Here is a 144,179-nt window from a genome sequence, read left to right as displayed (position 1 = left end):
GGACCCCCCCTTGGGCGAAACGATAAAATACCTGACGGCTTACCAGAGAGGACATTATCATCGTTGATAAAGAACGTCCGTTCTCAGAGACCAAAAACAGGAAAAGTTAACGTAATATTGGTAAACTGCAGGAGTATCCAGGGCAAGGTTCCTGAATTAGTATCTCTTATTGAAGGAAATAGTGCGCATATAGTATTAGGAACGGAAAGTTGGTTAAAACCGGAAGTGAACAGTAACGAAATCCTAGACACAGAATGGAATATATACCGCAAGGATAGGATAAACGCCAATGGTGGAGGAGTATTTAAAGCAGTAAAGAATTCAATAATATCCAGTGAAGTTATTAGCGAATGCGAATGTGAAATAATCTGGGTTAAGTTAAGTATCAAAGGTGGGTTAGATATGATAGTTGGATGCTTCTATAGACCACCTGCATCAGCAACCGTAGTAGTTGAGCGCCTCAGAGAGAACCTGCAGAACGTCGTGAAGAAGTTTCGTGATCATACTATTGTAATAGGGGGAGACTTCAATCTACCAGGTATAGAATGGGATAGTCACACAATCAGAACTGGAGCCAGGGACAGAGACTCTTGTGACATTATCCTGACTGCCTTGTCCGAGAATTACTTCGAGCAGATAGTTAGAGAACCAACTCGTGAAGCTAACGTTTTAGACCTCATAGCAACAAATAGACCGGAACTTTTCGACTCCGTGAATGTAGAAGAGGGTATCAGTGATCATAAGTCAGTGGTTGCATCAATGACTACAAGTGTAATAAGAAATGCCAAGAAAGGAAGGAAAATATATTTGCTTAACAAGAGTGATAGGGCACAAATCGCAGAATATCTGAGTGACCACCATCAAACGTTCATTTCTGAGGAAGAGGATGTGGAAAAAAAATGGAAAAAATTCAGAAACATCGTCCAGTACGCCTTAGATAAGTTCGTACCGACTAAGGTCCAAAGCGAGGGGAAAGATCCACCGTGGTATAACAATCATGTACGAAAGGTACTACGGAAACAAAGAAAGCTTCATCATAGGTTTAAGAGTAGTCGAATCATAGCTGATAAGGAAAAGCTGAACGAAGCGAAAAAGCGCGTAAAGAGAGCAATGAGAGAAGCATTCAACGAATTCGAACATAAAACATTGGCAAATAATCTAAACAAGAACCCTAAAAAGTTTTGGTCATATGTAAAATCGGTAAGCGGATCTAAATCCCCTATTCAGTCACTCGTTGACCACGATGGCACCGAAACATAGGACGACCGAAGAAAGGCAGAAATACTGAATTCAGTGTTCCGAAACTGTTTCACTGCGGAAAATCGTAACACGGTCCCTGACTTCAGCCGTCGCACGGACGCCAAAATGGAAAATATTGAAATAAACGATATCGGAATTGAAAAACAACTGCTATCACTTAGTAGCGGAAAAGCATCCGGACCAGACGAGATACCCTTAAGATTCTACAGTGATTATGCTAAAGAACTTGCCCCCTTTCTATCAGCAATTTATCGTAGATCGCTGGAAGAACGTAAAGTACCTAGCGACTGGAAGAAAGCGCAGGTCGTTCCCATTTTCAAGAAGGGTCATAAATCAGATGCGAATAATTATAGGCCTATTTCGCTTACGTCAATCTGTTGTAGAATAATGGAACATGTTTTGTGTTCTCGTATTATGACGTTCTTAGATAATACAAATCTCCTTCATCATAACCAACATGGATTCCGCAAACAGAGATCATGTGAAACTCAGCTTGCCCTATTTGCCCAAGAAATTCACAGTGCCGTAGACACTGGCGAGCAGATTGATGCCGTATTCCTGGACTTCAGGAAGGCATTTGATAGGTTCCGCACTTACGTTTAGTGAAAAAAATACGAGCTTACGGAATATCGGACCAGGTTTGTGATTGGATTCAGGATTTCCTAGAAGAAAGAACACAACATGTCATTCTTAACGGTTCAAAATCTGCAGATGTAGAGGTAATTTCGGGAGTACCGCAGGGAAGCGTGATAGGACCTTTATTGTTTACAATATACATAAATGACTTAGTTGACAACATCGGTAGCTCCGTGAGGCTATTTGCAGATGACACGGTTGTCTACAAGAAAGTAGCAACATCAGAAGACTCGTACGTACTCCAGGAGGACCTGCAGAGGATTAATGCATGGTGCGACAGCTGGCAGCTTTCCCTAAACGTAGATAAATGTAATATAATGCGCATACATAGGGGCAGAAATCCATTCCAGTACGATTATGCCATAGGTGGTAAATCATTGGAAGCGGTAACGACCGTAAAATACTTAGGAGTTACTATCCGGAGCGATCTGAAGTGGAATGATCACATAAAACAAATAGTGGGAAAAGCAGGCGCCAGGTTGAGATTCATAGGAAGAATTCTAAGAAAATGTGACTCATCGACGAAAGAAGTAGCTTACAAAACGCTTGTTCGTCCGATTCTTGAGTATTGCTCATCAGTATGGGACCCTTACCAGGTTGGATTAATAGAAGAGATAGACATGATCCAGCGAAAAGCAGCGCGATTCGTCATGGGGACATTTAGTCAGCGCGAGAGCGTTACGGAGATGCTGAACAAGCTCCAGTGGCGGACACTTCAAGAAAGGCGTTACGCAATACGGAGAGGTTTATTATCGAAATTACGAGAGAGCGCATTCCGGGAAGAGATGGGCAACATATTACTACCGCCCACATATATCTCGCGTAATGATCACAACGAAAAGATCCGAGAAATTAGAGCAAATACGGAGACTTACAAGCAGTCGTTCTTCCCACGCACAATTCGTGAATGGAACAGGGAAGGAGGGATCAGATAGTGGTACAATAAGTACCCTCCGCCACACACCGTAAGGTGGCTCGCGGAGTATAGATGTAGATGTAGATGTAGATGAACTTGTGCATAGTATGCCACGACGAATACAGGCATGCATCAATGCAACAGGACGTGTTACTGAGTATTAGAGGTACCGGTGTGTACAGCAATTTGGACCACCACCTCTGAAAGTCTCGCTGTATGGTGGTACATCATGCAATGTGTGGTTTTCATGAGCAGAAAAAAGGGCGGAAACAACGTTTATGTTGATGTCTATTCCAATTATCTGTACAGGTTCCAGAACTATCGGAACTGAGATAGTGCAAAACTTTTTTTGATGTGTGTATTTTAACTGCCACTGTTAATCAAAATAGTGAAATCACGAATCCAGTCGCACAACTGAGGCGATATTCTATAGGCACGCAGTTTGGTTAGAAGATGCTTGTGAGGAACGATGTCAAAAGCCTTCTGGAAATCTAAAAATATGGAATCAATTTGACATCCCCTATCGATAGCACTCATTACTTCATGAGTATAAAGAGCTAGTTGTGTTTCGCAAGAACGATGTTTTCTGAATCCGTGGTGCCTATGTGCCAATAAATCGTTTTCTTCGAGGTAATTCACAATGTTCGAACGCAGTATATGTTCCACAACCCTACTGCAAATCGACGTTAGTGATATGGGTCTGTCATTCAGCAGATTACTCCAATTTCCCTTTTTGGGTATTGGTGTGAGCTGAGCAATTTTCCAGTCTTTAGGAACGGAACTTTCCGTGAGCGAGCGGTAGTATATACTCGTAATTGCTAAATATGGAGACTCCGAAAGGAACCTGACTGTTATACATTCTGTACCGGAGTCCTTGCCTTTTAAGCTGCTTTGCTACACCGAAGATATCTATGTTTCTCATCTTGGCAGTTGTTCTTGATTGGAATTCAGGAATATTTACTTCGTCTTCTTTGGTGAAGGAGTTTTGGAAAGCGGTGTTTAATAACTCTGCTTTAGTGGCACTGTCATCAGTGACTTCACTGCTGTTATCGCGCAGTGAAGATATTGATTGCGTCTTGTCACTGGTGTGTTTTCTGCCAGATTCCGAGACAGAGTTTCGTTGTGGAAATTATTAAAAGCATCTTGCATTGAAGCACGTGCTATATTTCGAACTTCAGCAAAACTTTGCCAATCTTGGGGATTTTGCGTACTTTTAAATTTGGCATGCTTTCTTCGTTGCTCCTGCAACAGCGATCTGACTCATTTTGTGTACCATGGGGGATCAGTACTATCACTTATTAATTTATGTGGTATGTATCTCTCAATTGCCGTCGACACTACCTCTTTGATATCATTCCACATCTTTCCTACGCTTACATGGTCAGATCGGAAGGAGTGGAGACTGTCCCTTAAAACGGCATTGAGAGCATTTTTATCAGCTTTTTTAAATAGATGTACTTTGCGTTTTTTTATGGTTGTGGGTGTTACAGTATTCATCGTAGCAGCAACTGCCTTGTGATCACTGATACCTATATTCGTCATGATACTCCCTATTTGCCCAGGATTATTTGTTGCTAAGAGATCAAGTATGCTTTCGCAAAGAATCTCTCTTCAAGTGGGCTCATCGCCTAATTGTTCAAAATAATTTTCTGAGAAAGCATTCAGTACAATTTTGGACGACGTTTTATGTCTTCCACCGCCTTTAAACGTGTAATTTTTCCAGCATATCGAGGTTAGATTGAAGTCACCACCGACTATAATTGTACGAGTGTCGTACCTATTTGAAATGAGACCCAAGTTTTCTTTGAACTGTTCAGCAACTGTATCTTCTAAGTCGGGGGCTTCGTAAAACGATACAACTAAGAGTCTAGTCAGATTGTCAAGTTGTAGGGAAGCAGCCTACTCACGCCGTAGTAAATTCACAGCAGTCTTTCCATTATGTGCCAGCCTAGTCCGCTGTAACTAGCTCTGACGTCATAAATGTTGCGTAATACTTTAAAAATCAAGCAAATAACCTGAAACGGTTCTAGCATGTCAGGAGTAATACTAAATTAACATGTGTTGAATGTCAGTTCAATAACTTTAACCATTTTCGAAATTTGGATGTTTTTCGGTAAAAGTCATTGGCGCAACAGAAAAGAGCAAGAGATTTAAAAATTTATATTTAGATTCCTTTTTCATAATTATTTAATAGAAACAGTACTTTGGATCTCACAAATTAAGATTTTAGTTGAAGTTCATAATTTTCTGGTTTTTGTCTTAAAAATTAAGGAAGCAAGATAGATTAAGTAGGCTAATAAATAAGGCTAGGATGTTTATATTTAAGTAGAATGGAGATCCGCTATAATCATAAAGATGTGAGAAGTTTCATTTGAGTAACTATAAAACTATAGCGATAGCGCATCTCCAAAGGGCAAGTTCAGAGCTCGTCTACTGCGTGCAGTGTAATTAAATTAATTCTCTCGCCCAAAATATTTAACTTAGCCGCGTCAAACTTTTATCACGATTACTTACGTGTGTGCTGAATGCACATTTAAATTAAGACCTTCATCGGCCATCAGCAAAAGAAGCTATGATTTATTCGGTAACTTAATGTGGTGCATTACTAGCCCAGCGGCTAGTCGGGAGAGCCGATTTGATCAGGCGTTCCCTTAGCCATCCGCACCGCGGCTTTATATATAAGAACGCTGCGCGAGGAAGCAAGGCTCCAGTTCTCTCCAGACGCTGAATAGCACACCATCTGTGTCGGGAATCGCGTCGCGTCAGTATCATTGCTATAAACGGCCTCGGATGCCGTATTAAGTTAATCAGGATACGCATAACCATGAAATCATTTTCGAGTGAATTGTTAATTATGGGTTGACTTTATCTATCTTCAGTTTGCGTATGTCGTATTTTCACGTGCCGTCGCAGGACAGACATTCTACCATTAATTTAGCGTGGCGTTTGATGAACATTATCATCAAATTATGGCGAGCATTCATTTAAACCTTTAATTTGGACAGTTATAGTTGCATCAGCGCATTAGACTCTGAACGGCTCTGTTATATTGTTTGGATTTTTTCTTTTTCTTTTCATCTGTGACTTTCAGCATACAGAGAACTTTTTTTACACGATCGTGTTTTGATTATGAATCCCAGACAACTTCCTAATTCCTCAGAGCTATAAGCTGTAGCTATAAGTGTATTTCTCAGATGAAGTGGGCACTAGGAATTCTAATTACAGGCTTCACGTTTTGCTAATCACTTTCTGGTTGCCAATATTGTAGTTAGAGAGCCAGTGTTGAGAACGGCCAACAACAGCATAAATAATAGGAACATTTATATAACAATTAATTCCACCCGCCGCCCCTCATATCGTTAATCTGCCAGGAAATTAAGTGTTTCTACATTCTTCAAACATTTATACAACAGTAAATAATTTCACCCGCCGCCCCACATATGGTTAATCGGCCGGGAAGTGTTTCAACATCCAAACATTTTATACAACAGTAAATAATTCCACCTGCCGCCCCACAAAGTACAACCTCTACAATACTGTTTCACAAGAACTATCTACTTCAATTTCACTACAAAGTAAATTACTTCTGACAGCAGTAAATACTCCACCACCAATTGTATTTAATTTATTCTTTCTGAACACTGTTACATCGTTTGCAAAAAATTCGGTTGAACTTATTTCCGGCTTTGGCCACCTTTCCATTCCTATAACTATTTGAGCTTTAGTGCTTTCTATTGGTGCTTGAAGCTCTGGTTCTTTCCTAACACAGCTAAGACAATTTACAATTACAATACCGATCGTTTATACAACTACCTTACTGTGTTTTACCTGCCCTCTTTTAGATGGACGCCCTTTCTGTGGTTTCCTGAGACCCTCTAACATAAAAAACCACGCAGTCCCTTCCACACAGCCCCCGCTACCCGTGTAGCCGCTTCCTGTGTGTAGTGGACTCCTGACCTATTAAGCAAAACCTGGAAACCCACCACCCGATGGCGCAAGTCAAGGAATCTGCAGCCTACACGGTCACAGAACCGCCTGAGCCTCTGATTTAGACCCTCCACTCGGCTCTGCACCAAAGGACCACAGTAGATTCTGTCGATGGTGCTGCAGATGGTGAGCTCCGCCTTAATCTCTCAAGCAAAACTGGCAATCTTTACCATTTCCGCTAGCCGCCCGAAACCAGAGAGAATCTGCTCCGATCCAAAGTGACACATGTCATTGGTACCGACATGGGCCACCACCTGCAGTTGGCTGCACCCTGTACTCTTCATGGCATCCGGGAGCATACTTTCCACATCCGGAATGACTTCCCCCGGTATGCACATGGAGGGCAAACTGACTTCCTTCCCCTCCTTGGCAGTCATGTTCCAAAGGGGACACATTATGCCCCTAATGTTGGAGCTCCAAACTACCAGCACGGCCATCCTCTGTGAATGCCCAGACCTTGTGGCCTGAGAAGCTTCCTCTGGAACAGGTGGGACGACTGTATCTGGCTTAGAGACTTCCTTAGCCACAGATAACGCCCGAAACCTGTTCATCAAACGAACAGGGGAGGTTCTACGATCATCCCCTCAGAAAGTCTTTTTCTGCCTACCAGACTTTGGAATGATCCGTCACTCGACCACGGGTGAGGGGGCAACCTCAGTGTAGGCAGTACCTGGGTCGGCTGCAGCAGTGGCCCGATTGGGGGACATGTGAGATGTGTCAATGTCCCTCGCATCCGCGTCTGACACCCCACAGTGATGCCCCTTGGCAGCAACCTCAAGCAGTGTGATGGAATCAAGACTGCCTGGAGCTGTGAGCGAAGGGTCACCAACTCAGATCGCATCTGTACACAGTAATCACAATTCCTATCCATTACTGAAGTCGCCCCTGTTTGAAACTCGTAAAAATATGCATTAAAAGAACAGTGTACTCGCCTTATTAGCAGGAGGAACTCGAGGGGCTATGTCACTGACGGTCTAACCGATACTGAGCTGTTCTAACCAAAACAAACAAAAGCCTGTACGATGCGAGGATCAATACAAGAGTCAATGGCAACGGCAGTACTGTACGCTACACTGTGTTTAAATTAAAAGGTTGTGCCTAGTAAGCATTCAAACACGCAAGAAATTACAAAAACAAACCAGTAACTACGCAGATAACTGAAAATAAGCCACTCCTGTTCGAAGCTCTTAAAAATATGTAATAAACGAACAGTGTACTCGCCTTATTAGCAGCAGGAACTCGAGCAGCTCTGTCACTGATGGTCTAACTGACACAGGTATTTAACCATGTGTGGCCCAAAATCCACCCCCTATACTTCCATGAATCAGCTGTACCAATCTTCCCTTCCCAGTCCTGTTTAGGTGTGGGCCATGCCTAGTGAAACCCCATCTGCTGATAGTCCCGACGGGCACCACAGAAACATGAGCAAAGTTGGTTGCCCTCAGAGCCAACCCTAACCCCACACTGATTCGCCTCACAGCTCCATCAAGGCATGGTCGATCATGACCCCGGAACAGCTCAACAAAGTTTACGTTGGTGCCATGAGTCATGGAAGCTATCTTTTCCAGGTCACCACCTATGTCATATGCCTCATCCCTGTCCTAACTGTTTCCCACCCCACCTACTATCACTACATGTTACTCTTTTGTCAAGTCCTTACATAAGGACCCTAAATCCTCTATCACATGACTTATCACTGCGTTTGGCTTGAAGACACTGGTGGCCTGGAATCCTGCCCCTAAACTTTCCTGTAACTGAGGGCCTACACCTCGCCCATGACTCTTACCTAGCAGCAGCACTTTCTTCTTCCTAGCACTTTGTACATTCCCAGGCTTCTTGGCCTCGGTTGAAGAGTGCTGCAGATTTCCTGCACCTCATTCTACCTGAGGCTCTTCTCCACTTAATTCTGGCACTGGTAGATACCTGTTTTTGGTGTTGATAATAAAACTATCAGATCGCATTGAGAAATTTATACCAAAAAATTAACTAACGATGGAGTTGATACCTCATGGCACATAAAACATGTCGGAACACTGTTGCAGAAACAACAAAAAAAGCATGCGAAATTTAGACAAACGCAAAATGCTCAAAATTGGCAGTCTATTACAGAAGCTCGAATTTATGCTCGAACTTCAATGCGAGATATTTATAATATTTTCACAGCTAAACTGTCTCAAAACCTGGCAGAAAATCCAAAGAGATTCTGGTCATACGTAAAGTATATTAGCAACAGGACACAATCAATGCCATCTCTCCACGGTAGCAATGGAAATACTATCGATGACAGTGCTCCTGTCACCAAAGAAGACGAAGTAAATATTCTGGAATTCGAATCAAAAACAGTTGCCAACGTGAGTAACTTAGAAGTACATATCGTCTGAGTAGGAAGCAACTTACATCAATCAATAAAAGCAAGTCGAGGTTCCTTTCAATGTATGCTGATATAATAGCAAAATATTTAACAATCATACACAACCACTTGCTCAATGAAAGATCCATAGCCAAAGACTGGAAAGTTGCACAGGTAACACCAATATTCAAGAAAGGCAGTAGGAATATACGCTAAATTACAGACCCATATCATTGATGTCGATATGCAGCAGGATTTTGGAACATATATTGTGTTCAAACATTATGAATTATCTCAAAGAGAATGGTCTATTGACACATAGTCAACACGAATTTGGAAAACATCGTTCTTGTGAAACATAACTCTTTACTCACACATGTTGAGTGCTATCGACAACGGATTTCAAATTGATTCCGTGTTTCTAGATTTCCAGAAGGCTTTGGACATCTTACCTCTTATGGGTTATAATCAAATTCCGTGCTTATGGAATATCGTCTCAGTTATGAGACTGGATTGATGTTTTCCTCTCAGAGAGTTTAAAATTCGAAGTAGCTGACGGACAATCGTTGAGTAAAACGCAAGTAATGTCTGGCGTTCCCGAAGGTGGTGTTATAGGCTCTCTGCTTTTCGTTATCGATATAAACGATTTTGGGGACAATCTGAGCAATCTTCTATGGTGTACCAATGTATCCAAAACTCTAAATTGGGTGCGACAAATTGATATTGTGGTGAACGGCATATACCGACTGCGAGAATCGGACGTTCCGTGCTATGAACGCATATCTGTGTCTTACCGAACCAAAGATTTTGTTTTAGGGACTCTGTGAAGGAAATGGAGAGGTCCGACTTGTTAGAGGAGGAGAGAGAATGTATTGTTGTGAGACGCCATTATGGTATGAAGTAAATATTCAAATAGTTTTTTGCACAAAATAAAATCCAATGACTTACATCAAGTATTCAGGGTGTTTATATCTCCATACTGAAATTAGTTAATTGTCACAGTACAGATATTATGAGATTATCTCTGAGTTAATAAACTTTAACTTGCTAAATTGTTGGACCCATCATCCAGACTCAACAACATAGCACACAGTTGTGCCGAACTGTCCGCAGCAAGATTAAAGGTTTTAGAGATTTCAGGTGGAGCAGATAACGACAAGGAATTTCCGTGAGATCGCTGCTGCGAAATACATCTCTTGCTCTCCTGTGGTATTTAAAACGAAATATTTGTATTTTCCAGGTTTGTAGGAGAGTAAAGACAAAAGGAAATAAGGAACTAAGCTAAATCAACTAAAACCAATAACTAAACCAATAATTAAAATAGAAGCACACATAAAGAATTTGTGTTTATAATAATAACTAAATAAAGAATATTTTTAATTAACTAACCAATAACACTATATTAAATGTATTAGGTTGTTTGCAGGTGATGCTGTCGTTTATCGTCTAGTAAAGTAATCCGAAATCAAAAGAAACTGCAAAACGATTTAGAAAAGATATCTGCATGGTGCAAAAATTGGCAATTGATCCCAAATAATGAGAAGTGTGAGGTCATTCACATGAGTGCTAAAAGGAAGCCCTTAAACATCGGTTACTGATACATCAATCAAACCAAAAGGCCATAAATTCAATTAAATCCCTAGGAATTACATTATGGACAACTCAAATTGGAAATAACACAAAAAATGTTGTGGGGAAAGGCGAACCAAAGACTATGTTTTATTGGCAGAACGCTCTCTGCAACAGATCTACTAAAGAGACTGTCTCTTCTACGCTTGTCCGTCCTATTTTGCAGTAATGCTGCATGGTGTGAGATTCTTACCAGATAGGATTAATGGAGAACATCGAAATAGTTCAAAGAAGGCCAGCACGTTTTGTGTTATCGGTAAATGGGGAAGAGACTGTCACGGACATGATACAGGATTTGGGGTGTACATCGTTAAAACAAAGGCGTTTCTTGTGGCGGTGGGATGTTCTCACGAAATTTCAATAACCAACTTTCAACTCCAACTAGGAAAATCTTTTTGTTAACGTTGACCTACATAGGGACAAACGATCGTCACAATAAAATAATGGAAATCAGAGTTCGCATGCAAAGATATAGGTGTTCGTTTTTTCCATGCGCTGTTCGAGGATGGAATAATAGAGAACTATTGTGCAGGTGATTCAATGACCTCTCTGCCAGGCATTTAAGTGTAATTTGCAGAGTATCCAAGTAGATGTAGATGGAAATGGAAATGTCGTGTGGCTAGGGCCTCCCGTCGGGTAGACCGTTCGCCTGGTGCAGGTCTTTCGATTTGACGCCACTTCGGCGACCTGCGCGTCGATGGGGATGAAATGATGATGATTAGGACAACACAACACCCAGCCCCTGAGCCGAGAAAATCTCCGACCCAGCCAGGAATCGAACCCGGGCCCGTAGGATTGACAGTCTGTCACGCTGACCACTCAGCTACCGAGGCGGACAGTAGATGTAGATGTTGATGTAGAAGTAGAAGATATAGGTTCGAATCCCGGTCCAGCACAAATTTTCGTTGCACTCATTCTCTTCTACAGCTGATGGTTATTTATATTGGCCTACTGCAAATACATTTCATGTATTCCATAACGACTGTGGTGGCTGCACTGCCTGTTTCTTTGTACATGCCTGCATATCCAAAGGAAAATTCCATCATTCTTCTCAACAACACAGCCACTCTAGTTTCGTATTTACCCAGTGATACCTGGCAGCCATTTTCAATTACAATGTCCTCTCCTTTATGGAAATTATATCTTGTGAGTATGAGTATAGGTCATGATACAAGAAAGACGACATATAGAAGTTTGCACCTAGCAGTGGGTCAGACTTTATAACTAAAGCAGTTAAGACGAGCATTCATGTAAAGTGGGAAATCCAGGTTCAAGTCCCAGTCTGGCACAAATTTTCATTGTTGTCTACAGCTGATGGCTGATTCGCAGCTGCGGATACATTTCATGTGTACCATAATTAAAAGATTGGTATGTGGTCAATAACTGATGAAACAGATATATTGTTTTGAGATGAAATTGGGAACATTCCTACAACACTAGTCACTATAAAACAAATGGTTTAGTGGCTTCTGGAAGAGTAAAGGGGAATTTTTAGTCATACATGTTGTGCTCTTTCTGCATATGGTAGGTAAGACTGTACATAATTTTCGACGTCCTTCATACGAGCGCGTCACCAAATTTGTGAGGCTGTTCGCACATGCATAAGTGGCCTTGTAACCAAACTGCCATAATTTTCATGTGACTGCTGCAAAATTATCTGTCTAAGGGATATCGGAATAACCAACTTAATACCTTGTGGTGTTTTATGATAAAGGATTTTCTCAACAACTATGCGGATGCGGCAGATTGCACGCAATCTTCATCCTCTTGTGCTTCTTTCCCTAGTTCAGCAAGCAGAACCTCGTCAGCCTCTACATACTGAACTTTTCTACTTCAGGAGTCAGCATTTTGAAGAAGCTTTGCTGACTTGTGCCTCTTTATATAATCATAATCGCTCAACGTAAGGACCCGTCTTGTCAGTTTGCTATTAGGTTACTTGCCAAAGATGGCGTATCCTGGCACAAAACTATGGTAATAGTTTGCTGAGCTGAGAAATGACTAATTCCTTCATATTACTAGGGGAGGGGAAGTCTTTTACTGCATCAGTTAACTGTGGATCTGGGTGAACTCCATCGCCCAAAATAAAGTGGCCCAAATAATTAACTTTTGGTTCTGCAAATTTTCATGTATCCAGTTTGGATCTCAGATTCACATTTTGTGTATGCATAAGAGCACGACATAATTGTTGTGCATGTTCCTCTGGGGAACTGAAAGACACAATAATGTCATCAAAAAAGGTTAGACATGTGGAAGGTTTTAGGCCCCACAGCAATAAATCCGCAAACTGCTGGAATGTTGCAGGTGCATTTCATAACCCAAAAGGCATTCTCAGATACTCACAGAGCCGTGACGATTCTACAAATACAGTTTTTTCATGATCTGCTGGGCGAGAGTATTTGGCGACAGCCAGAATGCATTTGTAGGGTTGAGAAATATTGGTAGTTGCTGAAGTCGTCCAATGTTTAATCCTTCGTTGTGAGTGGATGTAAGTGCATAGTTACCTTATTCAAAGTTCATGCCTTGATGGATATTTGGTAAGCTTTTTCTCTATCTTGCGTCCATTACGGATGATGACAGTAAATGAAGACCAGGGACTGCATTATGTTTGCACTATCCTCACTTCCAACTGTTCTCCAACGCTCAGTTCAACAACATGTTGCAAATGCTGTGGAATTCTATATGGTTTTGTCTGATTGGCCCAGCATCTCCAGTGGGATTCTCATATTGCGCCAAATTTGTAGCAGACCAATCCTGAAGTGCTCAAAAATGGTACTAAATTCCTCATGTACTAAATACAACAAATTTCTATCCTTCTCAGGCAGATGTATCAACTTTTCCTATAATTTCTATTCTAAGGTGTTGTGGCATCTACACTATTTACATATACTGTTTTTCATCTTACTTTCCACCTGTTCCTTTTCTTCATTTGTCTTCCCATTTCACAATTTCATTTGACACCAACTCTTGTTTACTTGCTAATACTGTTCCCGTGGATATTGTGGCATCTGTTCTTCCAAAATTATCAGTACTAACTGGCGAAAACGTTTTTCATTCAATACAATCGGTTGACATATACGATATTGCAGTGCATGTGTTATTCTGATTATGATGTAAAGTTCCTTTGGACATGCACAGGCACTGCGGTGACCATTGCCGTTACGAAACATATCAAAAGAATTTGTTGCGAATTAGGACTACCATCAGCTGTAGAATGGAAAGACGACAATGAAAATTTCAAGCATAACGTCCGACCTGTGCTCATATATACATAATGGATGTACGAACAGAGGTCGCAGACATGTGGTTGACGATATATGGGAGTTTGGGTCTGGCCATGAATCGTGCATGGATAGCCAAATGGTAAGGCGACCGCTCGCGATAAGCGGGAAATCCTGGTCGGATCCTGGTCCGACACAAATTTTCACTATTGTCATTCTATTCTACAGCTGATAGTAGTCCTCATTCGTAATTGCGAATTCATTTGATGGTTGACATATATATCTGTTTGGGCACACTTGCAACTCATTGAGTAACTCATTCCTGGGGATTGGATCCACTAGGATAACTGAGTTAATGGGGAATTTAGATTTTACCTTCACCCTGAGAATCTTTTCCGTTCCACCACATATACCTATTGCGTATTTCCTATTTCTCTGCAATGCAGGCAACTCAGCACTTGGAAATTGTGTGCACAATGTCCTGGTTGCTGTCAGTGACTTCACCTGGTACTGGTTACGAAAACGTGGCGCACATCTGTTGCATGACTTGCAGCTGTTACTATTTTGTTTGCCTTCACCCTAATAGAACAAGCCACACCACTTCTTGTTAGGTACTACGGGATGTGAACTTCATCTCACCACCTATCCTAGGATCAATCCCTTTTCCAAAGACATCAGCTACATGGGTCTCTGTCTTTGCCTCACAGAGTAAGACATCATTATGTCCTTGGCATTCTGTTAACAAATATTCCTGGCTTCTGTCTACAAATGATTCCCCTTTTTCTGTCTGCGACACGTTCCACTAACTTGTGCATAATCCTTTGGAAAGAGAAAGCCTTTCTGAGTGAACCTACTATCTACTTCCTGGTATCATCAGAAAATTTAAATCGAATATATTCAATTGGAACTCACTCGACCATGTGTACATAGACCTCACATCTCTAATACTCTGTAGAAATGTGTGTAGATTTTCATTCGACTTTCCTGAAAAAGACTGTATAAAATGACTCTAGAAAACGTCTAGTAATGGATTAACTGCCATTGTCACAGGTGGTGAAGCCACAGGTGCTTGTGGATTTGACACATTTGCTATAGCGGGATCGGTTTGCAATTTATCGTCCCCACTAAACATTGCTGCAGCCGAATCGCCTGATTTAAACTTTCCTTCAGTTGTCTGTTTTCTAACATAAACGCAACAACTTACTTACGCAACTGATCTAATTGTCCATAATTGCCTCATTCACAACACAATCATTATTAATAATTCCATACACAGTTGAAGTATTTTGGCTCCATGCACCGTTTCCGTGAGCTCTAGTTATAAACATTCATTGTCTTAACCTACATCATAAAATTTTCCATGCACCGTTTCCGTGAGCTCTAGTCATAAACATTCATTGTCTTAACCTACATCATAAAATTTTTCTCAACTTTCACACAAAGAGAGAATTTATAAAAACTAGAGTAGTGCCACGCTTCAGCTACACAAACCAACAAATCACTTACGATAAGAAACAAATACTGTTAGGCAAATGTTGCTTCCATGAAGTAGAAGTAGTTAAGCTTCATCTCATGGCTCTATCAAGTTCTAAATGATGCTATATTTTGAAATAGATATTCTCAGGTTCTATTATTCTGTTTTCTGGCTCAACAATCATCAAGCTGGCTTATAATAATAACAATTCAACACTTACGGTCGGCGTCTTCAGGCTGTGACACGGGTGATGTTGTGATGGTCACAGCGGATCACAGATAGTTGGCTATGCGTGATTGATGTGTGGTGGAGCAGAAAGCGACCCATCGACCTTCCACTATGACGAATGGATAGGCAACGCAGTGTCATACCCGGTCGATTCGAACAGACAGCAGCAAGTTATTATTCCGAACGGCCTTTGGCTGCGCGAAAACGAGAACTTGCTCTTTGCAGTGTGCATGCATGTAGTGAAATCAGAGAAAAGTGAAATCTTAGCACAGTAGGGCAGTCCAGCACGCTCTTGTGCTGAGAGGATATCCTGTGTTCCACATGACTGTATTATTCTGGATGTCTTTTAATAGCTATGAACAGTCTAAAGGGTTAGGTTACAGGTTAGATCCCGGTTCTGCACACCAATGTACAGAATGGCCAAGCTAGGAGTGTGGATGACAGGGTAGACAGTGATTTTAGGGGTAATAAGATTAAGGCATGAATGACACCAAAGTGATTTATTGGAAAGAAGGAATACAGAGGTCCTACATAGGAGGAGGCATTGCAGGCAACTTCAGTCTTGAATAGTTCCAAGGCCACTCACAGAGAGAGGTACACCTTGCCCAGTCTGGCTGGTAAAATCTCATTGTTCACCAGGGAAGCGCAACAACATCAGCGCTGACACCACAGCATCTGCACAGGCAATATGGCATGTGGGCCTTCGCCTCCCTATCCCAGCCTCAGAAGAGGAATCGAGGCTGTTACAGTAATTAATAATAATTTCAAATGACTGAAACGAAACTATGCCAGATATTGAATAAACAGGACTTTTCATGAGGATGATTACTTCTAAAATCTTAGTCCACTGCTTATTTTAGTGTATATCAATAATGTTTAATCCATGCTACAATCTTGCAACATCCAATCTACATGCTGAAAGCATTGCCTCCCCTGCTCATGAAGCGATTCTCCTCTTTTGGGATCCAGGCATCTTCAGATCCTCAGAGGGGAAAGAAAGGGGCCATTAGTTGTAGGCAGTTCCGTTGTTAGCTACGCGATGGCCCTTCTTAGGTAAACAGCGTTTTGGGAACGAAACGAATAAAACGTGTACATGATGTGTATCAGAGGAGGAAGTATCTGCCAGATGGAAGAGGCCATCCCAGGGACAGTCGAAAGCACAAGTTGTCATCACATCAACACCAAAAACATCCAACACTTGGGCTCTGAGGCAATTCCTAGCTCCATCCATAAACTGGCGATCACAGTGAAGGCAGCAAGCTTTACCCATGACGCCTCTGGGCAGCTGTTGATTTGCAGCAGTGTTGTGAGGATTAGTCAGGGCCCCTTTGACTGGAACTGACTTGAGGATCTAAACCAGAGGCTCTGTTAGTTCTGTAATCAGGTCAGTTGTATGTTCCTCCACCTACACCATACTTACGTGCTGATTTATAAAAATGCCCTGAGTAAGTCAGGTGAGCTCTGTGCAGTGGAAGTGGTGACATAAGTGGTGAAGTGGAATGCATGTACCTTTTTTCTTAGAAGAGGTGAAACTCTGTGTCTCCAGTACAAAACCCAGCATCAAATGAAGCAATTATTTCAACAGACTGCTATGCACTCACTTCAAAAGAGATGGCAAGGAAGTATAAAGAAAACTAATAGCAAATTGAGCATTCATAAGAAGGGCCATGTGTGACGCCTTTTCATATTCACTATGAGGTCTTGGCGGAAGGTCTATTAGAAAATCCTACAAAGTTCTGTGCATCTGTAAGGTCAATAAAGGGATCTGATCCATCCATTCATCTTACAATCTGTGATTACAAGATGAGTGTCGAATATCTTGTAAAGTCATATTGTGTAAGCGTTTAGGACGCAATACTAAGAAGCAATTTGAAATGTGATTTTCACGTAAAAATCCGTATGAGGAGAGATGAATGGAAGACTTGATTTTTTTGGAAGCGCTCTGAAACAGTACAATGCTTGTTTAAACGAAATCGCCTACTGGACGCTGACGTGAGCAATGACAGAGTATTTTTCTATCCATTATCAAGAAGACATGACAACAGACACCGAATAAGTTCAAAGACTTGCTATTATGATCGTAAATGAATGGTGCTGCTACTATAAAACTGTAACACAAATGGTTAGGAACTTCTGTGAGAATTCTTTGAAGAAAAACAATGTAGTTCTCATATGTACTGTTTGGTAAATCTAGCGAATATTTACTTGAGGAAGACTGTGACCATCCTTCTACCACCATCGTAGATACTACATAGGAATGATGAGAGTTAGCAAGCCGGAAGAGCTATATATGCGAATGGAACAAGGTAAAAAAGTGATAATATTGGTCCAAAGAAACCCTGCCATGCTCTGTACATTTGTTTGTGTAATATGCATGTAGTGGGAGGCAAGTCACTAGACAATACACCTTTGGACTGCTTCTATTTATTTCAAATTAGCAGTTGAAATTTAGTAATGTTACCCTCAGATAATTATTGACACATGTAGCATACCACATCTGTTATTTGCAGAACATAGTGGAAAGACGGTAATTATTTTACTACCACATTGTCTTGCCTGCAAGTGCTGAATTTATGTCACTTCTAAATGCTCAATCTAAGGTTAGTATTCGAGAGTGGCGAGTACAAGATTTACCTATGTTTACTTTATGACATTTAATCAAATTACTCGATAGTTAATTGAGTAAGGAGATACCCAAAGCCACACCTTCTTTGGATATATTTTATCTTAACTGATGTCGTTCAGTGCTGAGTTATTGGTCCACAGCTTTATTTGATGTCCATGGTGATACTGAGGTATGAGTAACAAACAAAAGACTTTGTAGAATGATTGCTTGTTCTTAACTTTCTACGCAAAAATATATACCTGAATCAATCTAATATGGCTCCACCAATGTTGCTATTACACCATGACCCAAAACACATCTGAAGTGACAAGCACCAGAACAGCCACCATTTAACACACCCCTCACTCTATCACTACTCTGCCAATAGTCTAATCACGCCAGCAGAGGCAGTTTCTGGTATAATATACATCGTTATTGCAAAATATTTATTATACAATGTTTATAATACATTGAGTGAATGGACTGACATATGGATAGAATAGCTAAAAAGATACAAAAATAAAAATCTTCTTAAAATATTGTAATAACAGTTGAACATAATTTTATTCTTATCTAGATCAAATGATGGCATTTGATTAGGGAGTGTACAAGCATGTTTTCGTATTTTGTAAATGCCAAGTATTTTTAAAGGTTTTTGCATTTTATTGGTGTTTTAATTAACTGATATTAATTAGAATATTATAATTATAAGTGATATTTGCTACTTAACTTCATGTTTTAGCGAAAAGTGTCTTTTGGTTTATGCAAGAACGAACGTTTACCATGTGAAGAGTTAGATTATGGTGAATTATGGTCTGAAGCAATCACATAGAGCAAATTTTTACAATCGATCTTATATTGATTATAAGATTTGAGAATTCACAGCAAGTATAGCACAAGAAAAAAAGTTTTACACATAATACTTGGACAACAGTATATACAATAGAATTAAATTAACAAAGGATGTCTTTCATTGTGTTGACTCCTATGCAAAGAGATTTGAGGATGCTGGTAATGGCAACAGTGATATATCTCTTTTGGAACTTTCAAACCGACTGTGAGTGCAATTGTGTGTAAATGATTTCATGCTATTATATGTGCTCATCTAATACCACAAAAATCATGTTGAACCTAACATTAGCTTTTAATGATCCCACACTATTGTAAGACATAGTGAAATACCTGGTGTAAGGGGAATACTGTACATCCATACTCACCATAAATTCATCTTTTATCATAACCTGTCCAAGAAGCCTAGAAGAAGTTGAGTTCTGAAGCTAGTTTAAACACACAAATAAGCCACTCAGATTCAGAATGAAAAAAAAGGAATACCCTCTTGTGACTGCTGATTAATGTTTATAATTACTCCCTGGTTTTGAAGACCTTGCTAATACTGTTGTTATTCATTCAGTGTACTCAATGTCTTGTAATTAATCTGCTGCATAAATAATAATGGTGTACCATACGTATCTGTCTCCGTTCCATTCGTCTGTAAGGCAAGTACATGAACATTATCTTTGTTTCTAAATTTGGTACTTTATTTCTTCATATTTCTTCTACTAGCATCAGAAGAATTTTCTCATTGTGGTAGAAGAGCCTGCATAGTCTGTGTACCCCTTTGGATAATTATTGAGATAAAAATAATGCCACAGTTTTATATGTCTGCCAATTCAATTTCGTAAGTGAGCAGTGCATTTTATGGTCTCTGTTGTTCCAACTTGCTATAGTTTGTCTTAATGGGAACCATACCATGAAGTGAAGATCCTTTTGAGGATCATGTTGGTGTTGCACACAGAAGACATTGACAAGTGCAGTGTGTGATTAGACAGCGTCCAAGGAAGGGAGGTTCGATTTGCTGCAAAGTATAGAATATTGTTGTTAGCAATATTAGCCTATTCCCAAGAGTTAGCAGCTTTCACTCAGTTAATACTAGGCAGAAATAAAATCTGTATGTAGAATGCACTTCCTTTTGTGCAAAAAGGAGTGCAGTATTCTGCTGCATCCATTTTCAATAAGCTACCACAAGAACTCAAAAATCTTAGCAGTAGCCCAAACACTTTTAAGTATAAACTGAAGAGTTTCCTTATGGCTCACTCCTTCTATTCTGTCGAGGAGCTCCTGGAAGAGCTAAAAAATTAAGCAAATTCCAGTGTTACATTCTTGATTTTCTTCATTTAAACTTACGACTTGTCACCTGAATATGTTATTTTATATTTCATTTTATCTGTTTCTAATATCGTGTTATAATTTCATGTATTGACTCGTTCCATGACCATGGAGACTTCTCCTTAATTTGGTCCCACAGTACAATAAATAAATAAATAAAAATAAATATACAGTAAGAAGAGAAAAAATCTCCTAAACTACTACTAAACGAGCAACGTGAATTTAATCGAAACTATTTTTTCAGTACTTTTGCTGACCTACTTTAAAAATGTATTTCAAGTTTGGAGTTTTGGAAGCAATAGTCCTGATAGACCATGTTGAATGTGTCCTGCACAGTAGTCTGTTACATACACTACCACCTCCCCTATGGCCCTCTGTGTGTGTACATCGACACTGGCTCAACTGCATATGCATACTGAGAGTTGGCATCTCAATCACAGTAGCAGGGCAGTCGATTGGCCTTTAATAGTTATTTTATTTTTAGATCGTAATACTTTTTATCTGTACTCATTTGGCTAAAAAAATGCTTGTTAGAATACTTGATTTTAATCCTTGTTTAAATGATTACCTTTTGATACCTACTGTGTGCTCTTATGTAATCCAGTCACAGTTGCTGCGAACTTGACATTTATATTGTGAGTCACGTTTTTCATGTTCTCTTATTTATTTCTAAATTGTATTTATTATCACATTGTTAGTAATTTATTTGATTCTTGGAACTGGAACTGAGTGTACTTGCACATCACATGTCAACTTTTACTGGCTAATTTGGTTGGTGGTGACAAGTCTATGCAGTGGTTAGTATTCTGATGGCTTCAAATGGTAGCAAAAGATCTATGACCTAATTTTTACTTTCTTTTTTGTATTTTACGTTCCTACCATTGACATGCTATGATGCATAAACAAGATATTCCAACCTTTTACTCTGATGTGGTTCTTAATAAGAATGGTGTTGTTATCTTGTTATATTTTTCATATTCTTTTGCTTGAAAGTTAATTTATATTATGAGTTGTTCAAATGCCTTTATTTTGATGATTCTAAAGTTTTTCGTTTGTCTCCTTGGGTCCAGAATTGCACTCTGTAATTTTGTTGTTATAACCAACAGTGTACTGTAAATTTGCCTCATTAGTGAACAAAAAATGTTTTCATTAATTTTGTTTGTGTTCTAATATCTATTTAAATAACCTTTTCAGGTATTTAGACATTGTCAATCAATAAAAGTTTGGACAGTACAGATCGGTATTATGTAGACTGTGGCAACTTTACTTCCATGCCCATAAATGATAATTGATTCAGTCTTTACCAGTTCTGCCTATTAGCCATGTATATTATAAATTTATAAGCTTTACATTCCTATGAAAGTTAGAGATGTAAATATGTGTACTATCAATGTAATTGTAGAAGGAGTAATGGTTTAGTAACTGCCAAAGTAGTCAACATATCGGTATACTCACACATGTCATTTCAATATTAAAAAGGTTTGATCCAATAAATGTATTGCACATACAGTACACGGGTACATAAATATTATTAGTAACCTTTGCATTAGGAAGATAATTAAGTTATTGCCTTCCACCTTCTATCTATTTGAATTTAGACTTCAGCCAATGCTGCAACCTAGATGGGGACGACTCTATGACAAAATCTCAGTGATTCGTTGGAGAAATTGTAGAAAGCCCGATTATGTAAGGTTTTCTCATAAGAGAGTGAATGCCAACCATGTGATGGAGTGTGGTACAAACTTAGTTACAAATACATGTATTTCTGTGCGTTGATCTCGAACAATGATACATAGAATGTGCAAGATTATGGTGAATTCCATGAATGTAAGTATTGCACTTTTATGTATGAACTTGGTAAGCATCAAGCCACAGAGCTAAATGCAGTTTTTATATTTTTATTACATCTCTTTATATTACTTATAGTGTCATACATATGCACTTTTCCATTTTAATAAACTGAATCTGTTGTCATTACATAGTACCATTGCTAGGATATAAAAATTGTCTGAAGTCGTTTTGACCGCCATTAAGGTCCTTAATATTGTGTATGAGTAAAGCTGCTTAAAACATGGTTTGCTATTAAGTCATGTAGAATAACATGTTTTAAAAAATGTCATTCCATCATCATCATGTGCATTGTCACACATTTTACATCCTTTTCAGTTTTATAGTTGTATAATCTTATGTTATTAGTGTGATGAAAAAACTGTCCTTCATTAGTTCCACCTCAATTGTGGCCCATAGTGTTGGATGTTGGAGATGTTCCTTATAATTTCATTCATGCGTAGACACATATTAAAAATAAAATAAAAATATTTTGAGGCAGTAGCTAAGGCCAGCAATGTATTGTAAACTATCAATAAATAAAGTATTGCATAAAAGTAGGTTGCCAGAAAGAACTTGAGAAAATTGAGTGCCGCAAAAAACACCATACAGAACAGTGAAAGGTTCAGGCTACTGATCAATATTAAAAATTTCCTGTCCAGCAATGAAATTCACAACCTAAAAGGGTGAAGTCAAATGAACAGAGACAGGCCATCAGCCAATGCAACAAGTTTTTCTAGGAGGATAAAAAGAAAAAGATTGTACCTTTATCTTAGGTTTAGCGGTCTATAATTGGCCAAATTCTGAAAAAAGTTGATTGCTTGGTTATATAACGTCAGCAGATTCCTCTCTTGCTAACTACTGTCGTTAAAGTCGTGTTGGATTTTAAATAAGTGAACTGTACTGATGTCGACTACTTAAATTTGGTTATGTTTACATCTTTTTCTTTAAGTTATTATTAGAACATGTAGATTTTATGAAACTTCTGTAGCCTGCTGCTAACGTCACCCAGCAGTATTCCTCTCAGTCAACACATCAAAAACTAGGAGCTATGAGTCCCATGTCACCACTGTATTGGCCACACATGTGTATACTATGTATACGCCGAATGTTGTGTTTCTTGTTCATTGTAATAGGCAACAGCTGCCTTACTATTCACATGTACCACATCACAGCAATATATCTATTACGATTACAAAACGATGTAAATACTTATTTTGTTAGTTACTAAGTTGTAATAGTGTAACATATCTGGTAAGGAAATCTTTTACATTGAGTCATTTTAGTGTGTAGTTCCTTATGCAAATAATGCTTTTTTTCACTGCATATTCTCTACAGTAACATATAATTTTCGTTTTAACCATCGCTAAGATACACTCTGGCTACTATCAATGAGAAGCTGTTCTTAATTGTCATGTATGGATATTGTCATTTGAAGAAAGTTTTTAACAATGTGTGCAGCCATAATGGCACTAACAGTAATCAAGAATGTCTTATGGTACATATTATGACATTAATTTGTTAATATACTCTTGAACTCTGCTACAGTATGTGCAGTTCTGTAAGCTGTTACATGATGCTAACATGGAAAAAATCTGTTTTATATCTAATATCTGAAGATGACTGTATTGTTAGCCAAAACGTAATAAGATCAAATAAAGAAGATTTCATATGCAATCTTGACTTGATGTGTTTTCAATTCATAACATAAACAGATAATAAATGTCATGAAATTGTTAATTGTTCACAATCACCCTACAGGTATTTTCCATTTATTTACATGGTTCCACAATACACTATCAGATGGTGGCAGTGTATGGAAACACATTTCATAGCATGAGTGATATGACTTCCCTGCCTAATGGCAATTACTTTGAAATATGTATGTTCTTGAAGATTGTAAAAGTCATTTTAACCTAAAGGCAATTTCCTGTTTCTTATTACTTTTACATATCTGAAGATGGTTGTTTAGTAACCAAGACTAGTTATCAATTGTAAAGCAATGTATTATTTTGATCAAGATAATTAAAAGATTTTATGTAAGATTTTTTAAAGTTTCAGAAATACATCAGATCGCTTATCTCTGTCACCTGATTATGCAAGGTCTGGCTGTTATGATTTTATATAGTTATTCAAATGATTGCTGGTATACTTCTGTAGATGTATAACAACAGTAAAATAGTTAATAACAATATATAACATATTTTTTCATCGCTGCACTGCAAGACAAAAGTACAGAACAAACAAAACAGCCTAGTATAGCACTGAAATATTAGTCTTGAGGTTAAAGCTTGTTTCTGTATATGCTTTCGTATCCTGTAAACAGTCACGCAGCGAAAATTTAAACACTCAGTTTCTACATTGACGGTAGTGAGAAAATCAGAAGAAATGACAATAAGTGAAAGAAAAACAAGTATAATGCAAAATACAGAAAACTGGCATGTAGTAAAAACAAAGAAAATAAAAACAACCTACTATGATATTGCAACTTTGGCAAAACATGTCTGCATTGAAAGAGGAAAAATTGTTTCCTCTTAAGTGGAACCTAAAACAAAAAATAGTAATAAAAAAAGACCCAGCTCAGACTGCAGTCAACAATCTGAACGACCTTCGTGCTGCGGGAAACTGTCGAGTGAAGATTATTTACAGTCATGAAAGAAATAGACATTGTTGTGCAGTGCTTGATCTGTTCAATCCCAAGAATTCATATATGGTATTTCCAGGATTCATTTTTTTTCTTGGGCATGATACAGTTGATCTTTTTCTGGCTGTGGCATCATGTACAAAGGACATCATGCTAGTGGTAGCTCACTTGTTCGTTCTTCTAGCAAGTGCTATGTGTTGACAGCACTGACTGGAAACTTAGGATTCTTCAATAGCATAGCATATCTCCGCTAAATAAAGGAAAAGTCGTATCTTATTCTACTTATATTAGTTTTCACATGTTTTAATATCGTATGAAAACTGTACAGATATGCCCCACTTAAATAGCAAACTGTAAATTGACGTTATAAAGGATTTATCACCCTTAAACTTTTGGGTATCACATATGATGGTACCTTGGGCCTCAATGTCAACTGCATTTACATGACCTAAAGTGTAGATATCTACTTTGCGAATTGGACACTAATATATTTCACTTATTTCAATGTTGGTTGCTTTTTTACCACGGTATAACTAATGAGGAGGTATTGAATAGAATTGGGGATAATAGGAGTTTGTGGCACAACTTGACAAGAAGAAGGGACAGGTTGGTAGGACATGTTCTGAGGCATCAAGGGATCACAAATTTAGCATTGGGGGGCAGCGTGGAGGGTAAAAATCGTAGAGGGAGACCAAGAGATGAATACACCAAGCAGATTCAGAAGGATGTAGGTTGCAGTAAGTACTGGGAGATGAAGAAGCTTGCACAGGATAGAGTAGCATGGAGAGCTGCATCAAACCAGTCTCAGGAGTGAAGACAACAACAGCAACAACAATCCAGATAATAATAATGCTATTCCATCATGACTTGCTCTCTCATCCTTTCTGGAAGAACTAGGCATTTTCCTTTTCTAGTGATTTTGTATAGCAACCCATTTATTTCGACAAAACTTTGACAATTTTTCCATATTTTGCGTTGTGGATCTTCCTCTAGAGCTGCACTTACTCTTCCTCACTACTTATTGTAACACGTACATACACCTTTCGGCTCATTGCGTCAACATTTATGTGTGGTTTGCCAGGTCGATGAATAAATTTAAACTGAAACTCACTCAGTCCCAGAGCCCACCTTGTTTGTCTGGAACTTGGGCCCTTTAAGCTCAATAGCCATTTAAGTATGGCATGTTCTGTGTCATTGTGAATTCCCTTCCTGTCAAAAAAAATGTTACATGTTATACCAAAAACCAAAGCTCAGAGCTCCTTTTCTGAGGTAGTACATTTGTATTCTGCTTTGTTTTATCACCTGGGTGCAAACGGTATTGGGTGCTCATGGCCATCATTTACCTGAGACAAAATAGCTCCATCAGTTCAATTTGAAGCATCTGTTGAAAGAATGATGCACATGTTAGAATGTGGATAGGCTAACACTGGAGCTGTGGTTAGTTTTACATTCTTCCACTGTCTTTGTGCATTCTGTTGACAAATTGAATGCAGTTCCCTTTTTGAGCGGCTGTGTCATTGGACATGCTATATATGCATAACCGGCTATTAAACAGCTATAGAAAATTGCTTCTCACAAGAATTATTGCATTCCTTTAATTTCTGTGGCACGGGAAGGTGTTGACAGATTCAGTTAATTTTGGATCAGGATGGACTCCTCCACTAGTTATAACATCTCTAAATAGTTGTCTTGGCTTTGTGAAATGATATTTATCTATTGACAAAGACAGATTTGAGCTTCCAATATGCGCGAAAACTGCTTGAAGTCTAAGCTGCTTCACGTTTTCACTAGAACTTTTTATGTTGTCGAGGTATACAAGACTTTGCGTTGGTGGGAACCCTCATAAAACTGAATTCATCAGGTGCTGAAATGTGTCGGATGCATTGCTAAGTCTAAATGCCATACGTGAGTATTTAAACACTCCTGTTTTTGTAACAAATAAAGTTTTTGCTCGATCATCTAGATGCACTGTCAGCTGATGGTAGTCATTTGTTAGATCGCAAACCAAAAAAGTTCGACATCTGCCTGAGTAACCAAGGGTTTCTACCAGGTCTGGTAGAGCTCAGCCACACGAAAACTGAACTGTGGTTCCCTGGAAATAGTTTTCTTCTTGACAATGACAACCAGTGGATACCATGGTGGATCTGCAGGATCTCTTGGTTCTATAATTCCAGCTTGCATTTGTTATTCAACCTTTTGTTTTATCAGTACTGAATGGTATTCCGGAAGGTTTCTGGGTGGCCAGTGCTGCATTTCCAGAATGTATGTGACACTGAATCAGATGAGTGACAGCTAAATTTGAATGCTCTCGGAAAAGATCAGTATACTCCAATAAAACAGGCGCTAAAATTTCTGTTCTTCAGCTGTCAAACATCTATCTTCTGCCAAATCTTGTTCTTTAGTTCTTAATTAATTTCAACTCCTGACTGCAGTTTTTCAGTGTCACTACAAAAATCTCTCTTCGTTACTGCAATATCTGAAACTTCATTTGGAATCTGTATGACATCACATTTACTGATGCTTGACACTTCAGCAACTTTCGTTCCTCGTAGCAATACAACGTTTTCGTTACTCATAATCGTTATTGTTATTGGGACTCTAGCGACATTCTCTCTCACCATTGTAGCCAAATTTGAGTAGAGTAATCTGAATTTCAGTGTTGGATACCCCCGCCTTGTCAGATGATTCCAGGCTGTTGCCGCTGCTGCTGATTCGCCATGGAGTAAAGACAAAGGCTCGGAAATTCTCTGAAGTTCACAAATTGGCGCACCTGCTCAGGACTGTAGCATTTCGATAACTGATCCCCATGCTGACATCATTTCTAGAAGGCGGTTATGAAGTTTGTATCCTCAGCTGTGGGCCTCCCTTGCTATCTGCCAGAACTGTTACAGACATTGGGTCCATGAGTTTCAGAAGTACACCAACTACGAGCTATTAACCATCACCACGTTATATCTATAAGAACGTTTATTATAACACTTTCTCCTTCCTGACCCGATGTAACTATGTCTGACGACCTATCACAAATAAATGTGGATTTGTTAAAACTCCATTGTGAGCTGAAAAAGCTCTGAATTCCACGTCAAGATCAAGTGCATTGAAACAGTTCTGCTGTTGCAGGCGGCCAGCGAAGCATTTCGTCAGCACTCCAAGATAGCACCAACTTACACTCATACTCGTATGAGGCAGCTGTGTCGAGCCTGTAACCCTTACAGTGTGTTATTAAAATAATTACTGTTTTCCACTAAATAGTTTACTTAGATGACTTATGCTGAAATACTTTGAATTGTTTACTTACATTTGTTGAAAGTTTTGATAAAAAACTTGTAGTTTGAGCTATCTTGAAATCTACAGCAAATATGAACAGTATGTATAATGTTTGTGATAAAATATCATGAAACTGCATAGTTGTGTACATAGTGGCCCTGCTAAAGTCCCAGTTATCATGTATGATACCATCTACCGACATACTGGCTATCAAAATTTTTCTGAGGGACGTTCGTGAACCATTATCAATGCAAAGCAATTAACACAAATGCAGCTCATTTGAACTTTTAATATGTGCTTGGGACAGTGGACATACATTCAGGAAAAACTAGTTTCAAATCTTCTTCTAATCATATGTGTTTTCAAAGGCTTGTCTCTGCCAAGTATAATGCCTTAAACATATCATGCCTGATTCATATTCACATTAGCTGGTGTTCCTCATACGATAACGTAAATATTGATTGTATATTGGATTTAATGACCCTTTAATTTATTTACATGTTTCCAAATGTGTGAGAATTAGGTAACTGTAAATGCAGAAATAATTCCACAGAAAACCATAGACGCTAGCTGTTTGTAATTGATGTGAAATATTTTATTCACCCAATGTATGTTTATTGAGGAATAAGAAATAAAAATTTTTAGCGGCTCTGTAATAATGGGAATCATTTCAAAAAGTAAAATGAACTCCTTAAAGACTGATTCACACTCAACATCAGTGGAATGGAACAGTTGCTGACGTTAATGTCAAATGCTGGTATGTTCAATCTAGACAGAATTACAACACGGGATTGTTTTGTTCATCCCAGAACTAAAGTATGAAAGCGAATTTATGAGCTCCCATTTGTGATATTAAAAGTTGGAATACAATGCCATAATTATGAAACTAGCAATGATAAAGTTTCTTAACTATTTATTTATTTATTGCTTATTTTGCCTAAGTAGATTAGAGCCCTAAGACTGTCTCACATCTGACCAGGAACAAAACATACGAAAGATTTCTTAGAAAAGCTCACAGTAATAATAGTCATAATAATATTAAGAATGACTGTACTAATAATAGTAATAGTTGACACTAATAACAATATTAACAATAATAACGATAATGATAATAATAATAATAGTGAATGGCAAAAGGAATAATAAAATTATTTTAATGCATTTGAGTCTATGATTAGAGTTATCAGGAGTAAAAGGAATATAGATGAAGGATACGATTGAAATGAGAGTGACAATCGAAGATAGGAAACAATAAAATACAAATGGAGAACTCTGCAGAGAAGAGGGGTTAGAAGGAATTAGCAAGTACAAGCTGTGGATCTGAGTATGGGATAGAAGATGGGCCATTAGCTGCCTTTTGAAGCTTGGAAGGGATTTGGGTTCTCTAATATTTTGTGAAAGATTTTTTTCAGAGTAGGGGTCCTGGCACAGAGACTGATTTAGAGAATATGGCAGTGTTATGTGCTGGTGCAGAGAGGGTTTTACTGAATTGAGAGTGGGTGTTTCTTGTGTGGTATTCAGATGGTAGTGTAAAAGTTGACAATAAAAAAGAGGAAGTGCAGTGATTGAGAATACAATAGAGCAAGCATAGGGTACGATGGTCTCTGTTCTTATTGGCATGTAGCCATGGTATGTAATTGTTTTTAGGCAGGATTGATGTGGTCGAAAAAGCGAATCTTACTAATGTATCATGCACAAGCATTCATCGTCCTGTGCAACCTGCACGAGTTTTCGTATGAAAGTCCTTGGAGAATAGCGTTACCATAGTCGAGTATAGGGAATAAAGTGACTCTGCAAGCTTATTGTTAAACTCGAAAGGAAAAAAAAATTATATTTTATATTTCTGTAGTGAATTAAGTGACACTAACATCTTCTTACCCACTGCAATTGTGTGTGCAGTACAGTCTAGTTGATGGTCCAGAGTTATTCCCAAGTTCTTTGAAGAAGAAGAAACTGTTATTTATGTGCTGTTTAGGATCAATGGTGGAAGAGATTCTCTGTATTGGCAGGTAATGAGTCTTTCATGATTGACTAAGATTGCTTGTGTTTCAGATGTGTTAAGTTTCAATCCTAATTTCTGCACCCAGTCTGACAAGGCACGTAAATCAGCATTTATATGCTGGATGGCTGTGTACAAGTTTGTTGGGTTTGCAATTAGATATAACAGGAGATCATCAATGTATAAGTGTTTTTACAGTGGGAGAGAACTTATAATGAGAATAGTAGTGGGTCCAAAACTGATCTTTGAGGGACTCCTGATACTACATTCCTCTGTTGTTATCTCTTTCCTCCAACCGTTACACATTGCTGAAGCGATGTAAGAAACAAATGGAGCTATTCTACAGCATTTGAAGAAAAGTTTAGGCTTTTGAGTTTAGCAAGTAAAATGACAAAGTCAACAGTGCCAAATGCCTTGCTGAAATCTAAAAAGCACTTAATAGTCGCCTGCTGCTTGTCCTTGGCCTGTTTTAAATCGTCAGTTACTTTTATAAAAGCAGTTGTGATGCTGGGATTTTGCTGGGAATCAGATTGGTACTCATCTAAAAGGATGTGTGGTGTTAAATAATTAATGAGTTGTCCATGAACTATATATTCTAAAGCCTTGGATAACGATGGTAGAATACAAGTGGGTCTGTAGTCGAAGGGTTCTTTGGCAGGTTGCTTCTTTCGTAGTCTTTTTATGAGTCACTGCTTCCAGTCTGATGGGAATGGGCATGAGGTTAAAGAATTGTTAAAAATATCTGTAATTATAGGTAGCAGTGGATCACCGAGAAAAATGATCATTTGCACTGTAATATTACCTTGTCCTGCAGCTGAATGATGAATTCTAACAACTGACTTCCTGACCTTGTTAGGGCTTACAATCTGCAGAGAAAACTTCTCATATCCCCTGACCACTGATGCATTAAGGGAATCGATAGGTTGCGCCTTTGTGTGTTGGTCAAGTAAAATGTTGGCATTGTGAAATACTCATTTAGGTCTTCAATAGGAACTAGATGTTCACCAGCAGATTTGAGTTTGCCTATTCCTAGCCCTTGTAGATGTTTCACAGTATAGTAGGTCTGTGTAAGTCCTAAGTTAGTGAGTGGGCTTACCAGAGTTTCACATTCCTGATGAATCGACTTACTCAGTTGCATAGCTGCCTTTATGTGGTGTGATTCTTATATGTTGGGTGACGCTTGTATTAACCTGTGTGCTCCGCCTTTAACTCTCATGAGGAATTTGGGATGATCTGTGAGCCATGGCGCAGGCTTCCACTTACTCTTACTGTTTTCAGGGAAGCATACTTATCTTACAAATTATTGAGTCTCTCAATGAAATTAGAGACTTTGTTATTTACATCGATGTTATTTCCTGTTGTTACCTGCCAACAAATATCACGAACTTCTGCTGTAAACTTAATGATCAAAGGAAACATCATAATGCTTGTTCTTGATGAAGTTTGTACGGTAAAGTGCTTGCTTACCTTACACACTGTGTTTCTTTTTGCTCTCTAAGTACATAACGATATCAAAGGCAACTACTTTTCTCCTTCATTACATCTGACTACTCAGTGCTGAAAAAGGTCATTTAATGAAAATTACTTCATCAACTTCAGTTCTCGTTTATGTTTAACTTTGATAAACTATCACTGTAGTGTTCGACTTTGGGACACCATTTGTAATTGGGACTAGTGAGGGACACATTATGAACTGTACGATACCAACTAAGATACCTTTTCGGAATACCAACCAATTCACATTACACAAAACACAGTATGTAATGAAACATCTTTTGCTTCATAATTTATTATAGGATAGTAATGCAAATGCTATGTACATGATGTAGTGTAAATGATTAGCTTACTAGCCAGCAATACATTTTGTGCATTATGTAGTATAACTAATCAGCTCATCAGTTTGCAATGCAAAAGTAATTAGCCAGATTCGGTAAATACTAGTAATACATTATTTCAGAACCAGCGATTTGATAACGGTTATTGGAAAACTGATTAAGTAACTTTTGAAACCAGTAAGTGAATGTGTCATAATAATGTTAGCATCAAATTCCAGGTTGTAACTAATTAGCAAATTAATCGCTAAATTTCGATTATTTTATGTAAAATCAAATTAAGAATTTGAAATTTTTTATGAGATCATATGTAATTAAACTGACATAGGATCTTAAGGAATCATGTTATTAAAGAGATCAGACTCCGGATTCAAAGATAAATACTGTATTTTCTATTATCCACATATCAAGAAAAGTTTTGCATCACTCCAGTTCCCAGAACTGCTAAAGATAGACGTTGACTGTGGATATTGAATCACAGACACAGCCCCTTTGACTGCTCAGAGATGTCACTAAACCTGCCCAAAGATCTAAATAACCAAGCATGAGCAGCACCTATTAGACGGAGGGGATCCGACAGCCTATTAGTTCCAGTGATTCCACCAGGAAGGAGGTACATGGCTCGTGTTGTCTGTAGTTCAACCATGCCTAGACGGTCAATACCGCGGTTCTATCGCGTCCGCATTGTTACTTTGTTGTAAGAGGGGCTCTTAACAAGGGAAATGTCCAGGTGTCTCGGAGTGCACCAAAGCGATGTTGTTCGGACATAGAGGAGATACAGAGAGACTGTCTCTGTCGATGACAGGTCTCGCTCAGGCCTCCCAAGGGATACTACTGCAGTGGATGACCGCTACCTACGGATTACGGCTCTGAGGAACCCTGTCAGCAACGCCACCATGTTGGATAATGCTTTTCGAGCAGCCACGGGACTTCATGTTACGACTCAAACTGTGCGCAATAGGCTGCATGATGCACAATTTCACTCCCAACGTCTATGGCGAGGTCCATATTTGCAAACACAACACCATGCAGTGTGGTAAATATGGGCCCAACAACATGCCGAATGGACCGCTCAGCATTGGCATCACGTTCTCTTCATTGATGAGTGTCGCATATACCTCCAACCAGACAAGCGTCGGAGACGTGTTTAGATGCAACCAGGTCAGGCTGAACGCCTTAGACACACTGTCCAGCGAGTGCAACAAGGTGGAGGTTCCCTGCTGTTTTGGGGTGGCATTATGTGGGGCCGAAGTACGCCGTTGGTAGTCATGGAAGGCGCCATAACGTCTGTACGATACTTGAATGCCATCCTCCGACCGATAATGCAACCATATCGGCAGCATATCAGCGAGGCATTCGTCTTCGTGGACGACAATTCGCGCACCCATCGTGCACATCTTGTGAATGACTTCCTTCAGGATAATGACATCCCTCGACTAGAGTGGCCAGCATGTTCTACAGACATGAACCCTATTGAACATGCCTGGGATAGATCGATAAGGGCTGTTTATGGACGATCTGACCCACCAGTCATTCTGAGGGATCTACGCCGAATCGCCGTTGTGGAGTGGGACAATCTTCACTAACTATGCCTTGATGAACTTGTGGATAGTATGCTATGGCGAAACAGACATGGATCAATGCAAGAGGACGTGCTGCTGGGTATTAGAGGTACCGGTGTGTACAGCAATCTGGACCACCACTTCTGAAGGTCTCGCTGTATGGTGGTACAACACGCAATGTGTGGTTTTCATGAGCAGTAAAAAGGTCGGATGTAACGTTTAAGATGATGTCTATTCGAATTTTCTGTACAGGCTCCAGAAATATCGGAACCAAGGTGATGCAAAACTTTTTTTGATGTGTGTATTATCAGAAACAGTTATTTATATTTCAAAACAATATTGCATGTTGATATTCAAAATGAGTAAGCAGGAATGTGAGGAAAATCAGTCAGTAAACGTTGGGTTCGACCAAAGTTTCCGTTTGGAATCATCAACTGTAGACACTAGCAATCCGTTAGTAGGAACAGGAGTTATTATTAGTACTGCAGTAGTAGGGAAAAGTGCAGCCATGAATAATTCACAAATAAAAGCAGTCGGAGACATGTTCACAAGACTGGAGAAAATGTTCAGGGACCTAAGTACAAAAATCGAAAGCTCACAGTCCCAATTAGAAAAAACATGTAATGTATGAACTGGAAACAACAAAAAGTGAACTAAAAATCAGTATAAGAAACCTGATCGAAAAGAAGATGAAACAGGCTATCTCGGAACTACGAGATCAGATAACAGGAAACAGTATGTAGGTCGTGGAGATAAGAGCGGGACTACATGCACTGAAATCCACGGTCGAGTCTGAGTAAAAACAGCTTAATATTCGTGTGGAAACAGTAGAAGATAATTATGAGATGTAGAGTCAAATTTGACACTTGAGATTTCGAAAAAGATAAGGAATTGGAGAATATTATCACTTTTGTTAGACAAGAAAATTCTCAGTTGAGAACAGAAGTAGTTCACACGAAAGGGTTTTTTGAGGAAAAAGTTAAAAATTTTAAAACTAACACTTACCAGCAAAATTCGGCAATTAGTAGTCATGTTAGTAATGTCAAAGAAGATGTTAATAACAATATGGAGAATCTTAGCAAAAAATTCGTAGAGTTTCAGGAGGGGATAAGCAAAGAAGTTTCTATGGCAGTTGTGGTGGTGCATGTGGGATTTGCCCATAAAAAGCTCCCACAGGGATGCAGAACTGCATCGTACACGATTTATTCAAAACTGTAACGAAAACTTTACGTATCACATGACCAATACTTTCAATATAATTTTTTTTAATCTGCTAGATGGAGAAGCACTTCTGTGGGCCAAACAGAATACCAGTTCTGAAATGACATTTAATGAGGACAATCTAAACAGAGCTTTCGAAAGAAATTTCAGTAAGAATAATTATGGAGCTCTGCCACATGGAGGATGTGATCAGAACTTCAGTGGTGGAAACCAGGGGAGGAGAAATTATGGTAACAACCACAACATTGAGCTGAAAACAGACGAAATTTTAATGGCAGTGATAGAGACAAAAACTGGAGTCATGATTCTGACAACAGAAATAGAACATGGGGGTGAGTGGGTGGGGGCAACAACAGACAAAATGATAACCAAAGTCCAGGTGATGACAGGAATAGAACTTTAAATGATTAGACATCCCATTGGAAGCCTGGGGCATGATACTTGAACCAAAACCAGGCTTGGCATAATTGGATAAGACATGATAATGATGATGGACCTGTGCCTCATAGACAGAATTATTTTAGACCACCAGTTAGTAGAAGTTGCAATAGAACATACCAGAGAAACAAGATTCAGTTCAATAAACAGTTCCAGAACGTAGTGAGGAAAGGTACAGAAAGTAATAATGAATACAAACATGAATCAGTAGAGGAAATAATTTCACATGAGGAGACCATTGTATACTTCTACGATCAGAGTAAGAATTTATGTTCTGAAGAAGACACTAATGTAGACAGTGATGAATTTGGTCTGTGTAGGATAATGAATAGTTCAGAAAAGTTTGTAGGACATCATGGTGTTGTTAATGATGTTGTTACTGGCAGATCAGATGATCATGTGGAAGTAGTATATGATGTATTAATGTTGAATAAAGATGATGATGGGAATGTGGTACCTGAGAGTTGTTTTGATAGCTATAATGATGATAATAGTAGTATAGAAGAGTTTGATGGAGGACTGAACGGAACATCATATGTTGAAGTTAAGGAAGACGTAATTAATGGTTATGAGGTAGGTAGCAATGATAGACAGTCTGAAAAATTTTCAACCTAAGAATCAAATTCTTCCAGTGCAGCTCAGTAATACATCCATTGATATGGGTGTTAATAGTAAAGACAGTGTGTCTGAGGAGATACTGGAAACGGTTTGGAATAAATACACTGAAGGGTCAAAGAAACTGGTACACCTGCTTAATATTGTGTAGGGATCCCACTAACACGCAGAAGTTCCATCTGGACTCGACCAATATATGAAGGGAACTGACACTATGAATTCTGCAGGGCTGTCCATAAATCCGTAAGAGCACTAGGGGCTGGAGATCTCTTCTGAACAGCACGTTGCAAGGCATCCCAGATATGCTCAATATTGTTCGTGTCTGGGGAGTTTGGTGTGGTGACCAGCAGAAGTGTTGAAACTCAGAAGAGTGTTCCTGGAACCACTCAGTAGCAATTCTGGATGTGCGGGTGTCACATTGTCCTGCTGGAATTGCCCAAGCCATTGGAATGTATAATGGGCATGAATGGATGCAGGTGATCAGACATTATGCTTATGTATGTGTCATCTGTTAGAGTCATATCTAGACATATCAAGGGTCCATATCACTCCACCTGCACACACTCCACAACATTACAGAGCCTCCACCAGTTTGAACAGTCCCCTGCTGACATGCAGGGTCCATGGATTCATGAGGTTGTCTCCATGCCTGTACACATCCATCGATACAATTTGAAACGAGATTCGTCCAACCAACTGATATGTTTCCAATCATCAACAGTCCAATGTCGGTGTTGACAGGCTCAGGTGAGGCATAAAAGATTGTGTCACGCAGTCATCAAGGGTACACAAATGGGCCACTGGCTCTGAAAGTCCATATGTTGATGGCCTAGCATTGAAATCTGTAGCAATTTGCAGAAGGGTTGCACTTTTGTCACGTTGAACGATTCTCTTCAGCTGTCGTTGGTCCCATTCATGCAGTGAAATGGTCATGCAGGAAAATTCCCACTTCATTGTTACGTCGGAGATGCTGTGCTTTTATAAAGCCGTTTTACAGTTCCACAATCTATTTTCGTGCCCATGTAAACAGCTCGGAAAGTGTAGTTATTTTTACATCTTTGAGTATCAACTGAACAGCAGCTGTCAGTCCATAGCCAGCAGCTAGCAGGCAGCGTGGCAACAGTGTACTGTCAGTTGGTAGCTGGCAACTGGAAGGCGGCGTAGCAACAGTTTAGCCACAACTGGCAACTGCAACTACTACTTGGACAGTACATCGTGGCAGTCAGCCACGACTGTAAACAAATTAGGAAAACAAACAAACAGACTCTCTTATTTCTATATAAGAAGACAAAGCATTTCACAGAATGTAAGACTTTTTTCTCCAAGGAAACAATTCTGGCAGAGGAGGTTTGCCTTTTACAAGGTGGCACATGAAAAGTCCTCATTTGTCTACACTCGCAGCCAGTTGCCACAATATAGTGTCAGATTAATAGCAAATAATTGTAATTGAAGTATAGGCAGGCCATACTTTTAACTGAGAGGACGGAATTTATTATAAAGAAAAGAAATTAGCTTTAGAGATCATTTTAATTTTCGTAACAAAAATATCAATGCCAACAGAATCCAATTGATAATTATTTAGTAAATGATAGAAGTCAGAAACAAAATTCCTACAGATTTACAGTTCAGGTACGTTCACTGAGCATCTACGAAGAAAAATACTTTCTTCTTTACTATAGATGAGTCTGTAGGAATAATAATGGAACCCTAATGTGATGGTTGAGGGTGCTTCTGCTGACACAATTTTGAAAAGTTGGTTAAATTCTTGACAACTGGAGACGGATTTCTGCTTCCGCATCTAGACAGCTTCGGTACTTAGTTTTGTGGGCAGCATGGATCGAGGATCCAGATTCATACATGTATGTTGTGGCAAATGGAAGAAGTACACGTTTTGCCTTTTCAACAAGGGGGTAGTATTTCTTGTTATCCAAACGGATCAAAAGTGTGAGTAACTGTTAACGTCAAAACTTGATTTTAAGTTAGGGTCTGTGGCAATTTCTATCAACAACTCATATTCATTTGATGATAGAATGTTCGGCTTTTTGGATACAGTGAATGGGTTGACCACCCATTCGTATTTCTGCAGCTTCTCATTTTCACCTTTTGGGAAATAATGCTCCAACAATGACATCAAGCTTCGGAGATGTTCCAGGATTTGATGAAACAAATTCTTCCCAAGCGCCAATGTTTTGTTTTTCAAAAACTCCTTGAGAAGCGGAAAACACTCGACCTCCCCTTCCTCGACACTCTCTGCCGAAAAATATATTTTCCTCTTGAATTCTCGAACTTTGTCGATAGCAGTGACCTTTGTTTCACTTTGCCCTTGGAGTGACTTATTCATTTCATTCATTTTGGAGAAAATATCTGACAAATAGGCAAGTATACACTGCCAATTGTCGTCATTAATAAGATCTGCTAATTTGGTGTTATGCTCCAAAAGGAAAGCTAAGACTTCCAATCTTAATTCGTACAAGAACGAGAGTGCATTCTCACATGAGAGCCACCTCACTTCTGTGTGGAGAAGCAGGGAACGATGAAGGCCTCCCATATCACCGCACAGTATTGTGAAAAGTCTTGGCTTCAATGGCTCTGATTTTATGTAGTTAGTGATTTGAATGGATTCGTCTAAAACTTCCTTGAACGAAACAGGCATTTGTTTCGTAGCTAAAGCGTATCTGTGGCGAGCACAATGACTACTGCGGCAATTCTTGGCGTTTTCTTTTATTTTCGTTATTGTTCCGACTGTAGGACCCGTCATAGCTTTTACACCATCTGTGCACACATCTATGCAATTATACCATGAAACTTTGTTAGTCCTTAAAAAATCATCCAATAGACGGAATATTTCAGCACCTGTTGTGTTGGCAGGTAGTGGTCTGGACAGTAAGAGGTCCTCCTCAAAACATCCAGAATATTCATAACGGACAAAAGCCAATAAAATCGCTAATCCTACAACATCAATGGATTCATCTACCTGCAGAGAAAATGAATTGTGTTGGATGCGAGAAACAAGAGTGTGTTTCACATCATTTGACATGTCAACAATGCGTATCTTGACAGTACTGTTTGATAATGGCACCAAAGATACAAGCTTTACTGCCTTTTCGTCGAGCATGCAAGAAACAATATCATTAACACACTTCTTTATCAGATATTCTGCAATGGTATGAGCTTTGCCTATTTTTGCCACTTGATAACTAACCAAGAAAGAAGCTTTTAATGAATTTCCATTAATTGTTTTTGCATGAGTTTTCATGAAATGCTGAGAAGCAGCTAGTTCAGCACTCCTCCTATTGAAGAAATCGATGTCTTAAGGCTGGAAATCCGGGTGAGTACCTTCAAAATGACGGCGCAATTTAACTGGAACCATTGAACTGTTCGAAGGACTCGTGCACAAATTACACACTGAGCTTTACCCTCCTCTGTCTCCATAAAGCCCATTTCTAAATAGCTTTCGTTGTACTTACGCTACTTGGTTATTCCACTTCCACAGGATATTGCAACCAATGGAGTACTTGCAGCGTTTTCACATAATAAATCCGGCCTTTGGAGCTTCTTGTGATTGTTCTTCTTTTGGTCTTCCTCCCTCCTCATTCATTTCAACTGGAAACTTCCCTTGTTGTGAAGGCGATGGAGAAACTGCACTCTTCTTCAATGATCCTGACTTCAGCCACGATCCATGTTGGAAGTAATAAACTGGTCAAAAATCGACTTATGAAATAGGTAGTGCACTGACGAAGCAAGTTTAACATTTAATGATGCGTGGGGCCGCATACGTGCGAGGGAGTGCTGTGATTGGTCGAAAAAGCTCGCTCCATGCATGTGTAAAAGGTTTCAGCGCTTCTAGCGCCGTGAGCCGGCGCACAAACGACCCTGTATTGTGTCGAAACAGGTCGATCAGAGAAGCCGCATTCTCTGGCACTAAACTGTGAATGCGTTCTCACTTAGGAACAGCAAAGGCTGCTTGGAAATACGACCTGAAGTAAAAGTACACATGTTTTTTACAAGAAAAAAATAGTGATGAATTTGATATTCACATTTTTATTCAATAATTTAACTCATTATTTGACACGGTTTGGTGAAAGGTGGCCGCGGACCCCCTAGAAAGAGCTGGCGGACCCCTAAGGGGTCCGCGGACCACACGTTGGGAAGCCCTGCTTTATAATATTCCTCTATATTTTTATGTCCCTTTTTCCTAAATAACTCTTAACAATCTTCCAGTTTTGATCACAGTTTTGATCCCTACAGATATCATTACAAATGTACATAATTTCTTGCTCATCACTTACCCATTTTATATATATGTAATTTTGAACTTTTTCTCGCTCCCGCCACTACTGTCTTCAAAATCGCACACCCCAAACCCCCAATGGAAGACTTGATAGTGTATCAGCGATTAAGTTGTCTTGTATTTGATATGCTTAATGGTGTAACTAAAATGTTGGAGGAAAAGTGCCCACCAAGTTATATTACTATGATGTAACTTACACTCCGGTATATAGACCAGTACTTCATGGCCTGTACAGGCCACAACCTGATGCCATTATAAGTAGTTTCTGGAGTTGGTAAAAGCCCAATAAATAGCCAATAATTCTTTTTCAGTCACATTGTAGGATTTCTCAGAGTTTTGTAAAGTCCAGCGAGTATAAGCGATAGATATGTGTTCTACATGCTCATTTAGTTCTGATTCTTGCAAAAGATGAGCTCTCAGACAATAGTGATTGCTATCTGCCATGACACAAAGGGAATGGATAAATTGGGCCTGTACAGTATTTTGCTGTTACACAATTGTGTCTCAACATTATCAAAGGCTTCTTGGCAACCTTGGTCCCATACTCATATAGCATTCTTCTTGAGACATTTGTTCAAACTGGGTGCATTTAAAACCTGAGTACTCATTAATTTTCGGTAATATCCACACATTCCGAAAAAGGACTTAAGGTGTTTCTTAGTCTTTGGAATTGGGAATTTTGCTATGGCTTCGAGTTTCTCTTGGTCCAGCAAAATTCCCTATTCTGATATGCTGTGGAGAAGAGATTTTAGTTTTTTTCACAGCAAATTTACATTTGGCTAAGCTTAGAGACTTCTCTACTTGCCTTAATTTGTTGCAAACCCGTTTGCCACAACATACATGTATGAATCTGGATCCTCAATCCATGCTGCCCACAAAACTAAGTACCGAAGCTGTCTAGATGCGGAACCAGAAATCCATCTCCAGTTGTCAAGAATTTAACCAACTTTTCAAAATTGTGTCAGCAGAAGCACCCTCAACCATCACATTAGGGTTCCATTATTATTCCTACAGACTCATCTATAGTAAAGAAGAAAGTATTTTTCTTTGTAGATGCTCAGTGAACGTACCTGAACTGCAAATCTGTAGGAATTTTGTTTCTGTCTTCTATCATTTACTAAATAATTATCAATTGGATTCTGTTGGCATTGATATTTTTGTTACGAAAATTAAAATGATCTCTAAAGCTAATTTCTTTTCTTTATAATAAATTCCGTCCTCTCAGTTAAAAGTATGGCCTGCCTATACTTCAATTACAATTATTTGCTATTAATCTGACACTATATTGTGGCAACTGGCTGCGAGTGTAGACAAATGAGGACTTTTCATGTGCCACCTTGTAAAAGGCAAACCTCCTCTGCCAGAATTGTTTCCTTGGAGAAAAAAGTCTTACATTCTGTGAAATGCTTTGTCTTCTTATATAGAAATAAGAGAGTCTGTTTGTTTGTTTTCCTAATTTGTTTACAGTCGAGGCTGACTGCCATGATGTACTGTCCAAGTAGTAGTTGCAGTTGCCAGTTGTGGCTAAACTGTTGCTACGCCGCCTTCCAGTTGCCAGCTACCAACTGACAGTACACTGTTGCCACGCTGCCTGCTAGCTGCTGGCTATGGACTGACAGCTGCTGTTCAGTTGATACCCAAAGATGTAAAAATAACTAGACTTTCCGAGCTGTTTACATGGGCACGAAAACAGATTGTGGAACTGTAAAACGGCTTTATAAAAGCAGATTTCCAGAATCGATTTTGAAGTGTTTACCTGACCAACCAAAAGCAGAACTGGGATATCGGCTCACGAAATCCGGTTTTGGAAACGCATGTAAACTGGGTGAATGTATTCCCACACATTGCACAACAGATGTCACAATAGTCCTTTAAAGTCAATTCCTTGACCTCTTTTCTTTCGTGATGTGTTTGTATCCCGAATCTGCCTCTTTTCTTCACAGCCACGCGGAATGGCCGTGTAGTCTCAGGCCCCATGTCGTCGCGGATTGCGCGGCCGCTCCCGCGGGAGGTTCGAGTCCTCCCTCGTGTGTGTGTGTGTGTGTGTGTGTGTGTGTGTGTGTGTTGTCCTTAGCGGAAATTAAACTTAGGTTAATAGTGTGTAAGACTAGGGACTGATGACTTCAGCAGTTAAGTCCCATAGACTTTACATACATTTGAACATTTTTCTTCGGATTTCACGTAAAACCACACACACACACACACACACACACACACACACACACACGACTGTTACGAAATATGTATGCTCCTTACACCACAGTAGCCAAACAGTGGAAGTGAACAGACCACAAGCGGCAGCTTGCATTAAGAAGCTTTCAGTTCCCCTGGGTTTCGCTCTGAAATTTAAAGTTACTGTGCTCTTGACTGCCTAGGGGTATGGATTTTCGACTGAAGAAGGGGTCCGCCAGCTGAACAGGTTGGGAAGCCCTGTTATAAAGTATACAAGGTACACACGTTTGGGTAAAACAGTATTGACTGTGGCTTTTGGAGATTATGTTGGCCTAAACAGTACATTGATATCTTAATTAAATATGTACATGACTGCTTTGGGTATTGTGGAATACAGAAATGCATACAAATGCATGCTTAGTTTTCGATGTCACTAAGAATATTAAGAAGCTGTTAGCAACCTCTGACAGATGCCAAAGAGTGAAGATGACAAATCAAATCTGCAGAGGTTTTATACAGAATATACTGTCAAAACAATGATATGGACTTTCCACAGTAGATCTGTATGAACCTTTGTTCAATTCTAAAGGTGGTTTCTGCTACATCTTTGTCATGGTATGTTGGTTCTTTATGTATTGGTTTTTATACATTATTAAAAGTTTAAGTTAATATCATTGTGCCTGCTCCACAACTGGAAAATTATTTATGTCAGTGACTCAGTTGTGGTACTTTTTGCAGTAAATTTGCCTGACACGGTGTTCTTATATTACAAGACACCACCAACAAACAAAATTCCAGATATATGACTGTATTAGATGTTAAAATTGATTTTTTGTTTATTACTTTTTTTACTTTTGTGAAAATGCAAGACTAATGATATTCTCGCGATTTCGATAAGTGAGGACCGAAAAAATTTACTGAACTCAGTTTATTCAAATATGATTTAATATTGAAAATACTGATTACTTTTATTGTTTCAAAGAAAGAACGGTTAATCGAGAGAATCTCCTACATTTACATTTACTTGTCAAAATTAGCGATAAGTAGGTAGGAGACGAGGTACTGGCAGAAGTAAAGCTGTGAGGATGGGGCATGAGTTGTGCTTGGGTAACTCAGTTGGTAGAGCACTTGCCTGCGAAAGGCAAAGGTCCCGAGTTCGGGTCTCGGTCCGGCACACAGTTTTAATCTGCCAGGAAGTTTCGAATACTAAGATATTTATTACAACTCTGGGCCATTATGATTTAGAACAATGGCGCTGACCTTTGCAGTAGTGTTCCCCTATCAAATTGCCTAACGAAATTAATTTTACCACTTGATGAATATAGGAGTTGGTACAGATAAACATTAACAACACTTTTAAGTATCATTTGGTTATAGTTAACCTAATATTACATGAGACTTACATGTTTTCGTGCCTCATCACAAAATGGCTTCTTACACTGCAAAGAAAGAAAAAGGAAGAGCTAGATCTTTATGCAAAAAAACAGAGATTGCAATTACATTCGCAGATAGTATTAACTGATTATAGAGTCTCTGTTATTTTTCTGAGGTAATATTTATATTTCATTATGACAACAGTTTTGGTATATTTGAGAAGTTATCTAATATCATTTTTGTCACTTTATGTGGCGTACCACCACTTGGGCCCCCTAGTGAGGGTTTATCCAAATATTTCTAATGTTTTGACTCACTCACTACTAGACCTGATCACTTCACGTGATTTTTAGTCTTCAGTCACTCTTGTCACTGTTACTCAAACAAGTATAGTTCCAGACTACTCACATTATTGAGCAAGTAGACCTTTAACTTACACCTTCAGTATTTGTTTACTATGCGTTTCCAGGTTTACAGTTGTTACTGTCAGGGCTTATGTTTAACTTACTGTTTGCCCTGGGTCTGCACATGAAAGTGAACAGTTCAGAATAACCTATGACCTGATAACAAAAGGCTTATACTCCCCCATTGGGGCTTATGGGCGATTGGGAAAAAACGGGTCGAAAATAGCCCCACTTGGAGTCTTTGAACTGTTTACTTTCATGTGAGATTTAATGATTTTTCGAATGATAGACATGTAAACATACATATATACAACAATTATGATAAAACAGTATTGTATCAACACAAAAGGAAAGTAATTCCTGTAGCCGATGCTTATTGTGCAAATTATTTCAGAAAGCCTTCATATTCGCTTGTTAAGAATGTCCACGACATGTTTTGTCACTTAAAGTTCAAGTCTGTAACAAATTATACTAGTTTCACATATAAGGCAAAAGTATATGTCAATTTAGAAATATTGGAGAAAAGTTTTGCATTTATGATATTTTAGCAAATCAAGTACGTTTGACTTTACAATCATGAGCAAAATATTCCATGTTTTCTCAATTACTTTCATAAGATGTTCTTGTAGTTTGGTATTGAGAAAATACTTGTTAATGTTCACATTACTGACGCAAAGCTTTTTCTTTTTTAAAAAATATTATACACCAACGTTAGTTGCTGAAAATTCGTCGATCGTCGCGATGTCAGTTGACGACGGGGTCGGCGAGTATTCAGAGCAGGGCAGTGGCAAAAGCGGGAACAAGGTGCACGGAAAGCAGGTTCGATAACCGGTGCATGACGTCAGTGGGGGCAGCGTACAAATGAGCGTAACCTCGCGCCGATCAGCTGAGTGGTCCAGAACTGTTACACTCCCGCTCGTCACTCACGTAACCCACTGTGCATCAGACTTCTCACCAATAGTACTACAAAATACACTGGCTGTAAGGGAAACGTTAATAGGTCATACGCTCCACAGTCATAGGTGTATTTGTAAGTGTCTGTGGTATGTTGGTCAATAACAGACAATAACAGAACTTCACTTGAGATTTTTACTTTTTCAGATCACTCTTTTACTTTAACATAAGTAGTGTAATAGGCTGACCAGAGCAGTTGGGGCTCTGCTTTGCTCACAAAAACCAGAGACGTGGTTGGGGTTGTGGGGCATGGCTTGGTAGAAGAAGGTGGCTGTTTTTAGCAATCTTCTTCTTTATTGTTGGTTCATCCAATACATTATCCGGTAGCTCAGCTCCACCACTCATGTCGTGGTGGAGACGTGCTGATGTGAACAGTCTGGGGAATGCGACGTTGTGCTCTTTCAGTGGCTGTGCAGGCGGTAGGAGGTTAGCAACATGATGTCCGGCCTAGTTCGCCTCCTGCAGACGCTGCGGCTCATGACGAAGCCGGGAATCGCCGGTGCAGCAGCTGGCAATGCCCTGCGCCGGCCAGTCCTCAGGGACAGCGCCACTGATGACGTCGACGTAACAGCGACCGAACACCCAATCGGTCGAGCTGATGCCGACGCCCACCTCTGATGCTCTTAAATAGTGCAGACCGCTCCTGAATCAGCCAATTACGCGGCGCCGTGTTTATTAGAAAGTTCTCGATGAGTTGGCTAATGCAACCGCGCCACACGCGGACCCCGCCTGCGTAATTCTGCTAATACATCGTTCTGGCTGTTGATGGCTGCTGCACATGTACACACATACCGGCGCTCGTTGCAAAACTGTGTCACCTGCATAAAACGCCAGCCAGCCTTCATTAGCCGTCTGCCGTGAGGCTGGCGCATCTCGCACTGAAACACACTAAATCACAATTTCGCACCATATTTCCTAAAAATAGCCCCTTGTCGTCTACAACTCCTCCCTTGTACGAAAAGAATTTGTCCCCAAATTCAGCCAAAAAGTCATAACAACTACAGTTCACTTCACAAACACCACAAAATGCGATTGATTCACTATTTACACTGTGTTCATTCACTTCTATCCTCAGTCTAATCTTTGTTCATAAACATTACTCAGTGTTCTGCTGCAGTGCCTCACAACTGTTCAGTGATTTTGTCTGGACCCTTAGGTTAAAGGTTGGAAGGGGCGGGATTTGGGCTACCTTCCTCTTGAGCCGATAGTACACTAATCCTACAACAAAGATAAAAATACAGGTGGCAGTGGTTGATGATCCAATAACTAGTAAGCGTTGCTTATGCTCATTATGGTACTCACGCGCTTGTTGAAAAAGATGTTCCATAGTTATATGTCCATCCTGAGCTGCTAGCATCCAGTCCAAAGAGGCGAGAAAAGTCGGATCTAATGTGCTGTTCAAAAGAGTGAGATTTTCTCTTGTGAAGAATTGCACTGGTTGGACGGGTACGTAGATCAATGTGCGTGTTATGTTCATGATTGTAGCTCCAGTAATCATGGCTGGTAAACGGAAAGTTGGCCCTGAAATGTCACACTGTGTGCCGTTAATTAACAGTCCCCGCCCCTGCAATTATATTCCTTGTGTGCTCCCTTGCTTACCCTGCTTGTAACAACCGCAAATAACGATTGTGTTTTCCCTTACTGAAAATACCCAATGTGGACCCACTTGCTTAAAGAACTGCACCGTGCCTGCTATAATTTCCTTCGGGCGCTCCACGACTGGTTCTTGAGAGCGGAATAGAGAATTCTCGCAAGATTTGGGAACAGTGTGTAACAATTTCGCGGGGCAGATGGTAACTGGACAATGCAGCAAGTCTTGTGCAGTGAGGAACGCATGAGCTTGTCCGTTACGTGGCACTAACAGTATTTCCTGTATGGTTAATTCTACGAATTTCTGCAAAATTTCGCACTTCACTAGATATGTATGCAAGGCGTAAGATTCAAATTTACAATCCTTACATGTTAATGGTATTATGATATGAATTTCGGCATGGTACCCGTCCGTGTACTGGTAACAGTTGCCATTTTGTAGTAAAGAGGTAAGCGTTCGTCTGTTAATGTCGTCCATAGCTCCAGGGATGCGGACAATTGCAATTGAACTTTCCGTAATCCTTCCCGAAGTTGTTCCGAAGGTAACAGTACCGGGTTTAGGTGCCTCCGCATTACATACAACAAAGCCTCCTGTAGTTCCGTGGCTTCTATGCACGCTTCTGTAATACTATCAGCAAGAAAACGGAGCAGCTTAGCGTTTATCAGCTGTGAATCGATGTTATCCAACCACTACTTGGTTATACCCAAGTCGTGATTGGTTGTGTCGGCTGTGGCCTTAATGTGGGACATCAATTTCGCGGCCAAAGCTGGCAATTGGCGCGTATTATTAACTACATCTTTCTCCGATCTCTGTAATTGGGTTGTGTGAAGATCTAGCATTCCCTCGTTGCTATTCACATTATCCTATACCTGCTGTAGGGTTTCATTATTACTTTTAATATCTTCCGCGTCAGCAGTCCCAAAAACAGTTTCGGATATGGCCACCTGCATCTAACCATCCTCTTTTCCTACGGACATGCGTGTTAACCCTGCAGTTTGCCGCAACTGAGCTTGTAAGCGTGCAAAAGCCGATTGTAGTAGTAGATATTCCCCCAGTCTGTCATTAAACCTTGTCTGATTAGCCACCAAGGAATGAAGTTCATTAAATGTATCCTCTAATTTACAGACTTCGTCTTCAACCGCCCAAATATTACAGTCCATCCTTAAGGTCCATTGATGTCCAGACATAATTACGTCCACTTGTCACGAGAACAAAACCCACTTGATATAGAATGTACCTTCAAGGCTTCAGCTAAGTTGCAACAGCAAAACAGAATAACTATGCTGAGAGATAGTGCTCACCTTCCCTCTTCAGTGCAACCCATGACGCTGGAACTGCTGGTCTTACCAGAACGTCACGCCTTCTGAGAAACAAGAGAAAAACAACTCACATTAGCTCTTCCTTTTTACGGGTGGCCTAAGAGCATAATAGCATGTCTGATCGCTTCCACAATTAACTTGGTTCTCTTGTTTATCTACTCCTTTCTTATTCTTTTTCTTAGAGTCATTTTTCTCTCCTCTAGAAGTTACTGCAGACAATGGAGGAAGTTCCTCAAAATTCCCCTTGAAAGGCCTAATTCGGCTCACATGCACAATAGTAGGGCGAGTTGGAAGCTGTAATTTTACATTCACCGGCAATGTCATCTCGATCACCTAGAAGGACCTTGATAATGGGATAAAAATTTTTTCGTTTCGCCTTTTGGCACATACGGATTAGTCATCACCACCCATTGTCCTACATGATATTTGGTTAAAGCCGCCTTTTTATTGTAAACTTTGTCCTGTCTCTCTAACGCTTTAGTGTTCGGTTTTTTTCACCTGCCGCCAGATTGTTTTCAACTTTGTGGGTAAATCCTTAACAGCCAAAATATCGGTTCCTGGTGGGGTCTAGAGCAATTCAAACGGAGATGGCATCTACCGACCAAACAGTACTTCATAAGGAGACAATCCTGTACTTTCATGCACTTTTGAGTTATACGCCACAGTCACAAACGCCAATAGGGTATCCTAATTGTTGTGTTGCGAATTTACATAATAACCTAACATCTTAGCTATTGTACAGTGAACCCTTTCGGCCCGACAATTAGCCTGTGGGTGTAACATGCTCATTCTCAATTTCCTTACATGCAACAACTTGAATAATTGTTTCATCAAATCGGACATAAAGTTTGTCCTTTAATCTGTAATTATAGTTTCAGGTGTTCTGAATTTCAATTTCCATTGATGTACCATGGTGTGAGCCACTGTTTCGGCTCGCTGGTCCAGAGTAGCTGTCATAGACACATAGCGCGAAAAATGATCTATTATTGTTAAAACATAGCAATTACCCACTGGTGTTTGCACAAACGGTCCCAAGACGTCTAAGCCAAGTAACTGAAAAGGTCTATCCGCTTCCAGTAGTCATTGCAACACAATTTTCTGATGACTCACTTCCACCTGTTGAGCACACGGAATGAATTTTCTTTACATGCTGATTGACATCTTTCCTATGCATTGACCACCAATAACTCTGTGCTACCCTGCTTTCTGTTGCTCTTCAACCCAAATGACCAGAAAACATTGAATCATGTGCTTGCCTTAAAATTTCTCTTCGCAATTTTTCTGGTACGACTATGCGTGGACTGTTCCTAGTTTTACGGTACAATATCCTGTCTTCCACGACGAACTGTCGCTGCGAGGTAAATCGCTGACAATCTGTGTCGGCGGTTTGCGCCTCCTCCCATTCATATTCGTTCTCATTTATTCCTGTGCATTCCATGGCGCATACTTTACGACTCAGACCATCTGCGTTTCCGTGCGATTTACCTGGTCGATGAATCACTTCAAAATCATACTTACAAGACGCAAAGCCCACTTAGTTAATCTATTCGTTGGGTCTTTAAGCCTTAACAACCACATACGTGCTGCATATTCAGTAATCACCTTGAAACATCGACCATACAAATAACACTGGAAATAGGTTATTCCGAAAACTAATGCCAATAACTCAGTTGTTGAGTAATTTTTTTCTGCATTGTTTAGCTGTATGGAAGCATATGTTATCGGGTGTTCCTGCCCATCTATTTCCTGAGATAATACAATACCCAAACCAAATTGCCTAGAGTCACAAGATAATATAAATTGTTTACTAAAATCTGGAAAAGCCAAAACCAGACTAGATGTTGACAAATTTTTTAACTTTTGATAAGCCTCTTCACATTCTGCCGACCAGTAAAATTTTGCTCCCTTCTTCAACAACTGCATGAGGGGCCTTGCAATTTCTGCAGATTTTTGAATATATCTCCTGTAAAAATTAGCAAGACCTAAATAAGACTGGAACTCTTTTACTTTTGTAGGTGTTGAAAATTCATTACCGCCTCTCCAAGTTTTGGATCCGTGCGGTCACCCTCCTGTCCTGTAATATGACCTAAATAACGGACTTCTTGCAACAAAAAATGACATTTTTCCATTTGAAGAGTTAACCACGCTGCTTAAAGACGATCGAAAACTTCGTGCAAACGGTGCACATGTTCTTGCACGTTGTTTGAGAAAACAATCATGTCGTCCAAATATACCACACACTGATTAGGTTTCAGCCCTCGCAACACGCTATCTAGTAATCGTTGGAAGGTTGACGGAGCATTTTTGTTCCGTAAGGCATTCGCCGATACTGAAAATGATCTGTAGGTGTTGAAAAAGCTGTCTTCAGTCGGTCTTCTGGGGCGACCTTCAACTGGTGGTTCTCGCTTCGAAGATCCAAGGCCGTGAAGTACCGACACTGACCCAAATTATCCAGAGTTTCAGTGATATTAGTCATTGGATATCCATCCGATGCAGTTTTTTGATTCAGGAAACGATAATCACAACACAAACGATATGCCTTGCCCCAATCAGGTGATTTTTTACCCACTATTACGACAGGAGTGGACCAGTGACTGCTACTGGTTTCTATTATCCCATCCCCAAGCTGCTGATTAATAAATTCTTCCACGATAGGCTGTAAACTTTTTGGAACACGATATGGACGTTTGTACACCAGTGCTTCATTCCCAGTGGGGATGTAATGCTGAACTAACGGTGTGGTGGGCAGTGGACCATGAGAATTAAATAACTCTTTATATTCCGTCAAAAGGTTCTCCATGACTTCTCTGTCTTGCCCTTCTAAATGTGGTACTTTACCCCTCAGTGCGGACCAGCTGACAGACTCTCCCGGCATTGTGTAATCTGCTGCGAAATCCTTATCGAGTTCATCTTCCCCAATTATCTCCAGATTTGCTATTGTGGTACCGCGTGCTAACTGCACCTCTTCAAGGCCAAAATCATCAATACTGACAGGCACAACCTTTTTTCCTTCTATCTCCCGCACATAGGACCCGCTATGGCGCATAAAACAATTCATTTTATGCAGCGGCTCATTCTCAGACAAAGGTTCAACGACACACAACGAATTTACCGGCACACTAGCTCCAACATCTGCCCAGATTATTTTCCCTGTACCCTTCGGTATAGTATCCCAAGAGTTAACGCTAAGGGACCTTGTACGCAGTTTAGGTGGCCCACCCGACGTCTGGGCGGTTCCTTGCGACAGTAATGGTTTTTTGGCCGCAGAACCTAGGCGCAATTGTATTCTGTCCAGTTCTACTGTACGCCGTTCCAGGTTAACTTTTGCGTAATGCGCAACCAGGAAATCCAATCCGAGTATGACATCATAGCTGCTGCCAACAACTGGAAGAACTTCTAACTTCACCTGGAAGTTCCTCATTTCCACTCGGAAGTTTTACACCTCTGATCCGAGTGACTTCACCTGTCCCCCACCCACGCCGCCTAACGCCCAGTGTGGTGGCTTTAATTCTACTTTACCAAGTACATTTCTACCCGCGACAGATACCTGAGATCTGGTATCCAATAAAAAGATGCATGGTCTGCCCCTCACCAAGGCGATCAGAAAAAAGTCTGCCACTGATTCTGCACTAGCATTAATCCTTACTGGGGATGTTGCACAGTGGACACACCACCCCCTGCCCTGTTTAACTGAGGGGGGTGAGGCTCACCTTGCGGTTTTCTATCATGTTTCTGCCATGACCCTCTGCAACTATGCTCCCGATGACCCCAACATCTGCATTTCCTGCACTCACTTCCTTGCAATCGCGTCTAATGTGTCCCATCCGACCACACCTGAAACATTTTATTCCTGAATTAAACACTACTTTCCTGTCCCCCGTCTTTGTTACTGCTTCAACTTCCTCTAAGGCCACAGCAATTCCGACTGCCTCGTTGAGAGTCTTAGTGGATTCCATCCTAATCTTGCGGGAGGTTTCGGGTTGTACTCCCTGCAAAAATGCGTCTAGTGCCCTCTGCTCAGCTTCCTGCAGAATGGCTTCATTAACCCTGTCGGAATCCATTAGCTCATAGGTATTAACAATAATTTTTCGAATTCGATCTACAAAAGCTTCTATTGATTCCCCATTCCTTTGATACATTCTATTCAATTGTTCTAGATAACATCTAGATGTAGTTTTCCTCCAATACCTTTCCAGCATTCCTTTTTTGAATACTTCAAATGTCTGAGCATCTCTTAATTCTTCATGGCACGTAATGTACGCTCTGGCACCCCCAGTTACTTTCAACTTAGCCACATGCAAAATCGTTTCTGAACCCCAATTTCCCAATTTAGCGGCCGTGCTAAGATTCTAAAAAAAAATCGTAACATCCTCCCCAGCTTTTCCCGAGAAAGGGGTGACCAAAGTCGCAGCGTTAGTGCCAAGAATTACTGCATTAACAGGAAACTGTTCCTTGTTTGCTTCTTTAGACCGAGCAAGCTCTATCTCTAATTCTGACACTCACTCAAGTAGCTGCTGAATAACCACCTCAGCTGACACAGACTGTTCCATCACTACCAGCTATCGAATCAAGACTACAGTAAGCCCAGAAAGAAGAACAGGAAGGGAAGACGGACTATGCTGCGGGTTCAGACAAACCACCAAACGAAAAATTGGCACTTACTTGTCATGTTGCAGAAGTTGCTGATCCATTGTTGCCCTTCTCAGGTGCCACATATCCTTGTCAATTACCACCACAATTTCCTCCAAATCCAGGGAGAAGACAACTACTGTCACCAATTGTAACAGGAGTGTGTGATGTGCAGGATTGCCCAACTGACACCACTTGTAATAGGCTGACCAGAGCAGGAGACGTGGTCGGGGTTGTAGGGATGGCTGGGTAGAAGAAGCTGGCTGTTTTTAGCAATCTTCCTCTTTATTGTTGGTTCATCCAATACATTATCTGGTAGCTCAGCCCCACCACTCATGTTGTGGTGGAGACGTGCTGATGTGAACAGTCCGGGGAACGCGACGCTGTGCTCTGTCAGTGGCTGTGCAGGCGGTAGGAGGTTAGCAACATGAGGTCCGGCCTAGCTCGCCTCCTGCAGACGCTGCGGCTCGTGACGAAGCCGGGAATCGCCGGTGCAGCAGCGGGCAACGCCCTCCGCCGGCCAGTCCTCAGGGACAGCGCCACTGATGACGTCGACGTAACAGCGACCGAACACCCAGTCGGTCGAGCTGATGCCGACGCCCACCTCTGATGCTCTTAAATAGTGCAGACCGCTGCTGAATCAGCCGATTACGCGGCGCCGTGTTTCTTAGAATGTTCTCGATGAGTTGGCTAATGCAACCGCGCCACACGCGGCCCGCGCCTGTGTAATTCTGCTAATGCTTCGTTCTGGCTGTTGATGGCTGCTGCACATGTACACACATACCGGCGCTCGTTGCAAAACTGTGTCACCTGCATAACGCGCCGGCCAGCCTTCATCCGCTATCTGCCGTGAGGCTGGCGCACCTCGCACTGAAACACACTAAATCACAATTTCGCACAATATTTCCTAAAAATAACCCCTTGTCCTCTACAGTAGTGATTCGTAACACATGTGTTCACTATGATTTCCCTGTATGCTACTCTGGTGGGTGTCTGTACAAGGTTTATTCTCATGACACTTTCACACTGTTCCGCTAACACTTGTGCCGCTGAAAACGTTCACTTGTGATTTTAGCTCGCGGTTGGCTGTTTCTGAACCACTCAGTTTTTAACTAGAATATGTACGTTCTCTGACGTGAAATAAACACCACTGTTTCCTGCTATGCACAGTTCAGTGCAACTATAACAATCATATAGCACTTTACTTATTACAGTTTAGCCATATGTCACAGTCATTTACGTTTATTTTATTAGTGGTGCATTTTGATTCAGGTTATCAATGTTTGACTCAAAATTTTAATGGGACAAATTTTCAGGTGCACACACTGTGCTCAGTGTTAGTGGGTCTTTTATGGATGTGTACGTCTGATTAATTTACTAATATGTTAGTTCATGTACACACATGGTGCACACTTTCAATTCAACTCATGCAAGAATACACATACTTTCACACTATACCAAACAGGAAAATGTACCCACAGAAATGAACAAAGCACATATAAACCACAAAAATACATATTCATACTAACCTAAATTTGTTCAAAGTATACTTACATATCACATATGAATCTATTTACAATTTTGACTGAATGATTTGTTCTTAGTTTTCAGGAATGCCTTTGGTTGTATTTCCCTTCATAACACCTGTTTTTTCGACCAGAGGATAGGACAGGTAGAATGTATCATGTGCTGGGACTTGCATATTGTACTCATACCCTGTGATTATACTGGATCTTTCGGCAAATACATTGGCAAATTGGTTCAGCAAATATGACACTTCACATTGTTGCTGGTCTTTAAAATATTTGGATTTGTCTACCTTTTTGAGAAAATTTTGCTTAATGTTCTGTGACTCCTGCACCAAGGCATCTTCTGTATCATTTTCACTGTTTACTGAGAGATTTTTCACTTCCATTAGTGTGGGACTGTCAGGGAGCACTATGCTCACGTGCCAACGATAGTTCATGCATGCATCAGGTGCCCTGCTTAATACCTATTCGATCAACTAATCATGTTGTATGAAGGTGCAGATGCTCTGTGCCAGGTCAATTTTCGCCTTCATTTCATGGAGAGCATCTAAACCCAGGATACAGGGTATGGCGAGATTTCTAACCACCAGGAATGAGCTTGTAAATGTTTCTTTTTTCAGTGTTAGCTCTACCTGCAACCCGGTTTTTTGTTAACTGCCCCCTTCCCTTGTAGGGCTCCAACCACTCTGCAGTTTTCCACTTGTAAAATCAATAGCTTCCTGATCCTGTCCACACAACAGAACAATTATTCATCTATCACAGATGTGCTGGCACTGGTGTCCAGAATCATTATCATTAAAATATCGTTAATTTTACCCTGAAAGGCAGCCTGAATTAATTCCATATCATCCGTACTTCGCTGTCGCTGTCCAGCTATTAGTTCGCCCTTTAAATGCTGGAAATTATTTTACCTCAAAATACACACGTTTACATTCCTCATGAACCCCATTCTCCCATTGCCGACCGACTGGAAGGGGCCTACACTGGTTGGCCGCTGTTTGACGGCCTGTCTCCCGCTGCAGGTGTCTCATATGTGACATCCACAATCCTCACGCTCTTGGTTTGAGCTCAAGACTGACTCTGTGGTACATACACTTGGGCATTAGGGCTAGGTAGATGTGATGGTGGCGGTGGCATAGGTATAGCGTTTATGTGATGGATCGGTACATTATTATTTGACATTTGAATTTGTACTGCTGGTTTGCTGGACCTGGGTGTTACCAGTGGTCATTGGCTGTGCACAAGTTTTCTTGTGAGAAGTTGTGGTTACCCCCTCCTTCACCTCTCCTTTTACCATTCTATTGCTCATTGCCTTACTCGGTGAGTAAGTAGATCGTGAATATTGGTTTCCTTCTGCATGGCTGGCCGCTGTGGTCGAGCTGTTCTAGGCGTTTCAGTCGGGAACCACGCAGCTGCTGTGGTCGCAGATTCGAATCCTGCCTCATGCCTGGCTGTTCGTGATGTCCTTAGGTTAGTCAGGTTTAAGTAGTTCTAAGTCTAGGGGACTGATGACCTCAAATGTTAAGTCCCATAGTGCTTAGAGCCATTTGAACCTTCTCCATGGTTAGGATGCCAATTACTGTTACTTGGTTGCTGGTTATGCCCTGCCTGCCTTTTATTGCACACTTCACCTTTTGAACAGTCATCATTCTTCGCAAACCGGTTCTTTCTGGGGCTGGTACTATTCAATTGTCATGATTTATTGTTGTTTTGATTGCTCCCCTCATTGCCATATTAGTTTTGACGTGCATCTTCTTGGATTAAATCCAAAGAATCTAGTGTTGACGTAAACTGTTCTAAGTCCGTGTCTGGACCATCCATGAGGTTTTCTATATCGTCAAGTTAATTGATTTTTTTATGGAACATCTTTGTTTTGTTCTACAAGTTCCGAAACTTGTTTTTTATCACATTCATCTCTTGTGATAGATGTGAGATGGTAGCCTTATCTCTTTCTTCTGAAACATCGTTTAATTTCTGAACAAGAAGGGCATTACGCTCTTTCTCTCTTTTCTCCCTAGCCAGGGCTTCAGTGTTCTCTCTTCCTTCAAGATCTTTGGCTTGTACCTTTTCGCTTACCTCACATTCGATATGTTCTGATTGTAACACATCTCTTACCTGACATAAAAGTACTTTTTCGCGTTGTATGCGTTCTTGTCTGTCTTTTTCATCACGTTGTCTGTCCCAGATCTCTAATTGTACTAGCATCATCACAAGAAAATCAGAACTAGGACCTGCTGCAACTGATGCACCATCAGCTGATGCTGTGACATCAGTCTTCATTTCTGGCCTAATCTCATGAACATGTGAGCTCACTTGAGAATTTTCAGTATTTTCAGGAAAATCGTTAAATGTTGGTCCCAGCTCTGGTTCCTTTTGAGGAATTTGCGAATGGATATTCTCTGATGGATCAGTTATTTGGAGCTTGTGGACATTATCATCTATGTCCATCTCAGATAGAGCCTCACCTGCAGTACGTTTCTCTCTATGTGGCCTACCCATGTTTATTCAATGACAATATACACAAGACACACATAAAAACATAATAAATACAACATATGCCTTAAGTGAAATTGTGTCACAATATACTAAAAAAGAACACATAGAAAATAGGAATTTCTACTTCAATTCACTTTCTTTTAGTTATGTAAGCCTATAATTAACCAAAATTCTTTCAGATTTACTCAAAACTTGACTCTGTACATGCATTGAGCTAGTACACCTATACAGAACTTTCTGCAACTGCAGTGTAAGTTTTACCTATAGTGAATTGTTCATTATCAAAAGCACTGCAAAATTATCTTGTGATCTGCGCTCTGAACTTAACTTTGTGCAGACTTTATCTTAAATTACTTTACATTAAATCTGGCAAGCAAATTCGTATGAAATATGCCACTGCACTGAACTATCTATGTTGGACACACAAATTGAACACTATCGTTCACTGCTTTTAGTAAATGAATCATCTGACTTTACTGCAAAAATATGCAAATGTAAATTCACTAAAATATGTAGACAATTTAAAATTTTTCACTGTGCAGAGTGCCTGACCCCCTGCTCATTTATGTCTTGTCGTTCACCAGCCAGCAGCACTTGTATCTGCACTCTTACCTTCTGTAGTTTTTGGTTTATTATTCTGGTTATTTGAATTTTCTCAAAGTCCAAGGGTCAGTTACTGGAGCCACTTCTCACACATGGAGAGGTTGCTAGCAGGATTTTGATGAGAGTGGTACATGCGACAGTTTATTTTTACAACATTGAAATATGTACCACCTGGAATTTCTACAAACACAAAATATTCATTTACATCTAAGTTTTAGTTTGAAATTCTAAGTTTAGCCAAAAACTAAATACAGCTATATATCTGTTTGCACATCTGTTCAGATATATTTTTGTAAGTGGTTCAAGCTGCCTGCTTTGGACTCAAATGTATCTCCATAACTGGAATATTTATGTAAATCGGTGGTTCGTGCCCCACGTTTGTGAGCCATTGTGGTGGTTCTTTATGTATTGGTTTTTATATATTATGAAAAGTTGAAGTTAATGTTATTGTGCCTGCTTCACAACTGGAAAATTATTTATGTCAGTGAGTCACTTGTGGTGCTCCTCGCAGTTAATTTGGCTGACGCGGTCTTTTTATGTTGAATGACACAAACAACAAACAACATTTCAGATATAGGACTCTATTTGTTGTTAAAATTAATTTTTCGTTGATTATTTTTTACTTTTGTGAAAATGCAAGGCTAAGGAGATTCTCGAGATTTCGTTAAACAGGGATCGAAAAAATTTACTGAACTCAGTTTATTCAAATATGACTTTTACTGTTTCCAAGGAAAAACTGCTAATAAAGAGAAATCTCCTACATTTACACTTACTTTTGCTTGTCAAAATTAGCGAATACTAAGATATTTATTACGACTCTGGGCCATTATCATTTAGAGTAATGGCGCTGACAGAGGCAAGACGATAAATTGAGGCTGTGGACCTGTACATAAAGAAAAAATGATTTGTGATTCATTACAAGAATGATTTAGACGTGATCTGTAGAATTCACTACCACAGCATTAGAAGTAAAAATTTCCAGGTATTTTGTGGATCCCTGTCTAGAGTTCACATGCAAAAGTTGCTGGTAGGAACTGAAAAACTCGACTTAGAAACAAACTGAAATATAGGTCACTGACTTCAAATATAACTTTTAAGAATATACTATGTATCAAACTGTAAAAATATGATCTGTAATTTGTCAGAACTGAGGTACAGTACCTTACTTGCCTTCATGAAATCATCCTTCAGGACAACATAAACAACTCTTGTATGTTTGATATGATTTCACTCAATGCTTGTTTCGAAATTACAATATCAACTTCTAGCTCATTGTAGCTCCTATTACCAGGAATCTTAACATCACTGTCCTTCACTCATGTGGAGAAATTGCTCTCCTCATATAAGTTTTTTCCGTATTATATTCGGAGTTATGAGCGTCAGCAGTCGTCGAGTTCACCCTAAAACTCGTGAAGTCACTGTATGTGCCCAAACTGCCTTTGCTTAGGCAACCATCATATATACCATTGTAATCTGTATTTCTGTTTCTGTCATTTCTTTGATTTTTGTTTTCTGCAAGACAGGTGGTGAACACAGAGAGTAATAGAATTTCCTCCAATAAACGTTGAGGTTATTTTAAGAGAATGTAGTCGCTTGCCACTGAAATTTCTTTTCCACACCGACAGACGGCAGGCGAGCAGTAGATTGTAACTTGTGTCATGTGAACACACCTCATTTACAGCGATCTAATGAATGCACAGATATTTTTGCAAATATCTACGGAGACAGATCGTTGCATGTCAACAGGCTTAAAGCTCAGTATACTCTTGCAGTCACATCACGTCACATCATATGATGTCAAAACATTCTACAATGCATTTCAAATAGCGGCATCCAGACAGACCATCAACAGAGCACCACCACCCCATTATGTCACATCATGTCACATCACCATTAAGGTATCTCAGGAAGTGAGTTTTGATAGTGTCGTCTTCTGCTAACATTGGAAGTTAACCTACTTTCGGCGTACTAACTCATGTTATCCTAATAGATTTTTGTACTTTTGTTTCTTCTTAATATTTATTCTATTATTTTGGTTTGTTTTTATGGTAAATCGTAAATGCTCCAGAGCGACTTGGGTATTCTGTCCATTGAAGACCAAGTCACATTTACCGAATTCATGTAAAAATATTCCACAATGAGTCTCAAATGGCAACATTCACAAAGATCGTCAACATAACGTCACATCACATCCGGCCACGTTACCACCATGGTTTCTTAGGAAGAAAGTTTTGACGATATTATCATCTGCTATCATCGTAAGTTAACCTATTTTCGCAAACTCGCACTGTTTTTATAGTGGTGGATTTTGTTTTTTTGTATCTTCTTACTTTTTAATTTATTACTTTGCTTTGTTTTCGTAGCACACTGCAAATGTTCCATGAGGATTTGTATATCTTTTCCTTTGGATGTTCGTCCATACGCGAGGTCAGATATCTGAAAGTGAGAAATTATTTAGACTTTACAATAACAGAACAGATTTGACACTTAAGCAGTTTGTAAATAGGAACATAAGTTGATGAGGGAATTTTCGTTAAATGGCATTTTTAAGTTTAAATATGCTCTAATGAAGGTGAAAAATAAGTTGTTTTAGGACATTATTAGTTATGTCGGTACATGCTGTCATTCAACTATTGGAATCAGCATGTACACAATGGGGCGGAACCAGACTGCACAAAAACTCCCTCAAACTATTAACATTAGCTTCACTGATTGCAACCAAAGCACGCAGAGAAAAATACACTGCTTGTTTGCTCATTACGAGCTTGCAACTGCAAATCACTTAACATACAGGGAATGGACACCAGAGTTCTCTTGTAACTATGGACAAACTACATGCATGGAATATACAAAGTATAATCAAAGAATAACAAAACCAAAAACGTACATATTAAACACAGCTTCTCTGACGTCTGGCGCCAAATGTTTGAAGACGTAGCATTTGTAAAAACACACCCACCCACCCACACATACGCACACACAACATATGCGATACAAAACTACGTAACTTCACGATGCCACCACATCAACCCACATGGCTAGAGCGGAACGTTATTCCAAACAGCGGGCTGGAAATTGGACGTGCTTCCCGGATCTTGACGTATGTGGTGGCAGGTCCGCTGATGTTGTAATCTGCGCTGGTAGCTATGAAATAAGTGATGAGGCAGTAATAACATAGTCTTGGATGCTATGACATTGTTTCTTCATGGAAAATGTAAGCCGGTTTAACCCTAGCTAGTTGAAGTATCAATTGTCTTGTCTCCCACTGCGACTACATGGTAGGAGCCTGCTTATACCGCTGCAACGACGTTTCATTACCTTCCATGCATTACAAGAAGTGTGAACCGCTTATCTGGCTACTATGCACGAAAATTTTAAATGTACCATGTCTGTAAGGTTGACGTGGGCCGATTCGGGTCATGTGCTCTTGCAGTCATTGTAACAATCTTCATGGATCATCCCTTGGTTGCGATAGAGCGTTTGCTTCTACGAATTCTCATGGGAGCCTCAGTATCTCGCCATACACTGGGTCTCGCCATACACCAGTCGCTCTGAAGAAGCGACTAGATATGGTTTGAAAGTCTTTCTGAGACTGAGTGTACCATGGAAAGGACCTTGGTGCATTCAGTGTCGTGGCACATTAGTGTTGTCTTAAGTGAGCTGTGCCATCTCATTCCGCAATTACCCATTCAGGGCATTCTTTCCGTATTCCTGGTCACACGTAACGATTCGTCACTAGGTAAGTCGTCGGTCAAGTACCAGGTGACCCCAAGTCGTGTGGCGTATTGAAGCTGTCCCTTCTGAGGGCAATAGATAGGAACGACCGCAGTTTAGACGTGGTCATGTCACAATACAGCTCGACATCACTCCCTGGAATTTAGATAAGTTGGAGATCCAACTCCGATGTTCCTGCTGATAAAAGTTCCTTTAGTTCTTGACTTGACTATTCTTGATCTGACTGTTGAGTGGCGGCGAGTGTGGCGTACTCGATCATGCTACTAATGCTTCTGGCCTCGGACAAGCAATTAGCCACCACATTGTCGATGATAGAGATGTGATGGATATCTGTGCTGAATTGTGAGATGAACATTAGCTGACTGTGTTGCCTAGGTAAACAGTTCATATTGTTCTGGTGAAAGGTGTAAGTTATCACTTTGTAACCGACTTAGGTAATAAGGTGCTTAGCTTTTAGGTGAGGCCTGAAGTACTTGACAGACTCATAAACGGCTAGAAGTTCTGTGTCGTAGGTGCTCCACAGCTTCTGTGAGGGCAATAGTTTGCGCAAGAATAACATGAGTGGTTGCCATGTGTCACTACAGCGTTCTTCCATCAGTTATGGCTATAGGCGAGTTATCCTTCTTCTTTGGATCGGTTAGCACTGCAATTAACGGCTCCTGTAATTCGGCAGAATGTGGCAAGTGACGGCGATAAACACTTAACTGCCGTAGAATCGACGCAGTTCCTTTACCATATATGGGCATGAAATCCGTAACACGTCTTCCATCTTCCCTGATAGAGATAGCTAACCTGATGCTATTATCGTATGTCCTACGAAATCACTTGAGGCTGACCAAAGATGTAGTTAGCGGTGTTTAGGACGACGCTGTGGTTTTCCAGGCGCTTGCATACTTCCGTTAAATGCTACAGACGTTGCTCTCCTAACGACGAAAAATCTAAAATATCGCCCATGTAAGCTAAAGAAAAAGTTAGGCCCTGTAGCACGGTCAATGAGGAGTTGCCATGTTTGAGCAGCGTTTCTGAATCCAAAAGCTATAGGTTTTCTCTGAGAGAGGCCAAAAAGAGTGATGTCGTTGTCTTGGGAATGTCTCGTTGAGGGATCTGTGTTTACGGTTTTCACAGTCCAGGACACTAAAAGTAACTGCACCGCTCAACACATATGTGCCATGCAGTCACGTTTTGATATCGATAGTTCCCATTTTCTGGACACAATAGCTTCTTGAACGGTTTGCCACCTGAAAAGAGCAGGCCTGTGGACCAGCATTTAAGAACTATGGTGACCTGGAGTCGTTCTCGAAGTTATAGGCGTTTGAGCGGTGTGTTTGACAGTGGCTGGAGTAAACGCTGTTACGTTGTTGCGAGCTGTATCCGTGGCCCACTGCTAAAGTTGTGTTTGGTCACTGTGGATGGGATTGAGTGTTGGCTGGGACTGTGAAATCTGCTCATTGAAGAAGCTATCTCTGCATGATGTACAGAACCTAACCTTTTCTTGGCATTTGAATTTGCAAGACCTGGGTGCAGTGGCACCTGTCACTAGCATCTGAGCATATGTTGGTTCCTGGTTCTTAGCAAACTCGTCATAGCACCTAGTTGATGGCAGCCCTTGGTAGAGCAGTTCTCAACTGAAGCTAAGATCTAAAAGAAATGATGGTGAGTGTCGGATTACCATGTGCATAATTATGTTCTGTCGTGCAGTAGCTATTGTAACTCTCTATCCTGATTATCCACATGACATGCAAACATTTTCATTAACAATTACTTTAAATGATCCCACTCGAGCTACGTTTGTGTAAATGTGTCTGACTAAACTATTGGTGCTCAAGCTGTTTGGCTAAGTTTGGGAGCACCTATATTTAAAATTTGTTGTTTATTTTGGAATCGGATGCTTCATGTGCAACTTTCACCCTTTTCAAGTGCATTTATAGTGTCTATTTGTGTTGTAAATAAAAGTGGTTAATTAGTGGTTCGAGCGTTACAGGATAGCTTGATGTACCTGTTGTTTATATTGTAGATCCAGCTAAAGAGGCCTGAGTACGATAAATGACTTTACTGAAAGTGTCTATCTCTCCAGTGGCTATCGCCATCTACACTTAATGAAGAAAGCGAAACTGTTTGGCTCTGCAGCTCCCATTTGCACCACACTTTAACTTTAATGTTTTCAGATTATTCTCCTTGCTTGGAACCAGTCGTTTTCCTTCTAATTATCTGCAAACGGTTATGTGATAATGGATGGCTGATATTAACGACCTGTTAGCTATTTTCAATATGTTTTTGAAAAATGTAATGTTGTAAATACAGGTTAATTTTCTAGGTTTTTGATCTGATTAGACCTCTTTGCTATGCATCAATCAATTTTTTTAACTTAATGTTGTTTTAAAAAAATATTTTTTAAATTACATTCAGTCATTTTTGAAAGTTATCTAATATCTACCTACAGTTGTGTTGTTGGAAATTAATTTAATTAAGTCTGGGGGTCGCCACTCAGATTGTCTTGCATCATCTTCTGTGTTTTAGTAAACTGGTTTTCATTTTTAATAAATATGTTGATAAATATGTGACCTTGTGTCCTTCCACTCAACACCAGCTTCCTACCACATTACAGCACAGTTATAATCATTTAACAGTGACACTGGATACATGTCAGATATTCTTCTGGAATTCAGTATTCTATAGTCACCACAATGCCCCCAATCACCAGACTTTTTTGGGACCAAATGTAGCGGTGAGCCCAGGGACTGCTGGAAGGCAGCATTACATCTTCACGAATCATACTTTCGATCTCTGCTTTTGCATTTATAATGGACATTGTCTTGCCTTATCTTCCTAGGCCGACCCCAAGAATTATGCCAGAGCCAGAAATTCATACAGCAGCTCAGTGTACTCTCCGTCTGCCAAACGAATTAGTTTGGTTTTATGAATGGCTGCCCTCCACTGAAATCTGGACTCTGTTAAGCCTATGGTGTTGTCAACTAGACACAAATTCTTCATGTCTAGTAGTAGATTGTAATGGGTGAGGTAGTCTGCTCCCATGATAGGTCTGGCAATGTCTGCAATGATATAATCCCATGTGAAGGCTTTTCATAAAAGCAGGTCCAAGTACAGAGAATCATACATTGTTGTAACTGAGTTGTTTGCAATCGTCAGACAGTACAATATTATATTCGCTTCCTGTGCAACATACTATGTGGGTAAATAGGCAAATGGGATCTGTTAGCTATTTAATATTTCCTGTCATACCACCGATCACTAACAAACTTGTGAGGAGACACTGATATGAAATTGGAGGAGGTGCTTACTTCCGACCACAACTGCCATTGGGTAAGTGCAGGGAGTTGTGCATCTGTGCGCTTCCCCCCCCTCCCCCCCTCCCGAATTTCTGATGATACCAGTAGATAGCTTGTTACTCAGGCTCAGGTTTGGAAGAGGTCATCGATGATCTGCTGTACTAACATCGGCAGTCTCGATTACGGCGTTTGTCGTTGCTTGGATTGCATTGAGATAACATTTCGCCAATCAGCTGTATCAGTAGCTCTACCTTCATCGCCAAGGTGCTGCAATCTGCTCGCGAAACAGTTGGCGTCGCGCTAAGACACTAACACTGTGATTGTGTTAACAGGAGCCGGTCTCATTGCATCCTGGATAATATCTGTCAACTCCGCTACAACGTCCAAGGCTGTGTCAGACAGTGACACTTTGGATGCTTTGATGGGCAGTGGCAAATGACTTCTCCATATCATATGCAGCAAGTTGCCCAGAACATTTCCTGTATCTGCCTTGCTTCTTAGATGCTGCAAGTACTGTTAAGGCTTTCTGTCTCCAGTATCTTCCTGTATAAGAACCCAATGGATTCCCTCCTCCTATGATGCTGAAACTCACCACATCAATTCTGTTTTAAGCCAGTAGCAGGAGTTAGCCACTAGTGGCGAGGTAATTATATTTTGCATTCTGTGGCATACCGGTGGTCTAATCGGCTTACTAACACCGCAAACTTGGTAATGTCTGCCGAAATTCCGGAATAGAAAAAAAACTGACCTACACCTGAACAAACCACAAAGCTGCATTATATAGCCAAAAAGATGCTAGTCTTACAGCCAATCGTGACATGGTGGGATTTGCATGAGTCATTTTGCAAATCTCTTTCGCAACCGCTCGTGAATCCAATGATACTATGAGAGTAAATCACATAGAGGTCACCACTTTGATGCCACAAGCTTTGTGGGCTGTTGTTCGACTATTACAACCTGTGTGTACTTAATACAATGGAACCAGACTACACAAAAACTCCCTCAGACAATTCATGTAAGCTTTATTGATCACAGCCATAGAAGATGGTGAAAAATACACAGCTTGTTTGATCGTTCTCGTCTTTCAATACTAAACCACTTAACATGCAGGGAACAAACATCAGAGTTATCTTGTAACTGTGCACAAACTCTCTACATGCCTGGAAGACACAAAATACAAAAAGTATAACAAAAAAATACCAAAATGAAAACACCTGTATAACACAGCGCCTCTGGTGGCTGCTGCAAAATGTTTGACGGCACAGTGTTTGTAAACACACACACACACACACACACACACACACACACACACACACATGGTACATAGGATACAACTCTACATAGCTGTGTGAGGTCGCCATAGTTATACCAGTTAAGTAAGGGAAAAAAAACATAATAGGTACACTAAACAGGCTCTGTGTATTCCCTTATAAAATTTATTTGTTGTGTTTGTATGTATATATTTTCCTAGAAAAGAAATGGCTATGCTTTGATATGTAGTTTCACTCCTCTGGCCTTTGCCACACAAAATTGATCAAGAACATGTGTCATCAAGGTTTCTTTGACCATTACTAAACTTTACCATTGTTAGTTTTTCAATTTCGATACTACATTCCGACTTTTTCTATCTACAGCCACATCTACATCTACAGATGTACACTGCAACTACTGTGAAGTTCACGGCAGAGGGTATGTCACATTGTGCTAGTTATTAGGGTATTTTTCCTTTCCATTCATATATGGAGTGTGGGGAGAATTAATGTTTAAATACCTTTGTGCACGTTGTAATTACTGCAATCTTGTTCTCTTTATCCCTATGGGAGTGAAATATGGTAGGCTGCATTATATTCCAAGAGTCATCATTTAAACCCAGTTCTTGAAACTTTGTAGCTATTCTGTGAGATAGTTTACTTCTATATTCAAGATTCCGCCAGTTCAGTGTCTCAGCATCTCTGTGGCACACTCCCCCTAGTCAAACAAGACTGTGACCCTTCGTGCTGCCCTTCTCTGTATATATTTAATGTCTTCTGGTATACCTATTTGGTACAGCTCGCACACATTTGAAAAATTTTCCCAGATGGTCACACAAGTGATCTGTAAAAAATCTCCTTTGTAGACTGATCGCATTTCTCCAGTATTCTACCAACGTAATGCAGTATGCCACCTGCTTTATCCACGACTGTCCCTATGTGATCATTGTACTTCACGTCCCTACAAATTATTAAATCCAGGTCTTTGTACAAGTCGAGTGATTCCCAATGTGACTCATTGAAATCATGTTCATAGGATTTTTGGTTTTGTGAAATGCACAATTTTACATTGCTGAACATTTAAAGCAAGTTGCCAGTCTTTTGCATCACTCTGAAATTTTATGAAGAACTGACTAAATATTTATGCAGTTACTTTCAGACAGTGGTTCATTATAGATAACTGTATCATCTGCAAAAAGTCTGAGATTACTATTAATATTGTTCACAAGGTTATTTATATATAACACGAACAGTACTGGTGTCAACGCACCTCCATGGAGCACAACCGAAATTACTTTTATATGTCGATGACTCTCTATGCAAGATAACTTGCTGCATTTTCCCTCCCAAAAAAACCTAAATCCAATCCCAAATTTCGCTTCATACGCAATATGATCGTACTTTTGATAACAAACATAGATGTGGTGGACTTAAATGGTTTTTGGAAATCCAGAAATACTGCACTATCTGACTGCCGTTACGTACAGCTTGCAGTTTGTCGTGTGAGAAAAGTGCGAGTTTCGGAATCCGTGCTACTTGACATGGAGGTCGTTCTGTATACTTTCACCCATCGGTACTGGTTTAAACGAATTGATGCGAGATGAACATCCGTTGATGTCTCGTGTGAACCGGTGTGTACTTGAATACACCTGACGAAACCATATCATGTGCATAGTGAGTAGTTGATTAATTGATTTTGAAAAATATAAAAATATTTTATTTTTAATGAAAATGAATAATTATTGAAATTGCTTTCATATTTTAATGATTTGTTTTAGAGCTTAATTTATTGGAAGGTTGTATCAAGAAATATCTTTGTGTATGAATTGGTATGTAGTATCTTTGTTTACGTTGACGCCATTCTTGTGGAAATCTTCGATCTTCCCGGTCCTGTAGAGTCGCCATCTTAATCGAACGTAGGTATTTTACTCATGGAGGAAACTCGTAGTACTGATGGGGATATGAAATCTGAAGTAAAGGTATGGAATTATTGTAATTATTTGTGAATGATGAATGTTGGAAGAATTCGTTTATTACGTAAGAAAATTGATCTACTAAGAAAAACATATCTTGTAATGCGTAAGTGGTCGGCTCCGGGTGCGGGTGAAACAGCCATAACGGTATTCGTATTCCTATTAAGGAACCCAATATATTCTTCATAAGTATTAAGATTTCGTGTAGCTTAAAATCCAAGAATCTGATCAGTCTGGAGGATTTCCAGCAAAGTTTTGTGAAATATTGAAATGCATGAAGCAGCAAAATGCCGCATGTTAAAGGCATTCGATCTTGTGCACAATTTATCTCCCTTTTTGTTGAGATATGAAATATTTTGCCCAACTAAAGGTTTTCGAAAAGTGTTAAATCAGTGTTCTGCTTTCTAAGCTTTGTCAACGTGTCAGGATTTACACAAATGTTTTTCTCTTATCAATGTTTGTATTGGCCAATGAGAAATTATATTGTACATTTGTTTATGCCTTCGATATGTTCGTACTGCTTAGATGTTCGTGGGGATATGTTAGCGTAGGATGTGAAATTATTTGTGTTAATTGTAGCAAGAGTATTTTAGTGTTGGATGAATGATTTTCTCAGTGTGCAAAATTTATTTTCAGCCGGAAAGAAAGATGTCGGGCTCTGGTGATCATGACGACGAGGCTTATGTTGTTAAACTGCGTGGCTTGCCATGGTCGACTACGGTCGACGAAATTTTACAATTTTTCAGTGAGTATCGTGAAAGATATTTTACCTACATTAAGCATACGTTAATTTCTGTGATCAAGTGGACGAGAGTGTAGGGCTTTTTGTGCTTGTAGTCGTAGCTTAGTTGCATGTGACGTGAGTGAACATTAAATAAAATTATTGTTAGAGGCCGGAACTGCTTCTGAGTTTAAGAGATTGGCGAATACCAGTACATGACAATGTTGTCATACATTTACGTTGCTGTAGATTTAGTTTTACTTCAAGCGCTTTTATTTTTGAATACTTCAGGCCATACATTCATTTAATGTTAGAAATGTCTTTACAAGGTTTAAATAGTCTGCAGGAAGATATGTTGTTTCACCTTGGAAAGTTGATAATGCGAACTGTTGTTGGAATTACATTAAGCTGAAAATTCAGAATTTGTTTTCCAGTTTTGATATCAAATGTGAACAGTAAATGTTGACCCATGTATTTCTCTTGGCATTTGTACAGTTGTTGTTTATGGGGTTGAAGTCAGTAAGGTAGATGATTGTTTTATAAAGGTCAGTGGGGAGCTTAATGGGTTAAATTTTACTTATGGCAGTGCTGGCATAGTGTGTTGATATTGGTAATGACCGTTGAGTGCTGGGAATTGACATCCATATTAACACAAAAGGTCCGTTTGAGCAGTTACCAGAATGCGCCAGACAACAGGCTGTACTGCGCATGCGCAGCTACGATGACGTAGGCAGCCCGTGCTTTGTGCTTGCTCTGCTCATACGCTTTTCGTCGTATTTCTGGTGGGGCCTCACGTGACCATGTGTAGCCGTGCCGCCCGTGCGGCATGTTGTTGAGAGAATATACTGAATTGTTTTATCATATCCCACACAGATAAAGGATGCAAATAAGGAAGCAGTTCTTGGCTTTTGAGTCATTTCAAAATTAGACTCCACAGCTCGAAGTACCATAAAATTTTTGACAGATATTTTCTTTTAATTCGTGCTCTGCAATTTTGTTATGTAGCATTTTCAACACGTTTACATCTACACATCACTGCAAAAAGCTAGTAGGATGGAATACAAATTACTTGCAACAAAAAAAAGAGAGAGTTTCTTGTGTAGCTTACACCGGAATAAAGGACAATAAGTTTCATAACTATTTCAAAATGTGAAAAAATTAACATGGTTGTCTATGAGGCAAAGAAACGGTACAACTGACAGTTTATATTCTACTCTAGGAATAAATATGAAGCCATGTGGGGAGTTAAAACGATAAAACATGGTATGCTGCCAGTCTAAAATTTAGGATAGAATGGCATTCTATAAATTTAAGACGTAAACACAAATAAAGAAATAACTTCAGGCCCAGAGGAAGTACGAGACAAGTGCCTTGTGATCGAAAAACACTTTCACAGAAGGCAGATCTATAAAATTCTGCTACAGCTGTCATTATATTTGAAACAAAATATTTAGTTCAAAACCACTGACCAAATTTGCCCACTTAGCTTCAAGTCAATGATTACGTATGTTCGTATGTATATAGCATTAAGAGATCTTACAGTGTCATACAAGGAACAGGACATCAGAGACTACTCCAGCAGCATCGGAATTCCATAAACCATACTAAATGCTTCATTCCGCTCTAATTGCACATTTCTATGTCCAGATGGACTCTGAAGTTCCTGATATTCAGCTTTTCATGTGGTTCTCGTGATACAAATTTTCTTGGAGGTCCAGTACTGTATTCTCATATTTGGTTCTTTATTATGGTATAACGTTATTCATCCCAGAAAATGAAAATTTGCACTTTAAATTGAACAAGGTTGAAAGTAGCTAATAGCGCGGAATGAAACACTTCGTTTCGTTTCAAATAAACTAACTGCCTCAGCGGAAAAAACATTAACTCCAGCAAATTTCTCTATAAAACAGACAGAAATAGCTTCATTAAGACATTAATGGTTGATTACTAATAAACTGGAAATAATATAAAATCAGAAAATTGAAACTACTAACTTATTTTGGTCTTTCATGGTTATGAGAATGTATATTAATTCACTTGATGGCTCCCGGCCACAGAAATCTGTTTTGTTTTCATTTGACGTGGGAGCTGTAAACGAAGACACGGCCACGGGTCACGTGAGGAAGGGCCCCCCACTATAACTCAGCTTGCTCTGCACGTGCGCGAATCTGGCAGCTTGGGCGCGCCAGGAAAATTTTTCCGGGTAGCTTCTGGCTACTTGCTGCTACTGCTCGTACACCAAACAGCCACGCTCCAAGTAGCCAGAAGCGGGAGGAAGGCACTGCTCATACGCGAATTCAGCTCTGCGCATGCGCACGAGCCCGCTGGCAACTGCTCATACGAACCTAAATATTTTGTTGTGAAATATTCACTTGAAATTTAAACATTTCCCTTGTTGCCGTGTTAAAATTTGCTTATTTTGCCCTAAATCGGCGGAATTTACAGTCTCGCCTCACTAACATGCTGTGGAGGTGCAGCTGTGAAAGAATTCTGAAACAGTGATTTATTAGCTTTCCTTCTGTTCCTCACTAAATTAAGGTCAGCATCGTATGATAAAGTGCATCCTTGGTGCAAAATAAATGTGCAATGTTTTCACTTATGTTCCAAAACCCATAGCATTTTTTGTTTCACTAGCTAATGACAGCATGAAAAATTACATCTTTCATAAAAAAAGTCTGTAGTTAGTGGAATAACACGGTAGATGGCGGTTTTGCATAATAACTATGTGGCAAAATACCCTGTGGGTGCTATAATTTGCCAAAATCTCATTTTGATATCTCACTGTTCATGAAATGGGAGGAATGTTGTGGATATTTCACACCTGACATATAAAGCTACAAGTAAAGCAAAAATGATTTTTTTTTTTTAATGGTGTCTTGAAAGGAGGGTATAAGATGAACATCAACGAAAGCAAAACAAGGATAATGGAATGTTGTCGAATTGTCAGGTGTTGCTGAGGGAATTAAATTAGGAAATGAGACACTTACAGTAGTAAATAAGTTTTGCAATTTGGGGAGCAAAATAACTGACGATGGTCGAAGTAGAGAGGATATAAAATGTAGACTGGCAATGGCAAGGAAAGCATTTCTGAAGAGAAATTTGTTAACATTGAGTATTGATTTGTCAGGAAGTTGTTTCTGAAAGTATTTGCGTGCAGTGTAGCCATGTATGGAAGTGAAACATGGACGATAAATAGTTTAGACAAAAAGAGAATAGAAGCTTTCAAAATGTGCTACAGAACAATGCTGAAGATTTACATAACTAATGAGGAGGTATTGAGAAGAACTGGGGAGAAGAGGAGCTTGTGGCACAACTTGACTAGAAGAAGGGATCGGTTGGTGGGACGTGTTCCGAGACATCGAGGGATCACCAATTTAGTATTGGACGGCAGCGTGGAGGGTAAAAATCGTAGAGGGAGACCAAGAGATGAATACACTAAGCAGATTCAGAAGGATGTAGGCTGCAGTAGGTACTGGGTGATGAAGAAGCTTGCACAGGATAGTGGCATGGAGAGCTGCATCAAACCAGTCTCAGGACTGAAGACCACAACAACATAGTGTCTGTAAAATTGTTGGAGGAAGATTCTAGACCATGTGCATCAATTCTGTCATTGCTAACCACCCAAAAGTTGGCAAATGCTTGTCTGCCTCCCCTGAACAAATAAATGAAGTCACCCACCCCATCATCCAAAACTAGTCATTGGACATCAGCCACTGTATCCTCTGCGTACCATACTTGTCATGGGTCTGCTGCCCAATACAAGAATTTTGTAACTTTATTCCTGCATGAAAATGACTTTGCTATAGCTACGGAGTGGAATTTCTGTGGAATTGACATGGAATATTTCCTTGCGATGGAATTGGAGGAACAGCCAAGATTGGCAGCCCATGCTATTTTCAGAGGCCTTCAGATAATGAAAAATTGATGCCTCGTGATTTAAGTTCTGTGATATTTCATGCTGCTTCTGCATTGCCCAGAAAGAAATTGAACAAATTTATTTAGATCAGGAAAGAAACTTTGCCAAAGGCCGCACAGTTGCTGGGACAGGCGAGTGTCCAATTGAAGTCAGTACACAGAGCTTCCAGGACATAGTTCACATGTTGTGGCTTGTGATCTTGAAGTACAAGAGTTCCCAGTTTCCAGTGATGCTGCAATATTGATAGTTAATGCATTGAAAGCAGATGAAATTCTAATTGTTTGAACTACCACATTACAGTCTGGGTAGTGGTGTGTGTGTGTGTGTGTGTGTGTGTGTGTGTGTGTGTGTGTGTGTGTGTGTGTAGTGTCGTGTCATAGATAAAAAAAATTACTTGTGTAGCTTTCAGCTGTAGAAATGGAACCGAAGCTGTCCATCCAAGACTTTGTGGAAACTAGGTTAAAATGTCATTGGATTCAGAAATGGTTTGAGCTGGAACTCTAGCACCAGTCCACTGGAAGTGTAATGACCTACATCATTCATTAACAAAGAGCCTTACCTTAATGTTTCACAAAAAATGTGAAGATTGCACTCAGCCCATCAACCATCACTTCACAATTTGTCTATCTAAAACAACAGTGTTGACGATCTATTATCCTACTGCATTGCCACATAGAAAGGCATAAAATCCCTGTAGCCATATGGAAGAGAGATTTTAATTTCCTTTATTTTAACAATACTAAGTGTAATGTCAAAGGTTGCAGTACTGCTGAAGGCTGGTGCATAATGTAGTGATTTGTTTATTGAATGGTAACACAGCAAACATTGACTTGTGCTGTTGTCTTCAACAGCCATGAGAGACTGATCTAGTATAGCTGCCGGTAGTGTAGACTTTTCGCCGTCCTGCCTTAGCAGTCTTGTCGCCTGGGTACACCATCTTGGATGTTGTCTACATGTCGCCTCCCTGTTATTGGCTGTTAGACTAGGTATGCCATTGGAAACTGTCCATACTTGACCTTCCTCGGGAAGGTGGGGGTGATTTAGTTCTGGTTGACACACTCCTGGAAGTTAGTAGAAGGCTAGGATATCAATACTGTTATTGTGAGTGTATCCGCATAAAAATATTAGTAAATTAAGGTCTCTCCATGTATTCAAGCAGTAATATCAAAGAACACGCTATCAACAAGCACCATAAGTTGTTGCTCTTCCAAACTCCGGATCAGATGGGAGTTAGTGGTGCAAGTGAAACAGACAAGTAGATGTCCCCAGGGGTGTGATCAACTTCTTGAAAACCACCTGTTCAGTGATGTTGGGTAGGAGTCACGGTATCACACCCTGAAGTTATTAACATGAGTGCCTGATTTGTGAATAATCAAAGAGGGATTTCGTGTGATTTGCTGGACCCTTAGGTATGAGTTAGGCAGAGTAGTGGTGTAGTGAATGGTAAAGATAGTCCTAACATACAAAAAGTCATGGATTCAAATCTCTTCAGGTGCTTTGAAAAATATTTCTGAAACTTTGTTAAAATCACAATTTTTGTCATTCAGTTAATTGATTTTTTACTTTTAATCCTTTGTCACATCATTTAAATCAATCTATTAACTTTTATCATTTGCATTTTAATTTTTTCTTCCTACCATCATTTGGAATCCTAGTCATGTGATTTTGTTTTCATGTATCAGCTTCAGTTAAATTTCTGCAGTGTTATCATTTTATATTGTCATTCCTGTTGCTGGAATTTTATTTACAGTTCCTTCTCTTGTTTCAGTCTTCATCTGCTTTGTAGGGCTCTGCACCTCAGTTGGTAAAACGGAACCCTTATATAATCCCTTTGTTGTCCTTGTCCCACTGTCACTGTTAAAAAACTCTCAAGAAAGGTTAGGCAAACTAAAGTATACAGTCCCTTGGTGCTGTAAAAAATTGAAGCTTCAAAGCCAATGGAATCAAAGTGAAATTCGGCAATAAGCAGGATTCCATAGTACAACCAAAGGAAAAATCCCAAAATTGTTTTGTTTTATTCATGATACGAAAAATATTTTTTTATATATAAAAACAAAGATGAGGTGACTTACCGAACGAAAGCGCTGGCAGGTCGATAGACACACAAACACAAACATACACACAAAATTCAATCTTTCGCAACAAACTGTTGCCTCATCAGGAAAGAGGGAAGGAGAGGGGAAGACGAAAGGAAGTGGGTTTTAAGGGAGAGGGTAAGGAGTCATTCCAATCCCGGGAGCGGAAAGACTTACCTTTGGTGGAAAAAAGGACAGGTATACACTCGCACACACGCACATATCCATCCACACATAGACACAAGCAGACATATGTCCTTTTTTCCCCCAAAGGTAAGTCTTTCCGCTCCCGGGATTGGAATGACTCCTTACCCTCTCCCTTAAAACCCACTTCCTTTCGCCTTCCCCTCTCCTTCCCTCTTTCCTGATGAGGCAACAGTTTGTTGCGAAAGCTTGAATTTTGTGTGTATGTTTGTGTTTGTTTGTGTGTCTATTGACCTGCCAGCGCTTTCGTTCGGTAAGTCACCTCATCTTTGTTTTTATATATAATTTTTCCCACGTGGAATGTTTCCTTCTATTATATAAAAAAATATTTTTTGGCACATTTTATCTGACTGTCCATTCACCTCTGAACACTTCTTTCTTAGGAAGTTGACGTAACAAATCGAAATTCGTCAGCTAAGGTCTAGTGTCGTGTGGTGGTGTAATAAATGTAAGCTTTTAAGTCAGTGCAGTCAAAAAGATATGGCCATCTACATTTCTCATTTTCATATCTTGCCAGTATCGATAACAGGTAAGAAATGTTGAAATTCTCAATTCTTGTGATGGATGATCTATCTGTTGACGTAGTTAACTTTGTGTGGAACCCCTGGTGCGTGAGTAGTACTCAGTTAGTTGAATTTTTTGTTTGTATGACTATCACACAGAAAATGTCCCTCTTGTAGTAATTACATGTTTCAACCATTGCACCTCCACTGTCTTCCATTTTTAACAAACAGATCAACATTTTAAAACTTTTAAATGTAATAGGTAAATGAAGATAATTAAAATGTCATGCACAGTTTCCAAATGAAAAAAGACAGAGAAATGAGAGCAAATAAACATAATACAATGATTAAAGTGGTGCAGCAAATAATTATAAGTTAATAAATCATATTTAAAAAGATTAATTGAACAAAAATATTTTGGATAAATGTTTACAAATAAGAAATTTTGGAGTACCTGATGAAATTGGAACACAATCTTCCGCACGCAGGAATCCATCTGAACCATTACATTACACTGCTAGTGTGTAACATATTTAAGGCTGTTTCATCAAGTGAAATCCTTTTTTGTCAATTACTTGCAAACGTTGGTCCACTTCGAATGATTCCAGGTTATGAGACCTGGGACCCTAACATACACCACTGAAACAGTGATAATGGCCTCTTAATTCAACCAAGGAAACCCAGGAAGGGCTGGACCAGTGACAATTGTACTCACTTCATTTACTGGCAGAATACATGTTTATTTTACAATTTCAATCACATGGCAGCCAATTCAGCATTATTTTTAAATTAATCAAAAGGCGAAGCAGTGAGAGATCCATTTAAAATTCAATGCAAATTTAAATAATTCACAGAAAACTTAAAGTTTAACCCAGATTAAGGCATAAGTTGGGGTTCCAATACACATCAGAAATAGCTTAAGCCGAAGACAACAAGCTAAAGGATACAAATTCAGAATTATTCCAAGTATAACTTTAACAGGAGCATTACCGTATTTACTCGAATCTAAGCCGCACCTGAAAAATGACTCGAAATAAAGGGAAAAAAAATTTCCTGAATCTAAGCCGCAGCTGAAATTTGAGACTCGAAATTCAAGGGGAGAGAAAAGTCTTAGGCGGCACCTCCAAATCGAAACAAAGTTGGTCCATTGTAATATGAGACACAATTTAGGCCGAATGAATGACGATACAGCTACAGTAGTTTGGTTCGTGACGTATGCTTAACCCTTCCTTTTCACGTGCTTCGTCTGGTTTGAATTGATTGCTTATTTTTCTTTGATCTGATAAGTGCCGCTCTCTTTGTTATAGGTGTTTGTCACTCTAAGCTGAAGATGCATTACTGTACTGTCATGCATCGTTTGTCACATTCTGATAATGAGTGTTTAAAGCCTGTCGCCACTCGCAGCATGGCTTGCTTTTGTGTGTGATACCGTTGCTTACAAAAAAGGGGGGGGGGAGAGAGAGAGCAATAGTCTCATTAGCGAAACAATGGCAAGAGACTGCTATTTGTTGTTACTTACACTGCTGCTTTCTTTGATAATGATCAACAAGAACCAAATAATAGACTGTTTATGATAGATGATATTCTGAACGAGAGTTTAGCAAAAAAATTTCTCTGATTGAAAATCTTTGCAGACACCTCTTTAGTACATTACATTCTGCACAGAAATTAGGGTCATCTTAGATTTAAAAATACAGTCAATTGCCGTGCTTCATTTCTGACTGTATCACTATTACGCATAAGAATAATATGAATATAAACATGACATGATATGTATGTTCTTCCGCATTTGCTGTTCTCACTCTAGTTTTGTAGTTTAATAGGCAGACAGAATTTAAATGAGATAGCAGCAAACATGAAAGAATACGTGGCAAAATGTGTATATTCGTATTATTCTTATGGTGAAGAGAATAATGCATGTGATTCACAATTCATAAAAGTTCCTATTAGCAACCATCTCTTCTCACAGTTAGGAAAAAATTCAGAACGTAGAGTTGGCCATATTGACAAACATCCATACCAGTTTTGCCAGTTGGATTTTCGTAGTACATTGAAATGCTGTAACATTTGAAGATGAACAATACGGAATTTGTATTTACTTAGATGGATAATGTATGAAAATGCAGTGGTCGAAACTCGGGGCGGAGGGAAAAAAAGCTAGTCTTCCACCTTTTTTAAAAATTTATTTACTGACGCAGAGGTTTTGGCGCCAGTATTTACCTTTGTGCCTGCAAAGCATGCCTGTGTAGTGCTACATATATTCGACGGCAGAAGTTACTTGTGGCGGCACCTACCAACATTTTTCAGAACTTCTGCTCACTTTGCACTCGATTCTAAGCCACAGGTGGTTTTGTGGATTACAAAAACCGGAAAAAAGTGTGGCGTAGATTCGAGTAAGTACGGTAAGTAGTGTGACTGTAGTTGGAGGAAACAAGATGCACCAGTGTGGGCTGCTGAACATGTGCACTCCAAATAGCGTAAAACAGCCAGTTAAGCAAGCAGATGAGGCATGGGTATGCGGGGCTCGATCCTAAGTAATGCATACCAGCAATGGATACAAGAAATTATTAATGGCAGTTCCCTGCAGCACAAATAATTTTAATTAGAATTCAAACACAACCATGCATCAAATAATTAACTCTTAGGATAGAATTTAGTAATTTAAGCTCTTACCAGAAACCATGAAAACTTACTGCCTTTTAGCAAGTCAACCAAAAGAATTATAAAACCAGCTACAAATATTTTTAAAAAATAATTTCAGCAATATGCTGGTAATTACAGAAAAATTTTTCTTTCCAGCAAATCATTAAAGCAACTGCAAAGATACTCGCATGACATTCAAAGCTCATCAGTACACACATTAGTCCATACCAGTTCGGAGACAGCAAATGCATCCTGGAACAGACCAAAATTTATCTGGGCCACAGATGCACTATATAATTCATTAAACAGCATAAGCCTTTAGCATTGGCTTCAAAGAAACCAGAACAACAAAAGCAAATTATAAATAGGCCAATAAAACAGCAGAATAGGCACCTATTCAGACATAAACAATTAATCTGTGGTGCCTCCAATTGAAAATGATGGCCAATCATTTACTTTAAAAATCTGGATTAAAGGGAGGCGGTAACACCTGCTAGTGCACCCTGCCAAGATTCAATCAAAATAAGCTGTTTTCTGAAACACAACTCTTCAAGCTATCTTGATTTCATCTGTCATATAGGTCATGTCAACTTGGTCATGAATTTCTCGAGATATATACATTCGACCTCTGTATCACAACTATTAAGAAATAAGGTATTTTCCTTCAGTCTTAATTTTTTTTTTAAATGTATATTTTGTAAATAACTCTTAAAACAGTAGAGAACAAAAACGTATAATAAACCAAAACTACTGGAGACCTGGCAGACGTTTAACATTAAAGCTCCCTCCTGGTGTTCTGAAATTTAGTTGACACCCGCACGCTAATGGACTTCCTTAAACTTACAAATTTAAGATGAAAATATGAACTTTAAGTTAACTTTTCCACTTCAACATTTTTCTGTAAATTGGAAAGTCACAGGACGCTATATTCTGTCATTTTAAGAGATACTACTGATGTAATTATAAACAGATACTACTGCTGATAGCAAGGGGAAACTATAGCTGTAATTTTTCCCAGGCGTATGCAGCTTTAGTGTATGGTTAAATGATGATGGTGTCCACTTTGGTCAAATAGTCCGTTTGGATCTCCGGGTTAGGACTACTCCGGAGGATGTTATCAGGAGAAAGAAACTGGCATTCTATGGATTGGAGTGTGGAATGTCAAATGTCTTGATCAGGCAGCTAGGTTAGAAAATTAAAATGGGGAAATGGATAGGTTAAAGCTAGATATAGTGGGGATTAGTGAAGTTGGTGGCATGAGGAACAAGACTTCTGGTGAGATGAATAAAGGGTTATAAATACAAAATCAAATAGGGGTAATGCAGAAGTAGGTTTAATAATGAATAAAAAAATAGGAGTGCGGGTCAGCTATTACGAACAGTGCAGTTAACCCATTATTGTAGCCAAGATAGACACAAAGCCCACACCTACCACAGTAAGTAAAAGTTTATATTCACCCCTAGCTGCGCAGGTGATAAAGAGATTGAAGAAATGTACGATAAGATAAAAGAAATTATTCAGATAGTGAAGGGAGGGAAAATTAGTAATAGGGGACTGGAATTCAGTAGTAGGAAAAGGAAGAGAAGGAAAAGTATTAAGTGTACATGGATTGGGCATAAGGAATGAGAGGAAGCTGCCTGGTAGAAATTTGCACAGAGCATAACTTAATCACAGCTAACACTTGGTTTAAGAATCATGAAATAAGATTGTATACATGGAGGAGGCTTGGAGGCACTGGAAGGTTTCAGATAATTATATAATGGTAAGAAAGATACTTAGAAACCAGGTTTCAAATTATAAGACCTTCCAGGTGCGGATGTGGACTCTTACCACAATCTATTGGTTATGAACTGTAGATTAAAACTGCAAAAAGTAGGAATTTAAGGAGACGGGACCTGGATAAATTGAAAGAACCAGAGGTTGTAGTGTGTTTCAGAGAGTATTAGGGAACGATTCACAGGAACAGGGGAAAGAAATAGCGTAGAAGAAGAATGGGTAGCTGTGAGAGATGAAATAGTGAAGGTAGCAGAGGATCAAGTAGGTAAAAAGATGAGGGCTAATAGAAATCTTTGGGTAACAGAAGAGACATTGAATTTAATTGATGAAAGGAGAAAACATAAAGATGCAGTAAATGAAGCAGACAAAAAGGAATACAAACGTCTCAAAAATGAGATTGACATGAAGTGCAAAATGGCTAAGCAGGGATGGCTAGAGGACAAATGCAAGGATGTAGAGGCTTATGTCACTAGGTGCAAGATCGATACTGTGTACAGGAAAATTAGAGACCTTTGGAGAAAAGTGAACAACTTGTATGAATATCAAGAGCTCAGGTGGAAACCCAGTTCTAACTAGGGAACCTCCCCATCGCACCCCCCTCAGATTTAGTTATAAGTTGGCACAGTGGATAGGCCTTGAAAAACTGAACACAGATAAATCGAGTAAACAGGAAGTTGTGTGGAACTATGAAAAATAAGCAAAATATACAAACTGAGTAGTCCATGCGCAACGTAGGCAACATCAAGGATAGGTCCTTGGTTCAAGTCTTCCCTCGAGTGAAAAGTTTAATTTTTTATTTTCAGACAATTATTATCTGTCCATCCGTCTGATGCGAGGTAACTGCGCCATAGTATGGGGATGCTACACCTAAACAAACATCGAAACACACGTCAGTCAACTACAGTGCACGGAAGCTAATGAGGGTCCCTGGCTGGCAGTTGACTGTTCGCTACTTTGGACAAGAGTGCATTAAATGCGTGAGATGTATTTCGTGGACAATATGAATCCAGCAAATATAGCTCGCAACTTCAGTAACAAGGTCAATGAATATTTTCCGAACTGTAAGGAATCGGAAAGTTCCTTAAGGGAACATTTGTACGATTATTTTCTACATTTGTTGGTAAACAGTACGTGTGGTGATGATACCTTGTTGATTGCTGCGGGGCTGTATGTACCAGATGATGAGATTGTTGACAATCCGTACGAAGAACACGAAGAGGAAATACTGGGTCTTCAATCTGATGGTATTTCTTTGGGTTACATGAAGGAAATGCTCCAATACCGGGTACTGTCCAAACCAATTAAGACGCAAATATAGATTATGGAGTGAAGTAACAAATTTAAGAAATTTAAAGGGATGGAGGAAAAAGTGCAATTCAATATTGCAAAGAAGTTGTGGAACGAGGTGGAACCTGAAGACAGAAGTTCAGTGAACTAGAATACCATGTATACCGACAATTTATTAAAGCCAGAAATGAATTAAGTGCAGTGCATGATACATACCTACAGATTTGGGGATTGCATTACGCTAAACAAATTGGCCTGGACTTCAAGGCTTCATTTCATTGGCTTGTCACATTCAAAACAAAATGCAAAATTACGAGCAGGAAGATTACGAAATATGTAAGCAAGAACTACGCGAATAAACTGGAAGAAGTTCTAGAGTGTTCAAAGGCGTTTGTTACATATACTTAAGTCAGATTCCAACATTATGAAGATGCATATATTATCAAGACAGATCAGTCCGGTTTTAACTATGAAATGAAATTGATCCGCACGTTATTGTTAGTTGAAGGCGACACGGAATGTACTGTAGACCAGCTGCATGCCACTTCACATAGTTATACCATACAATATGCTCTGAACAAAGCAGGATTCCTTTTGCCTACTTTTTATTTATGTTTGCAGGAAAAATATGGTGTATTGGGACCGCAAGTTCAGCAACAGGTGAATAGGGTACTTGCGCAAATGCCGAATGTCATTCTGAATTGCAGTGAGTCAGGAAAAGTGGGGTCAATTATCAAAGTTCAGCCACTCACACATAATCAACTTCGCTCTCCAAAATTCCAGGACAAGTTCAGATTTGCTTGGACATATGCAGAATTTGACAGTCTACACACAGAAAAATTGGAAAACGTTAAAAACATATGTTTTGGCAGAGCACAAGGAAAACTGTGAAACTGTTGCATTCATTTGTTGCAGTTTGTGACAAACTCTTATGGTTTCATCACATTTTTGGGAGTGATTATCACATCCACAAGAAAACCGAAATCGGGCAAGGTAGAAGAATCTTTTTACCCATTCGCCAAGTGTACAAGTTAGGTGGGTTGACAACATATTCCTGTCATGTGATGCGCATGCCATCACCAGTGTCGTATAGAATATATCGGACGTGTTTTCCTGTGGAGGAATCGGTTGACCTATGACCTTGCAGTCAAATGTTTTCGGTTCCCATTGGAGAGGCATGTCCTTTCGTCTACTAATCGCACGGTTTTGTGGTGCGGTCACAAAACATAGACACTAAACTTATTACAGTGAACAGAGACGTCAGTGAACGAACTCACAGATCATAACTTTGCGAAAATAAAGAAAGTAAACTTTTCACTCGAGGGAAGACTTGAACCAAGGACCTCTCGTTCCACAGCTGCTCACGCTAACCTCGGGACCACGGTGCTCCTAAGCTCACACTCTCACACTCTGCCTATCTTGCACATGGACTACCCAGTTTGTGTATTTTGCTTACTTTTCTCATAGTTCCGCACAACTTCTTCCTGTTTTCTCAGTTGATCTGTGTTCAGTTTTTCAAGGCCTATCCACTGTGCCAACTAATAGCTAAATCTGATGGGGGTGCTATGGGGAGGTTCCCTTTTACGCAAGGAAATGAAAGCAGAAAGGTGGAAGGAGAATATAGAGGGTCTATACAAGGGTGATGTACTTCAGGGCAGATTATGGAAATTGAAGAGGGCATAGGTGAAGATGTAATGGGAGACATGATAGAATTATTTGCAGACAAATGGGAAAACTGGTAGCTGACGTTGGGGAAGATCAGTTTGGATTCCATAGAAATGTTGGAACGCGTGAGGCAATACTAAACGTATGACTTATCTTAGAAGATAAAGGAAAAGTAAACCTACGTTTCTAGCATTCGTAGACTTACGGAAAGCTTTTGACAATGTTGACTGGAATCACCAGAGACCAAGAGATGAATACACTAAGCAGATTCTGAAGGATGTAGGGTGCAATAGTTACTTGGAGTTGAAGCAGCTTGCACAGGATAGAGTAGCATGGAGTAGTGTGGAGAAGTGCATCAAACCACTGTCTCTGAAGACCACAACTACTGATGTAATTATAAACAGTGTCTTCTCCACTTTTGAAAATTAGACAAGGTATTGTTTGGTTAATATGATAGTAGTCAGTGCAAATGCAGTGGGAAATTTTTTTTCTGTGTAAAGTGTTAAACATTTTTCAGCATTCTGCATATTTTGCATCGCTGAATTTCTAGTGTAAAATTTGCATGTTGGCAGCACTGTTTCCAGCACTCCTGTTTATAACAAATGAGTTAGAACTTGCACACCTACCATAATGCTTTCAGTTTGGTTTGAGCTTTCTGTTGGCTACAATGTCAGGGAGAAATACAGTAGTGAAAGAGTGAGGTGTGTGGAATATGAAAAACACTCAGGTAGGTGGTGTTTAAGAAGAGTGAAAAAACACTTCATAGTTGTTGGAAATTAGCATCGCATCCATTGCTCAGGAATTGCTACACCCACTACAAGAGGAAATTTAGTGACAACCCACCTGAATGATCACCATCATTCGAATGTGAAAATGAACAATACAGTACAGATGTTTATATTCCTGTGTGTGAAGTTGTTGATATGTTTAATTTTAGCATTTCTCCTGTATCCCCTACTATATCCCTCTTAAACATCCAGCAAACATAAAAAGCACAAGAAGAAAACAGTATGTAAAAAGGAAAGTGGAAGAAATTGTAACAAGTTTTACACAAGCAACGTCTTAAAAACTTTGAGAGTGTATAATGTAGATGAACTTAGTGCATAAACTTAGGATGTTCATGAAATGTGATGTGTGATTTTGAAACCTAAATACTGCTATCTCATCATCCACATGTACTTAAAAGATAGTCATTTACACTGATACCAGGTAGCTACTCGAAGCAGCAGATACAGAAATACTTCCTCACATTACTGAATTTCAAAAGCTCAAAGTCAAGAGAGGTTTTTGAGCATGCTTAGATTCTGTGGGCATCTGTTGCAATATGATAAAATTGCTGTTGCTCTGGAATATTATCTAAGTGATGACAAATATTGCAGCAAGCACAGTCCTAACCAGGCTGATGTTATCTGTTGGTGAAAAGGTTAAAAAGATGAAAAAATAAAAGAGAAATAGGAGAAGCATAGGAGTTATGCTTCTCTTATTGATCTTGTCATTTATCTCCTAATGAAAAGACCAAATTTAAAAATTGGTCTTGCAAATTTCTGCTCCTTCCTACAAAATGGGTAAAATGCCAGCTGGTGAAGGAGGTATGCACATGTATTTGCTGTACTAATTTGAAACTTGTTTGTTATGCCATAAGCAGTGTCACATGAAAGTAATTCACAGAAATGAACATGATGCTTTTGTATGTATGTCAAGAGCCACAAGATAAATGGTAGTTCCAGGTGTGTGCAATGTGTCCTGGTGCTGAAGTGATGACTGTTGAAGCATTACACCTTCAGGACCCTGACAATGTAACCTGTCCATTGTGGGAGGCAGGGAAGTTGAAGACAGTAGAGCTGGAGAAGTTGGTTACAGAGCTTAGGCATTGGTTCATGAAAGGAATAGCTCACCATAATACTGGATGATTCAGAGACAGGCCACAGTTGAAGTAAAATTGGCCACATTCCAGAATAATGACACATTATTTCATTTCAACTTTGCTGAGAACTGGTATGTTGCTTTTGCAACATGAAATTCAATGTTACCTCTGGCACACATCACAGATATCAGTATTCACTTCCTAGGAACATCACACTCTTTTGCTATTATCAGTGACACTCTCATTCATGACAGTACACATGCATGCTTCACTGTCAACATGATAATTGTTGACTTAGTATCTAGAGGCCATGCATTTCCTAGATATGTGTATGTGACTGATGGTATAGCATATCATTTTAAAAACCGCTTTCGGTTTATAGCTTGGTCAGTAATGTAGTACAGGAATTACAAAAAAAGAAGGGTATTTTCAGCAACAAGTCATGGAAAGGGCATGTGATGGGATAGGTGGTCTTCGTAAACATCTTGCAACAAGATTTAATCTCCATCATGAAGCTGTTGATGCTATAATAGATGCTACTGGATTGATACACATCATATCAACATTAACAAATCTGAAACACTTAATTCTAAACGAAAGTACATTAAGGGAATTGTTTAAAAAAGTGGTCTGCTTTGAAGCCTCTTGTAGGGATTCAATCAAGTCACTACTGGGTTGCATCCTGGAGTGACACAAACATTGCAAGAATGGTTCTCCACAAAAAGTCTATTACTGTGTGTGAAATGCAGAGATCACAGTATACCTTAGAAGACTTGGTAGTGAGCCACTTCATTTCTTGTGTGTATGACAATGAAGGGTGGTACAGATAAGTGTGTCTCATGAGCTGCAAGATATAACCTTTGACACCTCATGGTACTGCTAATGCTTTCAAATGGCCATCTTGAGAGCAGTGTGCAGTTCCCATATCCCAAGTACTGCCCTTGTTGGATCCTCCTTGTCAGTGTGCAAATTCAGCTAGGTTATACAGCTTCAATGAGAAGCAGATGAAAAGCAAATTAATTCTTTTCACTGGTGCAGTGTTGATTAAGTTGTAGGCAATTTTAGTTCATGGAAAGTCATGAAGTAAAATCGTGATACAAGACAATAATTTGAGAATACTTTCATAAAAAGAAAAATGGGTATAAATATTCTAGATCTCATTTTTGTTTTAAAATGCTTTTGAAGAAAATTATGAATTGTTTTCAAATTCTCTTATGTGGTAAAGTAATTATTTTGATTCAGAAATACCAGTTTTGCATCACATTTACTTAAAATTGTGTGTCCATGATTTTTTTGAGAGTAGAGCTAGGTGTACCCAAAAAATTTCTCACATTTTGTACAAACAAATATTGCCCACTCTGATTGTACATTCTCTAAATACAATTACCAATTAATGTACCATGAAATTTTTAGAACATTTAGGATGGGGGTTTTGGAGAAAATGATTTCTAAATAACCAAAAAATTTGATTCTTTCATCTTAACGTACAAATAGATTGACAGTTAGTCCTTCCACTTCTCAAGACAGTTAACATTGTGACTTTTCATAGTTTTTTTTGCAAAAAAAAGAAAAAAAAGCTCAGAAGTGTGTATGTATTAATGTCTTGTAGTATTGAGAACAAAGTATTTATTGAAAATAAATACAGATCTATATCACTTTTGGCTTTTTATTTGTTTTCCCTTTCATTGCATTTTCACAAATACTCTTATTTAGAGAGGTCTGCAGGGTTTTAACAAGTCACCAGAAAAACAAAATATTGTGTTTTGGAGGGGTATTCTGTGGGACTTCAAGATAATTTTTTCAGTTAACTTTGAAATAGTGATGTGACACAGGCACTCTTGACCTGTATGATATGAGGTGAAATTGACTACAAGCACCATGGATTAATAAGGTTAACACAAACAACAAATTACAGTTGAGTATCAGCCAATGAATGAGTTTCAAATGTCTATCAGATCTGTACCCAACAAACAGAGTGGAGACGGACCAAACTGACAGTGAGCACTGCCCTGACAGCTTGGCACCCTTCTGATAAATCGCAGCACAAGTCATCTCTGTACGCAAAAACTTCAAACATGACCCCAGTATTGATTACCCGTCAACAGCTAATACCACAGCGAAGAGGCTCCATGGAAAGCTAGTTACAGCTTCGTTACTCAGCTCATACTTCCCACCAAACTGGCCACCAAGCCAGGAACTGCCACATGAGATGGCGCTGTGCTCAAACGGCAATGTGTTAGTCAAACATCATACAAATACTGATATTGATACATTGTGAGAAAACCACCACAGCTAAACTGAACAGGTTGTTTCAAAAAGTAATTCTTACTCATTGCTTTAGTCTAGAACTTAGTTCACAACTTGCAGACGGTTCATTTTGCTGTATCTGAAGCTTGCTTATTCCTTTTCCTGATTAAAACAATTTTTTTTGTCATATATATTACAGAAAAACGCAACATTTTATTTAGGCATCAAGGATTAACCCCACACTGATACAGGGTTCATTGTCCTATACAATATAAATGGAAATATTACTTTTGCGTGCAGTTTGTGACCAATCATATGCAGCTTGCAGCTTGAATAACCACTTCAACAACTGGGTGCTTGTGGATGAGAGTGGACAAACAACTGATGTGCAGTCCAGCAGTTGTCAGACTGTTTTTGTGCATGCGTGTGCGCACGCACATCCATCCATAATCTGCAGCTGAGTGTCCTGTGTGGCAGGTAGTCTTTGTTGCCTGTGGACTCCTGTTGTGCTGGAGGGATGCTTGTTCCGTGGGAAGTGTGGGAATATCTTGTTATAAAATATCTGCAAAGGTGTTTGCTAGTTAGCAATATGTCTGCAAAGTGTTCAGAATATGAGCTGTTGACTCATGTCCTATTAAATTTATTTTTGTGTTCTATGAATTATATTCAGTTAGTGAAAACACTTTCACAGGCCATTTAATCTTCCTGATAGACTAGAGGAGGAAATCTATTGTTCAGAAGAAACCACTCATCCCATTCGAAATGAAATAGTATGCCACTCGTATCCTGATGCGGGGACACTTTTAAACCTTTTGCAATGCTCTTTATAATGTTTCCTCACATGTGATTTCACTTGGTAATACAGTTGACTACCTCAACATGAGTTTCTCATTTTTTTTTTCATGAGATAATCTCGATACCATTAAAACCAGATATGGAAGTGATGTGGTGTAACATTGGAATCATATTCAGAACAGAATTTCAAATCTTTTTCTGACTTCTAGTTCAGTTTTTCTGTGGCATTTTTAAATAGCTTCAGGCAAATGCTTATATGGTTATTTTGAGAAGGACTTTGCCAATTTCATTCCTCAGTGTGGGCTTATTCTCTGTGGCAGATGACCTCACAGTTGGTGGGATGATAAACCCCTAGCTTTCTTCATTAAAAAGTGTTATTAAATGTAAGATTAGGTCTCACTAATTGGCTGTGTGAAAATGTTAACTGAATGTTCTTGTGGCAGTCATTTAATTCTAAAGTAATTACCCTTATCAAAATGTTTATTTTCCACACTGCAATACCTTCTTAATTTTGGTTTCATGTGGTTTCTTAAATATCATTGTAAGTATGTGCATATGTGGTTCCTTCAGCAAGGCCATGACACGCTGTGGTTGTATTCTCATTAAACCCTTTCGTTTATATTTACATCTGTATGTATGAGTTAACGTTTTCTGTGGTATTATGTTTACAAATTTTATATCATTGTAAATGTGTTACGCAAATGAATAAATTTTACACTATATTAAGAACAGGGTCACTCTATCTGGCAGTTGTAACATACGGTGGTTTCAAATAAGTCTTTTTGTAGAAATTTTGTTGTTAGTACAAGAGAAGGAAAAAATTGTTTCAGATGATTGTCGTATCAAAGACGGCAAGCTTGGAATACACATGACAATGTCCAGGGAAGGGCGCCCGAGTGGTGAGGCATATGTGGAGATGGAAAGTGATGAGGACATAGAGAAGGCTTGCAAAAAGGACAGAGATCACATTGGACACAGATATATAGAAGGTAAGAACATTTTTATGAGCTAATAAACAAGAGTTCCAATGAAAATATTATTGAGGAGAAACTTGTACAAAAGTGCAATGATCTTGCGTCTGAACTTCCCATCTACTCATAAGATCTTTAAATAAATATTTATTGTTATGCATTTGAAGACTTGTCTCCTGTTTTCAATGTTATTACTCCTGTAATGTTATAACAGTGATGTAGAGTATGAAGTAAAACATAATTGCTAACAAAGAGATAGACGGGCTGGCCAGTACGTTCCTAAATTTTCGGTTCTGTTTTATGTGTATCTATCGGCTGTACTGAGCTGAGGTAAGTACTGGCCAGCCCGTCTATCTCTTTGTTAGTATTTGTTTCACATCTTTATGAGATTTTCCATTAATCATATAAAACATAATTGTCATGTCTTAACCAGAAAAACAGTTTAATTTAATCAAATTTTTATTGGTTCATAATTCTCATGTCTTAACCAGGTAAGCAGTTTAATTTAAACAATATGTGCAGAAACTGTTTTCTTGTTGTGGTAGGTGACCAGTTAAGGAATCAGGTTTTCGAGGGGTTTGGTCGGTTTCCTCCTGACTGTCCTGATGGTGTATTTGGGTTTGCTTGATGCAACAAGTGTGTGAATCATACATGAACATGTTACCTTACTGATCTGCATTTGAATTTAGTGTGCAACTTCATTGCTATGGGAGATCTCAGTACAATGTAGATCTGATTACTTGTAATTGAGGTAATGGTATGTGTTTGGTTACCAGTCCATGTGTGTTGTGCAGTAAAACTTTTTTTTTTTTTAAACAGTTTCTGGGAACCAAAATATTTTTTATAAAATGGGGTATCCTAAACAGGACATGCGGTTTACCTCTAATATGCTAACGAAATGACATAATCAGTTAGGATTCTTATGTTTATGCTGCACACTTCCCATTATAAGGGGCAGAAGTAACAGTATAGCCATAGGAATCCACATAAATTAACTTTCCTTAAATATTATCAATTGTTTTAATTTTAAAAAGTAGGGAAGTGCAGTTCATTTTTTTCTTGCCAGTGTAAAACACTTGGTGTTATTGCTCTCTTTAATATTTTCTAGAACTAACTCACCTACACTGAATGAGGAAAATTAGTTTCTAACAGCGGCAACAAAACTTGCTAAATTAAACCATCTCCCCTACATGCTACCAGCCCTGCTTGATTCTTTATTGAAGCCTTGGTCCTCCCTTTGATGTGCCAAAGTCAGTATGTCACCATCACAACGGTGTTCGGAAAAGTCACACTTGCTGGTATACCTACCTACCTGTAATGTTGGGGGAAATCTCTGGCAGCTGATACTGACCAACAGCCAGCAGGGTTCAACAGCATGTTGGTATACCTCTCCAGGCAGCAACAAACATTCACAGCCTGTCAAATATTAATTCTTATTACCACCTTTCTTTCAAGGAATGAAGTTAACTTCTGCACAGCAGCTATTCCATATTTGACTTCCATGGAATGAATTATGCCAAGATCGAGAGGATCATTGGGAGTTGAGATGTTTTCTGTTATTAGTGGCTTCAGATTTCACTGTTGTCACTATTAACACATAAGGCCATCACAGTTTTTTGCTTACATGATACTTTCCCCTCTTAATTGTATGTGTTTTTGAGGGGAAAAACTAGGAGAACCTGCTTCCATCAGGCATGAAGAAATATTTATGGGTTATTAGTCATGGCAGAGTATTTGCTTTTAACTGTTAAATACTTTCCAATTCTACTTCCATCACTTAAATTTTGGTAATGGTGACTATAACTTTTTTCTGTACTACCTACCATTCACTGCCCTGAAATCTTCATGTGCTGAAAATCTTCATTCCTGGACTTCCTGTTGTAATAAATTTTCACTCAGGGAATGTTTCCACTTCTCATTTCGTGAAGCCATTTTATTAGAAAGAGGGTGTTTCGTAAGTCGGAGAGAGACCAGTATTTGGCGACAAACTGCATTGTTCCCTCTGGTAGTGGTACAACTTTCACAGTCGTGTTTCCACCTGTCAGATGAATTCAGTCTGTTGCCATCATTACTTTCATGAAAAAAAGGAACGTTTGGATTTATTGAAGGTTTCAGGAATCTTCATGAACATTGGGTACAGAATTTTTAATATTCCAATGTCGAGGGGGTAGTGCAGAGATGGGTGGCTGTGTACATGTTTCAGTATAAAAACTGGAACGTTCTGGATCTTCATATGGTACCTGGTGGTATACTGAAGGAAAAAAAATTGATCTGCTTTTCAGAAGAATTATAGAAGCAACACGGCTGCAAGTAATTGTCAAGTCATCTTCCATTGTCACTTTACCATAACAGATCCTATACAGAATGCCAGACTTGAGAACAGAGTGGAAAACTGAATATAGCATGCACACTTTGTTAACTAAACATATTTTGATTTGAAACTAATAACTATACATTCAAATGGAATCTGTGGAGGCTCATTTTGATGATGGACAAATGCTGTCACTTTATAGTGCAGAAGAGCCATGAGTTTCAGCATTCAGGAATGCTTGCTAATTATGCTGTATTTACTGCACAAAGGTGATGGTGGCCAATTGTATTTTGTTGCCATGTTGAATAGTTCAACATTAGGGCTGTCATCACAAACATTTGTCAGCTTCTGCTGAACTGTAAGTTTTTTAGGACAGAAGGGTCAATATCAGTCTTAACATAATTTTTATTGCACATCAAGATTTCAGAAAACAATGAAGCTGTCATCAGTGCATATGTAGCCCACGTGACTACCTATAATACACTGATGACAGTTGTGCTGTTCGCTGAACTCATCTGCATTAAAAAGACAGTATTACTGATGCTGACCTTTTTGTCCTGGGTTACCTCAGTCGTGGGGTACAATCATTCCCAGGGAATCAAACACGTTTAAGCTTTCTTCTTTGGCTGGCCATCACTACATAAAACTTCCACAGTGTAGAATTCAGCACAATATAATGCAATTAGTGTGGACATAATGGTAACATTTTCTGTGATGGCGCCATTCGCAGTTGGAACAGGGAAGACAGGGAAGGGGATCCATTAACGTACTGGAAGTACCCTTTGCCATGCACTGGTAGATGGGTTCGGAAGTATGATGTAGGTATAAATGATGGTTTCACCTGGACTGATTGAAGGAATTCCTTAATAGTGGATCACTTAGTGCAGATGAAATTTTTGTTAATTGCCGAAAATGGAATGTTTGGGAGATTTCTAGGTCATCCTTTTAAAAAGTTCCTTGGCTGGACTTTCTTGTAAAAAATCAGTGAACTATTTGGTCATTGTGATTTTGAGTTCTTTAAAAGATGTCGTGACAGGAAATTGCACTATGAAATGTGCAAATAAAAAGGGTAGTGTCATTAGGAATGTTTGAGGTTGAAATCCCACTCATAGAAGTGCTATTGTGTTGAAACTGAATGTTACTCTTCTAGGAACTGTAATTATAATTCAATAGGAGAGGTGAAATTTGTCATTTGGGAGTGTTCTGTGGGATGCATAGCTTTTTGACAGTTCTGCTTTCTTAAAAAATGGCATAGTGATTTAGCAGGACTAATAGATAACACTTAAAACTCCATTAATGGAGTGAAAAATTACTGTTAAAGTTGCTTTTGTAGGTGGTGAGTAAAAGAAATACTAGACACACCTCCTTGTGCCTTAGTAAAAGGATGGATGTTTGTTTTGTAGCATTCCTCTGTGTATGATACCTTGTAAAGCTGAAAACAAGCTACTTGAAGGCTTTGGTTAGAGAACAGAATTAGGCTAATTTGTTTCTATTCATGTGACTGGACGTGTTTTCATCATGTGACTTCTTTCCTTAGAGGCTTAAGTCCTTTCAATTGAAAATAGCAAGCAATTAATTGAAAATGATGATAAACATTAAAATCTTGTCCAGTGGTTATACTGGGATCTTATTGGAGTGTACTTTACAGTATTTGTCAATCAGAAATACAAAAAATTATCATTGAGAAAAGCAGTGGTGATAAATGATGCCCCCTACCCTCCCTCCCCTCTTCCCCTAATTTAGTGTTAGGTTAGTCAGTAGAATGTTAAATTCTCGTGTGATTGTAGTGAAGTTCATTGAAGTGCCTCACACAAGCAGCACTGTTGAATGTTCATTGGAAGCAACATTTCAGTATGTTACAAACCTTTTCAGGCAAGTTGAATCACAGTTACTGTTGTTTCCTCCAGATTATTTCAAGCAAGTGTTTAAAGTTTCCTTTGGGAAATATAAAGACCAAACTGCCACTTCTGCAGGCTGAACTTTCCCATGCCATCTTTATGACAGGTGACGTCAGAAATCCAACCTTTCTTGATATTTTCATGAGCATATAGTATAAAACGGCTCATAAATTTTCTGTTCCCTGTCTTTTTTTTTACATGATTTTTAAAGCTTTGCAAGTGAACAGTTAATTCAGGAATAAATTCACTGTAACAGTTGATTTTTACTTTTGGAAGAGTTCTCTCCCTTCTAAAGTTATAGTAGTTACGAAATAGTATCATAACTTTTTCATGTTATCATTTTATACCAATTTTTAGGAAAATAGTTAAATCAACAACAATGCTGTTACAGAGGTGAAGTACAGTGTGTTTGCAAAGTAATTATAATGAAATATTGAAATGTTACCCTTTTTACAGTGTTTAAAGTTAAGCGGTCAGAAATGGAGTGGGTTGTAAAACGCAGTGGACTAAATTTGGAAAATGCTATGGATGATGGTTGTGTTAGACTTCGTGGCCTACCATTTGGCTGTTCTAAGGAGGAAATAGCTCAGTTTTTCTCAGGTATGACTTAATTTAGTAGTAGCTTGTTTTTGAAATTATTTGTGTTCATATTTATTAAGATAATTTGTGGTTTTAGTAATCACTGTAATCTTCTAGAGAAATGTGCTCACCGATTGCGTAATTTTGATTGCCTCGAAAATTGAATGTTAGTTGGCTTAATTATGAAGGACAAATCTTTTGAGTGTTTTATTTTGACAGTATTGTATTATTTGTTTTAAGCTTGTTGGGGTTGTTTGCAAAGATTTGTTTTTAAAGCAGTGACTTGTAGATGAAGGCGGTATTCATTAACACTTTATAAATCTACAGACTGTGGAATCTGAAATGTGAATGTTATATTTTTCCTCTCTATACTTGAGTTGTAAGGCCTAGTTGTACTTCCTTTATTATTCTCTTCCTTCATCCAGTCCTTGCTTCTTTTCCTGTTTATTTCTTATCTTCAAGTAATGTAAATTTGACACATGAAAACAGATTGCTATTAATTGGTTGAAGAGATGTATTGAAGTACTTGGTGTTAGATATGTGGCAAGTGGCACAGATAAGTAACTGTCTGTATGGGCAACAGTAGGATCATATTTTCCCGAAGTTCCTCACAGTTGTTACTCTTGTGTTTATGTTCTGAATACTGAAGTCCAAAGAAATATTTTTGTAGATCATCTGCACATAAATTTCACATAATAGCATATTCAACTGAATTGAAAAAGTTGTTGTTTAACATTTTGGTTAAAAGTAGTATGATAAGAGCCTTCTTACACTAAGTGATCATGGGTAATGTCGTGTATAAAATTTGTATTACAGGAACTTCAGAATGTATGATTCACTGTTCGAAATATTGCTTAAAATAAAATCTTTGCAAATGCCCCTTTTATTTCTGAATAATATTTTATTGCTAAAGGTTTTACATGCTTTTGTTGTGTGTTGATTCTGGGCATATTGTTTATTGGTTGGGTAGGGTTGGAGATAGTACCCAACGGGATATCCCTACCGACTGACTTCACGGGAAGGAGTACTGGGGAGGCTTACGTACAGTTTGTTAACAAAGAAGTGGCAGAGAAAGCTCTGCAGAAACACAAGGATAAAATAGGACACAGGTGGGGAACGTGTGCAATGCAATGGAAGGGAGGGCTGGGTGGGCTGAACCCCAACCTCCTATTCTATGGTATACAGTATCACTCTTTTAATCTTTAATTCATTTACTTATTTCATAACTGGGATTTATTTTCAAAAGTCAAACTGTAAGGATCTGAAATTACTGAGTAAGTGTTTATCAGCAATATCATATTAAGCAATGTAATCCTTCCTAAGGCTTCTCCTTGTGCAGTAGGCAGTAATTTCAGATCCTTACTAGATGTAAATTCCAGGTATAGTTTTATATGCAGGTAAGGTAAAGTTGTGAATACCTACTGGCTCAAATGAAATATTTTTTTTAATATTACTTGAATCTGGAATGTGTTGTTATTTATCACTTGTTGATTATGTGTTTTAAAATTTTCTTGTAATTTAACAAGTGGTATTTTTCAGTATGCCATGTAATTAGAAAACATTCAAACTATAGTCCACACATCACACACTACTTCATTAATGATATGTTTCGGAATTTAATCCAGTTTTGCAAATTAAAAACCATTCATATTGTCATATGCTTGTATCATTTCATTTACATTTTTATATTGAAAACACTGTAATTATGTTTGCAATGTCTCATTCTCTTATACTTAGAAGTGTCTTAACATTGTGAACCCCATGTTTTTACTGTTGTTACTCACACAAGCGATTGTAGCTAATAATGTACGTAATAATCAGTCTTTCGCTTAATGCTGCATGCTTATATTCTTGCAGATGCCACCCTATGTACAATTATCATTTGTTACAGTCTTCCTCACAGCGGTAGTTGTTTAAAAATGTCCTAAGCTTTCCAAAATTGAAATACTCCAGAATTTGTCTCAGTTTCAAATAATTCACATGTTCAGTTTTTCCAGTGAATTTAGCTTCATATAATATTGGTACAGTGCACAGAATACACTAAAGCTGTTACGCTTGAAGTGACTTACGTTATCATGATGCATTGACACTAAGGCAGTGGGTCACAGATCATAAGGAAATTCTTAATGTGTATGTGACGAATTTAAAACCGCATACTTTGGTTTTCTAACATTCATTATCCCTTCGTATACAGGAACTAATTAGCAGTTGTTATTAGTCAGTGCCTTTGTGCAAAACAACTTGTGGCTGTAACTTAATGGTGCTGTGAAACAACCCTGTAAATTTTTGGAGTGCTGTTATTTAACAGTATTATTTATTGCAGTAATTCTGATATTTACATGTTGTTTCACTTAAGTGTAATTGCTGTTACACCATACTATATGTCTCTAGCAAAGTGGATCGTGTGGATCTTAGTTATGAATGTTATCCACAAAGTGGGTTGCACCTGTAGTAAATTTCATATTGCGTTGAACACTGGAATAATTCTGCATCTTAAAGCTGATTGGTCACCAATGTGGCACCTTTATCTTGTTTTGTTGTTACAGTAAACATTTGGTAAAGTTTCCCTTTGTCACATGTGGATGATACACATACGCGACTTTGCCATTTCATACTTTTGTGTATTCCTCGCGTTTTAAGCTAATGGCTGTGTCATTTCAACACAATTCTGTATTTCAGTGTTCTGTGCAAATTATATTGGCTGACACACAGTAGTATTTTGAAAATATGAGAGTGTAATTTGTCTTTATTTCATGCACTACATACTGGCTACAGATACAAGAAGTAGGAAAACTGCACTGTGCCTTACAGGATAAAGCAGGATTGTGGACTCTGTAGTTATGCTCACATTTGGAGGTGGATTAGAAATGTGTGCTGAAATAGTGGCCTCTATTAGATTAAAACAGTGAATTATTGTGAACAGTGAAGTGAACGGGCTGTTTTAAAGTTACTGAATAAAAGACTTGGGTGGTTGCTTTCTGTGCATGGCTTCTTTAGTGTGTGTTCATGCCAGATTGTGTACTTTCCATTACAGAAACTAAAATTGCAAGTTATATTGTGGAAAGCTGTATTCTGAAAAATGCAAGGGACCACCATGTGACTCTCGTACACAGTCTATATTCCAAGTCAGCAGAATAGGTGGTGGTCAGTCCCATAGAATTTATGATGATTTCAGGTGTAATAATTGCGAGAAGAAATACAGGGTTTTAAATATTGCCCAGCATTTGTACACAAGTGTTTTTATTAGTGTAAAATTCATAATGTTTAAATTTACTTTGGAGCTGCTGTGTTACGTGACAGTTTTGCATGGAAAAATTTTTGCAGGTAGAACCTTTTCTAAACCATTGTTGTATTATTGAATAGGCTTCACTTAGTGTTGAATGTTTCTTGTCCTGATTGTTAAGCTCCTTACCTGAAAATGTTTAAATATTAAATACCAAGTGTTTTTATAATAATTTTTAAAAATTGTAAAGAAGTGGCTAAGGAAGGAATTTCTCAGCTTTTAAACTGGAACATGGTAATAGTTCTTGAAATGTAATTGCCAGCTTTTCCTGCTTCACATTTGCATATTGAGGATTTTTGTTTGCCAGTAACCCTGTTCTACTTGGGCACATTCCTGTTTACATCCAGTTGTGTAAGGCATGCTGTAGTTTTCCTGCTGATTAAGATCCCACTATGTAGATGCAAAAATGCTCTGGTATTAAATGCATAAGGCAGTTAATATGTACAGATGTTAATATTAAAAAATAGGCTTAATTTTGGTGTTTCATTAAATTGTGTAAAAAGTAGACACTACACTGTTGAATGAATTGAAACTCTAATGTGGAATGTTGGTAGAAATTCATTACTTTTAAGATGAATCACCAGAGGGACACACCCAAGGGTTCCTTATGGGCCAGTTGGGGGTGGGGCCATGCAAGACAATGGATCCAAGTGATGAATGGGCGGGAGCTGAGCTCGTGAGGCCAAATTTTTGGTGTACAAAGTGATGATTCTCTTAATAACATCAGCTTAAGGTACTACGTAAGTAACTTTTGGAAAATGTGTAAGCAAAACTTAGGACAACTTGACCCAAAAAATTGGCCTCTGTTTTGAGCTAATCATCAGGCTCTGTTAAAGGTGGGTGGAATTTACTTTGAGTGTATCTAAGTGTGAAATAAAGCATTTGGATTATAAGCTGTTGAAAACTGCAGTGATTTTACAACTTCATTATTCATTTAGCCAGATCACAGTTGTATAGTTGTTCAGCTGAGTTTAGATAGATGGTTTTGAATGAAGCTTATTTCATTCTGGACCATTTCCTGGTAGTTTTTTTGCAGTATACTTGAAATGAGTAGATGTCAGTTTTAAAGAATAAAAGGAACACTTCGTGTAAGTTCCTTGAAGAAACAGACGTCCATTGTAAAACAGTGTGTAGAAGAATTGAGTTGGATACTGCCAGTATACATATATTTTTTCTTAGGGTGTTAGTAGGTACACAGTAAGATAGCACAAATAACCAAATACTTATTTTTTCTCATTTTTATGATTTCTTTTGTTTTTGAATGTCGTCTCATCCTTCAAATCTGTTACATGCAGGTACATAGAAATATTCCGCAGCAGCCTTTCTGAAGTGCGTGCCGCTATTGGCCCAAAAATGCGTCCTTTAGGACCAGGAGGTTTCAACCAGCGTCCAGCTCCTTATGATCGTGGTGATAGATTTGGTGGCATAAATCGCTATAATAATATGGGTAGAGGATCTCGGAGTTTCAAAGGTAATCACTTGTTCTTGTTTAGCTTTTTAGCTGCATGTGTTGGATTTGGCAGTTAAATTAGATAGTGCATTGTCATTTTTAAAATGGTAAAGAACAGAAAATTTTTAAAATTATAGTTATCTAAACAGGATTCAGGTTTTGGTAACACATGCCATTCATTGTTAATGTACATTTATTAATATAAAATATATTCACTTCAAGTCTCTAATGTGTTTATTAGAAACCTTGTTGTATATCTGTGTAAAAACTGCTGAATCTTTCCTAATTAATGTAGGATTGCTGTTTTGTGTGCCTAAATTTCTTCCAATAGATGTAATATATGATTACTACTTCCTTCATAAGTGATTTAGTTACGACTTGTTTGTATTTAATGTATGTCAGTCAGTGATGAAACCATAAATATCTAAAGTGGACTAGACATTTATTGAAACTTCCTGGCAGAAGTAAAGCTGTGAGTACCGGGCGTGAGTCGTGCTTCGGTAGCTCAGTTGGTAGAGCGCTTGCCCGCGAAAGGCAAAGGTCCCGAGTTCGAGTCTCGGTCGGGCACACAGTTTCAATCTCCCAGGAAGTTTCATATCAGCGCACACTCCGCTGCAGAGTGAAAATCTCATTCTGTAAACATTTATTGTTTTGCTCATTCTTTTTTTGTTGTAAATTGTCAAATGTGAAAATTACATTTTCTAGATTTGTTTTGAATTTATTGAATCACTGTTGGGGATTTGTCACATAATTCTGCTTTCAGTCAAATGTGAAAACTTGCAGCATCTTTCATGTTGACAACTTCAATGTTCTTATCATTTATGTGGGAAATCTTGTGGGTATTAGCGCTCTGCATTTCTCACATTTGCTGTAGGTTTTGTGGCATGTATTCACCTTCATAAATTTGACTAGTGGTTTCCACCAGATATTACTTTTTGATCTTGTTCCCAATAGGACAAATTATATTGGGATTGATTGTTGCAGGCATCATAATACATAATTACTTGTTTCATTGTGTAGTTGAACAAGAAAATTACTTCAACATAGTTTTATATTTTATCAAAATGTCTTTTTTTACTTTGAAATGGTCATCAGATTTCAGACCACAAATCAAACCAAATTTTTCGAGTATGAAAAAATAAGATCCAGACATCAGACAAATGTTATTACAGAGTTGCTGATTATTTGTTTTTATTTGTAGATGGAGAATTGTTGTGCAGTCATGCTTGTTTTTGCGTTATAGGTGGTTTTGGTGACTTCGATGATGGTCCAAGTCCATGGGGCATGAATTCATCATGGGGTGGGAGTGGAGGACCTGGAATGAGAGGTAACATGGGTGGTCGTGGTAGCAGTAGCTTCAACATGAGTATGAATTCAGGTGGATTTGGCAACATGGGTATGGGACGCGGAGGACGTTCTGGTGGAGGTGGAAACTGGAATGGTGGTGGAGGTGGTGGTGGCCACTGTATACACATGAGAGGTCTGCCATTCCGTGCAACACAGGCTGATATTGCTGATGTAAGTAATTACTCTTATTGTGTTCTAACTTGTTCTGTTGTAGGCCTGTGTACTGAAATGGCTTTTTTTCTAAAAGTTTTTCAGGCCAGTTGTACCAGTCAATATTAGGCTCCTATACGACAACAGTGGCCGTGCGTCAGGAGAAGCAGATGTTGAATTTGCAACACATGATGAAGCATTAAAAGCAATGTCAAAGGTAAATTTTTGTGCTAAACACTAACTTTCCTAGGTATATTCTTCATAATATGATTTGCAATGTAATTTGATAGTCAAAAACTCATTATTTTGGTTGTTATAATATGAATTATGATGTGTGTCTAGGACAAAGGACACATGCAACATCGTTACATTGAACTGTTCCTGAATTCTTCACCTGGTGGTTCTGGAGGTATGGGAGGAGGCAACTTTGGAATGGGAGGAGGTGGATTTGGAGGTGGCGGATTTGGCGGAGGTGGTGGTGGCGGAGGTGGTGGTGGTGGATTTGGAGGAGGCAGATCAAAGTTTCGTTTTTAAGTACTCTACACTTCTATTACATTGGTTCTCAATAGAGAATTTCTCAAAGTTTCACAAGTTGTGAGAGACTTTTAAGGTCAGACACTACTTTCTGTTATTGCTACTGTTTTGCTGAGTCAGTGTTCTCTTCAGTGCACTTTGAAGTTTAGTCCACTTCAGTTGTGGTTGAATTAGTTTGTGCTGTATAAGTTTAGCTGTAAGCCAGTAAAATTAGTGGTGCAACACTAGTGTTTGTTACTTTGGCACAAAGATAAAGTTTGGTACTACACACAACACAAATTGTTAAATTGTACATTCCATCTGTAAAACAGCCATAAATTGAAGTCTGATAACTGTAATGTCTTCAGTGTACTGAGACTGAATGGTCAGTAGTAGATACTGTGGATCTGTATTAGGGAAACTGACAATTGATGTTTGTGTAGTTAATGTTAATTACTTTACTCATAACACACAGTGAGAAAGTAGATAAACAAGGAATTGGAGGCTGGTAACGATTTACAGTGTATGTGGCATTATTCCTACTATTGTAGCCATTGACATATTCAGTAGATCAGACAGGTTGGGTGAGTATTTCAAACTGGATCATAACTACTTCAGAATTGGCGAAGGCTATGGAAATAAAAGTATAAATAGCAACTTCACATGTACTGAAGATACAATAAAGACTGTTAAAGATTTTTATTTTGTTCATTGACATTTTTATTGCTGTAATATTGAGTAGCAAACATTAAATGTAATTGGCATATTTACACAAAATTGTATTCCTTTCTGGCTTTGTTTCCAATTCTTGGAAACTTTGACTTTAGGCAGGAAGTACCTGATGAATTAAGTTCAAAATAAGTGATCAGTGAATTTTATGCATAATGTCAATGTATGTTCAGTTTAGAGTGGAATGCATGTGACAGTATACTGTGAACTAAATTCTGGTACTCATTAGCAAAATTATTGGTACACTTGTAGAAAATAACACAGTTTGTGATAAAATCATAATTAGCTAGCTTTAGTAAAATTAGGAGCTTAAGTATCATTTAGGTTATATGTTTTAGTGAAAGTGAAGAAAGGCTTTTAAAACAAGCACTTTTAATAAGACATATGCTTTACTTGTTTCAAAGCATTGAGAATTCGTAATTAGTTTGTTACTTGAAGAAACCTCTCAGATAATTATTCAGGCCAGGAAAAAATTATCGAAGTCTAATGTTTATTGATTGAACGAATGAACAAACTTGTACAACAGTTTCATTTGAATAAAATAAATTTTGTATTTTTTTTAGCTCTCAGTTTAATGTATTTTCTTATCAGAATTGTTCTTCATTGCCTAAAAGTACATACGCATTTGGATCCATAGAAAGTACAAGGTATCTGTGATGCAGTAGTCTTACTGGTCTTTGGTGTGAATTCAGTGATGTTATGCTTTGAAATGTTAGCACAATATTTTTTACAAATACAAATTTGCATGTCATTTTTGGCTAGGAGACAGCAAGGGATATGTTCCTGTGTAAACCCACTTTATATGCAGAAGAGTCTGGTTACTGGCACAACTAAAAATTATACTGCCACACGACTTACAACACTTTTCACTGCAAGTTAGGTGCAGGGACTTGATTTATATAGTTACTGTATGTAGACTTTCCTGTAGTGGTCAAAGGAAAACAGGTTTTCTCTGGTAATGTCTTTATGATGGGTGTAAATGTTTTCACAATGCTGTTACTTTCTAATTTCCACTGCTTTGTTTCCCAATTTTTCTGGTGGCTATACACATTCATAATCAAATGTCTCCAGACAATTTTGTTCATAGAAAGTTACTGTCCTTCCAATCTGTGCTTTTAGAAATTCCACTTGGGTTAATCAAAGCTATACAAAAGGTGGCCTAAAACTTTCTAATTAAACTATGAATTTATTACCCATGTGCTTAGAACTGTCATGATTAAATAAGTGGTGCCTCTTGGGGGTATTTCTGAAGTTGTCACTTAGCAAATCAGAGAATAATTTGTAACACACTTGTCTAGAGCAAGGATTCCCAAATTTTTCCTTTGGCGGAGCACTTTGAGAATCCTGTTAATTTGTTGGAGCATCTTGTTCATTTTGAAGATTAATAAAAATTTTAAAAAGATAACTTTATTCACTGTTTGCTTCAGTTTTAAATCATAACTAATAACTCAAAAATCACAATAAGTTTAAGAAATTGAAGGAAATTATGCCACGCTAGTTTTTTGTCGAGCGCTTACTGTGGAACACACTTTAGAGAAACCCTGGATTAGAGCACAAACTCTTCAAAGTTCGCTTCAAAAATATACATGTCCACAAAAATATTTTCCCCAGTTTACACAATTTCTAGTTTCATTATTTCTCTCAAAAATCTAGTGTTTCAAGTGTTATAGGCACTCACTTCTCACCAAAAGAAGTAAAATAAATCAAACTTTGGTGATGTTGACAGTATTGTTCTGTGGACGGTTGTGATGAGTAGAAAGCTGCTAAAGTCATCTTCTTTACGCCACACTGTAATTGTGTGTAAAAAAAATATTTAACAGAACTTATGCGGTATATGATGTACTTACCTTTTTATTGTTAGGCATTTCCTTGCACAACCTGGCACAATTTACTATCTGCTCTGAATGTCCAGGCATTGAGGGTGTTTGTCCTGTTACCAAGTAACACACTGCCATAGTGGTGTGTATGTAGGTGGGTGATAGGTTGATTGTGCAGTGGCAGCAAGTAGTGTAGTCAGTAGTGTTGTCACTGTCCAATGTGCTTCAGGGACCAGGTAGAACATTTGATTTCCATGTTAGTTTAGGTATGTTGCGGAGACTCCCCTCCTAAAGTATCCATTATGGAAAACTACTAGTTGTGAAGTGATAGTGGTAGTTTTTAGCATATAAATGCTTTTTAAGGAGTCAGAAACATAAATAGTGGATCAGTGGAGCCCTCGTACATTGCCAGTTATCAGGATATTCAACAACAGGAGTATGAAGTGTGGGATTGATGTTTCACTGATGTGCTGAAAGGGCTCACAGGCATCATGCAAGCACCTGCGCACACTAGTATAGTAACAGTATGCAAATTTCTTGTAGAAGCCAAGCCTACTGCTTCTTATTGTCATTGTTGAAGAATTTTCTTTATCTATCTTCAAAGATCATCTCTTAAATTCATGGCATATTATGTTTCGTGTTTATGGATTTTTTGCAGGAACCTTCTTACAAAATATTGAACCAATTTTGTGAGTATTGATCAAACACATCCATAATGCAGTACATCTGTCATTTTGTCTGATTTTCCTAATTGAACCATCTGTGTGAATAGTTTACTGTTGGTTACACTGTAAAATACTTCAGTCATATTAATCAGCAGTACATGCAAGTTCCTGCCTGAAGTGATAGAATATAATGGATTGCTGCTCATAGGCTTAAAAATACCTGTTCAGACAAAGTTGCAGTTACGACCAGAGCAGTGACAACGAAACAAACTAATGCTTCTCAGTGCATGTGGTTATAGTGGTAGAGCAGGCAGGGTGGTGTGGAGGGGAGTGGATTTAACATGTTTATTTCTGATTGGCGATCAGTGTTAGTGACTGCAGCTGTGTTCAGGTGTTGCTGGTAGCAGTCAGTACAGTTGCTGGCGCTTGTTTCCTTTGTTTTACTGTTGGGAAAATGGCATCAGCAGGAGCCTTGAAAGCATTAGTTTTACATGATGTCCTTTATGGAACTAGTGAAACAGGTATCATAATTGATTCATTGTGGACAAGTTGTCTGCGTTGGCAGGAGTATTACAAACAAGTACAGAATACATTTCTGTAATCTATTTCTTTTACTGTCTTAAAATGATCAGCAATAAAGTTGAAGAGCACAGCTGACACACATGTGAAAATTGTTTTATTACATGAAAATAGTTTTGGAAACTGTCTCATTTGGACAACTTTATTTGAAGATTTCATCTTGTCTGTAAAGTGCCTTGTATAGAACAATTGATTTCTATTTGCTGCTCAACAACACTCGGGGATCCTTCATCAATGACTGTTGTGGAGAACGTGTACATTTTACAATAACATCAGCAAATTCTGGTGAAGTTTCTATTGACTTCCAAAATTTGCTCCACTTTGCATTCGTTACTCCAAAAGAACATTCAGTTAATCGTTGTGGTCTGGAAAAGCTTGTATTGAAATATTCTTTCCCTGGATCTAAAACCCATAGACTTTAGAGTTGATAAAATGCCTCAACAATGGATAAGCCTCATCTCACAGAAGGCAGAGACCTGATGTCTTTGGTAGTGGAGTCAGGTGGTATATTGACGTCCCCTTGTTGCATCAAGCAAAATACACTAGAAGAATGTCGAGCAAAATACACTAGAAGAATGAAATCTACCACCTTCTCTTCCCTTTCCATACCACCCCAAACTGATTCTAATGAATTTCCTGGGAGGACCTGTAACTGCATGTAAGGTGGTGAGGTAAGATTTTATAGTTGTAAACATTGTACCAGAAGGTGTTTTAGACTAATATATTTGTCAACATCATGGACTGCACTTGGGATTTCTAAATGTTGAATAAATCACTTACAGTATTTAGAAAATTTTCAGAATGCACTTGTGTTGTGACTGGAGGCAATGCCACAACACTGGTAGTTGACTCCGCAATTCTGACAATGGTTATGAATCCTATTGTGAATGCCTGAGCCATGTCTCAAAAACTACTTACAGGAACCTGTAACAATTTTTATTTCACGAGCAGTTGACCTTAAATTACATTATTCCTTAAAATAATAATTGTACTTGTATATTGCAGTAGATATGGAAGTTCCATACAGTAAGACGGTGGCAACCTTCTCTCCTCTGTGTGCTATCATTTGCCAAAATTTTGTTTCAATATCTCAAACCATTTGAGATACAAGGGGATTATGAATATTTCATTCTCGCTTTTGTCTAGGCATGCGAGTGGATTGGTATGCGCTATAAATGATCCATTTTCTATAGAATGGGCTTGGTTATAGATTGTATCCCAAATCAAAGAATAGTTAAATATGTTAGCTATATTTAGGATGCAACAACATATGATTTAACTTTCACCACACACATTCATAGCAACATTTATTTTTCATTGCAGATTATTAGATTTTCTTGCAGTAGCTTCCTTAATTTTGAAATATCGGAGTGACAGTGATTAACGAAATCATAAGCAGTTTGTCAGGAAGCTGACGAATACAGCTATGACGTGAGAATAATTTTTTTTACTGGGTCGTTTCTTAAAAATCATTTGAGAAAGATTATCGGGCAACTTGTGCATTTTCTGTTTACGCAGTGAAGTGAGCGTGCTTGCCTGTCTGCTGCTGCACTGCTCCCTGGCCCCACTGCATCTGGGTGCAAAGCAGTACTTCGGCAGTGGCCCCAATGTGGAGCTCTGCCCTGCTCTGTTGCACCACTCCACTATCATCTGAGACCAAGAAAACGTGGGTGAATTGGTTTCATAAAATGGAGTAAAGTGACTTTAAACCTTCTATTGTTCACTCAGTGCAAAAAATCCATTAGCTTGCTTTGACACCAAATATTTGGAATAGCGCATAATTTGAAATATGTAGATCCAAATAACTAAGAAATAAATGGGATAAGATTTTGCAAATTTTGCAATTGTACTGTTTTTACTGACTGTTCCATACTGTTCTGACTGACAGTTCCATATCTGTGTACCCTGACATCTAGCAAAAAAATAAGGAAAATATTGTTACAGAAATAGTTTCATGTAAAAAATAGCTCCTCACATGTCTGACTTTATAAAGAATGCTGTACTAAATTATGTTTGTCATGTTCTGTGCTATTAATACATTGAGTGTTGCATGATGTTTGACCACCAGCCAGGCACATCACATTAGGTATGATTCTCTGCTTTGGCAGCCATATGGCAGTCAGTGTGTACGAGAAAGTTGCGCAGCATACTCAAAATAAGCTGTAATTACACAATGCCTATCATCGTTTTGTTGTTTCAGAGAATGTTGTTTTTTTGGGGGGAGGGGGGGGGGGGTGTGAAGTGATACCTGAATAGATATTTTACTGGAGATAGAGGGTTTGAGAGTTGTCTGTGTGTAGTTTGTAGGCCTTTGACATAGTGCATATTTTCATATTAAGGTTCTTGCACTCTAAATTTATCAACCAGTAACAAAACTTCCTCAAAAAGATAAAATGTAATAGACAGGGAAGAGTGGAAAATAAGAACAGATGGCTAGAGGGTCTAAAACTGTGGTATTGTCATAACCAGGTAGAAACTGCATACGTGAGCACACACTGGCTATATGTTGAGATATTGTGTTGCAAGATTCTGTTTGAAGGAAATTTACTGTAGGAGTTGTCAGTGAGATGGAATATAAGTTTTTCGTGTTGTAAAACACTGTGTGGCCTGGGAAACACTTATAAACTACCACCTGTTTGCTACTTAAATGGAAAGTACAGGACGAAATACCAACAGTGTAGGAAAAGGCAGATTGCTTCTTACCGTAAAGAAGACATGTCAATTTGCAGACAGGCACAATTGTCTGCAACTTGAGGTCATCCTTACAGTAAGTAGCAATTCCTACATTGCTGTTTTCTATTTAATACTTTCACTTTACACATTTACTGCACCTAAACTGACAATCAAGAACAATGCAGTACTGCTCTTTGGCATTCCCACTCTAAGTTTCAGGGTGCAGGGAACATAGAAATGTTCCCTATTACCTAAGTAACACTGGACCTAAATTATAGTCCACAAATGCCAGTACTACATTCAGAAGTCTACGTGCTGCGGATCCAGTCATATGCACTTACCCAAGGAAACAATTAATTAGGAGCTAGTCACCACACGGGGCTGCATAAGATGGCAGGGGTATGTTTTAGCAACACACTGTTGGGTTGTTGACATATTAGTTATGTTGACACAGTGGAAGCTGATTGTGAGCAAAGAGCGAACATTAAGTTCTGTGTTAAACTCGGAGAAAACCCTTGGTGAAACGAGAACAATAATTAAACAAGTATATGCAGGCGAGGCACTCCCAAGAAGTCGTTATTTGAAGTGGCACAGAAGGTTTCATGAAGGCAGAGATTCAGTGCAAGATGATTCCAGAATTGATCACCTGTCTGTAACAAATATTGATGCAAATGTGGAATGTGTAATTTATTGCGAGAAGACCATATCTGCAATATCGGAACAACTTCATTTGAATCGTGATGTGTGTAATAAGATTTAATGTGAAGGTTTACTGAAACTTACTGCAGAACTTGGCCCTCACACACTAACAGAGGAACAGGAGGAGGAAAGACGAATTTCTGTTGTACTGGATGGAGCTAGACGTGATCTCACATTTGTCAAAGATTATTACTGGGGATGAAAGTTGGTGCTACCATTATGACTCACATGATGTGCTGAATGGTGGAGTCCTGAAGCGCCAACTTCGAAAAAAGTCAAACAACCACCTTAAAGAACAAAGACAATGTCTGAACACATTAGTTGATCATAAAGAATTAGTTTACCATGAGCATTTTCCTCCATGTCAATGAACCAAACTGTGTATATCTAACTCTTGAAACTGTTCTTTTTTTTGCAGGAACTGGGCACAGTTTTTTGTTCAAGGGACCTACGACAGATTATAATTAGAAAAGGGGCCAAACTCAGCTGCAAATTCAGTATAGAATCTGACTGGGATTCGATGAGGCCGTGGAGCATTTTTCAGTTTTACAGATTTCAGTTGTTTCTCAACACCACTGACACTAATAACTTGTTTCATTCATCTTTTCAGTGGTACATGGATTAAATTGGGGGCAATTCTCCTTGGTTTTCCTTTGTAAAGGAGCATTTGAAATCCTTTATAGAGGCCCAATCCAAATATTCTGCCATTGTGTTTGCCTGTACCAAATTCCTCCCGTACCTTTACGGTAGGTCTTTCCCCTTAATTACTGACCATAAGCCCCTCGTGGCCTTATTTTCTCCGTCAGCCCAGTTACCCACGAAGACTTCCCACCACCTGCTGCAGTGGGCCCTACTCCTTTCACATTTTAGGTACACCATCCATTTCTGACCCATCTCCCAGCGTGCCAACGGCGATGCCTTGTCTCGGCTCCCCTCTAGCCAGGATTCGGTATTTGATTTGTCAGATCTCCTAATTTTTTAGGTCGATGACGACATACAGGATGTGTTAGCTGCATTCCCAGTCACATCTGAGAAGGTGGCCACAGTGACGACCGCCGATCCGCTCCTCCAGCTGGTGCACCGCTATGTTCTCTGTAGCTGGCCGACACTTCCTCCGCCTTGCGCCCAGGCTGACCGATTCTTCTTCTCCATCTGCCGTCAACTGGTGGCTGTCAATGGGGTGCTCCTCCGTGCTGAAAATGACGCCACTCCACGAGTCATCATACCAATGTCCCTGCGGTCAAGGATTATCCACATCTTACATCAAGGTCACTGGGGTATTGCCCGGACGAAAACCCTCACACGTTGCCATGTCTTTCGGGCAGGCATGACAGTGGACGTGGAGTGCATGGTTCGGTGTTGTCAGCCGTGTACCCAGGTCCTTCCCACTCTGTGCCGGTCCTTCCAGTCCTGGCCAGCTGCTTCCCTCACATGGGAAAGCATCCATGTGGATTTTGTGGGACCCTTCCTTGGCGCTTACTGGTTACTCGTCACAGATGCCTAATCCCACTTCCCTTTCATTATCTGGTGCTCCTCTATCACCACAGAGAATACCATCATGGCCCTGTCAAAAATATTTTCCATTGAAGGCCTCCCTGACACCTTGGTACCCAACAGTCTGCAATTTTGGAGTCTCGAGTTCGCCAATTCTGTCACGATAATGGTATCCACCATGTCTTTTCCCAATCCTTTCCATCCCTAATCCAATGGAGAGGCAGAGTGCCTTGTTCGCACTTTTAAAACTCAGATGAAGTAGTACGCAGAAGACCGTTCTCCGTAAGAAGTTCTTACGTTATTTCTCAGTACCTACAGGGCCATGCCGGTGGGTGACGAGAGTCCAGCCGAACTGCTCTATGGTTGCCAGCCTCAGACCCTATTCCATCCCCTCCTGCCACAGGCCTTCCCGATATTCATCCGGCTCCAAGGTGTGGAGTTTGAGGCCCCAGCCCAGCTGGCTTATGGGGATCATTATCCAGCCCCGTGGTCAACAACTGTTCGACGTATGCCTGGACGACGAGGTGGTTTTGTGTCACCACAACCAACTGCATCCTTGTTTCCTCGAGCAGCCCCAGCCCCAAATGCTGGCACCCTCCCCTCCCCCCCCCCCCCCCCCCCCCCACCTCCTGCCGGTCCTTACCTTGGGGCTATGTTGATGCCCTCTCCTCACAAGGGAACCTCCCCATCGCACCCCCCTCAGATTTAGTTATAAGTTGGCATAGTGGATAGGCCTTGAAAAACAGAACACAGATCACGTGAGAAAACAGGAAGAAGTTATGTGGAGCTATGAAAAAAATAAGCAACATATACAAACTGAGTAGTCCATGCGCAAGATATGCAACATCAAGGACAGTATGAGCCAAGGAGCGTCGTGGTCCCGTGGTTAGCGTGAGCGCCTGCGGAACGAGAAGTCGTCTTCCCTCGAGTGAAAATTTTAATTTTTTATTTTCAGACAATTATTATCTGTCCGTCCGTCATGTTTTCATCAGTTTTTTGGGAGTGATTATCACATCCACAAGAAAACCTAAATCGGGCAAGGTAGAAGAATCTTTTTACCCATTCGCCAAGTGTAAAAGTTAGGTGGGTCAACAACATATTCCTGTCATGTGATGCACATGCCGTCACCAGTGTCGTATAGAATATATCAGACGTGTTTTCCTGTGGAGGAATCGGTTGACCTATGGCCTTGCGATCAAATGTTTTCAGTTCCCATTGGAGAGGCACGTCCTTTCGTCTACTAATCGCACGGTTTTGCGGTGCGGTCGCAAAACACAGACGCTAAACTTATTACAGTGAATAGAGACGTCAATGAACGACAGACAGATCATAGCTTTGCGAAGATAAAAGAAGTAAACTTTTCACTCGAGGGATGACTTGAACCAAGAACCTCTAGTTCCGCAGTCGCTCACGCTAACCACGGTACCACGGCGCTCCTTAGCTCATACTGTCCTTGATGTTGCATATCTTGCGCATGGACTACTCAGTTTGTATATTTTGCTTATTTTTTTCATAGTCCCACACAACTTCTTCCTGTTTTCTTGATTGATCTGTGTTCCGTTTTTCAAGGCCTATCCACTATGCCAACTTATAACTAAATCTGAGGGGGGTGCGATGGGGAGGTTCCCTTGTCAGTTGGTGGGTAATCTTCCCGGAGATAGCCACCGGATGCCGGCTGCTCGTCCCACGCCGCTGCATACTCCAGACCCGGTACAACTCCAACACCTTCCCCTGAACCCGCTTCCCAGCCCCTCGGCACCGCCTCGGTTGGACGATGCGGACGTCCCCATGCCGCTTGCCCAGCCCAATGTCGCCTCGCACCTGCCACCGCTGCAGTGTTCCAACCGCCTCGCCCAGAAAGCGGCACCCTACTCTCTGGAGGCCGGGTTCCACCACCTCCTTCAGGAGGACTTAGCTGCAGATCAGCCTATATTGGTACTCTCTCCCCGCCGTCACCCGTGCCGCACCAGCTTTTCCAAGGGGGGAGGCATGTTATACCGGAGCCAAGGTAGCCCCCGAGGGCCGGCAACCCATATAACACCACAGAGGATGAGGTTGTCTATGCCCAAGCTGTACCCAAAAGCACCATGGCAAACACTGGCTATTTACATACAAGATAGTGGAAACAGACATGCTGAGCACTACTTCCTGCAGGGGGAGCTCGAGCCATGGCCTGCAGGAAGTATCACTATGCCAAAACATGATTGGATGGAGACAGCTATTTAGGGGGTAGAACTAGGCCCCAAGTTCAGTTCATCCTGGATGCCGACCTCGTGTACTGCGACCGTCGAAGATTACGTCTTCGTCTCGGAATTGGACTGTTACTAGTGTGTGTGTGTGTGTGTGTGTGTGTGTGTGTGGTGTGTGTGGTGTGTGTGTGTGTGTGTGTGTGTTGCCACAAACCTTTGTGGAAAATTAGAAGTGAACATTTGTTTGCCTCAATTAGGAGACTTTTTTCGTTATTGTTACCTTTCGTTTGTACGTTCAGTCATCAACCTTGTGAACTTACACAATAAAAGTTGTTTGTGAAAAATTGCGAATTGTCAGTCACGACAGTATCAGAACATCTAAAAATTGCAGCCTTGGTTCTTTCTGTCTCAGTGGTGAATGGGATGTGGGGTACAAGCTGTTCATGTGTTCAAGAAAGTGCTCAAGAGCTTTTATGCTGTATGCCCGGACAATAGATGTGACGTCAACATTGCAATATCATGAAGATTGACAATGGGAAGCCAAATTTAATGGCTACTTCTCAAAATGTTCCATAAAAAATTGTCCACTGGTGGAAACAACAGAGAACCCACAGCTATTCTGTTCATCATTTCATAAAATTTACTGCCATACAAGAAGTAGGAGATTGTCATAATATGTTGGAATTACTTTTATAATTTCAGGAGGAAAATGTTCTGCCAACAGCTTCAATGTGTCACCCACAGGAACTTTTGTAAATAGTGACACCACATCCAGGCCGACTAAAATATCGGTTGGGCCAACTCTAACCTGTTTAATTTTCCCAATGAACACTAGTGTTTTTGATGTGATGTTTGCAGCGGCCAACTATCAGTCATCAGCTATTTGGTTAGCCTGTAGGTCAGAGAGCCAATAGCTGAAGTAATTGATCTCAATGGAATACCTTTCTTGTGGACCTTACGTAATTTGTACAGCCAGGGAGATACAAGAGCTCAAGCTTTTAATATTTTTCAAGACGTCCTATGGCAGACTTGAATTCTTCAGGAGTTCCACCGTTTTTCTGTTGTATGACGAAGTTGGGTCCAATTTAGGAATTTGTACGAGCTGTTTGCCAACAGTTATGCCACTTTTCTGTGATATTCAGTAGTATTAAGAACAACTGTGGCATCTCATCTGGAAGTATCACAAGATCTTCACCATTTTGCAATGCACGGAGGCCCCCCCCCCTCTCTCTCTCTCTCTCTCTCTCTCTCTCTCTCTCTCTCTCTCTCTCTCTCTCTCCTCTACTGATGTTACATTTGGGTGGCTCGGCTGAGGCTAAAATATGAGTGGTGGGAGTCTTACCTTGTCGGTGGTGTCTTGAGAGGGATGCCGCACCATGTGTTCCATTCCCCTAATGAGATCACGATAGGTACAGCAGGAGCAAAATTCAATCCTTAATTAAGATCCGAAATGATTTCTTTGTTCAGGTTCTTGCCCGACAGGTTGAGGACATCATGTACCATTCTATGAGGTGACACCGATTTTTGCAAGTTGCTCCAATCTTATTGTTTGTTTAGCCGTTGTAGTGCTACAGTTAGCTCTTTGATGGGCTGCAATGAGATATCAACCCATTCCCAGTTGAGATATCAGAGAACTGCAGATAAAAAGAGATGGCAATTACATAAACAGCTTGCTTTGGCATCCAGTTTGTACCTTGTATGTTGTATCCTTTCTTTAATGATAGCTATGCTGGTCTTCTGTAAGCAAAGAGGCTGTAGAAATAAGAATGTGTGTGAAGAACTTCAACTGTTTTTCCTAGCAGAGCGTGGAAGCGAGCTATCAATGCAGAGAAGAGGCAGAGTGCTTGTCACAATGTTTACACCACTAAGGGAGTGGTGGTGGTGGTGGTGGTGGTGGTGGTGATGGTGACACCATCTGCACCAGCGTTACATAATTACTGACCAATCACAAGCTCTTTGTGGACTATAAAAGGCTACCACAGCAGCAGTTTAGGCATTTGCTGCTGACAAAGATGATGGAGGTAATCTTAAGCTTGAGGTTTTACCCTGAGCTGATGCAGCAAGAAGTCTGAAAATATTTATACAAATCACTGTTATTTAAATATGTCGATACATGGGACTCCTATTCCAATACCTTATTCCTTTGAAAAATAACTTTCCGTGTCAATAGCATGGTATTTAAGCTACGTTCGAAAATGGAGTTAACTCTTAACTACTATCGACTGTCTCTCAGACCGCTACTAATTTTTGTCTCGAGATATTTCTCACACTCCTGCAAAGCCAAATGGACTCTTCCATGTACCTTCCTATTAGCTGTCAAGCTACACGTGCCAGCAGTCTTACATTGTTGCTGCTCTTTGTTTCGTAATTATTAGCCTTGAGAGGTCTCACAGACGTACCGTAGTGTGTGCGTGCCGCGTTTTTATTGCATGCTACTGTTTCTCCATGGCGGGGAAAGCTGGGCCTTATGTGCAATGTGTTTTATGTGAGACAGATGTCTTCACTTGCAAGATGAGCCCCAAACACCGAAAGAAGAATTCGAAAAATGTGCACCTTTTGCCCTCCACGTCTGAAGAGGAAAACAAGGTATCCGTGTCAACAGCGTGGTGTTCCGATTTGTTTGGAGTGTTCCAGGAAGGTCTGCGTGAAGTGTTTGCAGGTGGAAATTGACTAAAGTATGATTCAGTGGCACATCAGAACAAGTATTTAGTTTTTACTTGTAATTTTAGAAGTAAAATGGTGGCAAAGTTTCTCCATTCATAAACTTATGGACTGAAATACTTGCTCTACATTGCAAAGTGAGTCGTAAACTGAAAGCTGACTTTGCACGCAATTTATCATAAGTCATGTCAGATTTTTCTACCTAGTTATAGTGCCAATTTGTAATATAATCTCTGTGTGTGAGTAGAGAGCTAACTATTTGCTGTTATTTTTGTAACTCATAAAATAAAAATATACTCCAGATTTTGCTTTGTTTTAATTGTCGAAGTGTTTAAAATACCGCAGTATTTAAAAAAATCAAATTTCTACAAAAGCCACCTCTAAGAAGTGTAATAAATAACTGGAAGTCAAGAAACTATATATATTCAGCAAAATTCTGGTTTGATATATAAAATAGAAAAATGCGGCCTGAGAGACCCCTCCATAGTAATTGTGTTCCTGTGAATGACCATAGTAGTTAAGGGTTAAGTACCATGAGCTTACAGCTTAATTTACTCTCTGTATTAGCATTCAGTGGAGATATATTTCCTATATCCATTTCAAAAAAGAGTGGTTTGTTTTAAGGACCTCATTTCTCTATTAAATTTATGAAATGACACTGTGGGAAATTTGAAAAAATATGCGATGAAATTTGTGGCATCCTACCTACTGTTTATGGCATGTTGTTGCCCCATAGAGTAATGACATCTCTCATCATGCTTGCTGGCAGGTGCAGTTAGAATAGGCTACCTGTTAAGACTGCCCTATTGCATCCTTTCTGCAAATGCATGAGCTGCTTGTCCAATCTTGCCCATGTGTCACTGGCTGGTGCAGCATGAGCTACAGCCTGGCTGCAAGATTGCCTGCATGTCAGCTGTTTGCCAACTTGTGTCAGTGGGCACAAGCCTGGTTTGTGGAGACAATTCCCCAAAGTATGATAAGTACGATAAACTACTTCTATCAACAACAGACACGCCACCTTCAGCTGTATTTAATCTTTCCTTTTCCAATACCTTAAGTGCTTGGAGATTCTTGCCAACACAGCTACAGCAATTTACAACTATAATACCAACTGTTCATAGGTCTACCCTCGTCCCTTGTTTGACCTGTACTGTTTGAGATTGAAATCATTTTTATATTTTCTACTATAACCTAAAAAACTATCCAGTAAACTCCACACAGCCCCTAATACCTGTGTAGCTGCCCCTTGTGTGTAATGGACTCCTGCCCTATTATGTAGGACCTGGTTCTCAACCATCCCATGATGCAAGTCAAGGTATCTGCAGCCTATTTGGTTGTAGAACTGGCTGAGCCTTTAATTCAGAACCTCCCGTCGACTTTGTGCCAAGTTCTGCAATCGGCCATCAGTGATATTACAAATGGCGAGCTCTGTCTTCGTCTCACAAGAAAGACTAGCAGACTTTAACACATCAGATGGCTGCCAGAAACCAAATAGGATTTCTTCTGATCCAAAGAGATACACATTATTAGAACCAATGTGAGCCACCACCTGCAATTGGTTACACCCTGTGCTCTTTATGACATCCAGAAGTACCTGTTCCATATGTAATATGACTCCCTACAATATGCATCCTGGACTTTCTCCCTCCTCGGCAGCCATATCCCTAAGGGGCCTAATGTTGCCTAATTTTGGAGCTCCCCAATGATAAGTAATTCCACCATCTGTGAATGCCCGGGTCTTGCAGACTGAGAAGCTTTTTCTGAAACATGGCAAGTGACAACATCAGTCACAGACAGCAGCTGAAACCTGTTTGTCATAAGAACCAGGGAGGCTTTTCGACTGGCCAAGTTGTAAGAAGATTAAATGGCAACCAGATGCAAAATTACTGAGCAGCTCTTACTGACTTTGTGATAGGCCAAGATGAGTATGAGTGTGTGGTGGAAATACAAGTGATAAGGAACAGAGACAAAAACACTCTGAAGAAATATTGGACTTAAATTTCCTGGTAGCTAACCATGTTCAGATCAGTGTAACAGAAAGAGAGATCTGATTTGGCCACAACAATTATGGCTGCAGTGGGAACTATAAAAGTAAAACTCAAAGGAACATGAGTGCCACAGAGGAAAAGCACAAACTGAGTGGGGTCATTGTTACACAATTAAGATTGGTATACATTTGGCTGAATGTGAGCACATCCCCACCAGGAACAGTAAAAACTCTGTATATCAACATGAAAATGCCGAAATGCAGGGGAAGTAATTTGGTGCTAATGGAGCATCAGTAAATCTCCAAGATTGATGGTATCTAAATTTAATGTGGTCTTCAAGGAGAGATGCTTTTAATTGTTTCCAGAATGAAATTTTGTCGAAATCTACCAGAAATTTCAAAGAGATTCTGGTCATTTGTAAATTCCTTCACTGAGAATTGTCAATGGTAATATTTCCGATGACGTGCCACCAAGGCAGAGTTACTAAACACAGTTTTCCAAAATTCCTTCACCAAACAAAATGCAAAAAACTTTGGAGAATTAAAATCAAGAACATCTGCATATACATGATTACCCTGCAATTTACAATTAAGTGCCTGGCAGATTGCTTCAGCTTCAAACTATTTCTCTACCATTGCCCTCTTGAACAGTGTGCAAGAAAAATGAGCACAAATGTTTCCAATCACACTATGATGTATCCTATTTTATTGTGATCGTCATTTCTCTTTGTGTAGGTGGGTGCCAAAAAAAGTTTTCACATCCTGGGGAGAAAGTTGGTGATTGAAATTTTGTGATAAGATCCTGCCACAAAGACAAACACCTTTGTTTTAATGATTCCCACCCTAATTTGTGCATTGTGCCTGTGGTACTCTCTCCCCTATTTCACAATAATACAAAATAAACTTCCTTTCTTTGAATTTGTCGGTCCTCCAGCAATCCTGCGGGTCCCACACAGTACAGAAATACTCTAGAAAAGGTGGACAAGTGTAGTGTAAGCAGTCTCTTTTGTAGACTTGTTGCATTTTCATACTGTTCTGCCCTAAATCACAGTCTTTGGTTTGCTTTCCCTGCAGCATTATGTATGTGATCGCTCCTGTTTAAGTTACTCATTTTATAATACTGAAGTATTTAGTTGAATGTACAGCCTTTAGATTTGTGTGATTTGTCGTGTAACCGAAATTTATTGGATTCCTTTTAGTACTTACGTGGCTAACTTTACACTTGTTATATATTTAGAGTCAATTGCCACTTCTTGCATTATACAGATATCTTGTCTAAATCGTTTTGCAATTGGTTTTTACCATCTGATCACTATACAAGACAGTAAAAGACACCATCATCTGCAAACAAGCTAAGAGGGCCACTCGGATTATATCCTAAATTGTTTTTGTTGATCAGGAACAACAGAATGCTTATAACACTTCCTTGGGGAACACAAGGTATTAACCTTTCTGACAGGAAATCACAAATCCAGTTGCACAGCTGAGATGATACTCCATAGGCATGCTATTTGATTATAAGTCAACTGTGAGGAACAGTGTCAAAAGTCTTCTAGAAATCTAAAAGTGTGGAATAGATTTGATGTCCCCTGTCAACAGCATTCATTACTTTGTGAGAATAAAGAGCTAGCTGTATTTCACAAGAATTATGTTTCCTGAATCTTTGTTGGATTCTTCAAGGTAATTCATGATGTTTGAACACAGTACGTGTTCCAAAATCACAAATCAAGCCTAGTGATATGGATCAATAATTCTGTGGATACTCATACTTCGTTTCTTGGGTTTTGGTGTGACTTGTGCAACTTTCCAGTCGTAAGGTATGGAAGGCCAGCTGCCAAAATGAGTAACTTTGAAGTAATACCCTCGTTGTAGCAAAGGAACTTAATTTATTTAATAAAGACAAGTCTTCCGGTCCAGACTGTGTGCTAGTTAGATTCATCTCAGAGTATGCTAATGTAATAGCTTCATATTTAACAACTGTATACAACCAATGGCTTGACAAAATATCCATGCATAAGGGCTGGAAAGTTGCACAGGTCACATCAATACACAAGAAATGAACTAGAAGTAGTACGCTTAATTATAGAAACAAACCACTGACCTCAATTTGCAGTAATCCACTGAATTATAAACCCATATTACTGACATCAGTTTGCAGTAAGATTTTGGAAGTTGTACGGCATTCGAACATTATGAAATACTCCGAAGAAATGATCTATTGACACATTGCACAAATTACGAAAATATCATTCTTGTGAAACATAACTGGCTCTTTTTTTCACATGAACTACATAATGAGATCTATTGACAGAGGATCTCAAGTTGACATTTCTAGATTTTCAGAAGGCTTTTGATACCACTGCTCACAAATGACATCTAATCAAACTGCATGTTTATGGAGTATCATCTCAGTTGTGCAATGGATTCGTGATTTCCTGTCGGAAACGACACAATCCATAACAACTGATGGGAGTCATTGTGTAAAATAGAAGTGATATTTGGCATTTCTGGAGAAATTGTTACTGGTTCTCTTGTGTTTCTAATCTATGTAAATTATTTGGGAGACAAAGTAAACAGCCCTCTTAGATTGTTTGCAGATGATGCTGCCATTTACTGTCTACTAAAGTCATCAAAAGATCACAACCAATTGCAAAATGATTTAGACAAGATATCTCTATGGTACAAAATGTTGCAATTGACCCTAAATAAGGAAAAGTCATCCTTATGAGTATTGAAAGGAATCCATTAAATTTTGGTTACATGATAAATCACACAAATATAAATGCTTTCAATTTAACTAAATACCTATGGATTAGAATTATGACTCATAATGTTGCTAGGAAGGTGAACCAAAGACTGCATTTTATTGGCAGAACACTTACAAGGTGCAACAGGTCTACGAGGTTTGTCCGGAAAATATGTATAAAAGTTGAATAATAACTTTATTTTACAATTATTCAGGTATTACAATATGGTCTCCTTCAAAGTACTTGCCCTGAGAGGCGATATACTTCTGCCAACGCCGTTTCCACTGTTGATAACATTGCTGAAAGTCTTCAGTTGGGATGTTGTTCAGTTGCCATGTCGTTTCCGCCTTGATGGCTTCCACGTCTCCCAAGTGCCGCCCCCGAAGCACCATTTTGCATTTCGGGAACATGAAGTCACATGGGGCTAAATCGGGTGAATAAGGCGGGTGGTCTGTCACGGTGATTGAGCTTCAGGCCAAAAACTCTTGCACAACGAGCGACGTGTGAGCGGGCGCATTGTCGTGATGAAGGATCTACCTGCCCCCTGTTGCCAACTCTGGTCGAACTCGGGTCACACGAGCTCTGAGACGTTTCAGAACTTCAACTTAAAAATTTCCGTCCACTCTCTGGCTAGGAGGGACAAATTCCTTGTGAACAATGCCCCTAGAATCAAAGAAAACAATCAACATTGTCTTCACATTTGACCTTGAGTTTCACAACTTTTTTGTTCTCGGTTCTCCTGCTGGTTTCCATTCCTTGCTTTGAGATTTGAGCTCCACATCAGATTCGTAAAACCAGGACTTGTCTCCAGTGATGACTCGGTTGAGAAAGTCCCCTCGTTCCTCTGCTTCCAACCAATCCTCACAGCACTCAACCATCTTTGCTTTCTGTTCTGGCGTCAAGAGCTTCGATACAATTTTCGCACACAATTTCTTCATTTCAAGTTTTTGTGTCAGGATTTCGTGAACGATTGTTTTGGGGATTGACAGCTCGTCAGCAATCATTCTGACTGTCAATGTACGGTCTTTAAGAACACAAGCCCGAATTCGTTCAACATTTGCATCGGAACTCGATGTCGACGGGCGTCCTGGGCGAGGGTCATCGTTCACTTCTTCTTGGCCATTCCGGAACCCTTTTAACCACTTGTTCACGGTTGGTTCCTTCAGAGAATTGTCTCCGTGAACCTGTTTCAAACACTCAAAAATCTCACGGCCATTCTTGCCTAACTTTGCAAGAAACTTGATGTTGATGCGCTGTTCCTCAATCAGAGAGAGCTCCATGCCGACGGCAGGTGAAAAAGGATAACTGTCAACAAGCTGCCGCACACTCCCACCTTCACGCAGAGTGCTCTGACTCGAACTAAGTGTTGATGGGATTGATTACAGCAGTAGTCCCACTTGGCGGTGACTGCAACTTGTAACATAAAGACATTATTCAACTTTTATACGTATTTTCCGGACAAACTTCGTACTGTAGGGGCAACCTACACTGCTCTTGTTCAGCTCCTCTGGGATATTGCAGCATGGTTTCAATGGGAACTTTGCCAAGTAGGATTGATGGAGCACATCGACAAAGTTCAGGTAAGTGCAGCTCAGTTTGTATTCTTTGGAAATAAGGGCAACACTGTCACAGATGTGATACATGAATTGGGGTGACAATCTTTAAAACGAAAGTATTTTTCTTTGCAGAGAGATCTTTTCACACAATTTCAGTCACCAACATTCTTTTTGAATGCGATAATATTTTGTTGGTGCCTACTAACATAAGGAGGAATAATCAAAATAATAAACTAATAGAAATTAGAGTGCACTCAAAAAGATTTAAGTGTTTGTTTTTCCTTTACACTGTTTGGAACCCACTGTGAGGCACTTGTGTGGGTATTGCAGAATAGCCATGCAGACGTAGATGAATAATATGTTTATAAGCACTAAAAATCTTTACATTGCCTGGAGGTGTCGATGAGATAATCTGCTGTGGTGATTCACTGAACAGTATTATGCAATTGTGGGATTTCTTACAGTTTGCTGTATGAATGTTTTTCTGGCGGCATCAAGTAATTTGGAGCAGTCTACAATAAGCCACACTGCAACATTACATGTCAGCCTCCGTGCGTAGTTCAGTGTTATAGCGTGCAGTGCAGTGTTCTTAGCAAGTGAATCACGGCTGTCTGAGCAGTTCCACCAACAGCTGCCAGGGGCGCTGTATTTTCTATGCTTTTTCTGTGTGTGCCATTTATTCTTTTATTTTGTGATTTTTCTGGTTATACGTACTCCTTACCAACATTCTGTTACTTGGTGTTACCAAATTGTAGCCTCTAATAAACTCCTTTTACGACAAGGATTAGAATTCCAACTACGGCATCCTGTCCATTTATAAGAGTGATGTCAGGAGTGCATTCCTAATAAAGAGTTTTGAATAATCAGTGCAAGTGTTGTTCACTTAGACACCATAAATATGTCAAGCGAAAGTTGGCTAGCCAAAAGTAAAGAATTGACGCTGATCCTGACAAATGATGACCCCAACATGATTGGTGGAATCTCAGTGACCAAAGAACCAACAATATTGAGAACAGCAGTATCTCTGCCATCGTTATGGTCAGATATCCAATCCTTTGATTCACACAAGCAGAAGCCAGTTTTGTTGTGCACGGATAACAGCTGACATGACTTAAGTTTGCACTCACAGTAAGCCAGTTTGACCACTGATTTGCAACTGAAGTGCAAGACATAATTTTGGCACCAACAGGAACAGACTCGTATACCAAGCTCAAATCAGAATTGATATGAGTGGCTGCATCCCAAGAGGATCACTTACGACAAGTTCTTGCTCAAGAAGAGATGGATGATAGAAAGCCATCCAAGTACCTGGAACACCTGTACAGTAAGGTTGACACAGTCACTGTACCAGATAACTTGTTGCACATGCTATGGAGCAGTTGTTTGCCAATGCAGATAAAAGCCACTGTTGCCTCACAAACTGACATGCTGTGATGTAGATGGCCAATCAATAAAAGACACAATCACATCCACACAGGTCTGGTAGTCAGTGCGGGATAACAGTGCAACAGTAGCGAGGGATGACCACAACTCACTTGCAGCCGAGGTCGACCTGTTTTGTGCCCAGATCAGTGTGCTGTTGTAGCAAGACAGCTCTAGCAATGGCAGAGGTCTATACCGATGACATTTAAGGAGTAGATCTTCTGGTGATACCATGGATCCACAAGGTGGTGTGCAGATATGCTTGTACCGTCACGGGTTCGGTGATCAGGCGAAGAAGTATTCATCAGTGTGCTATCACCCAAATGCAAGCAACGATCAGTAGGAGGCACAATTTATTTCCAGACATCCTCCACTTGCCTGTTTGTCACTGACAGAGGTTCTGGCATGAAATTCTTGATAGATACTGAGTTGGATCTGAGCATCCTGCCCCGAACGTCCATGTATCGTTGCCGGACTTAAACTGCCTTCTGCTTGATGGTCCCTAACAACGCCACAGTCTCGATGTATGATACTCAGCAGATGGAGCTTGGCCATCGACTGCACCACCCTTACACATGGCTCTTCACTGACACTATATCAGTGTGGCCATCATCAAAGCAGATTGCCACCTAGTACACTACTGACTATTTATGGTCGTTGCAAATGCTTGCTTGGTGGATGGTGTCACCAGCTTAGGAGCAGTCACTGGTTTCCTCTGCAGCACAGCATTTTACAGTGCAAAGTTGATGCAGGCTTCTGGGGGTGAGTAAGCAGAGTTGTTGAGAAACTACCTATATTTGACCAGGCTGCCTGGTGCTCCTAAGTGCCTATCGCATGACACAGTACACCACATAAAGACACCAGATGGCCCCCACATAATGTGTCGGCCAATACATTTGGCTTCAGTCTGCTTACCAACAGCAAAGGCTGAAATTGATTCTGTCATACATGAGGGCATAATGCGGCTACCTAAAAGCCCATGGTCCTTGCATTACACTTGGTGCCAAAGAAATGTGGAGCCATGCACCTAAGGGGCTACTATTGTATGCTTAACTCATGAATGGTGCCTGACAATACCCTGTACTGCTTTTGAGGGATTATATTTACGTACTATCTGGTGCCACTGTATTCACTGTCCTGGACTGTACAAAGGCATATACTCAGTTAATGGCAGCCATGGAGGATATACCAGAGACTGCCATAACCATGCCTTTTAGTTTATGTGAGAGCATCTTTATGACATTCAGCTTATGCAATACAGCTCAAACATGGCAGAGATTTATAGATTCCATTCTTCAAGGATTACTGTTTTGCTATCTCAACAATATTCTGGTGTTCTCCACATAACTGGAAAAACATCATCAGCACCTACGTGATGTATTCAGACGACTAGAACAGTACATAGTCCTACTGAACGCAACCAAGTGTGTTTTTGGGCAACCGGAAGTGATGTTACTTGGTTATAAGATCTCATCTGCGGACTCCCTCCCTGTGACAGAAAGTAGAAGTAATACTACAGCTATCCAGGCCAACTACAGTTAGGGAACTACAAAGTTGCTAGCATATGCTCAATTTCTAAAGGCGACACCACCTCCATGTGGCAGAGCTACAGAAACCTTTGATGGCAGCATTGTCAGGTCCTGATGTTAACGGCAAACCTCTTGTGGACTGAACAGATAATATGTGCTCCATGTTTGAGGCTGCAAAGGAAAGTATGGCTGACACAGTGCTTTTAGTGCACTCGAAGCTTGATGCACCACTAGCTTTGTTGTGAATGCGAGCCAGACCCCACTGGTGCAGCACTCCAAGAGGAGGTGGATAATGCCTGTCAGCCACTGTCACAAACTGTCACCTTCACGAAGAAAACGGAGTGTATATATGATCATGAGCTCAAATTGAGGAGCAAATCTCCAAGGTCATGGAATGTGTCTGTACATGAAATTACAACATAAAAGTAATAACAGATAAAAATAAAATGTTTATAAACTTGAAAAAAGTTAATCCATAAGTATAAGTAAACGCAATCAATAATACAACAAGAATCAGATTAATTTTTCAAGGAACTCCTTGACAGAATAGGAGTGATCCATGAGGAAACTCTTCAGTTTCAATTTGAAAGCGCATATATTACTGGTAAGATTTTTTAATTCAAGTGCAGCTTATTGAAAATGGATGCAGCAGTATACTGCACACCTTTCTGCACAAGAGTTAAGGAAGTCTGATCCAAATGCAGGTTTGATTCCTGCCGAGTATTAACTGAGTGAAAGCTGCTTATTGTTGGGAATAAGCTAATATTGTTAACAAGAAATGACAGTAAGGAATATATATATATTGAGAGGCCAATGTCAAAATACCCAGACTTGTGAACAGGGGTCAACAAGAGGCTTATGAACTTATACCACTTATTGTCCGAACCGCCCATTTCCGAGCCAAAAATATCCTTTTAGAATGGGAAGAGTTACCCCAAAATATAATACCATACATCATAAGCGAATGAAAATAAGCAAAGTAGACTAATTTTTCATGTCAAACGATCACTCACTTCTGGTACTGTTCGAATAGTAAAAATGGCAGCATTAAGTCTTTGAACAATATCCTGAACGTGGGCTTTCCACGACAGTTTGCTATCTATCTGAACACCTATAAATTTGAACTGTTCAGTTTTACTAACCATATGCCCATTCTGAGAAATTAAAACTGGGTTTTGTTGAATTGTATGTTACAAACTGTAAAAACCGAGTCTTACTGTGATTTAGTGTAAGTTTATTTTCTACAAGCCATGAAGTTGTGTCATGAACTGCACTATTTGAAACCTAGCCAATGTTGCACACAACATCCTTTACTACCAAGCTAGTGTCATCAGCAAACAGAAATATTTTAAATTATCCGCAATACTAGAGGGCATATCATTTATATAAATAAGGAACAGGAGTGGCCCCAACACTGATCCCTGGGGCAACTCCCACTCATACCCCACATCACAGCCATTTTAAACATTGGGAATAATGACCTTTTGCTGTCTGTTGCTAAAGTAAGAGGTGAACCAATTGTGAGCTACTCCCCATATTCGGTAATGGTCCAACTTCTGGAGCAATATTTTGTGATCAACACAATCAAACGCCACAAAAAAAAAAAAAAAAAAAAAAAGGCCTAGCATCCAGTACCTCACTGAGAAAAGAGAACATAGCATTTTCAGTTGTTAAATGACTTCTAAAACCGAACTGTTCATTTGATAGCAAATTGTGTGATTTAAAATGATCAATTATCGTTGCATACTAAGCCTTTTCAATAACTTTAGCAAATATTGATGGCCTAGAAATAGCTCTAAAATTGTCTGCAGTATCCCTTTCTCCCTTTTTATAAAGCGGCTTTACTACTGACTACTTTAATCGTTCAGGAAACTGACCATTCCTAAAGGAAAAATTACAAATATGACTAAACACGGGGCTAACATGTGCAGCACAGTACTTTAATATTCTGCTGGCACTCCATCATAACCACAAGAGCCTTAATCTTCAGTGATTTAATTATTGACTCAATCTCCCCCTTATCTGTATCACAGAGGAGTATTTCAGACACCAATCTCGGAAACGCATTTGTCAAGAAAGTTATATGATTCCCTGTAGAAACTAATTTTTTTTTTAATTCACTAGCAAGGCTCAGAAAATGATTGTTAAATACTGTACATATATCTGATTTATCAGTAACAGAAATATTTTTACTACAAACTGAATTCATATCGTCGACATTGTGCTGCTGACCACACACTTCCTTCACAACTGACCATATGGTTTTAATTTTATCCTGTGAATTAACTATTCTATTTGCATACTGTATACTCTTTGCCTTCCTAATAATATTTTTCAAGCACCTTACAGTACTGTTTGTAATGGGCTACTGTAGCTTGATTGTGACTAATTCTAACATTTTGATATAATTCCCACTTTGTTCCATGTGATATCCTTATCCCACCCAGCCACCCAGGCTGCCTATTACTGCTAGTACCATGTTTAGAACATTCTAATGGAAAGCAACTCTCAAAGAGGATGAGAAATGTGTTAAGGAAAGCATTGTATTTGTCATCTACGTTATTGGCTCAATAACAATCCTGCCCCTCTTGTTCCGTAACGAGGTTTAAAAAACTCCCTATTGCCATTGGATTAGCTTTCCTACATAGTTTGTAATTATATGTGACATTTGTTTGAGTACAAAAACCTTTTAATATTATAATTTGTGCATCATGGTCTGAAAGGCCCTCTAGTAATGAAGAATGAATAAAAATATTGTCTATGGCTGTGCTACTGTTCCCCTGCACCCTAGTTTGAAAGAAAAGCAGTCTGCATCAGATCATATGAATTTAGGAGATCTACCAACATCCTTTTTCTTGCACCATCATATACAAAATTTATATTGAAGTCACCACATATAACTAATTACTGGTACTTCCTACAAAGTGAATCAAGAACCCTCTCTACCTTCAGCATAAATACTCTGAAGTCAGAGTTATGGGACCTGTAAAAAACAACACTTAGAAGCTTAGTTTCACTAAATTCAACTACCCCTGCACCACATTCAAGTCTGCAAGTTGAAGCATGTCTTTACAATCTGTTCAGACCAGGAGCCTTTAACATATGCATTCTTGTGGAACAGTGCCAACTGGTCACCCAGGCAGTTTAATCATCTCGAATTTTTGGCCCAGTTCATGACAGACATTAGACACATAGCCAGAATTAACAATGTCATTTTAGACTGTCTGTCGCAGGTCAGAAGAGCTTCGAGTCCAATAGATTTTTTCATACTTGCACGAGCACAACAGGAAGACAAAGAGCTCAGAACATACATCAAGGACATTGCACCAGCGCTGAAGTTGCAGCTCATGCACATATCAGGAGAAGATACACGTCTGTACTGTGATGTGTTGTGTAATCGACCATGTCCTTTCTTGCTGCCTGTATTCAGAAGGCAAGCTTTTAACATTGCCCATGAGTTGTGCCATCCAGGTGTGCATCTGGCCTATCATCTGGTGTCTCAGTATTTCATGTAACCAGGCATGCAGAAAGGGAATTGGTCAGATCTTGTCTCAAGTGTCAATGCTGCAAGATTATCCACCATGTCCTAGTCCCAATGGTGACTTCCCAGATACCACAACTCGCTTTGCCATGTACATTTGGACACTGTTGGACCACTTCCCCCATAAAAAGGGTAGAGGTACTTATTAACAATGACTGATCTTTATTCCCATTGGCCTAAAACAGTATCGGTTGATAATATCAAAGTCGAAACATTAGTTTCTGCTTTTGCTGTGGCATGGTTGGTGAGATTCAGATGTCTGCTGCATATCACCATGGACTGTGAATATCAGTTTGAACCAGATCTGTTCACTCGACTGGCCAAGTTTTGTGGTTGTACCCATCACAAGACTGCTAGCTAACATCTGGCAAGCAATGGGATGATCAAAAACTAGCACCGTTGATTGAATGCAGTGCTAGTGTATCATGAAGAGACCTAGTCATTGGCAGTACCAGTTGTACTACTTGTCTTGCAAACAACATCCAAGTCTGACATTAGATCATCATTGGTTTATGGTAAGACACTGCAACTGCCTGGCGATTTTGTCAACACAAAAACAGTAGAGACAGCCATGCAAGATCAGCCAGCTTTTTTTTTTTGCATTGCTTGAGAGAGCATGTTTCCATGATCCAGCCTCCGAAAGCTCCATGGCATGGCATACTGCCCTACTTTGTGCCTCAAGACATTAAGCGGTGTACACATGTTATGCTCCGCATAGAAGGTGTTAAACCACACTGTAGGTCCCAATATTCCAGCCTATATAAAGTTTTCCAATGACATACACACACAATGGACATTCTGGTGAATGGCTATGCTACAACTGTCTCACTGGACCATGTTAAACCAGCATATGACTTCCACGACACACCACCAACAGTGGCTCAATAGAGGCGTTCACCCACCTCAGATTGAGATGCTCTGTTGCAAGACCCACCACCGCAGCATCTGCAGTTCCTCTGACATGGATGACCCACTCCGGCCACCTGGTGCACCTCCCAATGTGATTACTTGATGCCAACATTCCACTTCCACTTGGAAGGCTGATGTAGTGGCCTACACATCAGCCTCCACACACTAATGTGAAGCTCAGTGTTTTGTAGTGTGCAGTGCAATGCTGTGTTCTTAGCAAGTGAATTGCAATTGTCTGAGCAGTTCTGTGCCCAGCCACCTGGGGTGCTGTGTTTTGTTTGCACTTTTACATGTTTTCTGTGTATTCCATTTATCCTTTGTTTTGGTGATTTTGCTGGTAATGTGTGCTCTTTGCCAGTGTTCTGTTATTTGGTGTTACTGAGTTGTAGCCTGTAATCAACTCCATTTATGACAGAGATTAGAGTTCCAATTATGCCACTTCTGTCTTGTCCATTTATAACAGTGACATCAGGCACGCATTCCTGATAAAGTTTTAAAAAGTCAGTACCAGTGTATTTCATTACTCTCTACAAACATGTCAAGTAAAAGTCAGTCAACCAAAAGCAGATCTGAACCCATGAAGCAGATAATTTAGCCACTCCTTTCATTTCAATGACTTGCCACAGACTGACTGTTCTACTGTTAATGCAATTACTTAGTGCCCTTGCATCTTTTCATTTGGTGCATTTAGACCTCACAGACATAAAGGGACTACCACACTGCAGCTTGTCTACATTATGCACCCTAAGATTCCCAATGCACGAACAAGTGAAGTTACAGAATTGTTTCATTTTTAGATTTACATCATAAACAAAATATATCTTGTAACAACATACATGTAACAACATACAATAATCACAGTAGATTAATATTTACATCAATAGTATAAAGTGTCAGGGTGGTAATACCAGTGATATAAAGTATAAGTATTATAAGTCCTCATTGTTCTTCCTTTCTATTGGCCACTAAATGTGTGAACATGCTTGTTTCGCTTTAATGCTGGTTAACTGATAGTAGCTTTTGTCTGGAAGATGTCCAAAATATCTTATCTTCACATTCAAATACGGCATCCTGCTGCTTCACACAAATGGCAGTTAGTTCCTAAAAAGTAAAGCAGTCATCAATCTGAATTTTTTTTTTTTTTAACACTACAGATCTCTACTAAGCATGGTCCTGTAGGGGATGGTATGCCATTGCCTCTGTCTGACCTCTGAACTGACAGCCTGCCAGTCATCGAGAGTCCCACAATTTAATGTGAATTCTGAACCACAGTTCACCATGGGATTTTTCACATCAAAGACATTGCCAAAGGTGATAAGTGACAGATAAAATCCCCAAGATTGATCAGGAATGAAACCCTGAAATCTTTGGATTTGTATTCTGCCACTTTACGACTGAGTCATGTACTTATTCTTGGTAAATCTGACATGCTGTGGCATATCACAACCTGTGCGGTCAGACAAAATTGCACTGGTGGACACAACCAAACTGACAATCTTATTGGATAAACTCCCATATCATTGTTATGGATTGGCTGCTGTTTCATAGCCTCTCTTGTCTATGGTCATTTGGTCAATTATGTCAAAGGACATCAGAATGAATTCTTTGCAGCACTGAAGGATTTGAGGTGCTGGCACTGTATCACCGAGCCACCAAGGGAAAAACCCCACAGTCGGAATAAATGACCAAGCTGTGAAAAAAAAGCAAGTATATAGATAGTTTGGTACACACTTGGACAAGAAACGAAACTTTTATGCACATGTAGACATCATCTGCCAGAGAGGCAGTAAAATCCTTAACAAAACAGCAACAATTGGCCAAAGAAAATTTCAGCTGCCACAAAGTGAATAAGAATGTACCACAACACAATCTTACCTGCTGTTGTGGGCTACAGGTTGAGTGTTTGGGCTCATAGAGCCAAAAAAGTAAGGACAGCACAGGTTCTATGGTGAGCACATAGAAGTGTGCTCCTGTGCCTGACAGGCGCCTCTAGAGCAGCATCGACTGAGATGCTGTTGGTGATAATAGGCTTCCTAACTCTAGAGCTGGCAGTAAGGAAGAGACGTGCAAAATATTGGCTCAAAAAGGGTGAAAATGATAAAATAGAGGAGATACTGGACACGAGAGCCACACCAAATAAGGAAACAAAGGCTTGTGTTGACAGAGAATGTCAAGAAATCAGGGACAGGATTGAAGCAGAGAGGAGAACTTAACAGTTTCTTCCTAACATAAAGGAAGATCAAGAACTTTGTACTTTCATCTGCTCAAGGGAGTTATACACTGCCTCTTGGGACATGGTCCATATCCCGGCTACTTACCGAAAATGTGACAGTGCACCACAGGCATTTGTGAATATGGAGCAGTCTGCACTCTGGACCATATTGTCTGGGAATGTGCCATTAGGCAAGATGTTAAAGACCAGGATAGGAACATCTGTAATACAGTTGTCTGTGGTATTATCTGAACTTGCTGACAGCCAAAATATCAGTTTATGAACTGCAAGCCGACATGGCTGAGAGACAGGCAAGAAGAGGCCACCTAATGACAATGACATGCACCATGGCAGAACATGCACATGCAACAACTTTCCAGAAACAGCAAGGAGAGCTGAGGCGAGGACCAGGAGGGATTTGCTGAGACCATCGCAGCCATCTCTCAATCTCTACACCTTGCCTGGCACAGCACCACAGCAACTGTCAATCCTGAGTTGCACCACAGCATGCCAAGGGCTATGAGACAAGTGAGAAATTTAGCTTGGTCATGATACCAAGTGCAGTAGTGTAGTGTTGCATAGCTGTGTAGTTCAGAATTATAAATTACAACACTTGTGACTCAGCAGTGCAGCATAGTGTAGTGGATCAGTAGCATGAGCCTTCTGGATTCCAAATGAACAAATATCTGTGCACTAGTTAGCTATATGGAGTCTGTAGACTTTTTTCTTTCTTTTCTAAAAATTATTATTATTATTGTCATAACTATAGTTAGTTTGCTTTTGTGTAGGTATTTTGTATAGATTCCCCCCCCCCCCCCCCAAAAAAAAATATATATAAATAAAAAAAAAAAAAAAACTTCAATGCTTTGGTTATACTAACACATCTGCAATTATGTTAAAGTAGTATGTGCAACTTTTGGTGTGTTCTTGTATCTAGATAACAGAATAAAAGAAAACAGCAGATAAATGAGGTCAAGGTGGTCTGTGTCACAAAATTTCTGATGTACTCTAATTCCAAGTGTGTTCTTCAAGCTAATCAGTGCACATACCTGGCAGAAAAGCAAATTCTGGGGACGCTACATGAGCAGGAAGAGAAATGTTTCTGTTGGGTGCAGGTGTGTTTTGTTACAGAGCTGTCAATATCAGGGTTATCAGTGACCATATTTAAAATAATATGTACTTTCTTCTTCCACCAGTCTGTTGACTGGTCTGATGCAACCTGGCACAGATTCCTCTCTTGTACCAGCTTCTTCATCTCAGAGAAGCACTTGCATCCCATTTCCTCAATTATTTGATGGATGTGTTCCAATCTCTGTCTTTCCTTACAGCTTTAACCCTCTACAATTCCTTTTGGTATCATGGAAGTTGTTCCTTGCTGCCTTAACTCATGTCCTAGCATCGTGTCCCTCCTTCTTCTCAGTGTCTTTTCATCAACAATTCTGCACAGAACCTCTTCGCTCCCATCTTATCAGTCCACCTAATTTTCAACATCATTTTATAAGACCACAACTCAAACACTTTGATTCTCTTCTTTTCCTGTTTTCCCACAGTCCATGTTTCATTACCACACACACAGACACACACACACACACACACACACACACACACACACACATTCTCAGAAATTTCTTCTTCAAATTAAGGACTATCTTCGATACTATTAGACTTCTTTTTGCCAGGAATGCTCTCTTTGCGTGTGATAGTATACTTTTATATTCCCCTTGCATCATCTGTTGTGTGTTACTTCACTTCCAATGCGTCAGACTTCCAGAACTTTGTCTATTTAATGGTCACCAGTTTTGATGTCAAGTTTATCACTAGTTTCTGCCAGTCCTCATTCATATTCTGCATTCATTAGATTGCTCATTCAGTTCAACAGGTCCTGTAATTCTTCTGTAGTTTCACTGAGGACAGCAACATCATCAGTGAAACTTATCTTTATATCATTTCATCATGAATTTTAATCCCACTATTGATAATTTCTTTTGTTTCCATCATTGCATCTTTTGTATACAGATTGAAGAATAGAGTCAAAAGTCTACATTCCTGTTGCTAGAGCCCCTTGTGCCCTAAACCTGCATATATTATTCTCAGAATAGCCAGGAGTCCACATAAAATGATGTAGGAGATGTAAAATAATACTGATTTTTCCTTTTCACCCAAGATTTCAAGAGTAAAGCTGAACTTTTCTTGGATTGCCTTTGTGACTCAGTGCATAGTACTTCATCATACCAATTCTGTGTAGTGTTCATGTTGATGTCCCTCATAGCAAATGCTGTAGTGGATTGGAAATGCTCAGAGCTGCAAAAAATCTAATTATGTGCCTATGACGGGACGCACAAGTAGCAAATCTAATTTAAATAATAGTCTGGGATGCGATTGTGGTGCTTTTATTTATAAACTCTGTAAACTAACTCATCATTCTGACAACTGTTGCAGGGCTGTTCATGCCACCAGCCGTCTGTCCGAAGGGGCATAAAATGTGATTCATCTGAGAAGGCCGCTCATAGCCACTCAGTGGACACACAGTTGCAACATTTGCAAGCAAATTCCAGCCGTCATCACCGATTAACAGGAGTCAGCATGTGTGCTTGAACCTGTCACCTGCACATTCGCTGAATGATCATTGCGGAGACACTGTTGGTAGCCCCTTGGTTTATGTGGCAGTCAGTTGCTTAACCATTGTATGTCTATTCACTTGTACAAATCTCTGCAGCCATGGTTCACCACTGTCATCTACGGCTCATTGTGCACCTTGTCTTGGTGCTGATTTTAAATAGCACCATTTTGCCATGCATGGTATACTTTAAGCATGGCAGTACACAAACAGTTTACAAACTTAGCTTTTTTGAAACTGCTTCCACTTTTGGCCCAAAAACCAATGATCTTGCCCATTTGGAAATCATGTAAATGGCTCCATTTCCACGTTATGACAACAAATGCAGTGTTTTGTGCATCTCAACTGTTCCACCACTTCTCCTGCTGAAGCAGGGGGTCTACAAAAGCATTCGATGACCATGTTTGATCCACCTTTAACACTTACAGAAGTAAGATGGCGTCAGTAACAGCATTGTGTGATAGTTTCTCTCAAGAAAACAGTAATTCTAAAGTAATCATGTGTGTAATCTGTAATTCAAATGTGCAAAATGGTTTCAGACTTTGCTTAGAATCACAAGTATGGATACATTCTGCGTGTGTGCGATTCATCAATGCAAAAACTGTGTTTTCATGTGAATGTGATCAGGGAAGTTGTAACGGATTTAATGCCATGTTAGTCGCTTACGCTACCAGACGTGAAATTAATGTGTTACAAAGTGTGTTGTATGAATTGCAAAGTGCTAAAAAAAACAATAAAAGTCCTAAAAGCAAAGCTTCGTGAATGTGAATTGAATGGAGTATCATCACTTAACACAAACTCCGAAATCTACAGCACATCTATTCTTCCAAAAACGAGCGAAAATTTTAAAAAATACGAACTAAAAGCAACTAAAAAGATCGCTGTACAAAACAGATACAATGCTCGGGAAATATGTGACGAGATAAAATCTTGCGGAGAGAGAGTGGAAGCAGTAAGTGTCGTGAGAACTGAAAGTAAACAAGCCTCCGAAAAGTTCGTTACACCTAACATACAAGCAACTGTTAACAGAAACCTCGAGCGAAAACTTAACAACTCAGCCTATAATGTGCTCAAAACGTTAAAATCTGTTAATAATATAATACATAGAGACTGTGAAAAGAAAGAAGATCGTATAATAGACTGCAAAACTTCGGAAGACTTGAGCACAACAAATAATGCTGTTACTGTACATATACTTGCCGACAGTCTCGGAAAAAGACTGGCAGAAACCCTATATAACTCAGGATGCAGTGTTACTAGCGTAATAAAACCTGATGCTCCACTGAAAGAGATCGTCAACAACTGCGAAAATCTGAGTATCAAGATAAAGAAAAATGATTGTGTTCTAATCCTAGGGAGCGGAGTAGACGTCCGCTGCAATGATGTATTATCAGCAAGACGAGCGCTAAGAGAGACGCTCGAAAAGCTCAAAAATGTACATGTGATGGTAACCAGCATTCCATACGATTTTTTTAAGAAATCTCGTGTTTACGAAGAAATAAAAAAAACTAACAGACTGCTTCACAAAATAACAAAGTGCTACACAAATTCAACATTTGTCCAGCTAGATTTCAGAAAACATCATTTCATAAACAGTGGAGATCTCCTAAATAGAGCAGGACAACTGTATGTCTGTCCTCAAATTATGAAAACAATAAATAATTTCAATGATCAACACAAACTGCCTGGTATCCTCACCATAGCAGTAACTGAGCAAATGGAAATTTGCAAGGAAACGTCTAAGATGGGAGAGATACCTAACATACCGGTACCAGTATCTGAAGGAGTGGTAGAATATGGGGTACCAGCAGAAATGTCAGGAACATCCAGCAGAGTTGAAGAGGAAACAATTTCTTCAGATGAGAAAGCCTACAAACCTAGTGTAAACTCATGTGCACCTGAAACCTCCAAGGATGAAGCTGTCAGCACATTCGACACACTCAATGCTTCATGCTCACTTGTAACTAGGACTGCAACCACACCAACAGCCAAGAACCATTCAATTAGGTCCAGAAACTCATCAGCTGCTCTGCAGACATCTCAAAGGAAGAGCCTCAGGATAAGAAGAGCTGCTGTGCGTAGTGACTATTTTTTATGGGACCTTCGCAATTTGAAGAAGAAGAAAAGGCAGAATCTTTACAGTGTCAGCAACAAGAAAGTACAAAGGTAAATAGTGCTGCAAATCCACTACATGAAACTTTAACAGTTGTATACCAAAATGTGCAAGGACTAGAAAGTAAATTAGCTGAAATAGAAGTTCTATTAACTGACTATCTAAAAGACATTAACATACTATGCATAAGTGAGCACTGGGTAAAAGAAATGCAAGCGTCTAGCATAATTATTCCAAATTTTGAAATGATTAGCAAATTTTGTAGAATCAACCATAAAGGGGGTGGGACATGTATTTATGTTAGGACAGGGGTAGAATCAAAAGAAATTAAATGTAAACTAAAATGCATAGAAAAAGATTTTGAATACAGTATATGTGAGCTAACCAAATTAAAAATTACTATTGTGTGTTTGTACCGATCACCACTGGGCAACTTTGCCATTTTTATGGAAAACCTTGAGGGACTGCTGAATGAACTTAAACATAATGTAATTGTTCTTGGTGATTTTAATGTTAACTTTAAGAATGATTGTAGTAAACAACAGCAACTGTGCAATCTGTTTTTGTGTCATAATATGATGGCAACTGTAAATGAAGTTACCAGATGCGGAAATATGTCTGAAACTATAATAGATCAAGTATTTATAAACACGGACAAGTGTGAATATAACACTGAAGTAATTGACACTGGTTTCTCGGATCACAGGGGTATCAAATTGAGTTTAAATGTCACATCTTACAAGGACCCTGTTATCAATAACAATTACAGAGAAAGGAGATTTATAAATGATGACAGCATAAGAATTTTTAATTACATTCTGGAAAATAACAACTGGGGTAGTGAATCAAGTGGTTATGTCAACAGAAAGTTTGACTCATTTCTTGAAAGCTACAAACACTGCTTCGATGTTGCCTTTCCTATAAAAAGAGTCAAAACTAAACATAAAACCAAAACATGGGTTACACAGGGTATTAGAAAGTCATCAGACACTCTCAGAAAGTTAAATAAATCAGCCAGGAAGAATGTAGTACTGAAAGCACATGTGAAATGTTATAGAAGCCTGTACAAGAAAGTAATAATTGCAGCTAAGAAGCTTGATAATGATACCTATATTGAGAAAGGTAACAACAAAATGAAGTCAACTTGGGAGGTAATAAATAAAAATATAGGTAGACACAAAAGAAAAGATAACAGCTTTGTCATTAAAAGTGGGGGTAAAACTGTTAAGGACCCACTTCAGATTGCCAACATATTTAATGAACATTTCACATATATAGCCATAAATTTAATTAAAACTAAATGCAATTCCAATAGCAAGGTAAAAATCCCCATGAATGACATGACAATGTTCCTTTATCCAGTATCTGATTCAGAGGTACTAAATGCTATAAGTAAGTTAAAAAATGAAATGTCATGTGGGTGTGATGGGATTCCTGACAAAGTCATTAAGCAAAGTGCAAGAAACATAGCCTCGCATCTCACTGAAATTATAAATGAATCTTTTAAGACAGGGGTGTTCCCATCAAAACTTAAAATGTCTACTATAAAGCCACTTTACAAGAATGGTGATAAATATGATGTTAGTAACTTTAGGCCTTTATCAATGTTGTCAGGTTTCTCAAAAATAATAGAAAGGATAATGTATCAGAGACTATACAAATTTCTTATTAAGAATAGAATATTGGTTAATGCGCAAAATGGTTTCCGTAAAAATAAATCAACTGAAACAGCTCTCTTCAATTTTTTGCAACTTGTTCTAAATTCCATAAACAGAAAGGAATTAAATTGTGGATTGTTTTTAGACTTACCAAAGGCCTTTGATGTCATCGACCATAAGTTACTGCTTAGGAACTTATATGCCTATGGGATACGTGGAGTTGTCCACAAATGGTTTGAATCGTATCTGTCAGACAGGTATCAGAAGGTGGAGATAAGCCAGGCAGATAGGACATATTCATCAAGATTCGAGAGAGTTTTGTATGGAGTACCCCAGGGATCTGTATTAGGGCCATTACTGTTTTTAATATTTATCAATGACCTACCAAGTCATCTATCTGAAGCAGAGGCAGTACTGTTTGCTGATGATACAAGTTTGTTTGTTAAAGCAAATAGTGAAGCTGACTTACAGGAAAAAGTCACATTAGCAACAGACGAAGCAGACAGATGGTTTAATGAAAACAGACTCATTGTGAATGCCAAAAAAACAACGTGGATCAACTTCAGACATATTACAAATAAAATAGAAACTAACCTTACAGTAGAACTGGGTAAGTGTAAGATCGAACAAGCATCATACACTAAATTCTTGGGAGTATGGTTTGATGAACACTTAAGATGGGAAAAGCATGTAATATCATTGAACAAAAAATTAAGTCAAACATGTTATATACTTAGAATGCTTAAAAGCTCATGTAATATTAAAACAGTGTTATGTGTTTATTTCTCATTCATGCACAGTTTATTAAGATACGGCGTACCGTTTTGGGGGAACATCAGTCTAACAAAACACTCATTTAGACTACAAAAGAAGGCAGTCAGAATAATAAAAGGTATAGGATATAGAGACTCTTGTAGGCAAGCTTTCAAAGAATTAAAAATCATGACACTACCATCTTTATACATACACTCCTGGAAATTGAAATAAGAACACCGTGAATTCATTGTCCCAGGAAGGGGAAACTTTATTGACACATTCCTGGGGTCAGATACATCACATGATCACACTGACAGAACCACAGGCACATAGACACAGGCAACAGAGCATGCACAATGTCGGCACTAGTACAGTGTATATCCACCTTTCGCAGCAATGCAGGCTGCTATTCTCCCATGGAGACGATCGTAGAGATGCTGGATGTAGTCCTGTGGAACGGCTTGCCATGCCATTTCCACCTGGCGCCTCAGTTGGACCAGCGTTCGTGCTGGGCGTGCAGACCGCGTGAGACGACGCTTCATCCAGTCCCAAACATGCTCAATGGGGGACAGATCCGGAGATCTTGCTGGCCAGGGTAGTTGACTTACACCTTCTAGAGCACGTTGGGTGCCACGGGATACATGCGGACGTGCATTGTCCTGTTGGAACAGCAAGTTCCCTTGCCGGTCTAGGAATGGTAGAACGATGGGTTCAATGACGGTTTGGATGTACCGTGCACTATTCAGTGTCCCCTCGACGATCACCAGTGGTGTACGGCCAGTGTAGGAGATCACTCCCCACACCATGATGCCGGGTGTTGGCCCTGTGTGCCTCGGTCGTATGCAGTCCTGATTGTGGCGCTCACCTGCACGGTGCCAAACACGCATACGACCATCATTGGCACCAAGGCAGAAGCGACTCTCATCGCTGAAGACGACACGTCTCCATTCGTCCCTCCATTCACGCCTGTCGCGACACCACTGGAGGCGGGCTGCACGATGTTGGGGCGTGAGCGGAAGACGGCCTAACGGTGTGCGGGACCGTAGCCCAGCTTCATGGAGACGGTTGCGAATGGTCCTCGCCGATACCCCAGGAGCAACAGTGTCCCTAATTTTCTGGGAAGTGGCGGTGCGGTCCCCTACGGCACTGCGTAGGATCCTACGGTCTTGGCGTGCATCCGTGCGTCGCTGCGGTCCGGTCCCAGGTCGACGGGTACGTGCACCTTCCGCCGACCACTGGCGACAACATCGATGTACTGTGGAGACCTCACGCCCCACGTGTTGAGCAATTCGGCGGTACGTCCACCCGGCCTCCCGCATGCCCACTATACGCCCTCGCTCAAAGTCCTTCAACTGCACATACGGTTCACGTCCACGCTGTCGCGGCATGCTACCAGTGTTAAAGACTGCGATGGAGCTCCGTATGCCACGGCAAACTGGCTGACGCTGATGGCGGCGGTGCACAAATGCTGCGCAGCTAGCGCCATTCGACGGCCAACACCGCGGTTCCTGGTGTGTCCGCTGTGCCGTGCGTGTGATCATTGCTTGTACAGCCCTCTCGCAGTGTCCGGAGCAAGTATGGTGGGTCTGACACACCGGTGTCAATGTGTTCTTTTTTCCATTTCCAGGAGTGTATATGAAAGCATATGTTTCTTAAAAGAACACGAGGAATTTTCTACATTAAACAGAGAATTTCACAACTACGAAACAAGGAATAGGAATGATTTCCACAGAGAAATTCATAAAACAGCTATGTATCACAAAAGTGTACTATACCAACCCAAAATCCTCTACAGTGCTCTCCCCAAAGAACTGAAAATAATACCAAAACTGTACATATTTAAAAGAGAATTAAAAAACATGTTATTAAGCAATAGTTTTTACAGTATTGAAGAGTTTGTGAATCGTTGACAATAAAAGCGCAGTTAATATTTCCCTGACATACTAAATATGTGTAATTGCTCACATTTAAATACTTGCTGTTTCTATGAAAGTGTGAAACTGTTAATGTAAGAATGTAAATAATCTTTGATGTGAGAATCACTAACTTTTCTTTTTTTTTTTTTTTTTTTTGTACGTTGTTATCCTACTTGTGTATTTTTATGTTAATGTTCTAAAAGTTCTATTAAAATTGTAATGTCTAAGTGACATGTAAATTCAATTACAAATTTTCATGTATATGTACTTTAAATTGTAATGTTTATTGACAAGTCCTGTATCATTTCGATGATGTACTACAAGAACGCTAATAAATTGAATTGAATTGAATTGCTGTTACTTCTTTCTCTCTCTCTCTGGCTTGTCTTACATTCGCGAATGAATCTTTTGTAGTTCAGGAAACTTCATACACTAAATATTAAGAATATTAATGATCATTCCTTTTATTTTAAATTTGGTTGCATCTGAGCATCTGATTTTTACAGTGATAAAATTCTTAAAAAGGAACTCCTGCAAAGGAGTCACCTTCTTTCTGATCTCACAGCTATTGCCGATATTAGATGGCATCAGTGGAATACAGCATTGCTCCCATGATGAGGCAGTGGATGTTAGGCTGACTACTAGCCAAATTCTATCAAGTCTACATCACTTAAATGCCTAGCCATGTGACAAAGGAAATACTAAAGCAGTACTTAATTTTGAAGATTACCAGCAGAAACTGAGCCACAATCCTATGTGGCACATTGTAGGAAAGACTGTAAGAATCTTACAGGAGTCAGGTGTGCCAGATGAAATGATTAAAAGTGTTTGCAAGACTTCCCATGCTAAATGGATTGCTTAGTGTTCATAATGAGGGCCACATACAGACCAGCGAAACCTCTGACTCCACTACTACCAAGGCTGAACACTGGAAATACCGCATTGTTACTTCATGTAAGTTTGTAGAGAGCCTTAAGAAGCTGAAGATAGATGAACTCAGCATAACGGTTAGTCTTGATAAGTGTCACTTTTTACAAGGGTTCCTACATTCTACACATTGGATCTTTTGGCCAAGGTGTTTCCACCCGATATTGCCAACTTGTTTCATACACTCCAATGACAACATACTTACTGTTGTGTGATGAATATCAAGTAATGGCAGACAGTGCAGTAATGGCTTTTCATTGCAGTCAGGTGTGGTGAGCTTTTTCGTGAAACATTACAGGGCACAAACTTTCAGCTGTGCACCATTCTCTTTCTTTCAAGTATGTTAAGGACACTTTCTTAATATGATCTCACTATAAACTGGCACTGCAGCAGTTCATGTATCGTACGAATACTGTACATCGCAACATCAAGTTTACAGTCAAGGTGTAGAGGGAGGGCATGGCATTTTTCTCAGATGTTCTAGTTGAGCAAAAGGCAGATGGTCAGCTCAGTCACTCGATGCAGCAGAAGATGCCAAGCCAACAGAATTTCTTCCTCACTGCAACACAATGATCAGTGAGATAGGGCACATTATCTGGAGGTATCGGTTGAAACCAGTATTCAGCCAGCTGTGAAGATTTGGGAAAAGTTATGCCCTATTAAAGACTGCAAATATGGCAGTATCTCTGTAGGAAAAACCATTCATACAGTTGCTGAGAATTTTGCCAAACACAAGGACTATGCAAAACAAAGAACTGGGCTAGCTGGCCGTGGCAGATCATTGCCTAGAGAATATGGTTTGAGGAAATGAGAATGTTGGCCCTGGTGACTACATATAGGGATTCCTCTGTAGAAGAAGCAGGAAGCAGTCAGCATTCGATTACAGTGCAATAACTTCAACAGAGAACAGGGGTACACATTTAGTAGTGTAGTGGGATGGGCTTTGCGCAGCACACAGAAGCAGTTGGTGGGAGTGGTAGTTTCAAATATGATGCTGGTCCCTCATGTTTGCTGAAGTCATAGCACCTGTGGCAAGGCGGTACTGTGACAGGTTGCTTAACTCACCTCCATAAGCATGCATTAATTCAGACCACCTCTGGAATGTTCAGCATGCTACTGTATAAGGCAGACACTTTTCCTACCCCAGCAATCATAATTTTCAGCTCCTATGGATAATGGTGATGAATGGCATTGAAAGCTCAAGAAGTTTATTCCAATTGATACTGCTTGAAAACTCAGAACATTTCATTCAGCATTCAGTTTGCTTTCACAGTTGTATGTATGATGACAGTAAATGGTACCAGCTGGTAATGATTGCAAATGATAATTGTGACTGTTTGAGATATGTAAATAAATGACTGAAGGTGATGGAGATAGAAAGGAATTTTCCAACAGGGGAAACTACAGTTTCTTAAAAACCAAAAAAAGGGAGATGGGTGATAGGGTGGTAGTAGGGTTTGGTTTATAGTCAGGCAAATATAGTGCTGTGGTCTGAAGTGCATTTCTCAGCTAGTCATCTGGTATTAAGGAATTTTATTGGATGTTGCTCAAAATACAACAAATCATGTTACTGCTGTTGATTACACACAGTCTAATGCAAAGGAATTTGACCAGAAGTTCCTCATTGAAAGATGTGTGGCACAGATGCCTTTTGGTGCTCGTGTGTGCTCTTTATGGACCACTCTGCAGTGGTACCTCTGTAGCGGTGGTGCGTGTATGGTGATAGCAAAGGGGGTGGGCTCAGTGCGGCTTGGTCTTGAACCAAAGGCTGCTGCTGGTCCTAACCATTCATCTCGCAGTCCAGCAGTGCTCTGGAGTTGTGATGCAGCAGCTCAGCGATGACCAAGTCCTCGAATTGAATGATGTCCTGTCTCCAAATTCAGCCTCACTCATACTCCATCACTGTCCATTTGTTTCTCTAAAACATGATCTTTAGACATGTCACCCATAACAAAGAGACTCATTTCAGTGTGATGGCAACAACCCAGTTACTAGTTACTACATCATTCTTTGCTGCGGAGGGCAGTTTACTGCTGCACTCAGTTATCCTCATTCCACAGCGCACTTGCGCATCTGTTATTGTGCCCTGTTTGTTGTCGTAATGTGGGTGACAGCCTACACTAAAGATTTTACCTAAAATTCTGGGTAGTGCCACTGCACTGCCGCCCTCCATGGAGAAGACCCTGCCTTCAGGGCTTACTCCGACTCATCACTCTACTTTGATTACAAGTATACTCTTTATCTGTACAGTTACCGCAACTTGTCTATTCCTATTACATAGGTCTATATGAAATAAGTTGATCTATCATTCTGTTTGGATAAGATCTGTAGTAGTTTCCTTGGCCAAAACAGCTGTGGCTGCATCACCTTAAATAAACTCCTGTTGTAGTCACTGGTAAATGAAACGTAGGTTCTAATCTATCACACCTAGTCTCATTAATTAGTAGTCTGCTGCCTTGCGGCTTCAAACCTTTCACCCCCTTGAGTTTCCCTTGCTCATAACAACTAGCAACCACCACCGTGTCATTGTATACTGAATAAACCCAATGGAGCCCTGCTCTCCAAAAATAACATTTTGTTTCAGTCACCTTCTTCGGGCAAAGATGTTCTCCCATTTTTCTCTTAAACAGTTGCAGGATGCATGTGTCCCTATTCAATACAACCTCGCAAGTTGGGCATATGGTGACCACCTTGTTCTGACATTCCTGGAGCTCACCCACTCTCATCTCCATGTCTCGATCCCCATCTTCTGCATCTACATCTACATCTACATCTACATGGATACTCTGCAAATCACATTTAAGCGCCTGGCAGAGGGTTCATCGAACCACCTTCACAATTCTGTATTATTCCAACCTTGTATAGCATGCGGAAATATGGAATCGATCTGAAATCCCTTTTCAAAAGCACTCAACACTTCATGCAAATAAAGAGCTAGTTGTGTTTCACAAGAATGATATTTTCAAAACCCATGTTGACTGTGTGTCAGTAGACCATTTTCTTTGAGGTAATTCATAATGTTCGAACACAATATAAGTTCCAAAATCCTGCTGCATATCAATGCTAACGAAATGGGCCTGTAATTTAGTGGATCACTCCTACTACTTTTCTTGAATATTGGTGTGACCCGTGCAACTTTCCAGTCTTTGGGTACGGATCTTTCGTCAAGCAAACGGTTGTGTATGATTGTTAAGTAAGGAACTATTGCATCAGCATACTCTGAAAGGAAACTAATTGGTATACAGTCTGGATCGAAAGACTTGTTTTTATTAAGTGATTTAAGTTGCTTCACTACTTTGAGGATATCTGCTTCTACATTACTCATGTTGGCAGTTGTGCTTGATTCGAATTCTGGAATATTTACTTTGTATAAGGAGGTTGTTTGTGTTGTTGCCCCCGGATGATAGTTACACAAAATATTTGTCAGGATTTGTAAGCAGTGGGTCCTTGAGGTACAGAATACGTGAACACCAAGAAGTAAGTTTAAACAGTTTATTTACAAAAGGCTGATTATAAAACACTCTCACTAAACGCACCCATCATCACTGTGTCTGACATCCTAACACGGCCAATATGGTCGTATCGAAAGGCTCCATGGTGAGCTAAGAAGAGAGACATATTCGCGCCCGAGGCCATGCTAGTTATATGGTGCACTGCGGCTGGATGCGCGTCTACTGAAACCAAGCAAATTGTCAGCATTTCAAGATAGGTCGGCTGGTGAGCACGTGTTACATACTGTACAGCTACGTGCAAACCCTAGACCCTTATACATCACTCTCCTCAGAGAGGAAGAGCAACCATAGGTCGCTTGAAACAACCTCCTGGGAATTATGAATCTATTTTGCCATTTGTGGTATCAGAAGGCATTGCAACATGTATTTCATTTGCAGATACAGTAACGTTCAGTACAGAGAAGCGAGCTTTCAGGATGATATTTTCATACATGACAAATGCTGTTGACAAAACACAAATTAATAAAAGCAATAAAAACACAATACTGTCAATCAAGTATCCATTAACATTACTGGATGAATCGAAGGACTTAATTCAGTTTGCTGCTTCAAAAAAAGTTTAACTCACTACTGGAAGAAATTACATTTTCATGGATATCCTTAATTAAATCATTGTCTTCAGAAAAACTTGATAAGGAATGCTTCCCATATGTTAATATGTATGAATCATTGTAATAAACAGGTAACACTCTCGTTAATGGCAAATGTCCAGTCGCATGAAATGTAGTTGGCAATACACTAGGCCTATCAAATAGGTCACAAGATAAATCAAAATGTGTGGCATTAAAGATTAATCCACTATTATTCAATTTGATTGTAAAGGGTAGCTCAGGTGTATCATAATTTTTACAGGTAAATGTGACATCAAGGGTGGAGTTAAATGAGAAAATAATACCTTTAGAACATTGTTTCAGAAATGGATGATAAAGATGCATGAAAATTCTAGGGCAATCATCTCTTGGGGGACGATTCATAAACAAGTCATTCTCACAGCTGTACACTCTACAATCTAGGAATACTGCCGATTCAGGGAAAATTATGAATAAGTTTGCACATATGCAAATCATTTTTATTCAGGGATGCAAAATATCTTCGATCCTTGCTAATCAGTAAATAATCATTCATTACACACTTTACATGAATACCTACCTGTCTCAATTTCACGAGGTTAGTATAAATCTTACACATTTCAAAATTATGCTTTGACCTAGCAATGGGTATAGAAACAATAACAGTTAAATCATCTTCAATCTTAAGGGTGTGTGGTGGTTAACTGGTAGTAAGCATATAAATTGTAAGAGTTAACAGGGTAAATCACAATATATGTTGCATCTAGCTTTCGTTCAATTGATAGTAAGATCTGTAAAAACTGTTCTCGATGTAGTAGTACACTACTCAATCATTTTAACTACTTTCTAAGGCTGTTCTTACGTTAAGGGCATCAATTCTAGCATTTGAAAAACAATCGGTAATCCTTAACAAAAGAGTGTTGAAATCTAAGTGTGCACTCACAGCATTTAATCCTTGGAATAGTTCTTTGATATTTGTGTTCCTTTCATTACGTATTACGTGGAAATGTGAGATAAACTGCT

At 39.5% G+C, this 144,179-nt stretch overlaps 1 protein-coding gene and 1 non-coding gene across 3 annotated transcripts; both read left to right on the top strand.

Moving 5' to 3' along the window:
- The first annotated feature begins 67,358 nt into the window (after positions 1 to 67,358).
- On the top strand, positions 67,359 to 100,977 carry LOC124616076 (heterogeneous nuclear ribonucleoprotein H-like). 2 transcript variants are annotated; one of them, XM_047144326.1, is made up of 9 exons: positions 67,359 to 67,487; positions 68,118 to 68,226; positions 88,008 to 88,166; positions 92,814 to 92,957; positions 93,907 to 94,045; positions 97,515 to 97,690; positions 98,913 to 99,187; positions 99,264 to 99,383; positions 99,509 to 100,977. In XM_047144326.1, the coding sequence occupies exons 1-9, from the start codon at positions 67,440 to 67,442 to the stop codon at positions 99,698 to 99,700; spliced, it is 1,362 nt and encodes a 453-aa protein (XP_047000282.1). In that variant the 5' UTR covers positions 67,359 to 67,439; the 3' UTR covers positions 99,701 to 100,977. The 2 variants fall into 2 exon arrangements, with proteins under 2 accessions (XP_047000282.1, XP_047000289.1); XM_047144333.1 differs by having other exon boundaries at positions 67,374 to 67,424.
- On the top strand, positions 98,163 to 98,237 carry Trnas-cga. The gene has a single exon. It is a non-coding gene; the product is annotated as a tRNA-Ser (tRNA).
- Positions 100,978 to 144,179: the final 43,202 nt, after the last annotated feature.

Source organism: Schistocerca americana, chromosome 1, assembly GCF_021461395.2.
Source record: "Schistocerca americana isolate TAMUIC-IGC-003095 chromosome 1, iqSchAmer2.1, whole genome shotgun sequence".
Classification (NCBI taxonomy): domain Eukaryota; kingdom Metazoa; phylum Arthropoda; class Insecta; order Orthoptera; family Acrididae; genus Schistocerca; species Schistocerca americana.
Note: the sequence above shows the minus strand (reverse complement) of the source record. Positions and strands in the feature narration are given on the sequence as shown.

Coding starts and splice junctions, on each gene's coding strand:
- LOC124616076 (XM_047144326.1), top strand. CDS start 67,440: ATGGAGGAAACTCGTAGTACTGATGGGGATATGAAATCTGAAGTAAAG. Junction 67,488..68,117: donor ATATGAAATCTGAAGTAAAG/GTATGGAATTAT, acceptor ATTTATTTTCAG/CCGGAAAGAAAGATGTCGGG. Junction 88,167..92,813: donor TGGACACAGATATATAGAAG/GTAAGAACATTT, acceptor CCCTTTTTACAG/TGTTTAAAGTTAAGCGGTCA.